Source organism: Crassostrea angulata, chromosome 5, assembly GCF_025612915.1.
Source record: "Crassostrea angulata isolate pt1a10 chromosome 5, ASM2561291v2, whole genome shotgun sequence".
In the NCBI taxonomy this organism is placed as follows: Eukaryota; Metazoa; Mollusca; class Bivalvia; order Ostreida; family Ostreidae; genus Magallana; species Magallana angulata.
In genome coordinates, this window is record NC_069115.1 from 5,450,454 (window position 1) to 5,594,632 (window position 144,179).

Below are 144,179 nucleotides of genomic sequence, written 5' to 3' on the forward strand. Positions count from 1 at the left end.
CAAACCTAAATCAACTTTAACTTGCACGATCATGTTTTGATAGGCATGTATTTTTATTATTTATTTACATCGATAACTCTTACTGATAACTCTTACTGAGACCATTCGGCTGTGTACAAGCAGCACACATAACCTCGGACATCGGGTGAGACCTGCACCTGGCTGAACCTGTCAATCAAACTCTGTGTATTTGTTTTCATTGGATGGTCAGGCGTCTCTCTTTTGTCAAAAGCCAATGGAAAATTAATGACTTCAAGGTAATCGGAATCAGTATTTGATGAAGCAATGAGTTCGTTTCCACAATGAAACTACAGAAGTGATTAATATGTGACCGATAGAACCTAATCTAAAGTTGTTTAAACTCATGTGAATATTTTTTAAAATAATCATCGAATGCCTCAATTCAGGGCATTCCTTTATCGTGCTAGCACCTACCGCAAACATGGAACTTTGATTATAATTTGATTTCATTTTTAAACTATCTTGTACGCTATCGTATAAATCAATGCTTAATCAACTGTAAAAGTAAAATAAATTTATTTTTTCATCTTAAACCAATATAATAGTTGAAAACATAATAAAATATAGTTGTGTCCGTGCAAAATATGAAACATAAACGCGTCATAAGGAACATGTACAAAAACACGAACCGACCGCGGATCACTTATCCACTCGCGCCGGATCTCCTCAGCCATGTGCGAGGGATGATCATCATTTAAAGGTTTAATATTCGAGGGGGGTTGTTGATTTAAAACATTAATTGTACAGTTTTTAAAGTACTTTACCTAAACAAACCAACCATTAGTTGTCTAACGATTTTTCCGATTTGGAGTAATATCGTTCGTTAATATTCATTTACACTCAAATATTTAATTAAATATATATACAAGTAGGACAAACTTTTATAACATAAAATTAAAACAGTTCTTGTATATACGGCTATATTAACTCAAACACGTTCATATGCATGTAAATGTAAGTCGCGGTGTGCGAATCTTGTGTATTAAATAACCGCTTACCGCTAAGTAATGCAGCCGTGGCTGATCTCCTCGGCCGTGGGCGAGGAATAGATTACGTAAAGGTACAACGCACAGAAACGCACAGCTCAGAACCAAGGAAGATTTCAAAAGTTTGCAGTATAATGACCTTACTCTATCAAATAGAAGTTATATATTTTAAACTTAAACCCCACAATTGATCTATGTCTATTATTGCTTTAGAGAATGACATTGCTTTTATTAATTAAATGAACTATTTCTTACTTGACATCCAATCGTTTAATCCACAAAAGATTTTGTGTAATCAAAACTAAAACAATTCTTGAGTTCGCGGCTAAATAAACTCATATATGAGAGACGCAATTCTCGTGTATTAATTAACCGCTGACCGCTAGGTAGTCCAGCCGCGAGCATGGTAACCGATTTTCTCGGCCGAGGGCAAGGGAGAGCTTACATAATGGTACACACACATGCAGCTCTAATTCAAAGTAGATTTTAAATGCATGGAGTTAATAACTAAAATATAATGCATAGAGTTTTTTAATTCCATATTTTGTGGTTTACTAGAAAAGAAAAAGAATGTTTTGTTTTCCAATTGCCGTTTTTAATGATTGTGCACTATAAGAACTTAACAACAATGACTTTTACTCCTAAAGGAAAAGCTTATACTCAAACAACAAAAAAATTCTTATGAATTAATGCCTCTTGTATAAACCAGCATACTTTCTGCGGCAACTTTATGCCAGTTGTACGCACAAAGACTTTCGTTAACTTGTCAAATGACAACAGGTACATGTCAACATGTAAAGCTTTTTACACTCATACTACACAAATCACTTATAAAATAACATTGTTACGACCTTTATGAGATCTCAACAAACAACTTTTCCAGCGACAGCCATATCAAAATCCTAACCGTTTTTGAGTTATTAAGCAAAAACTTTTAGGGGCTATTGGCCCTTAATTTAAGGGGCCAGCCCTTTTTTATTGGTGTTAAATGAAAGCCCTTGATATTCTGTACAACTTTTATTCAACATGTCTTAACAAAATATTTTTCGTTAAAAAGATATAAAGGAAAATATGTCTAAATTTTTGCACTTTTTGGAATCCTGTTTTTTGACCCCCTACCTTTTCCTAAATAAAAAACGTAATCTAAAAACAAAAACTAATGTGCACCACTACAATGTCTCTGCTATTCAAATTCGTTGGATTCCCATTCCCTGCTATCATAGTCTCGGAGCCTTTGTCTGGAAACCAAAGGCCCTAAAAAATTTTAAAAGGGGAATAACTCGTTACCGGAAAGGGAATTCTAACTTTTATGAATTGAGGAAGATAGTGTTTGGTAAAGTCCATTAGCCCTGAAAATTTGAGCAAAAACCGTTCACAAATGAGCACGATATGAAGCCTCAAAGTTCGCGTCTAGGAAGAAAAAAAAAAAAAAAATAAGAATAATCTTAACCAGCACAATAATAGAAAGGTCTTCCGTTGGAAACGGAAGACCTTAATTACCATGCATTGGAACCATTTTATTAACACATCTCCCAGTACTGAAACATTTCAAAATGTCTCTGTTACAGTAACACAGTGGGGCGTTAATCGTGTACGTCCAGCTCTACAAGCACATGCGCTGTCGTCTAGGCGACGGCCTGAATACAGCTAGTGACTCTCCTATCGATCGGTTACCTTAGTCTCGTAATGCATCTAAATATAGACAGGGGCACAGTTATGAAACAAACAACAAAAATAAGGTCAAAGAGGTTTATCTAAATGAAATGAAAATGTACATATGTATAAAAACATTTGGGAATTTTATGTGGAATTATTTTTGCGCGCTACATGTATCAGTTAGTGCATTACAAGAAGCCCTTTCATAACCTCATAAACGTGCGCACCCCCACAAAAAATGGACCGAACTGACAACAATTGTTTCTTCAAATACTGACTATAAATTACGAAAACATTAAATTGAATACTATAGAAGGATTCAAAATTAATTTCTTTACAACTTTGCTTCAATAATGCATTAGAAATGTTTATTCCTTTTTAAGTTATTGACAAGAAACTTTGGACGCCTCTAACTCCCTAATTATAAGGACCAGCCTCTTTTTCGGTATACTGAATGAAAGGTCTGGGTAAGACCAAAACTTTTAAAATACATGTTATAACAAATTTTTATCAGGTAGAAAACTAACACGGAAAATACGCGAATTTTTTTTATTTTTTTTCTTACCTTTGTTTCAACATCTATACCACCCCTTTTATTTGCATTTAAATAATAAATAAAATATATCTCGCACAAATTCAATGTATTAGCTTCCAAACCAGCCCATCTTTGAGACTCTGTCAGTCATCGTTAAAACTAAATCCCCTGGACAAAAGAAGTCGTTAAATTTCACTAAAAGGGGAATAACTCAAAACCAGATAGGGATTTTCCTCAACTAAAATATGCAACGACAACATCAAGCGGCATGTTATCAGTCCTGAAAATTTCAAAACAATCGGTGAACAAACGAGCGAGATATTAAGGATCAAAGTTGGCGTCTAGAAGAAAAAAAAATAAGAAGAAATTTGAAAAGTTTTCAGAATAATAGTAAGGTTTTCCGCTGAGAGCGGAAAACCTTAACAATAATCAGCAACGCAAATCATTTATGTTGCAAAAGCGATTCAATCAAAACATACGACTAGTTCAATACGTATTGAATGAGGAAAGAACAATTCTTGGAATCACGTTAAGCTCGGATATTTCCGAGGACAAACTTTTTTTTATTTTTGAAATAAGACGTCATAATTGTAGACAAAGCATGTAAGTTTATACTTTTTAAACGTATAAAATATGACGTCATATTTGTAGACATGACGTGACGATAAGTTTATATTTACAAACAACAAACTATTGGCTTTATTAAGTGTTAATGATTAATCAAAATACAACATAAAATTCTTTCCTTGAGATAGATCACTATATATAATTATATACCGGGTAAATTGAAAAGTTTTTTTGTCTATTTCTTATTTCATGAATAACTACTGCAAACTATTGGCAAAAGCCATCGCGTAAAATGCCAATCTTTATTTCGCCTGCTACGATAGACCTACTCCTAGATTTGTGAAAGGCTTTCATCTAATTTTACATAATTCTTTTTTTTTTCAGATTAGAGCATCACTGAATGACTCTGCAACTCTATTATTCTTCTGTTGTCTTTCTAGTAAGTATGGACTAGTTGTACAAAATGAAATTAGCAAATGAACACATGGCAAGATGCTTACGGTTTATAATAACACTTAGGTTTTCAGAATATTTTTTGAAAGAATTGTACATATAGAGGATATCTATATTGTTTAATTTCATATTTGATTTATACAACGAGTTGAAATGGTGTATATATTCGCGAGGATTACAGAGCAAATATAACCATTTTAACGAGTTGGATAAAGCAAATATAAAAAATCACACAATTATAGATGTTCTATTTAGCTCATACAATTTGATTTATACTATGAAGCTTTTGAGACAGTCTCTTATATGACCCAAATTGATTTTTTTTTCAAAGATTAAAAACGATGATGCAACGTTTTGTTATGCAGTTATTGTGACCTTGCGCAATCCAATTTAGTACGTCATTTCTGAGATAAATCTAACTGTTTTAATGTAAAGTTTCACTGAAATAAACTTTGACAATTTTTTTTAGCTCTGAATAATTTTTTTCTTAGAGCTTATTCATTTGACTAAATGGAATTACTGATCAGAAAACTTGAATAATCAAGTTTGTTGACATTCACAAAGTTGCAAATGCTCGTTAGTTTGAATTGACTCGAACGAGGAATAGTTGATGATGTTTTATAACACAAACACCAGCCTAATGATTCGAGATTGAAAATAGCGAATACGGATGCTTACTGGTAGTGGAATCAAAGTCTTATGAAACATTATTTCGGTAAGTTCTTGTATATATAAACACAACCAGTACGTTCTGTTTGAATCGCGTTGCCAGGATAAACTCCCTAATAGTTAAACGTAATTTGAAGTTTTATAAACTACACAAAGCAAATTGAAAGTTTGAAAGGGGCTAAACTTATCACAAATCTTTACAAACAAGAAAAAAGGTCTTTTGGTTACGGTTATGAATAACTTTGTACAAAAGTGAGGGCTAGACAAAGCGCCCCCCCCCCCCCAAAAAAAAAGCACGGGTTCCGACGCCTATGCTACGCAGTTATGTGGTTTCCTTTATATCTGTAATTTAAGTCTTTGACAAAATTAATTTCATATCAATTTCTGTGGCAGATATAAAGTTATGTTGAAAGTACTAGAAAATCTTCAAAAATAGGTCATTGAAGCATTTAAGCGAGGGGCTGTGTCAAAAATAGTTCGGACTGGAAGTATTTGATAAAGCATCAACCGTTTGATATAGCAAGGGTTTATCAACACGGGTAATATACATCACACGTAAGAGATAAAAAAGTTTGACCTCAATGTTACTAAATCCTAGGCTACTTAATGGGATGATCATTTGAACAAACTTAAAATCACATGCTTCCACACGATTTAATTTATTTTGACTACGTAGTTTTTTTTTAGATGATTAAAACAAAACATGTCTTTTTATTTCTATATAAAAAATTATGCCCCCTCCCCCATTGTGACCCAATCTACCCCAGAAAAAATAATATAACAAAATTGAATCTAAACTTCTTGAGGACGCCTTTACACTAGTTACTCTTTTGGCCGATTGGTTTTGAAAAGAGTGTTTCAAAGGATTTCTATCTAAATAAAACTGATCAGATAACTCACTTGAACTCTACTGATCTTAAAAGAAATAGAATAAATAAACGAAAATTAATTTCTAAAGGTCAAAATCATGTTTATTTGCAGAGGTGTTTTACTTATGGTTAGCATTATAAATATACACTTTACAAAACTTCCAAGTGTTCGCACATATAACTAAATATATGATATGTTATAGTAAAGCAATACATTTGGTGAACACTTAAACTTTGGTTCAATGATTAGGTGCATGTTATGTGATTTAATAGTAAAGTATAATAGCAATTTGACTATAATCTTAAATAACATAACTTCTCTAAAGACTTCAAAACGTGTGTATGAAAAATAAACAAAAACCAAAAGAAATTAAACAAACAAACATAACATAAACTCACATGAACCTTATATGAACAGTTTAAGTAAATCCTGTGCGAAGTTTCATTGCAAACAAGTTTCACATAAAAAAAAGTACAAGTACGATCTGAGTGAAATGTACGTTTAAATACCAAATTTATGTTAGTATCAACGATTTATAAATAAAAGGTCTGGACACGCATGGTCAATAATTTCCTTTATATTTCATGATTGGACACACCTAGATGTAAAACAACGGAGAATTTTGGAAGTTTGGTGCTGGAAGTTACCGTTGCAATGGTAATCGAGACTGAAGATGAAACAATAGCTAATCTTACATACTTTTAAACCATTTTGAAAAGTTTTGCCCACTTACATAAACGGACATACACAATTTTAAAGTGATTTAATGGCAACTAAAGAGAAATTTCAAAATTTTTGAGACACATCATCATTATAATTATGCAATTGAGAATTTAAATTTGAACGAGAACCGGTTCTATGATAACAAGCCGACTAATATTGTTAAATGTGTCCGTAAATGCTTTTATTTCTCTTGAAAAAATAATTACAAAATTGTTTTAATCATATATTCTACTCTAAAAACCCCAAGGTGTACACACTACTCACAATTTGTTCTCAAATAAGCATTAAAATGTCATGTTATATCTTCATCCTCGGTTACTATGACAACGGGACCACATTGCAACAAATAAATGGTATTTGGCTTTTTTTTACTCATCAAAGACTATCAAATTTTCAAGTATGAAGAAAATCAGTGATTATGCGAGTCCACTATATTTTGATTCTTTCATAAAATTGTTCGTAATAATGTGAGTTAATATTGAACATATTACAATTTTTATACATAAAACAATATTAGAGACCATTGAAAGTTCTTTAGTATTTTAGTATCTGTAAAAAGGGTTAACAGTTTTGCATAAACAAATGCACAATATAAAATGTACATGTAGCAACAACCAAAAAATCAACTGTTTATGAAGAACTTTCTTCCTAATTTAACAAAATGTCTTTTCAAATGAAATTTATACAAATTATTTATTCAAATTTAAAGATTTTCAATCCAAAAAAACCCACGTAATAACAAGCTGCTAATATATACATATTTAATCATTTGATTAACTTATAATTAAGAGAGGAAAAAATAAAAAAAATAATTCTGATCAACAATCTTTCTTCACTTGTTTCTTTTCTGTTAAATGAACTCGAGTAAATAAATATTCTTTTTTTTTACATCTCTGTTGTTGTGTACCTTTTCTTCCAAGGGATTAAGCTAAACGGAAAACGGTTTCTCCATTTCTTTAAGAAAAGAAAAAAAACCATTGGGTTCTAACGAAAAAATTCACTCACCCACCCGTTCCTTTAACCAGAGAAAAAAAATGTATTTTCGCATTTAAATCTAAGATTCGAAAATTCTCGCATGAAATTTTAACTACAAAAGTCATATCATGTCAAACAAAACTCTTAAAAGTAGTATTTTACTTTTAGTAGGAAAATACAAATAAATGACTATTTAAAGGTTTAAAAAATATTTTACCGTGTTTTCCTCTCCCGGAGTCATCTCTATATTTTCGAGTGTTGATGCATGCTCATGCATTACAAAGCTCTGAAATACATGTTTATAAAAACTTTTTTAACAAGAAACATTCACATAAAACGTGTGCTATTTGCCTGTTAATAGATAACACATTAAGAACAATTTACCGTCTGTCTTTGCGAAACGGTATCATTGTCCATTCTGGCTTCCTCAGGGACACGCCATACTCTACTATTGGCTGGGTTTTTGTTTCTCAAACCTCGCATCACCTATGTGACAAATAATAATTATATATTAACATCATTTCTAACGAATATTATTTTAAAAATCAACATTGACTACTTCGCTTATTCATTCAAAATTATAAAAAAGATGACTTCTGGTGATAACGAACAGTGCACAAAATAAAAAAAATTAAAAAAAATACAGAATAGGAGCGGACCAAAAACAGACTTCTAAAGAAATTGAGGAAGGATCAGGTGCCTTGGAAGATAAAGCATCCAATGCCGATCCACTGTGTGCTCTTGGTAATGTTTTAAGATAATGTTTTAATAATGTTTTAATACAATTCAAGGAAATGAAAAGTTGTACCAAAGTTTCAGAATTGATCTTAAATATATTTTTTGATTAAAAAGAAATTAGCAAAAATCAGATATAAATGCAGAATAGATGCTACGACAACATGTAAAGTTCAGTGTTAAAATGATTTTAAGACAACGAATAAAACCATATACGGATTCTAAAACCATTATTCAAGACATGAAAAAAGAATGCACTTTATTGAAAGTGCAGAATCTTTAGAAATATATTACAATTCTTTGTTTTCAAATTGAGAAAGAATAATTCCAAATGAAAAACATTGAAAAAACATATTTACAATTTAATAGTTAAAACAAAGTAGTAAAATGTTGATTTAAGAAACCATTTGTTAAACATGATATGCATATATTTTTTTTTTCAATGAATAACATACAAATGAGGTAAAAAAAGAGAACATTTAGCGAATAAATCCTATTTCTCATTTTTTTACTCACCGTTTTGTTCAGCAAAACAAGTGAAATAAATATAACAAGTCCCTGCAGAAATAATAAAACCCAAATGAGATGATGCACTTATCAGAAAATAAAAACACAGCATTGTTTTCATTGCCATTTAGATTAATAGAATAATCATCGGAAGATGTTTTACCTGCAGTGAAATGGCAATGACAAATATATATTGGAACAACTGTGCGTTTTCATAAAAAACAATACTTCCGAATACCCAAGTAATTCCTAACGTTGGTAGCATTGTAACCAGTATTCGCAATCCAGATCTGTCAGTGAAATGTTTAAAGATTACCTGTTGTTTCCTTTCTTTCATATACGTGTTTGATTATTGTAGAAAGCAGAGAGAGAGAGAGAGAGAGAGAGAGAGAGAGAGAGAGAGAGAGAGAGAGAGAGAGAGAGGAAGAGAGAGAATGTTTCAAATAAATCTGAGACTGATTTTATTCTATTTTAGTTTTTATCTATTTTCTAAGTAGCTTTACGTTGCGACATGTCAAATGTATTTGAGGAAAAATGACAGATTTTTCTAAATGATTACCCTTCGCATTTCAAATAAAATGCGCTGTAGATATTTAAAGACCTGTCAACGGCAAAAATGTCATTGATTATAGACTTAAAATAAAACGGTGACAAACTCAGAGGGATGTCAGAAGATGAAGTAATTTAAAAAAAAAAAAGGTTTATGGATAAAATATTCAGTATTTTGGTATAAATTTTTTTAAATACATCAACTGTTTAAAACATATGGATACATGCAATACACTGATTAATTTATGTTACTCACGACCCCTCTCTCTGAAATGTGGACTCAGTCATTTCCTTTGAAGCACACAAAACCCTCACCAAGGTCACAATTATTAGCAGGATCAACTGAAAATGAATATAAACTTTAAGGTAAATATATTTCATCCTAAACAGTTCGATGAAAACAACATCAAACTTACCTAGGAAGACATATTTATTTATTTTTTTCATTTATTTATTATTATTTTATTGTCATAATGGAATCTCGACGAGGCATTACCTAAATACGGCCAAAACTGTACTGTTATAACAAAATCATAGTTCTGTAATTTTAAAATATGATACACGAATGATATTTGATACATAAAACCACACTATTGTGTTATACATAACTTTTTAACAAATACATATTACATGAATTATTCATATACATAATTGCAATACTGTATCATGAAATTTTATACATTATGTGATATTCTTGATTCAAGATCATATCATAAGCAATTGTAATGAAATACAATAACATTTTTGTATATATATAATGCCTAGTATTACATTGCATTTTATTACACATGTTTTAATTTTATTTAATTTAATTGTTTATGCAATATACATGCACTTCAAACATTGTGTGATGTCATCTTTTGGTATGATATTACATTATGAGAAACCATACTGTCTACAATGTGTTGGGAACTGTAATGCAATCCCAGATGATAAAATACTGTACCCCTCGTGTGATTATTAAATTTACCAATAGTTTCATATTTTAAATCCTATCCCTATCAGAAAAAAGCAAATTAGAGTTAGTGATGGCTTGTACTATGAACTTCAAGTGATTTCGGTCTTTTTCTTTTTTGCATTCTTGATTATCGAGTAACTTCTGATACATATATAAAGCTGGATGAACTATAAACATCTTAAGGAGTTAAAGTAATCAATTCATCACTTCAATACGTAGCCAGCTGAAAGACACACCCATAATTTGTATTGTTCTTAAAACTTCAATATATACTACATATTTTGTTTATCATGAACGTATATTCTTTCCTATCGTGTATCAATCCTATCTAATCGTGCATGTGTCCTGTTCTATTATGTGTTAATCCTGTCTATATATGCGTGAATCCTTTCTTATCGTTTATCATGTAAAGAAAAAAACCCACAGGTACTGTATTTGGGTATTTTACTGAAAAGGGACATTGATAGTAACCTAACAACAAAACATGATAAACGTAATGACTTTAATTTATAAAAAGCCAAATATCCTTACGTATGTAGCATTATGCCTTCATTTCCTGCTATGAAATTTTTGTCTCTTAGTATATTTTATACGCAAGGGTATGTTCAACGTATGAAGTGTTTCCATGGTGAGACAAGCTACTGACAAACACGGTTATTAAATAGGCCTATCAACAGTCTCGATTAAAGTCATTCTTTTATACGTTCTATAGTCAAAATAACAGGGTTGTCAACAAATACAATCTCTTGGTAGGTCGAATACTGACTGACTTTTATTTTATAAATATTGTAAGACTATTAATTAATCACTTAATTGTCTACGAGTTTTTACCTTTTTCCCGATTACGACAAACAACACACAGCGGGTGTTGCTGGTCAGCAGAGGATGCGCAATCCTCTGTGGCAATTGATTTTACATCAATTTTTTTAGAGGTCTGTGGTTGCTCTGCTCCTGTTTTTGTTAATTTCATTTGGACTTTTGATTCTGAACACTGTTCCTTATCTCCACATGTCAAAAAATCGCGTTAAACGATCTTTACGATGAATATGATATTGGCAGAACAAGTACGAATCAAGATATTCGAAGAATGCCTTGTAGTTCACAAATGCCGAATTGTTAATCATTGCTGGATCATTTATAGAAAGTATTATATGACAAGTTAGAATTTATTAACAAATTTGTGTGCTTAAATGATTAATAACATATCTGTATTGTTAGCGTTGCTTTCATTACCGTCCAACCTAGCCGATTGCCGCGAACATTTCAGCCAGAGATAAAATAACACGGAAAATGTGGAGTTCCATTTAATTTTATACACAAAATATGAAATTTATTATAAATATATTTTTTCTTATTAAAAACGATGCATTGATATCATATTATATAGCATACAATTGAAGTAAATGTTTACGCATATATACACCCTGCGTACGATTGGTTCACATTGTTTTCATTACCGCACACCCAGCCGATTACTGGGGACATTTCAGTCTGAGGTCGAATTACACAGAAAATAGCGGGTTCAATAAAAATACAAATCTTTTATGAAATAAGAAAGATATCATAAATATTTTTATTTCTGTAAAAAACAGGATGCCTAAAAACGATTTATATTAAATACAAGTTAATATTTGCGCAAGTTTACTCTCCTTGAACGTTTTAATATATTCGATATATAGGTAAATATGTAACTTTGTTCCTAGTTTACATTTAATTTCCATTTCTACTGCTTACAGATATTATTTACATGTGCTATTGTTTAACTTTAATGTAATTCGTTAAGAAATTAGTTTCATGATAGAATGCTGTGTAAGATGTTACAGCTTGCAACTCTTAAAATAAGTATATTTGATTATTAAAAAAGCACAACACGATTATCAATGATAGGGTAAACTAAAAAATAGGATAGGATACGATAAGATGTGGTTAACGCTCGATAGAACAGTATACACGCACGATACGATAGGATTAACGCTCGATAGAACAGTATACACGTACGATACGATAGGATAAACGCTCGATAGAACAGTATACACGCACGAAACGATAGGATTAACGCTCGACAGAACAGTAAACTCGCATGATACAATTGGAGTAATACACGATACGATAGAATAAGATTGTAAAAAATAACGTTGCGAGTACTCTATGACACAGATAGTGCAGACTCTATGGTATCTTTTATTTCAAGTTGACTTCGATATATCGAGTCGACATAAGGATGGAAGTTACTATTGTTCAATGATGGCAGGTGCTCTATATTCCTTAATGTTGAGTTACAGGCCACAGCGTGGGATTTTTTTTAACGTACAGGTTTTTAAACAAATTCCCCTTCCTTTGAATACAAACATAGATCTGCTACCAAATGGGCGTAATTGGTACCCATAGGAATTCTAGCTCTATACTTTGTAAAAAAAAATGTGGAACAATCACGTTTTGAGTATGTTAGGGCCAGAAGTAACTCATTTATATGATATGCATTAAAATCTAGATCTGCTACATTATCAAACACTTTCAACCTCTTGCAGAATTCAAAATGTATGGCTCAAAACATTTTAACATGATGTCATGTTATAAATTTGAAAAGATACATCATCCATCTTGGCATCACACAACACTTTCTTGACAACTTTTAAATTATCTAAAAATATAACCACATCCAGCATCAAATCAAATGTCTCAAAATAAGCATCTAAGGATTGACGGTGCATAAACGTCACAATATTCATCATCTACTTAGTTTAGAACCTTAACATAGTTATCACAAGCTTCATAAACGTGAATAGGTTTTAAAATTCAATCTCTTTCAGCATCTATAAAATCATGATAAAATTTAGAATTACAGTCAATGAAGTTGTTGTATTTTAGCTAGAAGCTACTTTAAGCACTAGCTTCTTCAAAGGTGGGATGTAAAATCAATCAGTATTGCACATAGAAAAAAATAAATTAAAAATTTTAATATTCAATTAAAAAAAAATCAAGAAAATTAAGTTTAACATACCACGACTATCAAACAGACTGGGATAATAAACATGTATAGAGAGCCACTGTCCATGGACAACCAACAGCTAAAAGATTAAATTAAAAGGTTAACTTTAAAAGTTCTGAAAAGTAAGGGAAATTATGGTACTTCAAAGGTTTGCATGTATCATAACCAATTTAAAAAAAAGTAAAATAGTATCTAAAGCATTTGATAAATACATACTAAGATTTCAGGTGATAACCTTTTCCCCAGAACGCCCAAAGATTTGTTGCAGTTATAATGCAGGGGATGCCTGTAGATTTAAAAACATTAAATGCAATCTGTAGGAATCTGCAACTTGATAGCTTACATTCAATTTTTTAACATAAATTGAAATGTTTAATACCAGAGAGAGAGAAAGACAGAGAGAGAGAGAGAGAGAAAGAGAGAGAGAGAGAGAATAAAGACATTCATAAGAGAATAGACAAATATAAGGTGCTTTCTACTGTTTACCCCATATTCCAATCAGGAACCAGCAAAGTTTTGATTTATGTTTCAAATTAGTTGTTGTGTCCATTTTGTAGAATGTGACTGTAATACACATAAAGTAATTGACACCTATTCCTAACAAACTGAAGCAAGTGACCAGGAATAGATAGTGAATGATCGCCGTGATTGCAGTGCAAAGACCCTGAAATTTTAGACGTTTATAATACATTCAATATAAAATATACCATTTTTCATGCAAACAATATTTTTTTTTACTTAAAACAAAGGTGTTACACATGTGTATTCTCAATTATTTCTGTACCTCATTGCTTGTTTTTTCCACCAAGGTGATAAATATAAAATATGACAAAATCAACGATCCACATAGATTCAGCATAATGATGTTTTGGTCACTTTTTATATATCTGAAAATCATCAATGTAAAATTCAAGTTGGTTTTTTGATGAAAAGAAAATAAACGTTACCACTCTGTATAATTTTTTTTCTTAGGTTTTCAAATACTTTAAATTTATACCTGTATCAAAACATAAAAGTATATTCGTCGAATTAACCATTTAACAGCTTATCTTTACTATTTATCATCATTTATTTTGAACATTTAACGTTATCCTGTGACAGTGGAAATTACACAGGATGTTCATGTTTGCCGACAATTGTGATCAATAAATGATAAACCTGATATTAATATTGTCGAAAATACTTTCATTTGAGAGTAATATACATTCTCTTGAAATGCAAAATAAATAAAAACTTTTAGATTAAATAATGGATATTGATACATCATGATATAACTGGAACAATATATTAGACTCCTATTAAGATATTTCATTCATTTAATATGAACATACCTCCATGTCAAGATGTAGATAGCAAATGTAAGAGTAGTGAAAACTATAGAGAAAATCATCCCTATCTGATACATTGATTTGACTGGTATTGTTTGGATCAGATATGACTTTATGGTGGTTCGTTGACCATGTAATGGCCAATCAGTAGAATCAGGTTCACTTTGGAATGATACTAGCGAATCACTTGAGGTTTTGTCAGATAGTGCTGAATCAGATGTAATATCATCATACGGGTCTATTTCTGACGCATGAAATATAGTTTCTGTTGGAGTTTTTGATGTTTCAGCTGTAGCTGTACTTGTTGAATCAGACGATGAAGTCTGGCCTGTTGATAATTCAGTAGTTATCTTATGAGATGTCGAAAAATCATTTGCTGTTTGCGGAGCTTAAGAAGATGAAATGAATTTTCAAACTAAAATATTAGGGATTTGCAAGGCTTATTAATAAAATGAAAGATAGTCAACACTCTTATATACCTCACACTCCTACAAATACTCTAAAAACTCTGCCTATACTCAAATAATTAGGTATGCGCATGTAATGTATTATACGCCCATCTAACATGAAATAAAAGAATTACTATCAGATCAACATTTACAAATAAAGAATATTTCACATATTGTTTTTCTATAGTATATTGGTTATGAAATATTATTGAATATATATTATTTTTTGCCCCAGCGTGAAAGTCAAGACTTGTTCTTTATGGCTGTACAGTATCAATCAGACCCAACCTAACACCTGCGTAAACCCCACCTAAACCCAGGGTTTACCTTCAGGATTTACTTGGGGTTCACCCTGGATTTAATTTTTGAAAATATGTGTCCTCTTACTTTTTACATTGGGTCTACTCTTAGTTTACTTGATATTTACTCGAGGTTTGCTTTTGGGGTCCTCTTTAAACATTGACATGCAAACAGATCCATCTTTTATTAATTTTTTTTATTTCCTGAAATCCCCGCCCCTTGTTTATTCTAAACACACATGTAGCGTCTGCCTCAGGGATCTATTTCTGATCGGGGTTTACTTCCTGGGTTTACTCTGGGTTTACTTGTGGTTTACTCTGGGTCAACTTTAGTAAACCCGGGAATTAGTCTGGGTTTACTTTCTGTTAGGTTTTGTCTGATGGTTACTGTATATTTGTTATGTCCAGGTAGACACAGCTTTGGTTTCCGTCAAAATTACGTTTTTTCAATCAAGAGCTAGAAAACTGAATGAAACATTCTTAATTCGTTATAACTGTAATTTTTGATGAAAAATATTATTTTAAAGTTTTGTTTTGTATATATTTATGCTAAGTGCATCCTGTTGATTGTGTTTTGATAGGCGAGTTAAACTATTTAAAGGTTTCTTACTAGGAATACAGCTGATAGACGTATCCTCTCCATGACCGCAGTTGTGAGACCCCCACTCACGATGGTTACAATCTTCAATTCGTGTCTCAGATCCCAAACATGTAACATCGTCCAACCAGATAGGTCCTGTCCCTTGGCCATAGTGAGCACAGCAATAGGCTTCAGATGCATTACTTAAATATTAAAACGTCTTTCAAAAGATGATACTCAAGGAAACTCCAATCGAGAAAAAGATAGGTATGTAATTTTTCATGACGCGAAGTAAATGAACATATATCTTGACACCAACAATACGTCAATATCAATTAAAAAAAGAAAAGAAAAAGAAAACAAAACATTTCGGATCCAGTGATTTATCATTCAGTGATAAGAATTAAAAACTGTGTGTTAAATTTCATTTATATAATAATTATGGAGCTCAAAAATGGTTCATACTACTGAAAATGACTGAAAACAAGATATTAATATTCCGAATGTCTTTTGGTGAATCATGGACAACAGGAAAACGTATATAATACAAAACTGATAAAAAAAAAGCCACAGTAAAAAAAAGACTTTTTTAAAATACTTCTTTATTTCTGTCCTCATCAAAATAGCTTTAATCGTGTTAGATATATGAAATTTGTAAAACACAATATTATTAAAAAAAACTTTTAGATGCCTCAATTCCTATTTTCTCTGTATATTCATTGGGATGAAACCTAAAACGCTACTTATCATATCACTTTACCTAGTATGCCCTAACGATCGACAGACCACATCGGCCAGCTGTTTAATCACAGAATCATCACACACAGTTCCCCATGTTTCGTTGTAGTACACTTCTAATCTTCCTTCATATTCAGTTGGTCCATCCACAAGTCGTACAGGTATATCTGAATAAAAAAGTTTTATTTTGTTAAGTTCTAGTGTAGTTCATTGAGAAAGAAAGAAATTTTCGATTTTGTTTTATAAAAAATCCTAAGGCCACTTTGTTTTTCTGAGCAACAATTGCTGTAATAGAATCAAAAGTTATCTAAAAAATAATTGGAGAACATATTAGAATACAAGTAGATCCTGTTTAAAAAGATTTTTTCCTTAAAAACTTTTGCCTACCTATTCCCTAGCAATCCCCCCCCCCCACTCATATTGTTTAAGGATCATATTTTGAACAAATTTCAATCTGCAATACATTAAGATGCTTTTACACAAGTTTAAGCTTTTGGTTTATAAGAAGATGTAAGAAATATTTTGACACATATAATTGTTTTTTAATCCCCCCCCCTTAAAATTGCCTTTTATTTTAACAAACTTAAATGATGCTTAGTGTTAAATTTGGCTGAAATTGGCCAAGTTTTTCTAGAGTAAAAGTCCTTAATTTTAAAGGTGTAAGGACAGTCAGAAAGACGAAGAGACCGACAGAATACTAGAAGCTGAACAAACTGGGATCCAAAAAGTTCAACAGAGCTTTTATCTCAGTAGAGTTCAAAAAAAGTGAAAAGGAAACAAAAGTTGCATGTAATAATAATTGAATGAATGTGTAAACTTCTAAAATCAATGCTAAAGACATATCTAAATAAGCTTTAATACACGTTTAAGGTTGAGATTGCAATAATGGCAAATTGCTGGTAGCTGACAAGATGTTAAACTCTCTTATATTGGAAAAAAAGATGCCACACCTTGTGTTTCGGACAGCATATAAAGGGCGGTAGAAAAAATGCAGGTTTCTTTTCTTCGTTATACAAGGAATATACTGAGCAAAATTGATGATATTCATAAAATATAAGAATCTAAAAATAAACAGCACAATTTTGTAGCATTAATAGCCTATGAAATCCTTTATACACGTTTGTATGCTGTTGATTTTAGAGCCGGGTCAATGAAAACAATTCTGCAATGTTGCTCTCTTTACAAGTATTAGGAATCTCAATTCAAAACATAAAGTATCAATATTCAGTGTTAAAAGAATGCCCTCCAAATATATTTTAACGGAGTCAATTCTTTGCTATAATAAAATAAGTATGTTTTAATCAAGGTGAATAGGAATACAGGTACAATCTTGTGAATTCGGTTTAACCGGGTTGAAAAAATAACAGCACGACATTTATACTACAAATGCAAATAAAAAAATACGACGTTATTTGTGATTGTTTTACGTCATATTATCGTCAATGAACTACTTTTGATCGAGACAAATATATGTTCATCCTTCCATTATTTATCGATATTTGAATAGTATCGTATCGTTTCTCGAAAGAAACAATAGAAAAATAACTATCAAAAAATGTGAATCTTAATCTCAATTAATGAGATAGGTGTTCGTTCATGACGTCATTTAAATGTGCTGATTCTCACAATTTCGCAAAAAATAATATTGCAATTTGTTCTTCAAATAAAGCCTAAGAAGGTATAAACTGCAGGTCTGCATAATCTGTGTAAGTACTATTTTGAAATGTATTTGTTCATATAATTACACTTATCATGGTAAGAATTGTTGAATTTGTTATAAACAAACTGTTTCCATCTTGAACTATATCAATGTCTCTTTCTCTGTTATTGAGATGCGGTTGCTTTTGCGTGGGACATTTGGTTCCTCTTTTTCTCACTGCCAAAAAGAGGCGAAATAAGTTTCAGTCTCTTTTTATACAGACCCTGAAACGTGCTACTACATATCTAAAACGAACCGTACCGTTCCTTGCAAGAAACGAACCGTGCCGTTCACAAAACGAAATGTACCGTTCACAAAGCGTACCTTACCGTTCACAAAACGAACCGTACCGTGCAAAAAAGGTGCAAAATAATGTATTCAAGACCTACCTCAAAAGCGTATCGTACCGTGTAATAATCGTGCAACTTCCAAATACGGCATATTGACCTATTGTCTTTTGATGAATACGGATTATCGATTATCGCTGACCAGATAAGTTCAATAATTTGCTAGATTTTTTTTAATACGGGATAAGATAACACATACTAAGATTTAAAACTGTTATTTTCATTAAAACAGTTACATAATTATTTTCATTTCATTTTCTTTCTTAGAACTTAGTCATTTCTTTGGTTTTCAAGGAAACTTGCATCGCCGATTTCTTAAACATTGTAAACTATTCACACAGTTCGTGGTAATACTATTTTGATTATTTTTATGAAATGTTTGAATACGTACTGGACATTACATAGCTTAAAGTGATTCTCAGGAGAGAGAGAGAGAGAAAGAGAGAGAGAGAGATCGTTACCTGATACATTAAAATAGCGCATGTTTAGAAATAGATAAATTATGGCTAAACAAAGGTTGAAATATATATAACTTTATATCCTTTTCAAATTAAAAAAAGAAAAAGAATGCCGACTTAAGTTATGCAGATGCCGAAAACTGTCGGGGCTTTCAAAGTGAAGTTAAATTATTGTGATCTGAAAGCGTAAATGGGTACCTTTAATTTATTTGTTCTTAGATAAATTCAAATTAATTTACCAGTTATATTTATCAATCAATTGATATATCACCAAAATTCAGATCAATTTTAGTCATGTGCTTTTTTTTCTGAACAGAAGTGATGTTGTTACAGACGATCTGATTAAAATGACAGGAGCTTCCCAAACGTATTCTTTTCTGTTATCGGAAAAACCCTTTTGATAGAACACCTTTTAATTTGTTAATAAATTTACAGCTAAACTTTAAACCAACTAAAAATGAGAAAGAAAACATTTCAGATCATTTTTTTAAAAATGTATCTGGATGTGCTGTAGTAGATGACAGCCACGTAACACCGGTGACTCGAATGATTTGTACTTCAACTATCCATGTAGCAATAAATAAACAGAAATTAAATCACTCTTATATAATAAATTATTGATACATACATGTACAAAATCTTATTACATTAAGTGCAAGCATTGAACGAAAAAAATACACGCATTACAGAAAATAACCCACCACTTCATTTCCCGCATAGCTGGTAATGGCGTCGTGATTTCACATGTACAAAAATAGCTCGTACGATACATGGGTACAGAGGTTGATCAGAAACACAACAGCGTCTTTCACCTTGGGTTCTATACACAACTGGTGTTATTGTCTCATTTTGTTTTGTAGCAGTTATTATACTTAACAACTACATGCAATTATGTATATTTGAACGCTTAAGTACAGGTTCACGTAAGAATCAGGCAAACAGTGATAAGTCATATATTTCATATTGAGATGATAATTTACTTTGAGAACAGTATATAAAAGTGTTCTCAAAAAATGATAAATTTTTTAGTGAATCGTGCATAATTGTGAAGCTGTGTTACTAAAAATAGATCCACTCTGTCACAGTTTTTAAACACAATGAAAACACTATGGTATGAAGATCTGACAGGATTTTCAGAAATTCAGTGTCAATTCATTTATTCAAAAATGTTGGTATGAAGAGAAGACAATGCCCTCTTCTTTTTTCTAATGTTAAAGATGTAGTATCCCATTGGTTTCCATGGCAACCACGACAATAATGAGCCATACAGTCTTTAAAATTGGAGAAAAACGATCACTTTTATGTCTCTTTTAAAAAAAAACAGCAAACATATATGACTGTGTATTATAAATAAATGAATAAAGGATATTCTGAAATATTTTTTTACATAATAAAAAGTTTTGAAAAATTAACAGACGGTTTACATTATCTAAGCAATCATGTGGGATTCCTAACAAAATTTTAAAAATCTTTATCATTTTTACATGTATCTAAGAGTAATAATATAATTATATTGCATATTCTTAGTTTCATTTTAAAACAAGGATTAGACTTTGATTTCATTGATGTGTAAATGTTATTGTTTTAACCCATTACCTGTGAAAATGTGATCTTACATCATTATTGATCGGGATCGGAATACCAAATATTGTGTTTCAAATTTATACCGAATTTTCTCAGACTTCTAAAAAATACGATCATAAAGTTATCAAAAGTTTAGTTTTCAACAATATTTAATGATGTATCACAAGTCTTAAAACAATATATAAGTATGTCTATCAAAAAATAATGGAAGTAGCCAAAGTTAGCAAGGCTTACGATAACTAACAGGGAAAAGGAACAATTATTAACTGTCCGACCTGCTGTATATCATGGTTATAGTGAGTAATATGTACAACCATTAAACACTTATATACAATATTGTTTGTCTCGGTGGTCAATAATACCTTAACCTACATGTACTTTTGAGGAATTCATATTATTTTTACGTAATTTGAAATGGGGTTGTTGGGGATGTTGACTTTAAAAAAAATAACACAATTCTTTTTTTAACAATGATGTCTGCAGATTTGTTAAATACCATGTACACCATATTAAGCAATTAAAATGAATTTATCATATTATTTGGACCCTTAGCCCAGCCTTTCCAATCAAAAATAAATATATTTTATACTATTACAATGTACAGTAAAACAGGCTAGCTCATATTTGATATATAAATTTAGAATATGTTTGTAGACTATATGGGGGGGGGGGGGGTCCTCAGTAAGCATCAATTTATTGTAAGCGTAATTATTGTAACCCTGTATTAGTTTATACAATGTGCATTGGATACAGTTTAATCATTAAAGGCATGCTTTATATTCCAGAATTTAACAAAACATATAAGCATTTTTCACTCCCTTTATGTATATAGATATAGATATACATTTTTAGATATTTATTCAAATATACTACAAGGTAGTATACTTAATAAAAACAACCATATGTAGAAAACACGTGTGACACCATAACAAGTACTTTATTAAACTGACTTCCAGTCATACATATAATAAACAAGTTGTACATGAATAACTCAATATACATGACACCATACATGTCAAAATGTATCACACATACTATAGATGGCTATATCAAACATCAACCAATAGATTACATATTGATTTTTTCCCCTCAATTTGGACCCTGGAAAGGCTAAAAGTTTACAATTTTTTAAAAAGAAAATCCTAAGTGAACGATTGCACACAAAAAAGACATGTTTGTGAAACAATTATGCCCCCTCCTTTGGAAACATCTGAGAAGAAAATGCAAATAATTGGAATTTTTTTTAATTCCAAGGTCAAAAAATTGCTCAATCATACCCAAAAAATAACTTTGCCTAGATCTTATTCAGATAAATCTGTATACCAAATTTCATTTCAAAATGTGGAACCCCTGCGAAGAAAATGAATGGTAACTGTTGGTGGACTGGCCGCCTTCTTCGATGGGGGGATAAAAATAGTGCATACATTTATATGAATGTGCAGCAGTTGGATAAATGCTGTGTATACAAATTTATGCTATTAGAATATTCCTATATACATGTATATGTAGTCCAAAAATGAAGCTACCATCATGGTAATTACATAAATACAAAATATGAATTTCATGAAAATGCATTAATTATAGTGCATATCATGCAGTACATTTCATCAGATGGTTATATTATTTTTACCCGAAGTGATTTTGCCCCGTTGTGGGCCCTTTAACGCTGCATCGTGCACCTACTCTGACAAATTTCCCCCCATGCATCAAAAATTTTCTGGGGAAAACACTGTATGTAGTCCAAATAATGTAGCTACCATCATGGTAATTACATAAATACAAATATTAGTAATTAAAGATGAAATCATGATATATCATGATAAGTACATAGTATTTCACTAGTTATCTTATTATATAAATATCATAGCATTCTGAGATTCTTTTTTTATATTAGAAATTCAATAAACTTAATCATTAGTTATTGTTCTGTCTTCCTTGGTTATTAACCATGCAGCTAAATTTGTCTTTCTTAATGCTAATTACACATAATTTTTCTTGAGGTAATGAGATATAAAATTTCTTTCTTCTTTCTATACATGTATAATGGACAATCAGTGAGAAAGGGACATACATATATGCACTTATCTTCTACATAAATTAGTTATACATGTACATCTTATTACTGTTATATATATTAACATAGTTTTTTGACATTGAAAAAATTTGAGTGTGAAGTTCAAAGTTAGTTATTTCCTCATATACGTGTAGTTTGTAAGCTCTTTATCTGTTGGAGTTGTTTTAGGTCCTAACATAATCAATTGTTTTTATTTCTCTGATTGCCCTGGTGCAATCAGATTAAGCACTGAGTCAACACATTCTTCGACTTTTCGCTTGTTGAAACATTCAGTAAGATATATTCTGCCTCATCAGTTCAGTTTGATGTTATGACAGGGTCTATGATTGTCAAAGTTCTGAGCCCTGAAATAGAAAGATTTAAAAACTAGAAATATTGTTACTTTTCATATGTAATGTAAAACAACATATAAATATTAATACACCAGTCATGTCAATAAAGCCTAGATAAAACATTGATTCCTATTCCAGTCTGAAAAGAAAGAATCAGTAGATAGGGAAAGTTGATGGTTGGGTGGATTGGTCTATGTTAATAAAATTGAAGGTAGGGCCAATTGTGGAACCCTATTAGACACTATTAAATCAATGTAATCTTAAATGAATTTATTTAATAAAAGAAGATTTGAACTTCTGCAATGGGATCTCAACCCATGACCATTTATGATACACTGAATGGTTTGGAATAGGGAAAAACAACAGGGAATACTTGCCAAACCATTACATAATTTAAATAGATCTTCAAATACCAGCAACAAATATAATTGTTAAGGGTTGGGTGTAAATTGACCAATGAATTATGAAAATATGGGATAAGAGATAACCCCCGGGCATTTGCATACCAAAGTAATCGCCACGTCTTATCATGAGCTGTATCAAAGAATTTACATGTACCCGTACATAACATTTAGGGGTGGGGATCTCTACTGGAACACAGCGAATTACCAGTATATATTGAGGGGATGGAAATGACCTAATCATTATTTTAACCTTTGCAATTATTTTATAAAATTATATTATTGGTCAAATATTGTTAAAAAGAAATTTCTAAAAGAGTGAAAGTGTTTTGATTATAATATACTTTTATCCAATATCAATACCGACAGGTGTTCCATACCCCAGTGAGGGAAAAAACCCCACCTTATTTTTACCCCACAATGAAAACAGCTGTAAAAAAAACCTACAATGTGGAACTTTTCATTCAAGATTGACTGGTGTTTTGTTTCAATTGTTGATTGAGGCATGAACATATATTAGTTTCTAATATACATGTACATGTAGGGATACATCATTTTTCAATGTATCTGAAAACAAAGGGCAGTGTAAGGCTACTGCAGTACATTTATTCAAATCAAGATATGAATATAAGTTATAACAACGCACCTTTTATAATTAGACTTGTAAATGAACAGATGAAAGCATACATTCGTAAAGTATGCAGTTATATTTGAGTGTCCGGATAATTGCCAGAATCAATCGCTTTGATGTTCTAAAAATAGATTCGGGGAAAACCAGTATGATCACCGATACATGTAGTGAAATATGCCAATAAAACGAAAACTTCACTGCAGTTGTTAGTTAACTTATATCACTGTTTGAAAAGGCTTATTTCATTCAACATGTATAGCGTGGATATGCAATAATATACCTGTATATAATGTGGACTTCCTTCGCTGTCCGCGGCTGGGTTGACAGGTTGTTTGTCGGCCATCACTAAGTTTTAAACTTTGCAGATGTCTTGTTATGTCTCTGCAACAATTACAAAGGGTCACTGGAGTTGTTTATTCTGGATCGGCTTTATACAGACTTCTGAAACTGTTTGCGTAGTGTCCCGAAACCGTGTAGTCTTCTCGAACTTCCATTTTCGCGCACTAGCGTACGTAGCAACGAGGCGCCATCTAGCGACGATATTGTGAATCAACCAAGAAAGACAACCAGATTTCACTCGAATTTGCTAATTTTAACGGCAATTTAAACTCAAAACTCAAACTTTTCAATACTTTTTAAAATTGGAAATCATTGTGCTGAGTGAGTTAAGTTACTATTTATAATTAATTTTTCTCGTAAGGTTTGCTGTTTTTAGTAATTTGATAAAAAATATATGCTATTTTACTAAGACTTGCACGGCGTCAAAATTGAGCGCCTTGTCAATATATCGGGCCCGTATTCAAAAACGAAACGGAATATTTCAGAATAATTTGGCATATACATTCTAAACATCCCAGTTTCTTGCTGGGTAAAATTTCGTTTTATTTTGCGTCTTATCACTTATCACAAAATTTCGATATTGCCTGATTCTTACGTGAACCTGTACTTAAAGCCTCAGTCACAACCGGCAGTACGTGTTTGCTGATCGTGCGTGTGCTGCAGATTTCTGCCAGTCGTGGCTCCCGTGGTTGATTGAAGCGTTAAAAATCATATTGAAATGATTGCGAGTGCAACATAAGACAACCGGACGTTTGACGTGCCAGTCGTAGGTGTCACGTATAATTTTCTAGGTCACCTGCAAGTCAATCTAACCAACGTTTTTCTGTGCCCCACGACAGCTGCACAGACAATTTTTAGTTTACGCGTTAAGTAAATAACCTTTTTTCTCTAGACATTTATCTATTGTAAGCAAGTAAATATTAACACGTCAAAAGAACTTGAAGAAAAAAAGATTACTATTGTTCTGTAATTGCTGCTTTTTTAATTAGACTAGCTAAACTGGTCGACACAAATGAAACATGTTTTGAAAACATCTGTTTTATCTTTCGTATCTAATACAAAAAAAAATGAAAAATGTAGAAGAAAGTCTGCAAAAATCTAATTTCAGGAAATTAATTATCAAATGATAATTTTTCTGGCCAATGTTCTTTAAATGATTTTACAATTTTGTTATCAATTTGTTGAACTTTACAATATTTTTGAAAAAATGTTTGACGAAACTACTAATTGAAAGTAAAAAAGCCACATCGATTTACTTTGCTTTTAAAATGTTATTTTTAAAAGGGTGACACCATTTACACTTCATACATTTTAAAAATCAAAGTCTACTGTACGTTTATATTATATGTTGATGGTGAACACATGCGACTTGCAGTCAACGTCTGTATAACGCAAGGGACAAGTGAGACCTCCTTACGTCATTCGTGCACTTCAAATCTTACGGTCATCTTACGGGTTCCTTGAGTGAAGCCCAAGTGCAACGTACATTTTTAGATCTCGCAATGAAACCGTAGTGATTTTTGTGCATGTCCAACAGTCACCGTGCGTGCTTACGGGAAGCGTACGTCCTTCCAAGATCGTAAGATGCACTTGCGTGTCTTGCAAGATTTTCTTTAAAATTCACCCGTAGACCACCCGTAAAAGCACGTATGGCCAGTTGTGACTAACAGGTGTACACGAGATGCCGGTATTCACACCTTTCCAGAGAGAGAGAGAGAGAGAGAGAGAGGGAGAGAGAGAGAGAGAGAGAGAGAGAGAGAGAGAACTTGTGTTGAATATAATACTTAAAGTTTTATCACTGAACTATATTATTTCGCTTTAGGTTCATATAAACCCCTCCAAATGTCCAAATGTGTTCGGAATGTTTTCTTTATCGTTGCTAAGTACGCAATAAATTCAGAGGGGCTCGAATGAGACTTCAACGAGATTTGTTCAGTTCCTATGAAATATCGAGCGGAAGTATTAGTGTTCGAATGATATTCTTAAAATATATGTATGTAAGTACTGGTCATTTTTCATAACATATCCTACTTTGATTTATGTTAAAACATGAAAATCTATTAAGATACATGTCATATTTCATCATCTTGAGTTTATTTAAACTAAGCGATGATATTTAGAACAGAGTTATCGTTCGTGTCAACCTCTCTACACGTTGTTGAATGTATAAACATTGGGTTGCATAATAAAATCATTGCCATGTTTGAGGCTTTTTGGCATGCAATACCTTGCTTTTAAAAAAAAGAATGGATGTCTGTTTTATATGAAAACCTAGTATATCGAGCTATTTTAAAGGAATATTCTGCATATTAGAGTCTGTTTCACTATTGATGCTACTACATGTACTAGGTCAGGCGCAGATCAAAAATTAATCCTAAAAAAGAAATCGCTAATAAGCATGTTAATTGCTGCAGCCTCAAAAAAAATCCTAATGTCATATTTATTTCTAGAACTCATTTTATCCATCAATTAATAAAGATAAATTCTAAATTCAATAAAATCTAGCTTTTATATTTGACAACAAGTACCTATTGATTCTAAGAAATAGACTTTAAACACGAGGCACGATTTTTACTGCGAAACTGAAATAAAATCTCACTCAAATGACCGAGTATACACCCCTGCGAATGTTATTGTCATTTAAATTTAGACCACGTGGTTTTATTTCTTCCCCTGTCAATCACTTTAACAGTACAGATGAAGCTACTTGGCTTCTCCTGTAAAGCTAGAAGAAAATTATTGAATGAAAACGTTTTTTATGTTTTCTTAAATCCTTATTTAAAAGAGCCTTCCTATTTGAAATTATTAAAAAAAAATTCCTTCCGAATTCATGATTATAACTCATGTACTGGCAATCAGAGTCTTTTTCCCTCGCTGTCGTATTATTTTTGTTTCTAGATAATTTTTTTTATATATTTATCACTTTTAACACTCATTTGTTGATTACCGTGTCCTGTAGTATGTGAGTAAAAAGGTAAATGATATATAAACAGGTTTGTCAGCATTTGTAAAACGTCAGCTAAATCGCTTGCATACAATGAAGAGTGGACACTTGTTCAACAGAATGATAAATATCGCCATTAAAAGCTATTAACTTGTTGTGTTTATCTAGTTGTGTACATATCGTAAAAAATATGTTACATGTACTTGTATGGTTTAACGGAAAAACAAAAACCAATAGTCATATTTTGACTATACACGCAATCTTAGTTCAGATAAAGGAAGCAAAACCAAGTTTCATGTAGGTATGACCTGTGTATACGAACAAGTGCAGAAAATCATAGAATCAATATTTAAATGAATAAAAATTCGTGTCAAAAAACTATAAAACAGTTAATTTCAAGATCTCTTATCTGAAATTCATTTTTTATTTTATCATTAACTGCGTGTAATTTTACCTCGTCCATTAACTAGGGGAATTTGATCGGCAATAGTACTACAGTGGTAAGCAATAAAGAATGATCATACGAACTATGAATTAAGAACAAGAAAGATGCTTGTAAAAATAAAAAGTAGCCGAGAATCAAGACAACGATAAGGGAAACTAAAGAAATATCGGAATAAAGACGGGGCAGTTTTTCATAGCAATTATAAATGGATTAGAATGCTTTGTAAAATTATCGACAGCTCGCTGAATTAACAAAAATATATCGGATTAAATTCAATCACTTCTTTTAATCTATCTTAACAATTACATTTATCTAAAATTAAATACTAATAATATCAGACTAATCAAAATTAAAACTACCTCCACTTTCCGGTTGTCACTGAGTACACGTTTCATGCAACATATCAAAAACGGGGGAACGGATGGAAGTTCCAATTTTAATCAGATTGAAATACAATTGTAATATATCATATAAATCAAAATAAATTCTTGTCATAATTATCACCTGGTGTTGATCGAACAAAAACTAAATAAAGTTATATCGAGGAAAAATCAAAGCGTTCAGGCCATTAATGAAGCGCGCAAACCGTTCACAAAGCGTGCTGCTATTTTTAGCAAAACGTACCGTGAAAGAAGCAAACTGTTCCGTTCACAAAACGAACCATACCGTTTACAAAACAAACCGTACCGTTCACAAAGCAAACCGTACCGTTCAAAAAGCGTACCGAACCGAACCGAACCGTGCAACTCGTGTAGAAGCACGTTTCAGGGTCTGTAATAGTTCGCATTTCAAAATCATAATATTTTTCATACGCACATATTTGATCTTTACTTATGTTAACATTAGGACTTCTGCCTGACAACACCGTGTTTATACGTTTAGTAATAAAATGCCTTTCATTTCTCGATTGTGATTTACTGATTAATGAATGTTAAAAAAACCCTCTGCTTGCGTATGTTATCGTGATACAAGCGTAAAATGTTAACATTTCGATGATGAGCTGAATTAAGAGTATTGATAAAACTAATTTTTTTAATGAATATTTTTTAAACAATTCAATATGCTTTATATATCTTAAGTATCTTTATTTGAAGGATGCATGACCCATTCATTAAACGTCAGTTACATTAAAAGTCATTTGGAATAAATGTATTAATTTTAAACTTGGCTTTGTAGTTATGCAATTTTTTTTAAACATCCCACCATATTTTTTACTTTTTCGTTATCATTTCATTTTTGAAGGCAACCTGCTCCTTTCTCTCAAATGTTTTGTGCCAAGTTTTATAAAAATTGACCTTATTATTCTTAAAAAGAAAACGAAAATTTGAAAGGTTTTTGTAAAAGCTACGAAGACACAAAGAAGCAATCAACGACAAACGACCAAACATTCACAAGCTTTTTTTTCATAAAGTAGGTTTCCTTAGTGTTTTCTGATAAAATATTTCAATACAACTTTAGAAGCTCCAGTCAATGCGGCAATCAAATGGAACTACAAACAAACATGAAACATAGGTAATCACAGATTACAAAGCTCACCGAGACGAGGCATCACCTTTATAATACCACCTTTATCATATTATATGAAAATCAGAGTTAATTATCTTGGATATATATGGGTATTGTTTTGACACAATATCTTATTACTATATCACATGTTAAAAAATTGTATGATAATTACATGTTCATTTTATGCCGTATTACAAGATACATTGTTTATCAATACAATAATATAAAATACTATGTTGGATCCTATGATACTTACAATATATACGCGGGTAGGTTAAGGCAACTCCGAGTTTATTGACCGCCGATATTATGATCAATTTAAAAATTGGTTATTTTTATGAAAACATTGCTGAATATTAATATAAAGTTAATTTGTTCGCAATGATTTTGTTTTTCTACTTCGGAAGCGAGTCAATCTTTGAAGCTGCCGTGCCATGGTATCACGTGACAGTTAAACATAGAGAACTTTTTTATCTTAATAAAAAATCAAAAAGTGTTACACTACCCCAAAGTTCATTTGTATGTATTATACAATAATTTGATCAGCAATTTGTTCATCTTTATTAGTATTACTGCTAGAATCCTACCGTTAATCGCATAAAATAAATACTGTCATTATTTATCGGAAACCCCTTCGACTTTTTCAAATTCATTGAAAATAATACGTATATCTTATTTACAACAACGAAGCACAGGATTCTAGCAACACTTTTAGGTCATATGCTTTTGATATTTGCAAAATTCAACATTCATAATATTCGGGATATGGTTACACTTTTGCCTTTTTTTGTACACACTGACAGAGGAAAGGCCGGTCAAGCCACATAAATGTCTATTTGCTTACCTTATAACACTAGCTTATGAAACAAAATATTCATGCCCGTATTATCCTCATACGTAATACAGAAAAAGGTATATTCAGTTAGAAGAGTTTCTAGTAATATGTTATGCCTGTAGTGTTTATAATTTAAACAAGAGATAAAGTAAAAATTGACATGTTTCTGATTACAATATGACATCATGCTGCTTATTGTGACGTCATATCGGAATTTTAACACTGAGAGTTGCCTTATAATACCCGAGTACATGTATATATAATAATGATGCATATGACATTGTTACATATGATATGACAGTGTATTGTATCATGAATAATTGTATTTGATCACATAATACAATATCATAATATATAATATATGATATAATACAGTATAATATGAAACAATATCATATTACATATAACATGTACATCACAATGTTGTAACATATAATATCATATTGCATGATGTATTACAATATTGAATTGTATGATACAATATTATTTGTGCAACATTGTATCATATCATATGATACAATATAATGAGATATAGTAAAATATTATATAATATGATATCATATTATTCAATGTCGTATCATACGATACAATATAATATGTTACCATATTATCTCATTTAATACTCTTTCATCTGATATAATAAGATATTATAATAATATAATATACAATATTGTATCATATGATACGATATTATATATTACACAATATTGCGTCATATGATACAATTTTATATTTTGATATGATTAAACCTTTACCTCATCCAGCATCCGTAACTTTTTGCTCGGATTCAGCATTCAAGCCTGTCAGATGCATCAGTATCATAAGGCGCACCATCCGTGCAAGTTTGATGATGTTAGCACCAGTCATACCTAAGATATAAACATCAAAGGGCTCCTGCTCCAAACATTTTAACCAGCTTTAAAAACATTTACCTTCTCCAGGATCCAAAACCTATGGCTAAGATTTAGTATTCAAGCCTGTCAGATGCATCAGTATCATAAGACGCTTCATCCATGCAAGATGTTAGAACCAGTCATAACTAAGATATAAACATCAAAGGGCACCTGCTCCAAAAAATTTTACCAGCTCTGAAAACCTTAACCTCCTCCAGCATCCAAAATCTATGGCTTCGATTTAGCATTCAAGCCTGTCTGGTGCATCAGTATCATAAGACACACCTTCTGTGCAAGTTTGGTGAAGTTATGACCAGTAGTGACTTAGAAATTGTTATTAAAGAGCGTTACACCAAAAACCTTAACCTGCTCCAAAAACCTTAACCTCCTCAAGCATCTAAAATGCATGCCCCACATTCAGCATCCATGTCTTTCATGTCCATAAGTAGGTCCAGATGCATCATTCATGCAAGTTTGGTGAAGTACGGACAATTCAACTGTAAGGACGATCCTTGGGACTTCCGTGGTAAGGTTTTAAACCCTAAATTCCGACTCCAAGAAAGTAACTGCCTCTATTAAATTTTAATTCCATAAATCTAACAAAATGGTAGAAACAAAAGTTATTTCTAAAATATACTTATCAATGATTCAATCTTTTTAGAATCTTTGGAGCAAGCAATACCTGCATTTTTCACAATTATACACAATTTAGTTGAAGTATTTTTTTTTAAATATACCTATTAAAACACAAGTTAATTTACATCTTGGTTTGTCTCTTTATTATTCAGCATTGTGTGTTTTATGAGTAGAATATTAATTTCAAGCTTTTATTTCACATGTTAAATAATGTGCCAACAACGTTGCCAACAATAGGACCTGTGTTTCCATTAAAAAAACACACCTTACATCGTTGAACCCTGAGTACTTTCTTTTCTCTGTAGACTCAAATGTTTACAAATGTCTATTTTTCTTTGACGTTATCAAAATTGGCGGTGAATTGTTCCCATCAAAAATATGTGTTAAGATCAATCTGCTGGACTTTGGACTGAACATATGTAATATTCACTTCCAAAAATACTAATCATTATTTCACAAATGTTTACCCGACAGTATCAATGGAATGTGTCACAAATTAAAGACATCGCAGACAAGGCGTTGAGAATAATTGTTATAGAACATTTAAATAGGTGTCGGCATTCTAAGTCTGAGCTTACTAATTTAAGTCAGTAGATAGCATAATGATCACGAGTTTTATGGATCAATCCATCTGTCTGCATAACAAATAATATTTGGTCCTATAATACTCATATTTTTTTCCTAAATAATAAAGAAAAAATAGATAATGCGCGTAATTGCTCAAAGGTTTGCACCACTTGCGCATAGCAAAACTAGTTTTTTAGTCATAAAAAAAACATATCTTATAACTTTTGATTTACGGCCGTATATTTAACATTACGTCATCAATACATGCACAAAGTCGCTTATCTATATTAATCAGTAGCCCTTTTCATAAAAAATATTAAGGTTTTGCGTAAGATTTCAACTTAAGAATATCTTATGAGAAATCTTAAGTGCTTTTCACGAACGCATTCGTAACAGGGTTCACTTAAGAATTTACTTACGAGTTATCCTTTCCCTAGCAACGATTTGAATTCACTTGATAATTCTTATAAAAAAGGAGAAACTTATAAATTAGCCAACATTCTCATAAAAAGATGCAAAACTGAAATTATATACCACTTACATCGAGTGAAATCAGTGTGGTGTAGAAGAAATCAAAATATGACGTAACAATCACAATGTGTGTTTAGTGTGACGTAGGAAAATCTTACGAGAAAAATTTGCCGTTAAAATTTTTGGAGCATATATTTGTGTATTTGTTCAACACTAACTGCTTTATAATGCGAAATAATGGTATAATGCGGCCTAAAACATTAAATTTAGCTGTTTTTCTTGTATATTTTACATAATACAATTATTATTTACAGTTTTGAAATACTTACGAGAGGGTATGTGCTATCGTAAAGTTACGACAAATTTTACACGTAAGAATCTCATAAAATGTTTTGTGAAAATGAATAAAAACTTAAGTTTTCACTTACGATAAAAATTAATCGTAAGTTTTTTTTGTGAAAAGGGATACAGATCTGTACATTTCAGGAACACCTATCATCCTATTTTACAGATCCCGTTGGTTGCAAATAAATGGTAAACATAGTGGAAAAAAACAGCTGAATACACTGAGGATTTCTGTTTTATTTCATCAGAGGCTTCTTACTTGGAATACAACTGATAGATACATCTTCATCGTGTCCACAGTTGTGACTCCCCCAGCCATTATGGTTACAATCTTCGATTCTTTTCTCAGAGCCCATACAGTTTACATCGTCCATCCAGATAGTCCCTGATCCTTGGCCGAATCGAGCACAGCAATAGACTTCAGAGACATTCCTGAAGAGATAAAAAGCTTGTGTTTTCACTTTTACTTCCACAATAGAGAGATATTGTATTTACTGTTTGCTTATTCATAAAGTGGCAATACCGTATTTTGTGAAAACGTAATCGTTTTATGATTTTGATTCTTTGAACATTTAATATTTTATTACTTTAAATATACAGGTCTAGAAACCTTACCATGGAAGCCCTAAAGATCGACACACCACATCGGCCAGCTGTTTATTTGAAGTATCATCACATACTGTCCCCCATGTTTCGTTGTAATAAACTTCTAATCTACCTTCATATTTAGTTGATCCTCCAACGAGCCGAACAGGCATATCTAAACAAAGATTGATATTGATGAAATATTGGACAATCGGGTTTATACAATATGGCCAAATGTATTCCATACCGATTTTTGCATATTGTCTTTCTGTCTCTCATATATGTGTTTATCGCTATTGATTTGATAAACATGTAAAGTATATTCTGTGTATGATATTGACATAACATCGCACATGCATACATGTTAAGTGTGTAAGAGGAGTAGAATCTTTAAGATTTTTCTATCCGCATTGTTCAGTTAATGTGATATCATTTGCGAAACATTTAACACATTTAATTTTATTCATCATGTCACATGTACAATGTACAAACTCGCCTTCTAAATGATAGAATACTTGCATAGTAAATTACGCAAATAATGATTTATTAAGATATATGTTCACAATCCAAACATTACTGCATTGTTTATTATTCCTTTTATAATGTGTTGAAATGCCAAATCAATGGACCAAAGTTTATCATAATTTAAATCTAATTTTACGCACATTTTCTAAAAAAAAATGTCATAATTATCAAAATTCTTATTACACTTTCTAACATTTATCGCAAAAAAAGTGTCCATTAGCAGTATAATGAAAACTAACGTCTCCATTATAAACAATGTGTTTGGGTAAGAGATGCAGTAACAGTGCAAAAGAACAATATTCAATATAAAAATACTGATTTTCGGAACAATCTGTAGATGTAATATTACATGCTTACATTTTATTGCAGTTTAATATTAGGATTTAGCTATCCAAAAACAAGAATAAGATTGTAAAATCATTCACTTAATTACTTTGTTGTTGGCATAGTTATGACGACATGCACGGGGGTGTTATGGAAGCATATTGGCAATTTAGCGTCTTATATTGACTGTTATATTCAAAATCATGAAACTAAATAACTATTTTGAACAAGATCAAAAACTAAAGTTTTTATTATTATTTTGTAAAATAGATGTCAGTGATATAAAATCGGGTAGCACATAACTGCCACATTGGTGCATTATCACGTGACAACTATAAATAATTTACGTATATTCCTTAACATGAGATAGAACAACACTACCCAGCGGTTTCCAAAATAAAATAAACATATTAAGTGAAGGCAAAACATCTCAGTTTAATCAAAACCGTTGCAAGAATTCTATGTTCTTCTTTATTAAACAGTTATTCAACCGGCTCTCGTAAAACCTCTCCAGCTTTCATAAAGTTTGCACGGGAAGCGGTATGTTGCATCAAAACAACATACAACATGGGATTCTGGCAGCACTTTTTTAATTTAAGCATTGATCAAACTAATGATACGTATAAAATTTATAGTTCAATATATACGGGGTAGTGTTGTTCTAGTCGGATTTTTATATCGTAAACAAAGACAGAGGAAAGTCTGGCCGAGAAATAAAAGCTAATTTACATACGTTTTGGCGAATGATTGATAAAACTAACATGTATCCCAGTATTATTATGTTCAATTCTCAATAAATCACACCACAATACTTTTTTTTTGTTCTTAGATTCGTTATTCTATGAATAGGTTTACAATGTTTTCCGAGCAAATTCACACGACATTCAACTTTTACTCATGACGTCATCAATGTGTAAATCAACGCAATACAAACTAATTTCTGGGAAAAAAAATTGTTTTCAGTTTTTCTTATTTGTTTTTTTTTGTCTACGTTTCGTTGCATAGATAATTGAATATGTACATAATAACTAAGATTTGTGATTTCGAGGAATTACATGTAACTCAGATTCCATATGCTTCCTGAACATCCCCGCGCGCGTACATTTGTTCGTCAATTCTTTTTATTATTTACCATTACTCTTTTAGGAAGCGGTCTGAACCTTTTTATAGTGAAAAATACACGATTGATTCAGCAATTAACTTGCTTAGACAATCACTCAATTTTTATTGCCTTTAAACATACATCAATTGCAAGGAATTCGATTAGATTCAAGGAGGTTTCAAGGAAATAAAGTTTAAGTTTTTAAGGCTGTTTACTGATGAATTCTTAACGCATTTCAACGATTGAAAAGCTGGTTAAATTCAATACCAATTTTCATAGTTTTTCATATTTTTCATGTTGATTAAATAAATTGTTGGTTTAGGAATGAATCTTTTCTGGTATTCAATTTGTCAAAAGTAAATTTAATTAAATAATCACTAAATCAAGATGAAAAAAATTAAAATATCATAGTTTTTTTTCCACTTTACTACCACACAACTTGGCATGGAAATGGTAATCAAAGTAACGAATCTAACAAGGTCCACGTCTATATTTTTTGAGGATTGGCGTAGGAAAATATTACATTTTTTGCATACCAAAATTGCAGTAGATTCATGATTTTATACATCATTTTAAAAGAATAACATTAATATTGGCTTTTTTAAATTAATGATAGCTATTGCTAAGATGGAGCACATGGCTCAATGGTAATAGGTGTTAGGCCATTAACTGAAAGGTGCTGGTTCAAATCCTGCAGCGGTAACTCCATGTTGTGTGCACTAAGACAAGGTACTTTATATAAAATGTCTCAGTCCACCAAGCTGAAATTTCGAAGCGGCTAATGCTGGGGATTGATTTGCAATTTAATGGTGTTCCACCAGGGGGGAGTCAATGACTCAATTTCCGCTTAGCACCACGGACACCGGAGATAAGCACCTGTTCTATGCACCTTCATGGCAAGAAAAAGGGTTTAACTTTTAACCTTGGGTTTCAACTTACGTTTTTGAAATATGATTTGTCTATCAAATTAAATTCTTATTAGCTTTTTGGAGGTAGGAGTCTTCTCGTTATAAGAAATTCATTAAATTTTGACGCAGTCAAACAGATTATACCTTAAATGATTCTATCTGTTTAATCATTTGACCTCCTTGTTAACCCATAAAGGTCATGTCAAGGTCACTACCTTTTTCCTCAACACAAAATTTTAAAAAAATAGAGAAGATGCAGACTAAGCAATATCGATTTTAGTATAAATATTTATTCCAATCTATAAGTATTAGCTGATTGACATGCTGCTATTCTATCATTTCATTGAAGAATAGAAACGTTACATCTTTAACAGATTTATACATAACTGCAGATGACCACATTTATTTTTATCATCCTATAAGTTGAGGAAAAGGGTTAATGACTTTGACATGACATGCGAAAACAATACGGTCAAATTTGATAAGAATGATAGACTGATTTGATTATATGATCTGTTTCACTCTGTCAAAATTTCATGAATGTCTTATTCTAAGACTCCTTCTTTAACTAGAAACGTTCTCTTTAAATAAGTAATCTCCTAAAGTAAAACAAAATGTTACTTACCAGGAGTGCAGCTGATAGATATATCCTCTCCATGGCCGCAGTTGTGAGATCCCCACCCACCATGGTTACAATCCTCAATCCTTGTCTCAGATCCCATACAATTAACATCGTCCAACCAGATAGTTCCTGATCCTTCACCGTATCGAGCACAACAGTGGGCTTCTGAGGCAGTCCTGAGACAGTATTGTATTTATGGATGTTAACAATTAAATTATCAGATTAATCTAGAATAATAATATATTCTATTGAGGAACAATTTCTCGAACTTTATTTTCTGATTCAATTTTTTTAGTTCAGCGATTTATTAACTTTTCTAAAGCTGCTAGTTCAGATACATACCAAGATAGACCCAACGATCTACACACGACATCGGCGAGTTCTTTGTTCAAAGTATCATCACAAACTGTGCCCCATGTTTTGTTGTAGTACACTTCCAATCTACCTTCATATTTGCTTGATCCTCCAACAAGTCTTACAGGTATATCTGTACAACGACGATTAATTCTTAGAATTATATTTCGAATGTACTTAATGTGCCTTGTTGAGTATCAACATTGCAAAAAAAAAAAGAAACCCTAAGCAATCTTTATTTGTCTACTTAGAGACAACCTTGTTGAATATCCCCAAATATAAACTCGCTTGCAGCCTATATTTATATATATATATATATATAAATATATATATATATATATATATATATATATATATATATATATATATATATATATATATATATATATATATATATAATCAAAAAAAGAAAAAGATAATGACCAGTTCCAAAGTTTCCATGGTGAAACTTTGGAACTGTTCATTTTCTTTTTTGATTATTTATACTGTGTGATATCACCTTTCACTCAATTTGGATTATATATATATATATATATATATATATATATATATATATATATATATATATATATATATATATGTGTGTGTGTGTGTGTGTGTGTGTGTGTGTGTGTGTGTGTGTGTGTGTGTGTGTGTGTGTACATGAGTATGAGACAAAATAAACAATACCTAAAGCTACTACTAAATGGCTATGAGACGTTCATTTTAGTGAAGTCCATTTGTTTGTTCATGCCATCAGGTCTGAATGATTTGAGTCTGTGCATCCAGAACTTTTCCTTGGAAAAGCAAAGAAAAGTTATGGATGCACAGACTCAAATTATTCAGTCGAGCTTGCAGTCCAAACAATTTAAAATCTTTATAAAAATTATAAGGTCGATGCATCGTTATAGTAGTCCAGATTTTTTATTTGCAGTTGTCCGAATGATTTTTTTATACAAAAAAAAGTCAATCAAAATTTGCTGTTGGAAATATTCAAATTATCTGACCTTTAATTTAACGTTGTGATCTAGATAAAACCAATAGAGTTCCCATAATAGTTATAGGCAATGTAGTTAGTTGCTGGTAGTAGCTATAGGTATTTTTAGTGTCTATGCTCCTTAGATAAAAAAAAACCTGACCAACTGAAATTAACCTTGTTTAGATAAATAGCAAATCTATTTCTCTTAACTAAATGTAAAAAAAAATACAGTTAGGAATGGAATTTATTGACTTACCAGATTAAAGGTCAAGACATCGATAACCGGTTACAAAATAAGAAATTTGCCAATCCTAACAAATCAAAATATTTTAAAGGCCGCTCCTTTTTAAAGATTTTTTTTCTAATCCACGATACTTTAATCTGTGCATGTAATAAAGTAAATTTAAAGCAAGTTAAGACAACGGGCTAAGTTCATAGAAGGATAGCAGAGATCAAGCGGTAGCCAAATAATTTGCATTTTTCTCTCCATTTTGAAAAAAAGAAAAGCAAAAGGATACATATCACTAATTTTAGAAATAAAATGTCATCAACTATGTTTAATTTTAGTAATGAATATTATGGACCGAATCGGGTGAACTTTTTTTCTTGTTTAGGTGATCTTATAAAAAGAAAAAAACACTTCATACTTGGGATGCAGCTGATAGACAAATCCTCCCCATGACCACAGTTGTGTTCTCCAAAGCTATTGTGGTCACAATCTTCAATTCTTGTTTCAGATCCTGAGCAAATCACATTGTCCATCCAGATTGGCCCTGATCCCTGGCCAAATCGGGCACAGCAATGGACTTCAGATGCGATCCTTAAAAAAGTTTAACAATAACAATACTGTTATGCTTATCTTACAATATTCAAGAGCTTACGAATTTTACACCTGAACGACACAAAATATGTCTTTTTGTAATTTTTATCTATTTAAAATCTTTATGTCTTAGCAATAATTTTTTTTTTTATAAATCAAAAATTAACTGTCAATAAACATCACCAAGGTAGTCCTAGAGATCGGCACACCATATCGGCAAGTTGTTTATTCATAGAATCATCACACACTGTTCCCCATGTTTCGTTGTAGAACACTTCTAATCTACCTTCATATTTAGTCGATCCTCCCACAAGTCGTACGGGTAAACCTACCAGAAACAAGTATTTAATAGTCTTTGTTAAGTTTCTCTTTTCCATGTTTTATTAAATAAAAATCGAATTATAATAAGTTCTTACTAGGAATGCAACTTATGGATATATCATCTCCATGATTACAACTGTTTGTTCCCCAATCGTTGTGGTTACAGTCTTCAATTCTTGTTTCATGTCCTAAACAGTTCACATTGTTCATCCAAATAGGCCCTGATCCTTGGCCATACTGAGCACAGCAGTGGGCTTCAGAGGCATTCCTGGATATTGGGTTTTTGTTATTTAGTTATATAAATTGAAATATTGTTAAAGCTCCCAAGAACAAAATAATGCAATTGATGTCCGTAAATACTTTGGTTTCATCAATATTCGTTGAATACCAATTTTCGTGGATTTCGTTGTTAAGTTGATCCACGAAATTAAATGTTCATTAAAGTGCATTTCCTATTAAGATTCTGTATTGATAGGTCATTGGCCTCGAATTTACGTATCATTGAATATTTGATTTTCACTTTATCCACGAAAATTTATACCCTTGAATATTAATAAAACCACAGTATACTTTGCCAAATAAAAAATCTCTCTGACATGTCATTTAATTTCATGTATAAATCAAAACAAATTAATCTACAGATCGTACTTACCAAGGTAGCCCTAGAGATCGACACACCACATCGGCTAGTACTTTACTCAAAGTATCATCACAAACTGTTCCCCATGTTTCGTTGTAATACACTTCTAATCTACCTTCATATTTCGTTGATCCTCCCACGAGTCGAACAGGAATATCTTGACAAAGATAAATGTTTCTATTAAAGTTCTATTTTGAGACCATGTGAAGTGTAAAAATTTCAAAATTTCCACCATTCGACACTTTGTTCTTAACTGCTATTTAACGCATATGCAGTATCATCGACACCAGAGTTATTGTTAAAAACACAAGTTCTATGTATTGATTTGCAATTAGAGACAAGAACATTCAAAAACTTTGATTCCGATAACTATGATAACTATGATAAAAACGTGATCGTAATAAAATCGCTAAAGTTATATTTGACATATTAATGTAGCAAAAACATCAGAGAAATTACTTTTAGAAACTAGATTCTTTATTACACACAGTAGCATACACGTAACTCTTCACAACAGTTGTTTTTATTTATTTATTTTTAGAAATGTATATTGATCATACTTATAAAGTTTTTATTCAAACTTTGATTTTTTTTTCAATTATGCGCAGCTCAACATCTATTACTGAAGAGGTGTAATTTATGTATTCTTTATAGTTTAGACATAAACTTAAGGCATGCCTATTGCCAACATTAGAGTTCAGACTAACTGGACACTGAATTTGACATAGATTATACATATTAACGTGATATATGAACTAGATCAATGATATTTTTTAATGTAAAAGGTATCATTAAGAATGTTTAACAAAACTAGATTAACAAAACTCTTATCGATTAAGACTATCTTAAACGGTATTAATGCGATGATGCATTCCTGCCCAAAAAAAAATCTTTTCAAAAATGCAACAGTACGTTTATCTTAAATGTGCACTTGGTTTTTTAATGCAAGTCTCTGAAGCATATCTATCTACAATTCACTTTTTTGCATCTGCGTAAAAAATTGTGGAAAGTATTGAAGAAAAATAGCAATATTTTTTTACACAAATTATTTCAAGAACGTTCGTCACAAATAAATGAATGAATGAATGAATGCAAAAAATGTAAGAAGCATTATGGCGTTCATTTTAAAACCTTATCTCGTCCAAAAAAAAAAAGAAAAAAACTATTCTTGAAGATCAGTTAATTTAATAGAAATCAAATAAGATCAAAACTGTTCAAAAACTGTTACTTACATTTTTCATCGCTCACACATAACTCCAACCCCGACCCCGAATCCCCAAATGCACACAAGAATTAAAAGCTCCCAATTATGATGATATGAAAAGATATTTTCTTTGTTCTAACATCTAGATCTTATTATCGATCATAACAGCATAAATTGTCGCAAAAAACTTATTTTTGAAACGACATATTATTATTGGTGTGATTACTAAATCACTCAATGATATTAGGAGAAGGAAAAAGCAGTATGGGTATAATTTCTGATCCGTCCTCATAAATCTTTTTTTTTTTATAGTTTAAATCACAAGGCTAAACACAATTTCTTACAGGGAACACAACTGATAGATATATCCTCTCCATGTTCACAGTTATGAGATCCCCATCCACTATTGCTACAGTCTTCGATTCTTTTTTCAGATCCCGTACATTTTATATCGTCCAACCAGATAGCCCCTGATCCCTGGCCATACTGAGCACAGCAATGGGTGTCAGAGGCAATCCTAAAAAGTTTGAATCTTTGATAAGTACATTTTAGATATAACTTATTTCTATCACTTTGTAAGATTTATGTAATTTACATTTGATAGAGGCAGTCACTTTCTTAAAGTCTGAATTGAAGGGTTAAAACCTTACCACGGAAGCCCCAAGGATCGACACACCACGTGTGCTAGTTCCTTACTTAATGTATCATCACATACTGTCCCCCATGTTTCGTTGTAGTACACTTCCAATCTGCCTTCATATTTAGTCGATCCTCCCACAAGTCGAACATGTATATCTGATCGAGAATAATTATTCACAATTCAGTTGAAGTAATTTTTTTTCAGCTTTCATAAGGAACTTACTACAATACAACATATGTTTTATTTGCATTATCACTAGCGGTAAAAAAGAAAACGTTTACATGTGTCAATTTAAAAGAAATGATTTTCGTAAATATGCATATAATAGAGCTACAAAATGAAAAAGAATATTTTTTTTAGATTACTTACTTAAAACAGTTTTCCAAAAAGTCGTATACAGCTGATATTTGTATTAGTGTTTTCACTAGCAAATTATATAAACTTAACTAATTTTTTTTTTTAAATGCAATAAGTATTGTAATTAAACCGCATGTACAGAGTTCGAAATTGATTTGACTCCATATCCATTTAATTTTCTTATGTTCTAGCTTGAAAAAAATAAAATGATGATCTTTAAAACGGAATTCCATATTTTATTTACACTTGTTATCATTTTTTAAAAAGGAATCTTGTTTTGCAAATTATAAATAAAACTGTGAACGATGCATCTTACGAGGAATACAGCTAATGGATATATCTTCTCTATGACCACAGTTGTGAGTTCCCCAGCCACTGTGGATACAATCCTCAATTCGTGTCTCAGATCCCAGGCAATTAACATTGTCCATCCAGATATCATTTGATCCCTCGCCGAAATGAGCACAACAATGGGCTTCTGCTGATATCCTGTATTATTATACTTTCATGTTAATTACTGAAATCTGATTGGTTTAGACACAGTTGATAATCCGTTTTATTACCCTCAGCGTTAGCAACACACTTAACAACGGATAACACAACGAATTGTTACATGCGCGTAAATTATACGCGTACGGTTCGCCGTGGGATTCACTTCTATATAAAAGCAGTAAAAAAATCTCTAAAATTAAGGCATTCAATATAATAGAATAAATAGTGCCTGCTTCGGAGGATACCATTTGAAATTGACACCCCTCAAAAACCATTGTCAACCTCCCCTTCGCCTCGGTTGACAATGGTTTCCTCGGGGTGTCAATTTCAACTGTTACCCTCCCAAACAGGCACTATTTATATAATGTTAAACATTACTAAGTCAAAAAAGTGCTGACATTCCCATTTTTTACTGATAAATTAGGCATTTACTGACAATGTACTGACATTACTGATAAACTTAGAAAAGTACTGGCGTTTTTACTGACGGTACTAAGAAACTTAGAAAAGTACTGACAAACTTAGACAGTACTGATAAACTTAGAGAAGTACTGACAAGTACTGATAAGTACTGACACCATTGTTCTTACTCTTACTGAATGAGATTTTTCCTGACCTTTTTTCTTTTATGTCATTTTCACCATTAATTAATTAAGCTACCCTAGTACAGTCTATACAGTTTATATAGACTGATGTTAATTTTGAACTATTAACTGGGTCAGTTATATTTAATTTGTGAAATGTAAACAAAAATTATGATTAAAAAAATTGTTGTAATTAAAAAAAAGTGTAATATGGGGCTTTATTTGTTACACATAAAATTGTGTTGTGAAAATACGAAGGGGTGGAATTGGAGTTGGATGTTTACGTATGACTGGGGATGCCACTTTTTTTTGTTCAATTTTTTAGATGTTAATCATCATTCTTAATGTTTTAATTTAATATGTTTGCCATATGCAGCGAATCACATGTAAAAAAAAAAAATCATTTGTATAGTAAATTTGATGCATTATACAACGTAAAGCTAACCAGTTGTCAGACCTACTGCGCTAAAAAAAGATCAACTATTACAAGGTGCATGGTGACATGGTAAAGTCGTGTTAACTTTATACCAACATTGGTACAGTTTGTCAGAGAGAGAGAGAGAGAGAGAGAGAGAGAGAGAGAGAGAGAGAGAGAGAGAGAGAGAGAGAGAGAGAGAGAGTTTGTATTGATTTTGAATTAAAAATTACTAATAGTTTACCCGGGAATTTATTTCCTAATAAGTTAACATGCAATCCTAATTTCATTACCAATTCTTTATCATTCTGCGGCCCTGGGAAGAACATATACGATAAACATTTAAATGTAGTACTAGTGTTTTCTATATACATGTACATGTAGGAGTTTATTGAGAGAGAGAGAGAGCAAGTTTGTTTGCTTTCTTCTTCCCTTATTATAGTGGACTCAGATAGAGTGTTGATACCCCAGTGATTCCCTGGAAAACAGCTAAAATCTAATATTTTATCCGGAAATGGATTTCTCAGTACATAAACATGCAACCCTAATCAATTTTCATTACTGACACAGTGACTGTATAGTTATAATTTAGATTAACTTAGAATGATCAATTTAATTGTATCCATCAATGTTTATTTTACACCAGATCAATTGATCAAAGAACCTGAAAACACATGTTTAACAAATGGCTGATTGAAGTTAAAGTTTTCAAAGAAGAGGATGTTGACAATTTTTTCATTCGGTCAGTGGTTTTATAACTACTGTACAGCCCTCCTTGACAATTTGCAGTGTACGGTAGCGAGACTGGGAACAATGAGGCGACAGACACACGTGTACCTGTATATACACACCCATCCTTAGATCTGAAAACTCGGTACTGCTAAACAAAAATGCAATATGCTGTTTTGACACACCTTAATACTTTTTTTTCCGAGTTTGTCAAGTATAGAAAAGGGAATATGATCATTTTGATTTATTAGTTAATTTTAATAGTTTTATATTCGAAATATGAAAAGGAGGAGTTTTAAATTCGGAACATCACCTGTCACAGTGATATGAATTAAAACTTAATTGATCTCAATATATTTTTCATTTTTCAAATAAAATTTGAATAATTGTATAATATTTTTTCTAATCATAAACCCGAAACATTGTTTTAAAATCATGCATGTGTGTTTTTACGTTACCAACATTTGTATACATCATATGCATTAAATTATTTATGAGTTGCATCATTGCTTTATATGCATGTACATGTATGTAGACATTTCTATACAATAATGCATATGAATTACTGAATTGGACAATGCACATTGTGAAAAATTATGTGTCAAAGAAGGGGACTACTCCTTTCCGAAAAAATCAACTCTCTCTCTCTCTCTCTCTCTCATTCTCATGGTTTATCAGGAAAAACAATGGCTATCATCGATTGCAATTTACATGCTTTAGATATTAACTAATCTACTTCATGCTTAATAGAATCAACATACATTTCATTGAGACAATGTTATTCCATGCATCATTACACCAGGCAAAACAGTCAAAGTATAGTTGATCATTTTCATCGGTGTGTGATTATCTGAACTTGCTAATTATGTTGCATTATTATGCGCTTTAACTCAGACAGATTATATGGGTCCTCCACTTATATTTATTTTACAAATTACAAACCACGGTCATTTGTTTAAAAATACGTATAAAAAGCGGTTTATCGGTATTAAAGTCTAACTTGATTTCTGTCAATGTTGAGTCAGATGTTTAGATAAAATCTAGTCTTCTCAAGCTTCAATTTAAATGGATAGGGTTCCTGTCTAGATTTAAGTTATTTCTCAAAGACAAACAAACTGAATAACACCTTTGGCCTCTGTATCAAGCGCTTCAAGCTTACCGCGATCATAAGTATACGGAAACACAGCGCATCTATTTACGATGTAAAATGCGCAGAACCCAAAATCATTTAAAAGACTAGGAATGTTGTTTATGTTTCCCATGGAGGGTGCAAAAGAGGGGTGGTCCAGATCCCCCGTAAATCCGCGCTTTGGTAATACGGGTAGATTGAATGCTAATAACAAGGTGTTGTTATGGGTGATTTATTGATGTTTAGCTTAAAAGTGTCAATGTTTCCCCTGTTTTTTCGTTTCTAAATAATTATCTAAACTCATGTTAACAACATAAATATTATAAAATCCGCAAATTTCTTAAAGAAAAAAAACGAGGTTCAATTTCTCCTTCACTTGGAAAATTTCATATAAAATTGGCATTTTATGTTATTAATAAGTTTGATAATCGTTTAATTCTTTATTATAATTAAAAATTCATTTTAATACAATTTCACACCTTTTAAGTCAGTACTTCTCTCAGTTTTTCAGTACCGTCAATAAAAAGTGTCAGTACTTCTCTAAGTTTATCAGTACTGTCTAAGTTGGTTGTGCTTTTCTAAGTTTCCCAGTACCGTCAGTAAAAACGTCAGTATTGTTCTAAGTTTATTAGTAATGTCAGTACATTGTCAGTAACTGTCTAAGTTTATCAGTAAAAAATGGGGATGCCAGTACTTTTTTTACTTATTAGTGAAAGCAGCTACAGATTATAATATTTTTTTTATTGTTTACAATATATTAATAGGAACTTGGTGTCCTCAAGGGACATCCAATGAGGTGAAACATTTAAATAAAACTGACAACGTAGCGCAATTGATTGGAGCGTTATTAACTATTTTTCATGCTTTGACTTTGAGTTTTGCTGGTGCTTTTACAATGTTTACCTTTCCAAAAATTTTGAAAACATGATTTTTGGTCATACATTGTTTAAAATGTCTTAACTGATGAAAGTAATTTGATTTTAATGTACACTTTTCAAAGTTTATATCGACAAGTGTCCTAAAGCACTTGAAAGATTGAAAAATCAGTTACTCACCGTTTTGAAAAATTACTTACCAAGGAAGCCCTAGAGATCGACACACCACATCGGCTAGTTCTTTATTCAAAGTATCATCACACACTGTTCCCCATGTTTCGTTGTAGAACACTTCTAATCTACCTTCATAGCTAGTGGATCCTCCCACAAGCCGAACAGGTATATCTGAACAAAGACAATTGTTCGATACCATTTTTTTCTTTTTACTTACCTCTTTATATGTTTTAAGAAAAAAATTGTATCGCGAAGTATTTTAATGGATTAGAATTTATAGGGTGAACAGCTTGTAACTAAATCAACTGAACTGTAGACTACATATAGTTTTTAAATTTATGACATTCTTCAACTAAACAAGGCATACCTTGTGACAAATCATTTAATAAAAAAAACTGTTATCGGAATTGGGGGGGGGGGGGGGGTTATAGAAAAGCTTTGAATGAAGCTTAAAGAACCTGTTAAAAAGTACACTAAATAAAATACCACTCATTTATATGATGATAGATTTTTAATTGTATGGTCGGTATCTTTAATGAATATGACACCTAAATCTGCTTATTTTGCAAAATGTGCATCTAAATAAATTTTAAAAAATCACTATCTATGCTTTAAAAAAATGAATCATGTAGTGCGTGTTTGCTCGAGAACCTCTCTTTTTAATGTGAAAATTACAAAGGTCGGTTATCTAAGTGAAAATTGGTTTGTATCAACATTGCACTATACTGCAGAATACGCAAAAATTGATGATTTTTTTTCAGATATGGCAGGAAAAAGCTTGTTTTAATAACGCTATAAACGAACTGGAGATCAACGATGTTTTCAAACTTTTAGACTGTAGCTGATAATACCTTATTTTTCTATATCTGAGCCCAATACCGGCAATTTTCGTTTGTTTATTTCATAAGTGGTTTTTTTTTATCATTACAATCGGGTTTGTTATCAAGTTTAGTAACTGATAGGGGACGTGTATTGCCTAAACAATTCTCTCAGAATGTTTGTTAATACTTGCGTATAATATCACAATTCTAATGTAATTGTTTTAAATGGAAGCAGATATACGACCTTATAAAAAAAAAGCTATTTGATTTTAAACTTTAGACAAGAGAAATATTCAACATTTCACATCCTTCAAAAATATTCCATACTGTTTTTCTCTAATTTATTGAATTTTAGAGCCACTTCAAATCTGATCTAACTTATGCATCATAGATAATAAATAAGATAAGTGCATCTTTGTTCCCATGATAAAAAACCGATGAAATAAATAAGAATGATTTCTTACTCGGGATACAGCTGATGGATATATCCTCTCCATGACCACAGTTGTGAGTACCCCATCCACCATGGGTACAATCCTCAATTCGTGTCTCAGATCCCAAACAGTTAACATCGTCCATCCAGATAACACCTGATCCTTCGCCATATCGTGCACAACAATGGGATTCAGCATCAACCCTAAAAAGTAAAAAACATTCACATACCCGACAATGAAAAGAAATAGGCTGTTTAAAACTTCATTTGCAGACACGTCCAATTTTAAAAACGATTTTAAAAAATCATTAAATGCCATGAATACTTCCAATTTTATTAAGATATACATTGGCATATTTTTATGTTTTTATCCCTATAACTAAATAAGGAGAAAACAATCTAAATTTAAAAAAAAGTAAAATTTTTAACATTCCATAAGAAATGGGTTTTTACCTTCAGCATAGATATATGATTGTATGCTTTATGTAGCTTGTAATTTTTCGCAATATATGTCAAAATTCAATTCAAGTCTTAAATAAAACACTTTAAATGGGTAACAAGACAAATGACAAAGAGCCAGAACGATCGGTCTGACGGTATATTGACTGTTCCTAGCTCACTATCAATCTGCTGTTTATTCTGTCCTCGATATTGTTAAAATATTATGAAATTAAAAAAAATCTGAGATAATATTCCCTTTTCTGTTAGTGTATCCTTATCTCTATCGACAAACTGGGCAAAACTTAATATAACCGGAAATGATCGTAATACCCAGCAAATGTCAAGGTATCGGGTCGCAAAAAGAGTTCATGATAAAATGCTTGAAAGTGAAATGACAATTAATCGTCCAGACGGCAAGACAAATAAATGTTTTTTCCTCGTATAGTAGAAACATTATACATGTACTTGTTCAGAATATATATATATATATATATATATATATATATATATATATATATATATATATATATATAAAGAAAATAACGTTTCTTTACATAATGACAATAAAGTATATTTGTTTCGAAAAAAGGAATACTGTTAACAATGATATGACTTACATATATTTAAAAAATGACCTCCTTTTTTGTTACAGTTTTTACAATTTTACCAAAAAAAAAAATTTTATATTTGTAGCAAATATTGCCACTCTAAAAAAAATCTAAATCCTCATGGAGCAACAAATAAACATGGTATTTGATTTTCGCATCAGAGAGAAACTTGCTTTGGATTACTTTGCGTTTATTCTATCGATTTGAATTTTGTGTTAAAATCGTAAATTAAAAACTAAATGGAGCAAACAAACTTGTCAAAACCAAATTACCAAGGTAGCCCTAGAGATCGACACACCACATCGGCCAGCTGTTTATTTGAAGTATCATCACAAACTGTTCCCCATGTTTCATTAAAATACAATTCTAATCTACCTTCGTATTTAGTTGATCCTCCCACAAGCCGAACGGGTAAATCTAAAGAGAAAAGATTTAATCCACATTTTTTTACCATTCTATTCTTTATTCCTTGTAACATCTCTATATATAATTCAAATACTTCTAAAATGTGACACATACTACATTTCTTTGTATGTTTTAGGCAAATAGAAACATTTTGTTATCGATGTTAAGCTTAAGGGTTCTGATTAAAGGTGTTGAACTTTAACATGAAACTTGAATCTAAGCCTTTTTTTTACTAGAAATGCAGCTGATAGACAAATCCTCTTCATGGCTACAACTGTGAGTTCCCCAACCATTATGGTTACAATCTTCAATTCTTGTTTCAGATCCCAAACATTTGATGTCGTCCATCCAGATAGTACCTGATCCTTGACCATATCGGGCACAGCAGTGTGCTTTAGAATCAGTCCTGAAAACATTAAAATAACCTGAGTACATATTAAGTATCGATTTCATGTTCAAAGAATCAAATGCTTCATCTCAGAGAGATTAAATAGTTTGCCATGTCACTTTTTAAAAATATTTTTTTCCCGTTTGAATTATCCTTTGATTGAGATTGCGGAACTACTTCGTAAGATGCCTTACCATGGTAGACCCAATGATCGACACACCACATCGGCTAGTTCTTTATTCAAAGTATCATCACACACTGTTCCCCATGTTTCGTTGTAGTACACTTCTAATCTACCTTCATATTTAGTCGATCCTCCCGCAAGTCGAACGGGAATATCTAAAAATGGGAAAATCTTTAAATATTTTGATTTTACATTACTTTAAATTTGCAAAATATAGGGCGAAAACCAACATTTCGGTAAGTGCCTAACTAAAAGATGGTATAAAGGTACGTATAGGAGCTTAATGATTTGCGAACTTTTAGCCAGTTTTCTATGAACTAAAACGTATAGGTTTTCAAAGTCCATTAAAGCAACATATAGGGGCTGGGGATTTTAGAATGGAGAATTTTAGTTGAATTTTCTTTAGTGAATCGAGCGGGGAGGGCGACAAAGTGTTCCTAAATGTCAATACACTTTACATAAACACATATAATTTATACCCCTGTTCTGCTTCTGTAAACCATGGACGTCATATTTTGTCGCCTTTTTTTTTTTTTGTTTTTTTTTTGTTTTTGTTTAGGGGGGTCACTTTGGCTTTATATGGGTTGTTTTTCAAAAGATTATTTATCTTTATTATAATATTTTTGGCTAGATTTCCGTCAATCTTTAAGCTCACTATCAAACTCTTTATAGATCCGCACTGAAAAACATGTGTATGAGCTTCGTTTTATAAATTATTCCTACCAGTGAAACCTAGTCTCTCTCTCTCTCTCTCTCTTTCTCTCTCTCTCTCTCTCTCGCTCTCTCTCTCTCTCTCTGTGCGTGTATGTATGTGTGTGAACAAATCAAGTAAAAGAAGGCAAAATCAAGAACATTCAATCGTTTCAATGCACATGGTAGTAATATATGATAATAAACACTGAACTGAGCTTAAATACTTATTCTTTATCAAATGCGACGCGACCGATGAAAACAGAACGGGATGGTTGTATTTACATACACAAGACTTTACCAAAATATTCTTCCCAAGACTTTTATTTCAACACATCTTAGCATCCTTAGAGATATTTAAACTTCTTCAAATCATTACATTTCTATTTCAATACAGATAGACTGATCCTCTTTCAAGTCAATTTAATCAACTCAATATCTCAACCTCACAATCACGTCTTCAGTGGTTCCATTTAAGTGATGTTAAAGAATAATGATATGTAGAGACGAATAAACTATTTTAAGATCTATTTTAGTTAAACTTTTCATTAAAACGACCATATTTATCGCCAAGATGACGTACAAAATTTTGTGTCGCAAGGTATAATAACCTCATAACAAAACGTTGTATTGTCGATCAGGCCAAAACTACATGTACGAACAATTCGTACCATATAAGGGACTGTCCTGAAAGCCGTTTAAAACAAGTTAATTAATTGTGTGCTGAAGTATTTGCTTGTCCAACTCGTTAAAATATCAACATTTGCTACGCAAGCTTGAGAATATGCATCTCACATCAACTCGTTGGAAAACAAATACAAGAGGCCCATGGGCCACATCGCTCACCTGAGGAACAAGAGGTATGATAAAATCAGCTCAATGGAGTCATAATACAAACTATCTGGACAATGTACAATAATTCATGTAAATCCTGTATAAATAAAATCCATTTTCCCCTGGATATTCTTATGTTTATAATCATTAGTCCCTTTTCTAACAGGATGAATTTATAGTCATATCATATGTTGAGTATTGCAGATCTAAAAAAGATCCCTAACAATAGTTTATATATGGGATATAAACGTACATCAAACTCTGAACCTTCTCGTGAGGCCAAAGAATTGTCCTGGGGCCAAAATCTTAACAATTATAAAGAATCATCTGGCTGATTAGTTTCTGAGAAGATTTTTAAAGATTTACCCTATATATTCCTTTGTTAAACTTTGACCCCCCCCCCATTGTGGCCCCACCCTACCCCTGGGGATCATTATTTTCACAACTTTGAATCTTCACTATCTGAGGATGCTTTCACACAAGTTTCAGCTTTCCTGGCTGATTAGTTTCTGAGAAGAAGATTTTTAAAGAATAACTCTGTTTATTCCTATGTAAAACATCGACCTCCCATTGTGGCCCAAACCTACCCCCAGGGGTCATGATTTTCACAAATTTGAATCTACACTACCTGAGTATGCTTCCACACAAGTTTTAGCTTTCCTGGCTAATTAGTTTCTGAGAAGAAGATTTTTAAAAATTTACTGTATATAATCATATGTTAAACTTCGATCCCCCATTGTGGCCCCAACCTACCCCCAGGGGTCATGATTTTCACAACTTTGAATCTACACTACCTGAGGATGCTTCCACACAAGTTCCAGCTTTGCCGGCGAATTAGTTTCTGAGAAGAAGATTTTTAAAAATTTACTGTATATAATCATATGTTAAACTTCGATCCCCCATTGTGGCCCCAACCTACCCCCAGGGGTCATGATTTTCACAACTTTAAAATTTACACTACCTGAGGATGCATCCACACAAGTGTCAGCTTTCCTGTCTGATAAGTTTCTGAGAAGAAGATTTTTAAAGATTTACTGTATATATTCCTATGTAAAACGTCGATCCCCTATTGTGGCCCATCCCTACCCTCGGGGGTCATGATTTTCACAAATTTAAATCTTCACTACCTAAGGATGCATCCACACAAGTGTCAGCTTTCCTGGCCGATTAGTTTCTGAGAAGAAGATTTTTAAAGATTTACTTTTTATATTCATATGTTAAACTTCGACCCTCCATTGTGGCCCCACCCTACCCCCAGAGGTCATGATTTTCACATCTTTGAATCTACACTACCTGAAGATGCTTCCACACAAGTTTCAGCTTTCTTGGCCGATTAGTTTCTGAGAAGAAGATTTCTTAAGAGTTACTCTATATATTCATGTTAAACTTCGACCCCCCCATTGTGGCCCCATCCTCAGGTGAGCTAAAAAGGTTTAGTTTACAATTCAATAAGTGGGTTTCTGGAAGAACAGATTTTGAAAATTTTCGTAATAAATATTGACAATTTTTTAGACTTTTTTAATCTTTAGCTTTTAAGATCTGTGTACAAACATAGAATTGTGAGCAAATCTCTGTATCTTGCTTATAATTCGAAGCTTAACACTCAAATATGGTTAGTAAATAGAAATTGTAAACAACATGCACTACATGTATAACAAAAAAAGAACACAATTTATTTTTTCGAAATGAATCATATATATATACATGGATATACCTACATATTTCCGTAAGCGATATCAAACTCTATTTAAACTGAATAAACTAGAGAAAATGCCGAGCATCTCAACAAAACCTATTGGATTAATCTACCATTACGTAAAAGATAATGCCGAATTACCGATAGAATGAATTGTATTTCAATACCCCTACATCAGACTTTGCTTAATATGCGCAGGTAAACAGTTAACGTAACTGTTTGATTTACCGAAGTCTCTGATTGATTTGATACGAAAAATCACGAAATACAGACGATAGTTTCCAGGTTACAAAGCATAAATAATGAAAACGAAACGAAAATCAGAACAAGCTAACACCAACGTCATGTGTGAAAACTGTCAACGCATTGAATTATTTAGCCTCAATTTACTTCACAAAATCGGCACCAATATATTTTTCATGTTTCAAAACTTCCCTTCATACGCGAACTGTTGCACAACAAGCAAATTCATCATAGTCAGATCGACCCTTTTTCGTATAATGTCATGGCTGCTTTAAACAAAGAACCTCGTTTTAGAAGTATGGAATACGAGTCTTGGTAAAATGGGTATGCAAACCCGGGCCGTGGCAAAATAAATGCCGGGGCAGATCGGCAATCGTCAATTCCAAATACGCATTATTTTGCAGCAATATCTACAGCAAATACAAATATACTAGTCCATCAAATATCCTGAAATTTTAATGAGATTGGCAGATTAATAACTGCCAATCTTTTGTTTTGCCCAGGCCAAGTCTTGCCTACCCATTTTACCGGATGCCGAGCCCGATTGAAATACGCCTTTCCTTTATCATTATTTTCGTAATAACTTCGATTTGAAACAAAATTACCCCTTAATTTTTGCAATTTATATTTTCCTTCCCATAAGGATAATTTATGCTAAACTACGTTGACTTTGCCTCGGTAGTTCTTGAGAAGAAGATATTTAAAAATACACCCCCCTTTTTCTACAGTTACAAGGTTTTCTCCGCTTTGAATACAGATCGGACTTTAATTTTTGCAATTTATATTCGCCCTCCCATAAGGATGCTTTGTGCCAAATTTGGTTGAAATTGGATAAGCAGTTTTAGAGAAGAAGTTCAAAATGTAAAAAGTTTACAGACGGACAGACGGACAGACGGACGACGGACAAAATGTGATCAGAATAGCTCACTTGAGCTTTCAGCTCAGGTGAGCTAATAAAATCATATAATATAGATATCTTCAATTTAAACTATAGTAATACGCACAGGACCTTCTGTTGCAAACATTTGTATTCATTTTATCAATATATTTAGTGGTTTTAAATGGTTTTTATGCTGACAGATTTTCCAAGAAAATAGTGAACAGTGAGAAAAAATGTGTTTATTTAATCTCAGAAATGATAAAGAGTAAAGCATGGTTTAAACCGATCGCCTGTGTTCCTAAGCTAAAGTGTCTTATCTCTCAAGTCTAATAAAAATCAACAGATTTGAATTAAATTTTTAATTCCATATTATGAAATCCAAATGCTGTGCTTTGAGATATAAATGCAATGTAACGATAAAAAAAAGTGCTGTAAAAGATCCGTCAGTTCAATGTATTGTTTAATTAATGATAGTGTTACACTTTTGTTTTCTGTGATATTAAAAAAACATAAAGCAAAATAAGCTCTTAATAAACCAAAATACAAAGTACGGTTTGAGCTTTAGTTTGTTGATTGTTTTGAACTATGTATTATCAGCAAAATATTATTACTTGGAATACAGCTAATGGATAAATCCTCTCCATGACCACAGTTGTTAGTGCCCCATCCTTCATAGTTACAATCTTCAATTCTAGTCTCGGACCCCATACAGTGAATATTGTTCATCCAAACAGGACCTGATCCCTCACCATACCGAGCACAGCAATGGGTTTCCGACTCAATCCTGAAAATTAAGATCAATTACCAATAGCATTATAAATGTATCAGAATGCGAAATTTATTGAATTTTTCCTTCCATTAAATTGAAACTCGTTACCTAATGTATTTAATTTCTCAACGTATATAATTAGGGTGCTTGCATTGTAAATTGGTTGTTTAAGTGATGCATGTCCTATTATCGTCTCTGATATAATAAATAGTCGTCTTAGATAGTGTAAATAAATATCCACAAATGTTACAACAACATAACCGATTTAAGGTCAATATTCAAAGGTTGAAACATTAAGATATTCCTACTTTCGACCGTTTTTGAAACATCCTAAACGATAATTTTTTTTTGAATGAAAATCGGAATACAATAAAAAATCAAAGGCCGTAACGGCCACAGAGGCGTCGAGCTGACATTTTTTCTTTTATATAGAATGATATCAATAATTTGAATTTCTGTACCGTTACTAATAGTAATATCAAATAATGTTAGACTTAGAATAGAAAAGTATATGAATTCTGTTTTCTGCTGCTTTAAAAACAAAAATCAGTATATTTTCTTATAAAATAGGTAGTAGTGCTTTTATAATACAATAACTCATCATAGTTGCAAAAATCGAAGAAATTTCAAAGTTCAAAAATATTTTTTTCTTTTGCTTCAGACAGTCTTTGAACAACTTTCATAGGTACATAATTTGAATGCTTTAACAATGTGTCCCTAATTATAATAATAAAACATACATTTATTTATTTCAATAATGAAACAAGATTTCCTATGGTATGGTTGTTTACAAACAAATCCACCACACGTGCTATCTAAAATGCTCGATTAAACAAACTGCATTATCGTGTTTATTTTTTGCAATAAAATTACTAGATACGTTTATCGCTTATATTCATTTTGGAGACCATGCCCGATAAGAACTAAATTTAAATCTAAAATGTTATTTCTATCAGGCACGGTCTCCAATTAAAATGTAAGCGATAAACTAAAATAATACTAAGTGAATCTTTACACCTAGGCCTGATAGTATTCATCCGCCATTTCTTGATTAAGCAAATTTATTCTTATACAATGAGTTGTCAATAACCAGGGAGGCAAAGTTGGGTTTTTTGTACACAATTTAGTTGAATAAAAGGGAAAAAAATCTTGTAATACTTTTAATACTTTAAGGAACTTATTTCTTATGCGCATTTAAAAGGGGGTGCAGAGCATGAATTTTTGGACGATTGCCAATCCAGACGATCGCTAGAAGGCTGCCGAGCATTAGCTCGACGCCTTAAAAATAAAGAAAGAAACGGGAAGACGGTGACAAACAAAATTGAACTCATTCTACCTTTAAAGATAAAATTAAGACTATTTAAAGAAAACAAATACTAGAAACATAAAACAAGAGGCCCAGGGACCACATCGCTAACCTGAGCAACAATTGCCTTAACTCTAATCAAATTAGCATTACAGTATCGGGCCCCGCCCTACCGCTAGGGACTGTGATTTTGCAAACTTGAATTTACACTACCCGAGGATGCCACTACACAAGTTTAAGCTTTTCTGGCCAAATAGAGTGTCTATTTAGTGCTTAATCCATTAAATTTCATATTTAATTGAAAGGATATTTTCCCCGAATTTTACGGCTCAAAATAAATTATGTAGAAAATGAAACATAACATTCTATATAAAATCATAAAAAAAGAAATCAAAATATTTATATTCAATTTCAGTCAATTTAAAAGAAGGGTTCAATAGCTCGTTCAGTGCTATATGTGAAGAGATTGTCGTCATTCTATATTTCATTAATAAGAGATAATCAAACATCTGAAAAGTCCTTTTTTATATTTCATAAAGATAAGGAATAAAACATATTTTTAATTGTGTCTTTCAAAAATGTAAGCCCCAATGCATCACTGCTAAAAACAATATTATCTGAAGCATAATGAAAAACATTATTTTCATCTACAAAAAAAAATATATCTGATTCGTCCACTAGAAAGGTAGCGATACTCACTTTGTATCATAATACTGATCATTTGATTTTAATTTTGATTGAATATTACACATTAGTAATGAGCGGATTTAATTTTTTTTACCAAGGTAGCCCCAATGATCGACACACCATATCAGCTAGCTGCTTATTCGTAGTATCACCACACACTGTCCCCCATGTTTCGTTGTAGTACACCTCTAATCTTCCTTCATATTTAGTCGATCCATCCACAAGCCGAATAGGTATATCTATAATTAAACAAACGTTTTAAATTTTAGTTTAACTCTTATACGTTATATAATCAAATAATTAAAAAGCTTTTGAAAGTCCATAAATGATTAAGGAACGCTACATACTGCTAAAACCAATACATTTCTATGGGAAACATGAATATATTTGAAAATATACTTAAATATGCAAGCAATATAACAATCAACTGTAGAAAACAAATACATATCGGACTTTTTGATTGACATTTTGATGCAGGGAAATTAGATGGTTACAAAGAAAATCCATTTGAATATATGATACTTTTTGTTAGATATATTATATACCTTTTTACTGGCTATAAAGATGATGGCAAGTTAAATGTCCCTTGAGATAATTAATATGTTATATCTCTCAAAATTTATGCTGTATTTTTGTTCAGTTAGTGAGTATAAAAGTGTTATAGAAACAAGAGGACCATGGGCCACATAGCTCACCTGAACTAATGTTTACAAAGAAAGATTTTACAGAGGTACGATAAATACGTTAAAGACGGTTACGACTCAATAACATATAAGGTAAAACTTCACTAAATAAACTGCTAAGGAATTGTATATTGTAAGCATATTTCAATAATTGTAAATTACTCCAAATAAAAATTTGTTGTTTGAAGGTCTAATTGATTATTTGCTGCTCTACGTATCCTTGTTTCAGAATTCATTAAAAAGAAGACAGAGTTAGCATTTTTTAGAATAAACAAGTTATTGAAGATTTTTACAAGGAATACAGCTGATAGAAACATCCTCTCCATGGTTACAGTTATGAACTGCCCAGTCAGTATGGTTGCAATCTTCAATTCTTGTTTCAGTTCCAGCACAGTTAACATTGTCCATCCAGATTGGACCAGATCCTTCGCCATATTTGGCACAACAATGGGATTCGGAGGCAATCCTAAAAAAGTGTAAATTGCAATTTCAATTTAATCTAACTTGAATCTACATCATGGTATTTTTGTGTTTGATTTCTGAAAGCGACAACAACCTACGTTTAGTTATGAAAATTAATAACAATAAACCTCACCAAGGAAGCTCTAAAGATCGACACACTACTTGGGCTAGTTGTTTATTCCAAGTATCATCGCACACTGTCCCCCATGTTTCATTGTAATTTACCTCTAATCTTCCTTCATATTTAGTCGATCCTCCAACAAGTCGAACGGGTAATTCTAGACAATGGACGAATTTTTAGACAAAAAACTAATCTTGGTCAAATATTTACACTATCCTTACTATTAATCAGCAACATTTTATGAGTTTTCTAGATTGAAAATAATTTTCTTTATATCTGATGATTTAGAAATTTGTTAAAACGCCATAGAAATAGACGAAACAGGTGTTTGTTACCAAAAACAAACAAATAATGTCGATAGAAGTAAATTTCTTTTAATATGCATTTTAAATGAAAAAAACCACAAGTAAACCAAAATCTCTTATACATGCATAAGAATCGCGTAAGAAAAACACTCTGAAACAGATTTTATATAGAGCGTGTGCTCAACATTTTTTTACACTAATATTAATATAAAATATTCTTTACTTGGAATACAGCTGATAGATACATCTTCCCCGTGACCACAGTTGTGAGTTCCCCAGCCACTGTGGATACAATCCTCAATTCTTTTCTCAGATCCCAGACAGTTGACATTGTCCATCCAGATAGGACCTGATCCCTCACCGTATTTAGCACAGCAATGAGTTTCAGAGGCAATCCTGATACGTATAAATGTAAAAAAGCTTGCTTAGTGTACAGTACTTTTTTTATTTTAAGGGAGGGGAGTCAGTGAGAGATTTCCTAGCCAAACATATTGGTAACAAAGTTTTGTGTTTCAATGTCTCTTAAGACTAGCGATAAAAAGCATTTCATTCCCGGGAACAACACTGTATCTTGAATCTCAACTTCTCATGAAACCAAACACTTTATCTTTATATCAATTAAAATGCACATACCCAAATATCAAAATATATTCAAACATCAATAAAAACAACTTACCAGGGAAGCCCTAGAGATCGACACACCACATCGGCTAGTTGCTTATTCAAAGTATCATCACACACTGTTCCCCATGTTTCGTTGTAGTACACCTCTAATCTACCTTCATATTTAGTCGAGCCTCCCACAAGCCGAACAGGTAATTCTAAACAAATGCACCATAGTTCATTAAATTTTTGCATTATATTTATATGTCATAACATATCTACATTAATTTTATTGAAAAAAAATCAAACTTTTAATGCAACTGACAAGTCACTCTTTCATTTCTTAATAAGCATCTTTTATTTTAGAAGGACTATATTTTGACATAAGATAACAGGCAATAATACCATAAAGTACTGACTTCAAAATTGAATTATTATGATGACTCAACATTTGGTTTTTATTACAATCCATGCAAATTCAAGAATGCATTTCTTCAATGTATTTCTTTTACATGATATAAATAAGAATCATTTATCTTTTTTGGCATGCTTGGTAAATGGGAGAAGTAGAAAATGTCAATTTATCTATAACGCTCAATGTATTCAAAACAACAAATTGTAGAAGGGAAAATGTACTGTCATATCTTAACATCTCTGTTTCTCTCTGGAAATCTTTGATAGAGGAAAACATATTAGGTAAATCTATTTCAATAAAGACGATGATAGTATAGATATATAAAAATTAATCTTAAGATTTAATCCTTATTCTCTATGTAATGAGTAACACATAAACAGAGGGAAAAAATTTGCTTCATTAATATATAGTTACATTTGATTGCTTACACCTTTTTTCATAATTGTCTGTAAAAATGTTTTACTTAATTGCATTGACTTCTCTGATGCTCATCATACAATATATCTAATGTTATATCTTTACCTTTCAATTTATATCCCAGAGACCTTCTTTTCTATACCTTGCATTTGTTGTTCTTATCAATAAATAATGAATCTTAAAGCAATAGTTTCTATTTAGGTTTCTTACTAGGAATACAGCTTATTGATACATCCTCTCCATGACTACATGTACTCGATTCCCAGCCACCATTATTACAATCTTCGATTCTTGTCTCAGATCCAAAACATGATATATCGTCTATCCAAACAGGTCCTGATCCCTGACCGTATCGAGCACAGCAGTGGGCTTCGGAATTAATCCTGAAAAATAAAATATTTTTCTTTTGCAATAAAACCATCCCTCATTTAAAAAAATCAACTTAACGTAATTAACATGTTCTAGCACTTTAGAATTACAACGCTTAATATTGTGCAAACGTCTTATCAAAGATAAGTTTTTCTTTCATCAATATGGCTGAAACATAGACCGCTAAGTTTTTCAAACCTTTTGGTTAAATGCCTTACCAAGGAAGTCCCAAGGATCGACAAATTACATCGGCTAGTTCTTTACTCAATGAACCATCACAAACTCTCCCCCATGTTTCGTTGTAGTATACTTCTAATCTACCTTCATATTTAGTAGATCCTCCCACAAGTCGTACGGGTATTTCTAAATAGAAACATGCCCTTTTTTAAGTCGTTTATTAAGGTAACATGTTGAGTTACAGCTAAAAGGGCTTTTTAAAAGTATTAATCATTGAAAACAATATTTTGTGTTTTGTAAAAAAAAAAAAAAAAGAAAAGACACCTTATGACTTTCATGACAAATTAAAAATTAAAGATATGATACTAATAGCATACGACAGAAAGAAAACTTTTTGATTTTTAGAATATCAACATTTGATTAAAATTAACGATGTTTTCAATACTTTCCTTTACTAAAATTAACAATAGTGAATATTATTAATACTAGCATATTTATATCAATGTTTCTTTTTGCAGAAACTTAATTCCTTTTTAACAACAGTTTCGTCTTACAGGTGACTGTTTTATCTGATATTAATCATATTGTATTATATCCAGATTGTGCAACACTGACCCACATATTTACTAGCCTCATTAATTATAGATTAAAAAACAACACAAAATGGGGTTACATGTCTTGTCGCACAAACATATAAACAACAATTTTTTCATAGGTTGTGATACTTGCTCAAACAAGAAATAATGACTATCATTTCAGGTTAAATAAAAACAATATTTTTGATAAACTGTTATTTATGTTGTGTACATCTGATGCATGTCTCTGTTAGCAATCACTATAAGGGAAGCAAACATTTGTAATCTTCAGTTTAACTTAATGATTTAATTTTATGGAAACACGCACAATCACATGCACACAATCATACATGCATACATATGCACGCACAAACATACACAAACAGTAAAACATTCCTTACTCGGAATACAGCTGATTGATAAATCCTCTCCATGACCACAGTTGTGAGATCCCCACCCACGATGGTTACAATCTTCAATCCTTGTCTCAGATCCCATACAATTAACTTCGTTCATCCATATTGTACCTGATCCCTCACCGTAACGAGCACAGCAATGGACTTCAGAGGCGTTCCTTAAATTAAAAAAAAATTGTGGAATACAATTCAAATGTTACTTTAAAAGGGTTATATTTTTTCGATTAAAATCTTCAAATATATCTTAGATTAAATGCTATAATGGCTTGAGGACACTGTTTACTTAGTGTTGTAATAACGTTTACTGTCATTTGTAAATTCTTTCTTTTTTTAGTTTTTCTTACACTTAAACACTATTGCCTCAAAGTTTAAATTGCATTTGTCAGTCATTGTTATTGTAATGGTATGACGACAGAATAAGGAGAATATAAGTATTTTAAGAGTATAAATGTACACCAATTGCTGGGACACAGATCACACCAGGAACAACTGTAAGGACAACACTAAATGCAAGGTGTGTTTGGAGCAAGACCATTCTCCTGGCGACCCGAAATACAAATTCTACGAGCCTCAGCAACATGTGATTGCATTCAACGGAGAAGATAATGTGCTGTCCAATTTCTTTCCGTGCGAGACCAATCTCTATGGGGTTTGTCACAAATCGGCAGAGCATGCCTTTCAATATGCTAAGGCAATGCGGTGTGGCGCCGTCGATGCAGCCAAAACCATCCAAACAGCTGAAGATGCTCTATCTGCCAAACGACTCGGTGACAAGGTCAGGATTAACGATCAGTGGTCCACTACCTGTGAAGCCGTCATGACCGAAGTAATCGAAAATAAATGCGTCGAAGTTCAGCAGTTCCGGGAAAAACTAAGATCGTTCAAACGAATTGTGGTGCTAGCTGAATATACTTACAATGACAAAAAATATGACAAAAAAATGACGGAAAATACCAAGCAGCAAGCATGGCAAGGTAAAAACCTCTTACGGCATACCCTAAGCAAAATCGCAAAAAAGGTATGAAAGCGCAAAAAGCGCCCGTCAGCACGATTCTGATTCCGCATTCGGACGTGACCTCTCATCCGAGACGGATGGAGATGACGATGAAACATAGATGCTCTCAAGGACTGACTCTTTTGAAACTCATGATTACGTTGTCGGGTATGTTAAGTAGATCAAGAGCAAAATCCAATAGATAAATAGGAACTTTTTAAAAGTTAAGTTAAGGAATTTTCTATACTTTATGCAAAATATAAACGAAAACAAATGTGACAAAAAGTCGTCTTAATTGAAAGAAAGATAGAAACGATTGAAAATAGCCAGTGTAACAATATTCATTATGGTAAACTGAATGCACTTTATACCACTTTGAATGAGCAAATACGATCAAAAGCAAAATGGATAGACACTGGCGAAATAACACAAACTATCTCCTAAATCTTGAAAAACAAAATCAAACATCTAATATAATCAAAGAACTAAAAACATCAAATGGAGATATGATAAATACCACAAATTCAATAATCGAAGAGATGATTAATTACTGTAAAAATCTGTTTAAAACCACAAATATTCCAACAAACAAGATTTTGACTTATCTAGACAATATAGAGCTACCAATGTTGAACGAGAAAGAGAAATTGATGTTAAATGAATTCCCTACTTTCGAAGAATGCAAAAATGCCGTACTTGATATGAAAAGAGAAAAGTCTCCTGGCTTAGATGGTATACCCTGTGAATTCTACCAATGTTTTTGGAACATTATTGGACCAATTTTCTACGCCACACTTTAAGAAGTTTTTAAACAAAAAGAAATGTCGGAATTTCAAAGGCTCTCTGTTATATTACTAATATGCAAGGCGAAAAACAATTGTTAACAAATTATAGACCAATTAGCTTAACAAATACGGATTATAAAATTATAGCTTATTATAGCTTAAAATTATAATCTTAAAGATTACAAAATATATTAGCAAGTACAATTAATAAAAATCAAACGGCTTATGTTAAAGGCAGATACATAGGTGAAAATGCTCGACTAATATTAGATTTATTTGAATAATGCGATTCGGAGAGCAAAAACGGCATATTATTATTTCTTGACTTTGAAAAGGCTTTTGACTCTGTAGAATGGAATTTTCTTTTTGAAACACTGAAAGAATTTAATATTGGCGATCAATTTCTTAAATAGGTAGAGATATTATATAAAAATCCTAAATTTAAAATGAAAAATAATTGATGGTTATCTAAAACATGTAGTATGACAAGAAGGATCAGACAGGGATGTCCAATATCTGCTTTATTATACTTATTTGTAGCCGAAAGTTCCTATGTATAAAAAAATTAAAAACGAACCAAATATATCGGGGATAGCATAAATGATAAAGAAATCATTAATATACAACATGCAGAGGACTTAACACTTGCTCTTAAAGACAAGAATTCTTTAGATTTGAGTTTGAAAATTATAAACGAGTTTTTGCAATCATGCCGGAGCAAAAATCAACATAAACAAGACCAAAAGTATTTGGGGGCAGGGGGAGGGGGGCTTAAAGATATGTATGATAAAATCAATGGCGTTAAAGCAACAATTAAAGCTGTCAGGTGTTAAGGTATTTATATAGGACATGGTAAAGAAGAATGTTACAATAACAATAGGATGAAAATACATCACGACATGGAAAAGTTATTTGAATCATGGAAACGTAGAAAACTAACGGTGTTTGGTAAATCATGTATAATCAAAACATTAGCAACTTCAAAACTAGTTTATATTGCATCTATATTGTGTATACCAGATTAAGAATATAAAGACTCTTATTTAATTTCATATGGGACAAATCTGAACGAAATAAACGAAATACCTTGATAGGCGATATAATATATGGAGGTTTATCAATTATAGATATTGAAAGTAAGTTCAAGGCTCTAAAAGCAGCGTGGATACCGCGATTGTTATCTTTTAAGGGCACTCTATTTGAAATCATTGAGAGTTTATGGAGAAAGCTAATTTAAATCTTATTAACGTCTTACAGTTTTCTGAAACTAATATAAATGCACTGGATAGAATAGACAAACTTCCACTTTTCTACAAACAAATTCTAAGTTCATTTAACGAATGTAAACAAAGGTGTAAATTCGATAACATATCACCCAATGATATTTTAAAACAACCCATTTGGAATAATAACAATATCAAAATAAAAGGAGAAACATTATTTTTTTTCAAAAAGTGGGTTAACAGTAATATGCTTTACTTAAAAGACTTAATAGATGATAACGGGAATATAAAAACACGACAAGTGTTTTCCACTATTATTAAGAGAAGGTCTAACTGGCTTTGTGAATATAAAACTTTAATATAAGTTATAAAACCATTTCGTAAAAAATATGAATTTACAAATGTAAAATATTTGAATATCAAAAGTGAAATGAAATTTCATTTCGCAACAGGGGTGTCATGCCTAAATGGTAAAAAATGTCAATTCTTTTATAAAAACTAAGTACACAAGAAATTTTTTAAACCGTGTTATCAAACTAAACTTTCTGAAGAGTTTGCAATACCGGTAAATGATTCAAATCTATGGAAAAATTTATACACGAGAAAAGTCAAAGATATAAATGATAATAAAATAGCTGAATTTAATTACAAAATGCTACATAATATTCTCTGCAACAATGCATATTCAAGTAAATGGTTGATGGACAAGGAGGATAACTGTAATATATGCAAAACAATTGAAAACACTAAACATTTAATATTGAATGTAAAAATGTTGAACGCATTTGGAGACAATTAGGTTCCTTTTTTTATCGATATAAAATGGAAACATATTATTTTAGGCTTTTATTTAGAACAAAACGACAAGATTGAGTCTTTGAATTTATTAATTTCTTTCATTGCTTATAAAATATATAAATACAAAATGTACTGTAGAAATGAATCTCTGCAAGAAACTAAAATAAATGTGTGTAAAAGTGTCAAAAATGCCCTTATTCAATATTCTTCTATGTTACGTCTTATCAAATGTGACAAACAACGTCTTTTCTCATAATTTGCTGATCCATTGTGATATACACATGTAAATACTTCTTTTGTTTTCATTTGTAAATTTATAAAGTAATTAGCCACTTTGAGAGAACAGTCTCAAGTAGCATCGTCCACTGGGGATTGTTTGGACTTTTTGTGTTGTAAGGACCCTGGTGGACCATAACTGTCAAATCGTATCAGAGTACTTCTATATTATACTTTTACAATGCAATTGTTTGTCAAAATACAATTTATCCAATATATGTTTATTTATTGTTTTAAAACAAAATATATTCGACTTAATATACAAGATGTTTATGTATTAATCGTCAAATCTAGATTTATGTTTTCCCAACTTATTCCTGTATTGTTTATTGTTATCTGTATAAAAATTGAATTAAAAAAAGAAGAAGGGTATAAATATTTTAGTGATATCGTTAATTAGGTTTAAATTAAAGTGAATATAGAAGGGTAAAGATTTGAAAACTGATTAATGGTATTCGAACAGAAATTCGTTTTAAATTTGTCTATGAAAACCAAATACTTTGTATCTATTTAGCTTAGTCGGAATTGCATTTTATTTCTTTTGGAGATAAGGTATTGTAATTATTTTCATGACTGAGAAAATCTCGATCATTTTGTTAAATTTTGTGTTTTTTTTTAATTTTTTAAAAGTTATGTAAGGGCCATAAAATAAAAAGAAAGTAGTCACATAACACTAAGAACAAAGTTCTTTAACATAAAAACAGAAAAATATAATCATTGTTGAACTATTGTTCATGCTTAGAAAACGTCATCCTTAATGTCAGTAAACCTTAATTATTTGTTTTTTTAAGTTGCATTTAAAATATTTAAAAGACGTATTGATTCAAAACTGCTGGTTAATATAAGACACCTTACCAAGGTAGCCCTAGAGATCGGCACACCACATTGGCCAATTGTTTATTCATAGAATCATCACACACTGTTCCCCATGTTTCGTTGTAGAACACTTCTAATCGCCCTTCATACTTAGTGGATCCTCCCACAAGTTTTACAGGTAAGTCTAGAAATAGACCATTGATAACATACCACTTGTTTTTGTGCTTAATGGTAATTATAGGAGATTTTTAAATTGTGACCAATTCGTTAAAATAAAATTTCATTCAATGAACATCCAGTTCAATAGTCGAAGAATGGTTTATATGAAGAAACACATACTCATACATGTTTGACAAGAAAAGAACCTTCTTAATAATAAAGATCTATTTGTGTAATGATACTTTCGATAATAATGTCAAATCTGCGACACAAAAACTATCAATAAGTGTTTTGATAAGTACATATGAAACTAAAACAAGAGGCCCAGGGGCCACATCGCTCACATGAGCAACAATTGCCTTAATTCTGATCAAATTAGCATTACAGTATCAAAATATCTTGACAACTAAGTACAGTTGATCTTACTAAAAAAATGGAAAATCTGCCAATTTTTATCTACCTCTTTTTTTTTTGGTAAATACCAAGCCTCTTTTGTTGTTGTACCTGTAAGAAGATTTTCTTCAATTCCTAAACCCCCCCCCCCCCATTTCGTGGCCCCACTTTTCTCTGGGGAATCATGGTTTCATCAAACTTTAATCTTCATAACCTGTGCTTTCACACTAAGTACTGAGTTTTGGACCGAGAACTTTTAAAGAATATTTCTGAAGATTTTCTCTATATATTCCTATGTAAAAATTCAAACCGCTATCACGGCCCCGTCCTACCACTTAGACTGTGATTTTGCAAACTTGAATTTACACTACAAGAGGATGCCTCTACACAAGTTAAAGCTTTTCTGGCCAAATAGTCTTCGAAAAGAACATTTTTAAAGATTTTCTCTATATATTCCTGTGTAAAAATTCATCCCCCATTGTGGCCTCACCCTACCCCTGGACTATTTTTTAAACAAACTTGAATCTATACGATCTGGGGATGCTTCCACTCAAATTTGGGCTTTCCTGGCCTAATAGTTTTGAGAAAATTTTTAAAGATGTTCTCTATGTATAAAAAATTTTCTCCCATTGTGGCCCCGCCCTACCCTCGGGGGCCATGATTTGAATAAACTTGAATCTACACTACCTGAGGATGTTTCCATTTAAATTTGAGCTTTTCTGGCCTAATAGTTTTTGAGAAGAAGATTTTTCAAAGATTTTCTCTATATATTCCCATGTAAAACTTGATCCGCCTATTGTGGCCCCGACCTACCCCTGGGGACCATGATTTGAACAAACTTGAATCTACACAACCTAAGAACGCTTCCATTTAAATTTGAGCTTTTCTTGCCTAATAGTTTTTGAGAAAAAGATTTTTAAAGATTTTCTCTATGTATTCCTATGTAAAAATCAATTTCCCCATTGTGGCCCCACCGTACCACCAGCGACTATGGTTTGAACAAACTTGAATCTTCACTACCTAAGGATGCTTCCATTTTAATTTGAGCTTTTATGGCCTAATAGTTTTAGAGAAGAAGATTTTTAAAGATTTTCTCTATATCTTCCTATGTTAAACTTGATCTCCCAATTATGGCCACAACCTACCCCCGGGGACCATGATTTGAACAAAATAGAATCTAAACTATCTGAGGATGCTTCCATTTTAATTTGAGCTGTTCTGGTCTAATAGTTTTTGAGAAGAAGATTTTTAAAGATTTTCTCTATATATTCCTATGTAAAACTTGATCCCCCTATTGGGACCATCCCTACCCCCGGGGACCACGATTTGAACAAAATTGAATTTACTACCTTAGGATGCCACCATACAAGTTTAAGCTTTTTAGGCCGAATAGTTTTTGAGAAGATTTTTGAAAAATACCAGCAAATTTTCCATAATTCTCAATTATCCCCCCTTTAAAGAGGGCGTGGCACTTCATTTGAACAAACTTGAATCCCCTTTACCTAGTGGTGCTTTGTTCCAAATTTGGTTGAAATCTGCCCAGTGGTTCTTGAGAAGAAAATGAAAATGTGAAAAGTCTACAACGACGACGACGACGACAACGACAGACAACGCACAAATTGTGATCAGAAAAACTCACTTGAGCCTTTGGCTCAGGTGAGCTAAAAAGACACCATAGAACATTTTTTCCTTGTTTTACAGAAATGACAAACATTTGTGTTGTTGTTACCAGCGAACTGAATTAACCTATTAATCATTCTATTTAACTTTTTAAACCTCATTATCGTCTTAAATGTGTTCAACCAAAAAAATGGAAAGAAATGTAATATATTACAGTATATTACTCATGTATCTGTTTTCCTATCTTTTAATAATTGTTTAATGTTTAACATTATGATATTCGATTCAAATGTAACAACAAAAGTGCTAGGAACTGTCAATCTCATCTTAAATTCTCACATTTCATCAGTTTTCATCTCAAATAAACAACTAATAATTGACTTTATTCATTTGTTTCTTTCTGAATATTACAATCATGTAGCTCTGATGCATTGCGTCTGCCAATTCACAATAACGTCAGAAATTGATCACTAAAGATGCCGCACGATTTATTCTTTTTAGTATTTTTGAATTTGTACCATTTTTCCTCGCAAGGTCAGTATTCTCGTAGATTCTTCAAGCATGATTAAGTGAGCTTATTTGAATTTTAAAAATCTTTTCGTATTTGAAAGAAGAAATACATTTGGTTTCTTTTCCATGCAACAAATGTGAAGTGTTGCGAAGCTTAAGAAACTGCGATGAAACTACATTGTTTGAATAAATGTCTTTTGATAAAATCTTATTTTGTTTTAATCTTTATGATATAATTGATGTAATTACCCCAACATATATAAGATGCAGTTCTCTGACGACTTGTATATGTATTATTCAAGTGTTGCATTTGCTTTAAATTGTAAATAAACAATATTAACTGTATTGTTGCAATTGCGTTAAAAAATAATCAGTATAAAAGAAGGGGTTTTTTCCGTTTATGTATGTTTTAGCTCTTTATTGTTTTGTAGGGGAGGGGGTATATCTTGTAAAAATATTGTTGAGGCATTTTGAGCAATCTAAAAAGTGCTACTCGTAGATTCTTCAAGCATGATTTAGATATACACTAATTTACTTTTCAGATCTATGCAAAAGATTCACAAATTGCAGTCATCTTTCATATCACAACTTAGCTCTTTTTACATGCAATAACCTTTTTCAATGAGTTCATTACATAGAGTAGGGAAACAACAAAAATCATTAGATTTAAATTGAATTTAGGAGTGGGATAAATGTTGGACGTCAAGTCGAGTGAAGTGGCAAGCGACTGTTTTAACAAACGTCAATTCAGTGATGATACCTTATTTTTTCGATTCATTTTTCTATAATAATATAATAGAAGTAGTGTAGTTAACTACAAATACGCATAATTTCTTTAAACGATAATCATTGATAAATTACTTAACACACCATTATTCTTTATGATATATTTTTTTACTTAATTTTGCAAAGAACCCGACGACAAAATGTGCTTACGAGGAAAACAGCTGATAGATACATCTTCCCCGTGTCCACAGTTGTGAGCTCCCCAGCCAACATGGTTGCAATCTTCTATTCTTGTCTCAGATCCAATACAATTAACATCGTCCATCCAGATAACACCCGATCCTTCGCCATACTTTGCACAGCAATGTGCTTCAGAAGCAATCCTGAAGTAAAACACTTAAAAGTACTGTAAACGTAATACATTTGGCTGTGTATTCTTTTTACCGTGTTTGGCGGAATGCAGCTTCTGATTAATCAAAAATTGCTAAATGCCATGCATATTTGTATAAAATAGTCACACTCAGGAATACGATAATTCAAATCCTAGCCATCTTGTTCAAAAACTAATTTCCGCCAAATATCGTACAGGTAAAAAAAAAAATTCTCTTTAATATTTTGTTTTATTTCATTTGTATCATTCAAATATTAGTCTATAAATTAAGTAATGTTCAAGATGCATTACCACGAGAACCCTAACGATCGACACACTGCATCAGCGAGTTGTTTATTCATAGAATCATCACACACTGTTCCCCATGTTTCGTTGTAGTACACTTCTAATCTACCTTCATATTTAGTTGCTCCTCCCACAAGCCGAACAGGTATTTCTGAAAAGAAAAAAGCATCTTCATGTTTCTCCAATGTTATATTTATTAAAAAAAACAGCTCTGTTAAGTTTTGTTCTGTTATTTTATTTTGGTGGAAGGGGGAAATACATGATTTTTACAGATTCTTAAATGAACGTCCTGCAATATTTAAAGCTTAAACTCTATATTGAGGTATAATATTAGCCAATTTACTAGTAACTAATGATTTTCACAAGATTGTACTATGAATTCGTTTGTTTACGAACGTAAAGAAAATTCTATTTAAGTCTCTTTCAAAACATTATGTTGTTTTGTTAAACTTTGAAGCCTGAATTTGATTCCGGAATGAACAACCCTTAACATTCATTACCCGGCAATGTCACACATATAACATGTTGTGAATGTGGTCGTAGAAGCTTTAATTAGTAGATGTCCACATTTAGTTGTAATTTGCGTCTAAACATTGATTTGAAATTAGGTTTTTTAATAAGTGTTAATATTCAGCTCTCGACTTGTTATTCCGTTTAAAAATGTTCCCTAATTCTGGTCAGGGCAGCTTCATAAATCAAATAATTTGATACAACAGTATGTTTTGTAACAAGAGGCCAATGGACCAATCAAGTCACCTGAGTATCATGCAGTGTGGCTTTTGTAATGAATATCAATGTGCTTATTAAATCCTTTTGATATTCCAGGACTGTTTAATCCAATAAACTTTCTAAATTCTAAAAGGATATTAAAACATTGTAGCATAATGTACATGTACATTGTCAAATAAAATCAAATCCAAAGTACATAAAAAGGAGATTTTGAAAGAATTACTGCAATCATTTAAAACCCCAACAGGAGGAATGACCATTTTTAAGTTCTCCTTAAAGATAGCTTAAAGATGCTTAAAGATAGCTTAAAGACGATCTTTAAGCCACCTTTAAGCTGTATGTGTAGCTTAAAGATGGTTTAAAGGCAGCTTTAAGACTATCTTTAAGCCACCTTTAAGGACAGCTTATAGGTCCTTAATGTCCAAACTTCTTTAAGCCACCTTTAAGACACCTTTAAGCCACCTTTAAGCCAATAAAAAAATCTTTTAATTCAATATTATGCTAAATTTACCAACAAAATGTATTAACTTTATTACAGAAAAGGTATTAGAAACGGTTTTTGTCCTAGAATATAAAATGAAAAAGAAATTCAAAACGCCCAAGATGAGGATCGAACCCGGGACTCTTCGTTAACCAGCATCACTTCACTTCCTCTGCGCCATGGAAACTTGTATATTCTAGGTCGTTTTTATATCCTATAAATTAGTGGCTATTGAATCAATGTATTGAGTATGTATTTTTGACTTCCATTTAGTTTGTAGCGATCAGTTATATCTAATTTATAAATTACATGCACGCATGCATTGAGAATGAAATACGGAACTTGGTCTTCAGGTGAAAAAAAATGTATTATACCTAAATGGAAACCCTTTCTAGTACTTAGTTAATAAATTAAACGGAATAGATATACGTTCATCTTATTCATAGCTAAATAAAATGCTATAAGGGTACTAGTTCTACGCATTTTCCAAGTTTTCATGATCACGGCGCCGTTTCAGTATGTATAATTTTATTAGTATTGATTATTATACATTTACAACAGATCTAGAATAACAAATTTAATGATAATATTATTATTATATATTATATGTTTAAATATTGAATGGTATACATGATTTTTAAACTATCAATTCTATAACAAAAAATATTACCAATTACCGGTGACGTATTTACTGCATGTGGCAATTGCAAATGATGTATACATATACTTGTACATACAATTGTATGATGTACGAGGCCGGATATATGTGACATATTTACCCTTATACATATATTAAAATAATTAGCCCCCATTTATGATCAGTGGTATAGTAATTAATTAGCCTCTAGATTTTACTCTTGCATGCATGTATCTTTAATTTGTAGACGTCACATTTTTACAATAAATAAATCTTTAAAATTAGGTTTAGTGTATCGTACTTTTTTATCATTCAACAAATTTATTTGCATGTAATTGAGAATCAATCATAAATTTCATGTCACACTTGATTAAAAAGTTATTAATCTTTAAAGATTAATAATCAACCATGTAATATACATGTATGTCATATATTGTTAAATCATAATAATTAAAACTACTTGATATTTTTTACTATAAATAACATGCATAGATAATTACCTCAATTTTTTTTCACATTTGATAAAAAGAACGAGTTTATGCATATACTCACTGTCACCATCAAATGCTAGTAATTTCTTAATTAGAAGTTATTTTATATGTTGTGAATTAATCACGTTCTGATAGTCATGTTGTATCCAGTATGGAGCACGATATGTTTCAGTTTTTTTTGGCATTGGTCAATATAGACTCAACCTAAGTCATTCAACTCGCATTGTTAGGGCTTTATAAGGTTTAGGTTGCAATTCTGGAGCAGAGCCCATGATTTAAAAAAAACGGATCTTACCACGTTAAGATTTTGGTAATTGCATGGTAACTAAATCTTCAAACGGTGTAAGTCTGCTTTTATTTATTTCAATCATTTTCATGTTTACAAATCTTAAGGTGCTGTTATATTACTATTAATACAAGAGTTGTCACGCGAACGTAACCTTATCGTTGTATGTTTAACAATACCACATGTATGTCACAATATTTGTACATAACAGTTTAATAGTGTCATGTTACGTTTAGATATTTAATGTATAGCGTAGTTTAGCTCCTATACCTTTTCCGCTCTCTACGCAGTGTAAACACACTTCATCCTGTTTAAATATATTTCACGGAGACCGGTTAGGGTAATAAATACACTGTACTTATGTAATCTTTATTGTTGAAGGTTCCCGGGGGTTAGTCTTATTTAAAGCTATATTTAAGCTCTATGCATTTGTTTGAGAGATGTTTATGAGAACTGAATGGCCATGGTAGACATACGGAGGAGTTTTAGGGTGACACGGGAATTGACCTGGATTAAAAGATGGACTTCACAGTGAACACTGGCCATGGTTAAGGGTATCATCGTGGTGACTGGCGGAGACGAGATGCTATGAGCTGATGTCTCGCGTCGTAAATTGTTAACTTGATGTATATTTGTAAATATTGAATATAAACATTTTATTGTATATAAAATATGTTGTTTTTACTGATCAGAGAGCCCAGTCATGGTGACCAAAAGATTTGTATGAAATTTTTAAACATTTTTTGGAAAGGTTTTTTACCTGATATAACTTCCCATGATTTAAAATATCGGATCATTTATTTATTACAAGTATGTACAAAATTTGGTAGTGATGCATTTAATGCCTTAATGAGCAAAACTTACAAATTTTGTGAGCAGTAGTAATTTCAAGGATTTGCGCCAATTTAAACTGCAGTGTTTCTTTTATACACGCTATGAAAGTTATTGATACTAAAATGGCTTCAAGACAATTTACTGGGATAGTCGTATTTTATTCTGAAATATTCTTGCATGACTTCGAAAGTATCACTTTTTATGCGCTTCAATTTGAAAACTGAAAATGTTTCTTACTTGGAATGCAGCTAATAGATATATCATCATCATGATCACAACTATGTACTCCCCATCCATTATGGTTACAATCTTCAATTCGAGTCTCAGATCCCTGACATTTAATATCGTCCAACCAGATTGGTCCTGATCCCTCGCCAAATTCAGCACAGCAATGTGTCTCAGAGGCAATCCTGAAAAGTTAAAAGACATGATTTAATCAGAAAAGAAGGTCAATTTTATGAAATACAATATTTTAGCTTTTGTTCTTCAAAAATGTGCTTCATATTATTGTAACTTACAAAAAGCATAATTCAAAAAAGCTTACCATGGTAGTCCGAGTGATCGACACACCACATCAGCTATTTCTTTTTTTAAAGTATCATCACACACTGTTCCCCATGTTTCGTTGTATAACACTTCTAATCTACCTTCATATTTAGTCGATCCTCCAACAAGTCGAACAGGTATATCTGAGCAATGAAAAGGTTTTTTTCCATCAAATATATTTTCTTTGTTTCTGTATACATGTAAAGTGTTTTAAAATATGTTCCAGAATATATAAAAAGTGATAACTTGCTGTATTTTAAATAAAAAACGCCGATATGTTTCATGGAAAAAAATTGATATCTATGAAGCAATCTAGAATTTGTAGTGACAATTAAAATCCATTTTCCTTAAGTATAAGATACAATATAAACAGTTGTAGAAACATCCCAACTATAATGCTTTAAAATCCGTTTACCAAAATAAGCCGATATGTATGCCTAACCGTTTACGAGTCTCAGCATGGTAAATATCTGAAGCTGTGATGCTAAAATTTTACTGCGTTTTAGGATAGATCCAGCACAATAAGTAGTTAATTGTGTCAACTGAACGATAGAAAACACGAAAGGATGTGAAGATGTCGCTTTAGAATAGCAAATGTACACTTGTGGTTACGCAGCTGATATCCGGGCGGTAGAAATCAGGTAAATATATATTCTTCCTAAAAGCGTCATTCAGATTTCCAACTTATAAACAATTCTAATATAAAAAGATGAGTTTTGATTAACCACCCAGTGTCATTGTTGAAGTTAACATGCAGTATATGTTTGTTTCTTTCGGCGATCATGCCTGCATATATTCAACAAGAAGAAAACAAATACCGTTAGCTCCCGTACTTGTATCATTTACAGTCATTACTTTTTCAAACGAAGAAACGGTCTTTTAAGGTATCCGATCCATAATAGCCTCAGATTCAATGCATCTGGGTGCAAAACAGATATGTATGGGCTTAATACTCAGTATAATTTGACAAAAGTTTCCTATTTAAAGTAAATCCAGTGTTCTGTGATGTCATAATTCATTGTAAAACTTTGAATTCTTTAAAATTTGTGCAAGATAGTTTCATATATTTAATGCGAATGGAATCACATGGAAGTCACTAAAATTACTGTTAAGTTCAAGATATTTTCGCAGCTTGATTTTATCTTAAATTTCCAAATGTGTATACATTTTATCTATGATAATGGGAAACTCTTTTTCTGACTTTTCTCTCAGTTGCATGTCTAAATGCTATAATTTTTCTTATCCCAACAATTTTTTTTGAAATATGTTTATGGTTTGACTTTTCTGACACAGTTGACAATAAAATTAAACAAGATAAACAAGTTTCTACTTACAAATATTTTACTTTTAACAAAAACGTACAGTTTTCTGAGGCTAAATTATGCTTCAGTTCATGTTTATCTGACATCTCAAAAAGTGATGACATGTACATTTTTATTTATATTTAATAAAATTTAAGTCTTTAAATTGAATCAGTTCTGTTTTTCAACCTTCATCAGAGAGTTTAACGAGTATGAAGTTACCTTAAGTATCAATATGTAAGAGTGAAATGTGTCCTAATGACCTTTTCTTTTGTTTGAAGAGTTGTCACCATTTGTTTTTATTCTATAAAAATTAATTCTAAAAAAAAACTACACGGTATGAAATTCATTTTCAATAGTTTTTGTATTCCTAATGATAAAATACATCTTTCCACGAAAGAATTTTTTGATATTCCTAGTAATTACTTTTTTATTTTAAGAAATGTGCTAGTATCCATAGACCTTAATGCAATCTTCATTAATTAATTACTGCTTAGTTACTAATACTTTTGAAAATTTCTCTCGGTAAATATTTTTCTACTCCAAAATGCATTAAATAAATATCAAAGTATTAAATACTGTTAATTCCTTATATTACGCGAGTACTTAATTCCGCGATTCCGCTGTTTTGTATCAAACTGCGAGAATATAAAATCGCGAACGCAGAACTTTCATCCTAATTTATCTTCATTTCTCATAGTTCTCAACTCTCAAAAAATAATGGCGAGATTCTAAAATTCGCGAAGGGTGCTCCTCGCGATTTTACACGGATATTAATTCCTCTCGTTTAATTAGGAATCTTCAGTACATGATGGATATTCAAGGTTGGAACAATTTGGGCCTAATATGGACCGGATACCTTAAACCTAAGCATTTTCAATTGAAATAAGATTTCAATTTATTTATTAATGTGTTCCTAAACATTTCCCTTTCACTTTTCATAGTTTTATAACGATGTCTATAATTTTCATTATTGCTATGCATGTAAATTTGTGTTTTTTCTATAAGAACCGTAAGAATGATAATATTATGTTTGTTGTAGCACAAAAGCTTCAATCAAGAACTAAATGCTATAAAATATGATCAAAAGAAATCAGTTTAAATTTTTTGTCAAAGACTTTTTTAAACAACATTAATAAGATCAAACTTATCAGAGTTAAATTTATCAAAGGGGGGTTATTTGTTTGGGTTACATCATATTAATATTGGATTTTATTATAAAATAATAAATCTAATCATATATTTCATTTCTATTCAATGTTGCTTAAAAAATATGTTGCTTCCTGGCCTTGAATGTTTAGTCTGTTAGCCAATCTCGTGACGTCAATCTATATTTGCATCAGTCTTCCTTGAAAAAGTTTAGGCTCTGCAGTGTGTTGCTTGCAGCCAAAGCAGATTTTATACTATTTCATAAGACATGCAGGGGGATTCCCATAGGATGGCTGGGACATTAACCTTCTTTCTTTGTGCTTCGCAGTTATGCTTTAGAGGGGTTACTCTAACGATTCATAAGCTAAAATTTTGGTGAAGCATTCCACCTTAAGCTAAAACTATCTAACGGTAAGTATGTCTACTACTGTTCCTATTCTTAAATTACTCCTATATCAGACCAGTTCAGGTTTTGATTCAGCTTGCCGTTTTAGAAGTATGGAATACCGAACCCGAAGTAATAATCTGATTGAAACACGCATTTCCTTTATTATTATTTTCGAAATAACTGAGATTTGAAACAGAATTAGCCCATTATTTTTTAAATTTATGTTTTCCTTTCCATAAGGAATATCATTGCTAAATTACGTTGAATTTGACTCAGTAATTCATAAGAAGAAAATTTTAAAAAATGCCCCCCCCCCCCCCCCGTTTCTGCAATTTATATTAGTCTAACTATAGGAATGCTTTGTGCCAAATTTGGTTGAAACTGGTCAAGCAGTTTAAGAGAAGAAGTTCAAAATGTAAAATGTTTACAGACGGTCGGACAGACAGACAGACGGACGACGGACAAAATGTGATCAGAAAAGCTCACTTGAGCTTTCAGCTCAGGTGAGCTAAAAACCTTAAACTTTTGGACTGTTTGCAGCGGGAAGCTATGCAAGCTATCAATAATAAACATGGTGTACATTGCCTCAGAAATTAACACATCCAGTATGACTATAAAAATCCTCTTGGACAAAGTTGAGAAGTTAAAGTTCAAGCTGTTACGTATATTACAAACACGCAAAATCATTTTACTTCAAGCGTGGTCAAATCTATCATAAAGCCCTTCGGGCTTTATTGGATTTGACAACGCCTCGACCGAAATTATCACCTCATAATACTCAAAGAGTGATTCCTTATTCCTTAATAAAATATGCTTTTTATCATGCAAGAAAATCTTGCCTTGGCGCCGGTCTTCAGCATGATACTCAGCTATGTTAAGGAAGGTATCAGAATTCTACCACGTGTGATCTAGACAAATTTACATAAGCCCCACCCCTTATTCATTAGATTTTACGAGGTATGGGTATTTCGGTTATTCACAAATATCTACCAAAACGAATATGATTAATTATTCGGTTAGTTTGTTTCAAGAAAGGTGTACTGAAAAAAAAACATCAACTATTCTTTATATAAAACGAATCCTGAAATTCCTGAGTCGTCTGATGACGTGTCGAGGTTGACTACGTCTCATTGGCGCTTACAGCCGTGATCAGAATAAATATGTGGACTTCAGTGATATATCTGGAAATTTAACTCCAACTATCGTGAACGGAAACCGGCATATGATTCAACTGGACAAGGTAGGATTTATACGTACTTTCTTTAGATATTGTTTTATATTATTTTATATTATAACAGAAACGAAGCGAAATTCCTCGGCTTCGATTTTTTTCTCACTTTTTTACATTTGTTTTTTCATGTATATTGTGTTTAAACATCAGTTTGGTGACTCGATCAGGCAAAGTAAATTTTCTGCGTTTCGCTAATTTTGATCATAAAGAGTATTGAGGCTCATGGTAGCTTTTTACTGGTCTCATATCACGTATATATTATAGCACGCATTTCCTCCATGTTCAAAGAAAATGTAAACAATGGAAAGTCCAAACACTGTATGTGCTAGCACTACAAAGATTCATATGAGGATCTGGATTGAATATAAAAACAAGACTGAATTTTTGTTTGTGTAAATCGAAATTTGTTATTTCATGTACGAGGGTAAATCGAAAAATACGAAGACAATGTGGCTGTCTATCATATATTTCACATGAAAGTCATACTTAACAGATTAATCTGTGCACCAACACTTATGTTATTGATATGCGAAGTTTTAGTCCATTTGATGAGACGGTATTTTTGTTACCCCTTTTTAAAAACAACATGTTTTGTCACCACGGCGCACGGTAACATTCAAAACATGACGTCAAAATTAAACACGCACAGTTTATAGATATACCCCATCTTTATATCATGCTTAGTCTCTTGTGCCTTTCTCCTTACAATTTAAAATGGCACTGAACCACTTAACATCTTATTTGCACACATTTGTTCGAGAATCGCAAGTTAGTTCTTCAAAGTTTTCATTTCATAACCGTGTATCTCTTAGTTTGCAGTAGGGATAACCCTGAACGTCGGTTTACGTTACTTATTTTTTGACCAAATATTTACAGATATTCTACTCTCTTTCGGACTGTTTTATATTCAAAATACAATTACCATCATCCCCACAAATTTTATTACAGTTAAACACAAACTTGCAAATAATTGTTGACTTATTTTTTGCACCATTGAGCATTTTCACAGCTTGTATCGGCTTTTTCCTGAGTTAAATCCATTTTGTTTGTACTTCTCGTTGCGCCATGACGTCCGACGTCGTCGATGTTTTTAGTCAATTCTAAAGAGGACTATCTGTCTTTAGTTACTAATATCTGTTCGACAAAACAATATATCCCGTCAATATTTGGTACATAGAATACCATGACTATACCTGATTTGAGGTTTCAGTATTATTTGGTTTTTAGCCCAATTTAAAGAGATATTACTTTCAACATTATATGGCTTATTGTTGACATAACACAAACTTTGACCGTGCGCCGTGACCTCATTTTATCAGGATTAGATTCTAAATAATTCTTAGATATGAAGGAATTTATCAACTTTTTTTCTTGCAAATTGTTTGAAACTATTGCTAAATTATGTCTACCAAATTTAGTAATGATATGACGTTAAGTAGCATAGCTATGACAAAAGTCTTCGTATTTTTTGATTGACCCTCGTAGCCTTATTTTATGAAGATCACATGTATGAATAGACAAAATTAAAGTGTTGTTTAAACAGAATTTCCACACATTTTAAAGAATAAACATTTGATTCTGCCTTTTTATGATATTAATGAAATTAAAACTGTCCTTAGTATGCACAACTATTGGGTAATTTTCTATTTTCATGTAATAATTAATTAGCACAAAAGTTTGCTAATTATGACATGTCATTCATTTTCAGGGTTATTTAAGCAGTAAATGGTCCACTGGAGACACTTTCGGGGGTGTTGATAAAAAGTAGGTTCTCTGTAAATATTTGTTTCGCTCACTTACTTCATATATATTTGGTTGTTTTCTGGGGTTTTTTTATTAGATTATTATTATATAATTTTACCTTTCAAAATATTTTTCATTGATACTTATTGAAAATACATGTAAATTTGAAATTGATAAATATTCATTATTTCAGGCATTGGTTTTCTTACCAACTACACTCCCTCAATCATAAAGACAGAAAAAATGAACGTGTACTGTGCAAGAAGAATAGTCAATTTCCATAAATTCCACACCATGGCTGAATAATACTGAAAATCAGAAAACACTAGTCTTGTTGAACAGTTTGTCACAGGAAAGCAATTTCTATAGTATTTGTCAAGTTGATTATTATAATATTAAAAATAAATATTGAAAAATATTGGTTTTTCTTGCTTTCTTAATTTATTACAAAAATATTAATTATAATCACAAGTAAACCTGATCATATATCAAAAAATGATTTTTATTTATTCACCAGCAAAATAACATAAACCATTATGAAACATAAATGTTTAAATTACAAACTCAACACTTAGCCATGTTAACCCCCCCCCCCCTTTTTACATAACGGCAAAAGATGAATTAATTTTTCCAATTTCAACAATTTGGTAATGATGACTGGTGTGAACAGAATCAACATTTTAACATTATGTTATTGAAATTCGCAGCATTTAATTATTGTATGATTGAAAATTAAAATCATGATCTCAGTCAGGGTTGCGTTTGAATTTCACGCAATTGGCGCCGAAAGTGAAACAGGCCAGATAAAAATGCAGTAGTGCTTAGGAATACTCTTGATCGAATATATTGAAAATTTACATGTCTTACCATTATATCCTTATTATATCAAAAAGTTCTGGGAGCTGTATGAATTCGCTACGCTTTTCATAAAATTAGCGTTAATTATGTGAATTCCTTGCATATTTCCGTTCATATACTGTTTACGTTGAATTTAATAATTGTTTTTTACTTGAATATTTCAAGCTCCCGGCATTTTTCGAAAATGTTGATGTTCATTTTACAAGTTAGAAACAGAAATAATTATATTTGTTCATGTTAAGGTGGAAGGCTACATCGTCAAAACATGTCTGACTTCCGTTCGAAACGCCATTGTGTTCCGGATTGATAACATTATGTCGTGGTACAAAATAGCTATACACCGTTTAATTGAACTCTTCTAACTAAGGAGGTGAGATAGGAATGAAATCACCAAAACGCTTAGAAAATATGTCAATTTTCTTCCTGTTTAAAGCTTTTAACTAACATTGATTATCAGCTGTTTTGTACGGAAAACGTGGAATCTAAATAATATACCGTTTCCCTGCTCTGCTGCTATTGGCAACACATTTTTGTCATGTCATCTGCAACAGACGATCATACATATGTGGCGGATTATCGATATAGGTAAGCAGATGTCAAATTTTCATTTAAACTATATATGTATGATGAATTTAAAACGAAAGTACCGTAGTACGATCTCTTGAATTGATCCTAACTTCCCAAATTAAAAAAAAAACATTTGCAGTAAAAGACTTTCACTGAAACTTTGACATCAAACTAATGTATTAACTACTAATATTTTGTTCTGAAGAGTTAAATATATATAATGCATTCATCAATAATATGATTTTTCAGCTTCAAACATTATCATAAGCACTACTTATCTTATATCTACATATTTAGCATAAACTTGTTCCTTTTTTGATTTTTCTTCGTGATTTTTATTAATTAAAAAATTGATCCCAAGATATTTGAGACCATGTAAAATAAAGAAAGACAACTCTTAAACAGGATCTTTCATACCAAGATTTTGGCAATAATTAAGTATTTCCTTTTAATTTTTCAATTTCATTCAATTTCTTTTCTTCATCCCATTCACCAACGAATATTGTTTATATTTTCAGGTTTTTGTGGGATTTTGTGCAGCAGTTTGCCTTAAAAGAATTTTTTTATATTTTAGTTTCATATTTATGTGGATTCTAATAAAAATCATACAAACTTCATTCATGATTTTTTTGTTTTTCATTTCTAAACTTAATAACATTTCACTTTCATAATAATTTTAAAACAGGAATGTTTAAAAATTTGATTAATAAGGGGTTATCTGGAACCAGACTGATATTTTAAAAATTCTCTAGAAAATAGTGTATTGTATTTTGAGGTATATTATTGTTCAATACTGTGCCTAGTATTGGTAACAAATGCATGCAACAAAAATCTCCTACACTTATTTGGTGTAGAGATCCACCTTAAGCCCTTGCATTTTGCATTTTTTTTCGTATTATTCCTGATTCATCTATTTTTAGCAGTATCACGAGACAGGAGACTCAAAATTTGCCCGTGCGATAACGATTTATCTAATTTAAATATCGATAAAATATAACTTTGTGTAACAATGTTTTAGAACTGAATATCAAGATTATTCATTCAAAGGCTAACATTTTATGTAATAACTATTGCCTTTTTTTAAGGACGCCCTTAACATAGCTGAGAACACACAAGGCATCCATATTCTCCAATGAATACAGAGGGGCATGAGGTGGAGCAACTTTACTTTAAGATTAAAATATTGCTTGAAGTGGAAGATCCACCTCAGATTTTGGTTGTACGTAAGTATTGTGGGGGCAATATTATCAGCATTTAATATGGGGCTAAATCAATTGAGCTGCGCTTCAATATAATCAAAATTTCTCAAAAAGAATAAGCAGCCTTGGAAAAAAAATCTAGACTGTTGTCATCCACCACTATAGTTTGGTCCTTAATTAGGTCCAGGGCTTAATGTAGGGTATAAAGAGGCCCGATGCTCTGGAAGAGGTTAGGGAGCAAACAAATAGGGTTGTTGCATCTGCACCAAAAAGGTCGAATGAAATATAACTAAGATATCCAAAGCTGCATATCGATATCCCTGGTTAGTTTGCTGCAGACAAGGTACGACTTTCTGATCTGGACAATGATTTTTTACCGCTTTCAACAAGCACTGCACACATTCATGTCCGACCACACTGTGATTGCATCGCTTAGGTTAGGGTAGAGGTACAATGGCTGTGCTATCAAAAATGGGTCAAAGTAAGCCACACTTGATGGTGACTTCCTGTTGTTTTTATTTCATCTAGTCCATTTGATATAAGTAATGTTTACTTGAAAAAATTGTGTTTTTACTGTGTCAATGTACAGACCATATAAAAGTATAAGTGAACAGCATTACTTCATTATGTATCATTTCAATGAAGGCCTTGAGGCACTAATTCACCCCTAAAACAAGTATTCTTTATACATTTATGCCCTTAGGTATTAATCTTCCTTGTCCTCACAATTGATCTCAGTTTCTAATTTGTTATACCTTAGTGGTATAAAATCTAAACCTATTGCCCTCGTTCATAAGTATAGCTCTACTGGTGGAGGAGTCCATGCTGTCCATAATCTCGTGGCGCATTCTGACTTACCAGTAGTGTTTATGTTAGCAAGATCAATTTAAAGTTATTTGCACTTTCATATATAAAATTTATAGATAAACAAGTAGTTAAGCATATGTTTCTCGGGCTCAATATTTTGCTTTTTTTTAATAGGGATGCCCTATAAAACAAGAAATGATGCCTGGCTTCCACCTTTATAAGCAGCCAATCATCGCCAAATAAAACTTTTAATAAAATACTGTGAAGATATTGTTTTATTGGGTGATTCCCATAATTTATTTTGGTTCTGTATTATATCTTTGATAAAATGTTTTCTGCAATGTGTAATATATATTTGCAGCATCTTTTCCGCATTGCTAGAGATATATTTTCATATGAACAACATTTTTTCTTGCATTTGAATTCCTAAATATTTCATTGATTCAATAGCACTTTTATTCTATTAAATTAAAAATAGAATAAACATTAGAATTAACATTTATAACATCAGTCTTATTTTATAAAAGTTTTATGAAAATACAAAAAAAATGAATACTTATATTTACAGATTTTGATTTTAATATTAAACAGAATGTGATGCAAAACATATTTACTCATTGATTTTTTTTTTTTTGAATTCACGTATGAACATGAACATTCGTTGCAACTTTTGTGGCATTCGATGGAAATACTGCAATATTAATATAAGTCAGAAAATAGACATTTTTTAAAAAGATGCATCTTTTCATAGACCCCCCCCCCCCCCCCCCGGTTGTAAAATATTTTTTTTAAATACCGAAAATATTTATGTTCATGTAAGCAAAAATATAACAGGAAGAAACGACTTTTACAAGACGAAGGTTTCTTACTCGGAATACAGCTGATAGATATATCCTCTCCATGACCACAGTTGTGAGATCCCCATCCACCATGAGTACAATCCTCAATCCTTGTCTCAGACCCCAAACAGTTTACATTGTCCATCCAGATAACACCTGATCCCTGACCGAATTTAGCACAGCAATTGGCTTCTGATGCAATCCTAAAATACACTTGTCAATTTAATTAAAGCTTTAACTCCCAAAAGAAAACATGATGTAATATCTTTACATTTAAATAAAAGCAAATTTTCAAGTTTAACCTTTGTCAGTTTTTCTTAGATTTGAACAGTTTAACAATGAGAAATTAAAAATCTACTGGTCAAGAAACCCTACCAAGGTAATCCTAGAGATCGACACACCACATCGGCTAGCTGTTTATTCGAAGTATCATCACACACTGTCCCCCATGTTTCGTTGTAGTACACCTCTAATCTACCTTCATATTTAGTCGATCCTCCAACAAGTCGAACAGGTATACCTTAAAAAAAATAAAAGTCAATTTACGTCATGGTTTGAGTTTCAATGTTTAGCTTACTGAGTTTTGTAAGATGCATTTTGGCCAGTCCTTTGTCTTTGTTTTTAACACGGATGCATGTAATATGCTTGTCTATTATTAAAAACAGATTTATTATTAATAAATAGCAGAATTTCATAACAGATCTCAAGAGGATAAACTGCATTACGTTAAAAAATTAAATCTTTCAACAATCAATGTTAATTGCAGGACATTTATATTCAGACAAAATAACAATACAGCTATCCTATCGGATGTTGCCAATACGGATGTCTTAGTCAGATGTGATGGAATAACAACGTCTCTGACGTCACATCATGACAACATTATAGTGTACGTAGTACATGCATTTTGAAAATCAATTTAACATTTTTTAGGATTGATCTTACAACATTTAGATCCCATTCCTTTAGAATAAGCACAGCCACATATTTATAAATGCTTGGGGCACCAGAGCAGAAACTTAAAGCTAAGGGATAATGGAAGTCTATAGCTTTTCAATCCTATATACGTTCTAAGAGATGAAATTCGCAGCAACAGGCTTTATTGACGATGGATGGATATGTGAAGAAAGTGAACAAAATGAGTCTAACAGACTTCGTCCGTAGCATTTGAATTGAAGTGCGAACAAATGTATATAAAAGGCAGAAAATTTGTCGTATGAATTGAAGCGGGAAGGAAGAGAAAATGTGCCCATTGGGTTCGAACACCTGTTGCGCTTTTAAAATGTGTTTTAAATTAGTTAAATTAGTAAAATGGGTATTTAATAAACGAATCAAGAAATCGCGGTAGGGGATGTTTAATAGTCAAAATAGTTGTAAATATTGGCTGAGTTTTTGTCTCTATAATCTCAATTCAATTTGAATATACTTTATTTTAATAGGCCTATTATAGATATTTGTTACGTATACAGACAGACCATATGCATAGCGAAACAATATTGGTGCTTCTTGGGTCTAATTAAAACTGTGGTACTTTTATATTGCACGCGAACTCTCAGACTCTCGGGGTTTGGCCCAGACTATCGGAGTTTGGCGTTACCATCAGACTTTAGAGTCCCATCGCAATTTAGAGTCCTACATTATATGTCTATAAGCAATTAGATGCGATAAATCTTCGTCATAAATACAATTAATAATGACTACATACTAGGTATACAACTGATAGAAATATCCTCTGCATGACTACAATCTTCAGTTCCCCAGCCTCTGTGGATACAGTCTTCAATTCTTGTCTCAGATCCTAAACAGTTAACGTCATCCATCCAAGTAGGTCCTGACCCCTGGCCGAATCGAGCACAGCAATGGGCTTCTGAGGAAATCCTGAAATTTCCAAAAAAGGGTTTAGAATTTTAAATAAATTTGTGCATTTTTGTTATATTATGTTATATATGTGTTGTATTTACATAATATTAGTACATATTGTTAACCAAGTACTTGATATGTCTGAAAGAGAAAGCATGCCTACTTTAATTTATTCTTTGTTCTGTTAAAAACATTTTTTGATAATCAGATCTACTGCTACATGTCAGTAAACCTCACCAAGTAAGCCCTAGAGATCGACACACCACATCGGCTAGTTGCTTATTCAAAGTATCATCACACACTGTCCCCCATGTTTCGTTGTAGTACACTTCTAATCTACCTTCATATTTAGTCGATCCTCCCACAAGCCGAACAGGCAATTCTGAATAATTTAGTTCATATTTCAAATGAGTGTTATAGTTGCATGTAAATGCATCAGGTGTTTTAATAAAAACAAAATCTATATTTTGCGAAATGTCATCAATGTTCTACGACTTAAATTTATTAAAAGTCAAGAATGATGCCAGGTAAAATTGACATTACAACATAAGAATTCATCATCGTTAAAACAGTATTTAAGCGAGGATATATATTTCATTTAGCGATAAAAAAAACGGTTTCTTATGTTGCAAATTTTTATTGCACCAATAAGCTAAAACACAAATGAAAAACTAACAAATATATTTCAGTTAAAACTTTTAATATATAAATATAACATTTTTGTGATATCAGGTAAATGTCAATTATTTTAACAAATATCATCCATACTACTTATTATTCCATACAAGAAAACACTTCTTACGAGGAATGCAGCTGATTGATAAATCTTCTCCATGATCACAGTTATGAGTCCCCCACCCACTGTGGTTACAATCTTCAATTCTTGTCTCGGATCCCGAACACTTAACGTCGTCAATCCAGATTGGACCTGACCCATGACCATATTTGGCGCAGCAATGGGCTTCAGAGACCGCCCTGCAAGGTTAACAGTTTTAAACAATTAAAATTTAATTAGATATTTTATTTCCAACATTTTTTTTTTAGATAATATATATGCGGTTAGATAATACTTGAATCTTTTTTTAATACTTTTTTTGAATTTTAAATCTGATGAAATATTTAATCTTACAATTAAAGAATTTAAAGAATCCGAAGCTTTTTTTGAGAAAAACTCACCAAGGTAGTCCCATAGATCGGCACACAACTCTGGCAAGCTCTTTACCTAAAGTATCATCACACACTGTCCCCCATGTTTCGTTGTAGTACACTTCTAATCTACCTTCATATTTAGTCGATCCTCCCACAAGTCGTACAGGTATACCTACATATATTCTTTTTCATATGTTGGATCTTATTTCTTTTATACAAATGTCGCATTTATATTTTAAAAATGTCATATTTATTTTTCTATGACAGGTGTGTATATTATGAAATGATAACGTACATGCAGAAATATTACCAGCAGATTTACTCACATAAAATTCAACAAAATTCGAGGTACTTGACAGACTTAAACATTATTTTATCAATTAAAGATATTAAAAACTATCAAGATGGAACCAAATGTATAGACGTTATATTAATAATTTAAATAAACAAAGTGTACACATCTTTTAAGCTTTATACATACAATGATAGAAATGGCATTTTTTTCATAATAAAAACTTTATGTAAAAAGTTGATTACATTCTATAATTAATGAATAAATTATTGTTTATTTCCCCCTACGAATATGCTTTAAAACAACCAATGCATACATTATACTATTAAAAATTCTGGTCATCTATTTCACAATATGAAAATTGGATTCTTTTAATTCACATTTCCAAAATATAAAACGCAAAAGCTAATTACGGGGAATACAGCTGATTGAAACATCCTCTCCATGACCACAGTTGTGAGATCCCCATCCGCCATGGTTACAATCTTCAATTCTTGTCTCAGATCCCATACAATTGACATTGTCCATCCAGATAGGACCTGATCCATGACCAAACTGAGCACAGCAATGGACTTCTGAGGCAATCCTGAAAAGTAAAAGAAAAACTATGAATGAACGTTTTAATATCATATTAAAGAAGAATTAAAAAAGAAAATGAGTCAACACATTGATGTAAAAAACAAATTAAATCTAAGTTCAATTATTAATTAGAAATAAATGACTCTGTGTCTTTAAATGATCTTCAATTTTTTTTTTTAACTTTCTGGTGTTTAATGTCCACGTAAAAAGACCAGCAATGAAAAATTTCAAATTTTCGTATATATGTTAATAATCTTACCAAGGTAGCCCCAAAGATCGACACACCACATCGGCCAGCTGTTTATTGGAAGCATCATCACAAACAGTCCCCCAAGTTTTGTTATAGTAAATTTCTAATCTACCTTCATATTTTGTTGATCCTCCAACAAGTCGAATAGGCATTTCTAAACAAAAATGTTTTCTTACATTTGATGAATTTTTCTGTTTTTACACACACACACACACACACACACACACACACACACACACACACACACACACTGAGCTGAACTTGTTATACCTTTTTCACACCGTTAATTCTTATTCCAGTTTGATGTGTTTTAAAAAGTTATAAGATACTGTAAACGGAAACCATAATACTGATCATTAGCAGAAAGACATTACAAGTCAGGGTTTTCCTTTAAAAACATGCAATATAGGCTCTATATTAAGAATGAAATAACGTTTGTTTCAATTTTTTTCATATATGTTAAAATAAGAATAAAAAATATAACTACAGAAAAAGGACCATTATCAAACACAAAACATTTCTCTGAATAGCATTTCAATTTTATCCATAAACAAGATGTTTAGATAAATAAAAATATAGATAAACAAATAATATATTTTTCTCAATATAATATGATTTTGATATCTGTTATTTCTATTTCTAACAAACAAGAATTCGTTCTTCAAAAAGTAAATTCCACACTAAATCGTTTTGTTCTATAGCATGATTCTTAGCGCAAACCTTCTGTGCTTGGTGTTTCCAACAAACAACATATTAAGAGCAAAATATTCTTACTCGGAATACAGCTTATAGATACATCCTCGCCATGACCACAGTTGTGAACCCCCCAGCCATTGTGGTTACAATCCTCAATTCTTGTCTCAGATCCCACGCAAGTAACATCGTCCATCCAAACAGAACCATATCCCTCACCAAAATGAGCACAGCAATAAGCTTTTGACTCAGTCCTTAAAAAGGGGGGAAAACAGTAGAACTACTATTCAATTCCTTCTTAATCGAAATGAATATAAATATATATAAATACATTACGCATTTAAAAAAGCAACACATATACTCAAAAAAAAAATTCAAGAAATCGACTGAGCCATTTGTAAGAAATCGTTTGCAAAAAATCGGTACACTATATGTTGCATAACAAAGCTGACAATTCATAACATTTTCACAAGCACCAACAAAAAATAATTGCGAAAGTAACAATTTTCATTGTAATATTGTATACTTATTAGTTTCTCTATGAAAAAAAATGACAATATGACAAAGGTTGTTTGAAGTCTTTGATAATAAAGATTAGTGGCAAAACCTTATTATATGACCTCAGTGGGAAAATCTGCTATATTTCAAACCTCGGTCACCATGGCAAAGGTTACCCCCAAACAACCAATTTGAAAAATAAAGAATATTTGTTACTATGCTTGGCCAGACCTTTATAATCTTACATAGACTAGTTAATGTCTTAAAACTACTAAGCGATGTTTTTTACCAAGGTAGCCCCAAAGATCGACACACCACATCAGCTAGTTGTTTATTCCAAGTATCATCACAAACTGTTCCCCATGCTCCGTTGTAGTAAACTTCCAATCTACCTTCATATTCAGACGATCCTCCAACAAGTCGAACAGGGATATCTGAAATAGGGAGTAGGCAGCTGCAATTCGTATTCATCTTTAGTTACAGCTCCATAAAAATGTCCACGTATTTGAGAATTTATATAGCTTTTGTGAATTCAGTAAATTTAACATAGTTTTAACCACTTTTTAATTATTTACACGGTTGTAGACATGCATTATCGTAGACATCATATGCCCAACATATTGTAACGAAAAGAAAATGTCAGCTTTGTGTGCAATGTGTTAAGAATTACAATGTGTTTCAAAAATTGTTCTAATAAAGATGAGAGACAAAATTAATTTACTTCTTCGCATAAGCAATCTTAATCAATATGATGCATGTATGTACTATTGAGTTTTCTTATTTCTGACAAATAATTATAGGTTAAAGAATCGATCCATTCCTGCAGTACGTCGAAATCAAACCATATTTCTTTTTATTAAAGATCATATATCTGAACCATTTACATCGTAACTAAAACGGCATTTTACTTGGAATACAGCTGATCGATATATCCTCTCCATGATCACAATTATTATTCCCCCACCCACCATGGTTACAATCTTCTATTCGTGTCTCAGATCCCAAACAGTTTACATCGTCCAACCAGATAGGACCCGACCCCTGGCCATATCTTGCACAACAATGAGGTTTGGATTCAATCCTGAAAAAAAATATGAGTATGAAATATTTGAATATCTTTATAAAAACAAGTTGAATACCATTCATTTGACCGAGCCCTCAGATAACTTTGTGTCTTTGTTACTTAGATTTATATTTTTTTTCTTTTGCTTTCTTTTTTTTAAGCATTTACATTATTCCAGTACTAACCAAGGTAGCCCCAAAGATCGACACACTACATCGGCCAGCTGTTTATTTGAAGTATCATCACAAACTGTTCCCCATGCTCCGTTGTAATACACTTCTAATCTTCCTTCATATTTAGTCGACCCTCCCACAAGTCGAATGGGTATATCTAAATAAGGAGAGCTAATGCATTATACCTATTTTTATTCAAACAATATAAGCTGTAATTTTCATAAAAGAATAGTTTTGTTGTAAAAGTGCTTCATTTTGCAGCTAAAAACACATTCTCTTTTATAAACTTCTTTAAATCAAAGGGCTGCGTTTTACAAAAGAACCTATGATTTTTGACCTAATTAACGAATGCTAAATGAAAACAGACTTATTAGTGTTTCAATCTAGTTCCATAAAATACAATTATAGAAATCAAAATAGTAGTGATTAAACGGTCTTATACAAATTTTGTTTATTTAAGATCAATTCAAAATCAAAGATTGGTCGTATGTTCTTTTGTAAAACGCAGCCCAGTATCTATCGTCAAAGGGGCTGCCAATTTTAGGCAGGGGTCTGGGCCGAGCCGCCTTGAAGCCCAAGTCGGTATAGGCCTAGGGTAAAGCCCTAGTGGGGGCCAAAATTAAGACTTCTGTGAGACTATACTTATAAAATAATATTTTTTCTTACAATTTTTAAAGGTTTATAGATATAAGATGCAATAATCCCATCAAAACCTTCTTTCTTGCAGAAATATAAAAACATTTATTTTTATTTTTTCTTACAAATTGCTGAAATTAATCTTAAGAGAAGGTCAATTAAGAGCTTAATATACTTAGTATTGGAAAATACAGTACTGAATTTAAAATATTAAATAAAAATACAAAATTCAAATAGTGACGTAAAAAAAAGTTATTTATACACTTTTTCAGAACTCAACACAGGGACAAAATGTATCAAACAAAATAAGGTCGAAAACTGTCGTAAGATTATTTTGCGCAATTATTTTTCTCAGAACCTACAATTTCAGTATAAATAAGGAAGACTCAAATGTATCATTTTACACGGCCTTTGACACTAGAAAAACATAAGCTAAAAATGGCATGAAAAGTTGTTTTCCATCCAATTTATTGTTGAATTAAGGTTGCCAAAAGGAAGAAAACACGATTTTATAAAGCAATTTCCTTGAATAGTGTACAACGCTTTTAATAAGTTACAATCTACGCAGTGGCAATTGCTATTAAAAATTGAGTGGAGTATGCTGTAGATGTTGTTTTGTTTTAATTATATGGCACATAATTATTCCTTTTTGTTTAAAATTAGAACTATTTACAATTGGAACAACATTTTAAATGTATAAAACATAAATTGATGACAATAAATGACGTTTTCGTATCTGCTTTATAATCATCATTTGAATTATTTAAAAATATTTCGATTATTGAGAAAAAGGTCGTATAATACGCAAGTAAATTAATTTAATTCATTTTTATTAATTAAATATGAACATTTATCAGTACCTGTAAATGAGATATTTGTCTTGTAAAAGTTTCCATTTTCTATATATGCTGAGAAATCAAAAGTTTAGGACAAACGCGTAATAAGTGCCGTAATCTTTTTCATGATGGTTCAATATTTCACAAAAGGAACAATTATTATTCGTAACTTAATAGTTAAAAATGACTTAGTTGAATTTAAATCAAATGTGCATTATCAAATCAAATTTAAGTCAAATATAGTAACATACATTCAAAATATTGACTTAGAATAAGCTGCACTATTCATGAAAAATTACAAGGATTAAATATCTTTATCTGATCTTTAATCAGAAACAACAAGCGCAGTGATAAAAAGTGTAAAAACAGGGAAGACTTAAATTCATATGTTTAAAAGATTATTGACTTAGAATAAGCTGCACTATTCATGAAAAATTACAAGGATTAAATATCTTTATCTGATCTTTAATCAGAAACAACAAGCGCAGTGATAAAAAGTGTAAAAACAGGGAAGACTTAAATTCATATGTTTAAAAGATCTTTGACATGAGGAAAAGAATATAGGCTGAAATACTGACCTCTGTGATTATTTATTGCCTTTGAGTTGTAAACAGGACGAAAACACGATATATCATTTGACTACTTCTTTGAAAAGTGTGTTCAATACGTTACATAATAAATCTACGCAGTATTTAAAATTAGGTTTAGTGTATCGTACTTTTTTATTATTCCACAAATCATTTTGCATGTAATTAAGAATAAATCATAAACTTCATATATCACCTTTTGTTAAAATTTATAAATCTGTAAAAATGAGTTATCAACCATGTCATATATTGGTAAATTATGATAATTAAAACTACTTGATATTTTCTACTATAAATAACATGTACAGACAATAATCTAAATTATTTTATTTGTTGATGCCTCTATAAAAGCAGTTCACCAGAAAAGCTTTCAGTATTTTGCACGTAGATTTCTTACTTGATCCAACTATCAAAAGATTACAAGATAAAATTAAGCGAAGAATAAACGTAACAATGGTGATTTCAAAAGGATCCAAATTACGGCGTTAGGTGCAGTCATCCCTTAATTAAGTACAAAAACAAAGTATTGAAAAGCGAATCACTATTGGAAACATTGGTATATAAAATGTTATGAATGTGTTAACAGTCCACTTTGTAATGCTGCTCAAATTCCCCAGTTTATCTCATGAAATAAATGTTGCAATTGTTCATTCTTACCACAATCAACAAGTCTCTATCACCAACAAATTAAGACGAATAAATTTCTTATTCACAACAAATAAGTATTAGCGGCGATATTTCAAGTCATACACTTCTGATATCGGCCAAAGCAACTTTTCAAAATATTCAAGGTGTATATTATAACTATTTTGTAATAAGTGAAAAGCTGGCCCTATATATTGAAGGGAATTCAGTTGCCTTATATTGCGTATTGTTTAGAAAAATTATTATACCTGTATTATCGTAATCATTTCTTTACTGACAGCAAGCTAACATTTTTATCACAAAAGGAACAATTATTATTCGTAACTTAATAGTTAAAAATGACTTAGTTGAATTTAAATCAAATGTGCATTATCAAATCAAATTTAAGTCAAATATAGTAACATACATTCAAAATATTGACTTAGAATAAGCTGCACTATTAATGAAAAATTACAAGGATTAAATATCTTTATCTGATCTTTAATCAAAAACAACAAGCGCAGTGATAAAAAGTGTAAAAACAGGGAAGACTTAAATTCATATGTTTAAAAGATCTTTGACATGAGGAAAAGAATATAGGCTGAAATACTGACCTCTGTGATTATTTATTGCCTTTGAGTTGTAAACAGGACGAAAACACGATATATCATTTGAATACTTCTTTGAAAAGTGTGTTCAATACGTTACATAATAAATCTACGCAGTATTTAAAATTAGGTTTAGTGTATCGTACTTTTTTATTATTCCACAAATCATTTTGCATGTAATTAAGAATAAATCATAAACTTCATATATCACCTTTTGTTAAAATTTATAAATCTGTAAAAATGAGTAATCAACCATGTCATATATTGGTAAATTATGATAATTAAAACTACTTGATATTTTCTACTATAAATAACATGTACAGACAATAATCTAAATTATTTTATTTGTTGATGCCTCTATAAAAGCAGTTCACCAGAAAAGCTTTCAGTAATTTGCACGTAGATTTCTTACTTGATCCAACTATCAAAAAATTACAAGATAAAATTAAGCGAAGAATAAACGTAACAATGGTGATTTCAAAAGGATCCAAATTACGGCGTTAGGTGCAGTCATCCCTTAATTAAGTACAAAAACAAAGTATTGAAAAGCGAATCACTATTGGAAACATTGGTATATAAAATGTTATGAATGTGTTAACAGTCCACTTTGTAATGCTGCTCAAATTCCCCAGTTTATCTCATGAAATAAATGTTGCAATTGTTCATTCTTACCACAATCAACAAGTCTCTATCACCAACAAATTAAGACGAATAAATTTCTTATTCACAACAAATAAGTATTAGCGGCGATATTTCAAGTCATACACTTCTGATATCGGCCAAAGCAACTTTTCAAAATATTCAAGGTGTATATTATAACTATTTTGTAATAAGTGAAAAGCTGGCCCTATATATTGAAGGGAATTAAGTTGCCTTATATTGCGTATTGTTAAAATTATAAGCTAAAATAAGCTAAAATTTGTCTTTATATCCGATACATATTATACAACAATTCGCTTTTTGGCTCCAAACTATTGTTTTATCTTATCAACATGTTAACTGCGTTTTACTATGAAGAAAATCACTTGAATCAAAGGTATATTCTTTTATATGTAACAGAGTTTTCACTGAAAAATTCTGCATATACCTTTTTTGATAATTATAGATAACTATAGATTTGCTTAGGGTTAGAACAACTTTTATAATTTAAAAGAAAAAATGACATGTGATGCAATATGTTGACGTCAATAAATCAGATAAAGTTTTAGTTTATCAATTACCGAAAGGCACTTGCCTACTTAACAATTGACATGTATTAAAAAATCGAAAAATGTATGATTTAAAGCCTGGTCGTATGTACTCTTACGGTAGGTCCAAGTGCGGGTTTTATAAAAAGAAATCTTGCAAGACACGCAGGTACATCTTAGAATTTTGGAATTCAAATTTTTGTGCATGATTTTAGAGACATTTTCTATCTTTCATGGTATCAAATACAAACGATAAATTATGAAAATATGTTTTGAAAACTCTATTCATTTGTTTCGCCCAGTTTAGACAATGTATACAACAAATCAGAATTTATATACTTTCTTTTCTTCGGCTTACTTTGACGTGTCAGTATTTTCTTACTTAATTATGGATATATTTCAGTACATGTATAAAGAAAGAAAATATCTTTTAAACAATGCAAAATTCTTTAATTGTCCAAGCAATTGTCGTGAGGCAAGATCAACGGCAATACGAATGACTTGCAAGTGCCTTATGACGCGATTGTTTTAAGTCATTCGCAACGCAAACATACGTCTCTTCAACGATAATTGCCATAGGGAAGTGGGGGTTTTATAGGCATGTTGTGAGTGTCAAATCGTCGCCAAGCAATATTGTACATGATACCCACGACCCGCATGTAAAACGTCCATTTGTCTTACGTAGCCCTCTCTATCACTTAAACACGATTTTAGCGCTACTATCACCACGGGAGCCACGACTGGCAAACACGCACGCGCACGAACACAAAACACATACGGCCAATTGTGACTTAGGCTTAAAACAACTACTGATTTGATTACTACCAGTATTGTCAATCGTCTCCTCTTTCCTCGTAATGGTAGACAGCTAAAATAAGTCGTTTTAAAAGAATGCATATCATAAGAAAAAATTTATTCCAATAAACGCCTGTTAAACTTTTTAATTAGTTTCTAAAATGCTTGGCAATACTTTTTCGATTAAATATGCAAATGTCCGGATTTGTTTGTTCAAATATAAGTTTTTACAAAAAAAAAAAATTCTTGGAGAAAATAAAGTTGATTTATAAAATAACGCTCTTGGTTAAATAAACATATTTGTAATTCAAAAAATGGTAGCGGTTTTAGGTTTTTTGAAGCTTCTTGTATTATACTCACAAAATATCAGTATCAAAAAACAATGTCTATAAAAATTGACAATTAAACTTCGAGTTGATACTTACCGACGCAATAACTCAGGGTAAAAAAGGTTGAAATGATTACAAAAACATAGACCGTTATCGGGCTGTACATTTTCAACTTCTGTTACAAGGAAAGTTAAAAAAGGTTTATATATTTTAACTGCATGTGACATGTAATTGATACCGTTGGGTTTCATGTTTCAAGGATTGATATGCTGTATTATTACAAAGTCAATTAATATTCAAAATGGGGATACGACTTTTACAGCGCACTTTAAAAAAGTACGCATTTAAAAAAATAAACTTTGTTTACCTGTTACAGGGTTTTTGGAAATTGATAAGATGTTTGGGAAGAGAGACACGGGAGCTTTATTCAAGTAAATGATTTAAAAGACAAATGAAGCATATGACTGTATCTTTGGTTGTCATATACCTACCCGTAGTTCCAAATCTCAGTATATTATATTTGGCCGTATGTTTCGCGGATCTAGACAATTTTACTCGTCATGTGGGTTTTGCTTTTCCAGCGCGGGGGGGGGGATGGGGTCTGATGCCTTTTTGTAGTAATTTTAGTATGCAGACTCAATAAGCTTAAATATTCCCAATCCCACATCTTCTTTATCCGCTCATGGAGATAGTTATTCAAAAAACGCTACAACAATGAGTATCTACAATTGCAAAAATGCTTACTTATATGAACCTATAGCAAAGCGAAAACGTTCAAATCTGTTTGACATTTTAATGACGTCACAATGAAAATCGTACGCGCTTATCCCTTGACAGTTACATTATTTTAAACATTACAACCGTAAATATAAATAATAAACCCAATGGCAAAAAGCTCACCGAGATATGAACCTTGTTGGTGCCTGATCAAATCTTTTGTTAAGCCATTCGTTCTTCACATGATTCGATCACGTGATCAACCAAGTTCATACTCCGGTGATCTTTTAAACTTGCTGTTCATTATTATTTTTTGTAATATAAGCATCCCTTATCCCATGTATTGTACATGTATACATACTCAGGTTATAACTTATTCATACGGACATTTTTATACCTTTCAAACTCCTCTTACCAAGTAAAACCTTAATTATGAGAGAATTTATTCGCATTTATTTTCAAATACAAAGATCTTATTGTATATATTCAAAGGTAAAATTGACATAGAGTCCGTTAGCTTAGAATTCCGGATGTCATGTGTTGAGAAAAATGAAACTTAAAACAGGTTGGCACACGAAATACTAGTAAATTCAATTATCTGAAAATCACTTTGATTTTAAGATGGGGGCCGAAAATGCTCATTCATTTTCTTTTTAAATATGTGTCCCCAAAAAGAAATAACTTCCCTAAAATAATGGCTAAATTTTTGCATGGAAATTGATTATCTTAATAAAACAAACAACTATTTATAGTATGAACTATTAAATGGTTATGATTTCAATACAGTATTAATTTTAACACATTTAGTGACTACAAAAGTAATATCAGAGTCAAAGTTTAAAAAACCTTGCTTTACCGATGGCTTCAAATGCCTGTACATTATGAATACAACATCAAAGGTAAAGATTGTTACAAAAGTTTGGAGTAATAAAATTATAACGCGAATGAAAAGGTACTTGTAATGACATCCAAAACTTTGCATACAAATAGAAATACATATATTGTCCATTATAAAAGGGGAAAAAATGAAAATGACATAAAATAAGATAATTTTAGGCAAAAATTAGAATTAATTCTTTCTTTACTTTAATGAAATATATGCTAAATATGCCGAAATATATCCACTGAAATATCAAAATATTTTAAATATGTTTTTCAGAACAGCATGGATATATCGTATTACACATATTATCTGGAAGTTTTATCTGCGCTGAAAATGAACAAGCTAAGTAACAATACTCTAAAACTATTCAGTTATGAAAATTGTTCGTTTTCTTTTTGAAAAACTTTCCGCCACAAAATATTGTCCCTTACTTTACTTTGTTAATATGTAAATTTCTTTTCACAGTTTAAATTTATATCGGTTTGGCATTGTTAAATTTAAATACACAAAGGAAATTAATTCATGATGCAAGGTGAAATAAAATAGTTACCAAAAATAAGAAGGAACCTCTTGAAATTTGTTGGCATTTATTTCTCCAGAAAAGTTTTAGTTTGTTGTTATTCATTGTATCAATAAGAAAAAAAGAAGCTATAGCCAGGCACACACCTAAGCTAAATCTCTCTATAGTTCCCTCTCGGTCAAAAATGCTCTGCTTTGAATATCTATTTCGTTTAATGTATTTTTGAGATGGTTCACGGTTTGTTATTGTCATTTTTTCATTGAAATAATACATGTATTTTGTCTGTAAATAACTCTCTAATTATGTAGTCATTGAGTACAAAGGTATCTGTGCTTAAGACTACAAAAGGATGAGTGGTGCAAAAAGTACAATTATATCGCCTTGTCTACGTATAACGCGAAAAAAATGAAAACTTATCCGATGCAGTAAAAGCATATACGTTAGATACGTTTGATGTTTGACCTCTTAACCCAATTAAGTAATATATTCCTTAAATAGTTAATACCAACAAATATATCAGGACTTTCAACTTAAATATCAGGTTACTTGTACATTAATAACTTTGACACGGTGTGGTTTGTTTACAAGTAATAAAAAATGGCGACTCTTCATTGCGACATGACTTTGACGTACTTCAATTTCAGCATTTTATCGGTTAAAAATTGTTATATATACATTCCAATAAGAACAAGTACATTTAATATAGAAGTAATGGAAATATTGTGACATAGAAAAATGGCCTTTTTTGGGGGTTCTCGTCCATACAAATTGATTACACAAAATTATGCAATACAATTATACAATACCTGTACACATTTTGGAAAATACTTATAGCGTGAAAATAATCGGAGGAATTTTTTTGATGTCGAAAAACAAATAAGCAATACCATCAGCCCCTAGAATAACAAGACAAAGAGTTTATTTTATAAGTTTAATAAAAGCGATGTTGAAAAATCATTGCGTTAAAAAGCCTAGTTTACAATAGCACAATGAAGTTTATTTTTGATATTACATTGCCTAAAAATCATCTTTGATCAAGTACACGTTGGTTATATTGCAAAACATGAAATATGTATTTAGTTGAAATAGAAAACAACAATTATGACAGTGAATCATCGAGTGTCGATATCAGCAAACAACATGTTCTGACAATGATATGAATGTTGATTTCATATGATAGGAGGAGTATGAGCCTCGCGGTCCTTTATCTTAGTTAGATTAGCAATTTGCAAAACACTGGGATTTTCGTAACTTGAAAATATCGTCAGGAAGTATGACAATCGGAACCAAAATCGCGTAGCGTTTAATTGTATAAAAAGTGTCAAGTGTCAATTTCTTCCTCTAACATTAATATACAGAATAAACAAAACATTAGCAGACTTGATCTTTTCACTTTTCAGCCAGTACCGAAAAAAAGATAATATTTATTTGTGAATATTAAGCCTATTTTTAATATAAGCAATTTGAATTTATAATTTGAATATAACCAACTTATTTTTAGCATGCCTTGATACAAACATATTTGTTTATTTACACTACATATCGGATTTTCTTTACAATGCCTGTACGGTTCTCTGCCACAAAGAGGTTGTCTTTGGTGTCCACGCACAAGCCCCATGGAGCACGTAAGTTACAGTTGTCAATGTAGGAGAGAAAGTTTCCGTCTTGATCTAGAATATGAACACATTCGTTGTTAAGATCTGCTATCAGGATCCTACATTGGCTGTCCGTAGTTATACCGCACGGAATTAATTGGACCTTTGTTTTACGTGGAAAACCAGTGTAGGTAAAACGGAGTTGTCCGGACCTACTAATCACAACCACTGCACATTTTCCGTAATCAGACACACAAATATCTAAATTTCTGTTCTCACTGATGTATTTTGTGTTTCCTTCAGTTGAAAATAGTGGTTTCCCACTATCATTAAATTGAATACTTTGTTTCATTGTGGAGCCATTGTAACGTAGTACTTTTGTTTGTCTACAATCATCACTGTTCATAGCAACCAGGAGGTCACCGGCAGAGGTACAACAGACATTCAGAGGTTTCCAGCCCCGAAGCCTGATCACTGCCCTAACCTGTCTATCTCTCACTATATTCACAGTTCTGTCTTTGTAATCAGCATATACTAAATCCCCATTCTTTATCGCCATTATATCGTATGGTGTGTTCTCTGACTTGGTCTGTATAGTCTTCATTAGTTCCCCCTTCAGGTTGTACAAACTCATGATTTTACTGTTATCGCCACAAGTCAAGATTTCTTCATCACTGTAACAGGAAATACTGTTTAACCATTTCAAGTGCCCTTTGTATTGTGTGTTTATGCTTGTGATTATCTGTGGAACACTACGCAGTGGTTTAAGTGAAGAAGACCCTGATTTTTCGGGTTCCTCTGTTGTAATGCAGTACGCCGACAGTGAACCAAATTGATCGAAAAGTCGTTCTGTGTCAATATTTTTAGAGGTGAAGTTAGGTAGAGAAACCTTGAGTTTAGCTGACAGTCTTGTAAATTCTGCATTTTTTGAATTGTAAGCAGAAACAAGATTGATATCAGTAGAAGCTAGCAGCTTTTTAAGATCAGCAATGCTTTGAATTATTTCTGAAATGGTGCTTTTGATCTCAAGCTCCCATTTATTAAGGACGGTCAGATGTTTTAAGTCCATTTCATCGATTTCTGACTTCAATTTCTTAACAATATTTTCAATTTCTCTACGCCAGATTTCTTCATTTCTGTTGATTGCTGTTTTCAAATTTTGTGAGTTCTTATGCATTTTGTCTTTTTGAACTGGGATATAAGATTTAATTTCTTGGTATTTTGGATAAATATATTCTTCTAGTTCTTTTAAATCTGTCTTTAAGGCGAATTTTTTGCTTTCTAGGCTGTCGAAAATGTCTACTACATCGTGAGTGAGGTGCTTCTCAGAGAAAACGCAAAGTTTACAAATTGGAATGTCGCACTGTTCACAGTGATATTCACATATTTTCTGTAAGTGTTTCTGACATTTAGTACTCGCTTCTTTCTTTTCAAATGGCAACACTTTGTGTTCCTTTGATTCATCTAGTAAATGTTTACCCACACAGGTAATACACAGATGAGTGCCACAAATCTTACAGGACATAGATGGACCCGGGGTCTCACATAAATTACACCGTAATACATCTTGTGCACTGTGATGAGGGTCCATGGTATTTTTTTTCTATAAAAAAAGCTCCTGAAAGACAACAGTCAGTATGATTATTTTACACTTTCTTTCATGTAATTCTTTTTGAGAGTATGTATACAAGCAAGAACTTTGGATTGTATATTACGTAAGCAAGTAATAAACAAGTTATGTCTTGTCATTTGTCTATAAATTGATTAGCCTTACAATGCCTTATTGTAATTTTGTATCATATATTGAATTGAATAAATATGGTGAACTTCCTACTCAAATGAAAAATATGTTTACCATTTAATGCGCAAGTATCACTGATTGAACGACGATCTCTTGGAATTTCTGAATTGTGTCACGTGTAACTGTATTCTAAGCGTTTATTTTTATTTTATAGAAACTTTAACGAATGTTTATACATGTAAATAAGCGACAAAAGACATTAAAATCTAATCATAAAACTAGAGTGACGAAGTAGAGAGCTTGTGTCTGTGTATACATATCGTCATTAGTTAAATTAACTTAGGCACCTGAGTGAAACCTAACAACTGATTTATATTTGACGTTGATAAGGAAAATGTAGCACGTTATATAATATACAGTCATTGCGTTCAAATTATTAGTTAAAATCCCATTTAGAACACATGTTATAGTTTATATAACTACATACCTGAATTCAATATGGCTGGTCTAGAGGGTATTTCCTTTCTTGGTCACGAACAAAATAATTGATTTCATGTCAAGATCAAAACTTGTTGTTCATAGTAACTGTGATCAGTGATGTTAGATTTAGGAGTGATATCGGACACAAAACAACAAAACTGGATGCCAAAACATGTGGCCTTTGCATTCATTTACAACACAAACATATCTGAACTCTTAAACAACTCCTCTTTTTTGACGCAGATTGAACATTACACTGGTAGTATAGGTGTCCTTGTAGAGGGGTTATACATGTGTATTTTTATCAATGTTTACCTCTTTTGATAAAGAACTAGCATTGCATTCACACTATGTAAATATTGAAACTGATATAATCAATTTAATCTATGATCAGATGTATATGGGTATAGTCCGCCTAATGCATTTTCCATAGGCGGAAATGTTAACGTTAGGGTTCATAGCTCCGGCCTCAATTTTCTTTCCGCAACGAGGGACCTCTTGAATGAAAGCTCATCCAATAGTCTTTTTCATGTTAAAATTTCGTGGTGTGAAGTCAGATTCTTTTTTCTGGCAAAATGCGTCTGTATTGAAAAACTCTGAAAATGAAAGTAAAAGTAGGGAATTTCACACTTTTGGATAGGGTGTACATCAACATTTTCAGTTCTTTTCTTTAACTGATAATTCAAATTTGGCACTTGCTTTTAAAATTGCAAGCCTCTTTTCTGACATGTGTCAAGCATGCTGATTTAAAATGTCCAAATAAATGTATATACACTCTGCAAGTATAAGAACTATTTAGCTTAAAGGCACTACTTTGTTGTCTTACCGATTCTAAAAATAGTTAGAGGGATATACCCATATATATGATGGTTTATATTTGTTGTTGTTTCTAAGTATGTGTGGGTAGTATGTTATACCGAACACCAGGTTTTAACGCCCAGGTTTTCTTTGTTACATGCTCACTCCTCCATCTTCAGGGCATATTATCCTACATTTTTTTTCAGAATCTAAATCACAAAAAAAAATCAAAGGCCCGTGTGTGCTTTGCCTCTGTTATGAAATTTTTCTTAGGATTTTGATATTGAACACCGTTTGTCATCACCATGTGTCATGTACCTCAACAAGCATGTGTCCGACAACATTTCAAACTACAATAAAGTGCACTTTTTCACGATGGAACGTCTACTACAGTCATGCTGTACATATTTTACAACTATTGACATCCATGCTGGTGTAAAAAGTAGTTACTCTTTATTTTTATTTTTTTATAGTTAAACAAAAGAGAATAAAAATAAAGCTTTATAGTTTAAGCACTCGCTTGGCCTGGATTCGCCACACCCCGTCAAATTAATGGGTGCAAGTTCAATTCAAGTTAACGTCAAATTCAATAAACCAGTTTGTTCAAAACTATATTGCTTTGTTAATATATATTAGTTTTTTTTTTACTCTGTATTTCCACTCTAACACTAATGAAACTTGAATAAAAGTAAGTCAAAAAATGAACACGTATGATTTTAATTGTCTTTATTAAAAATGTTGGTCTTTCGATACGTAGTAAGTGGGTTTTTTTTAATCTTCTGAGTTTTTGCCTACGCCGGGTATCTCGACCATTGACTTATTCATGTAACGTCGAATACGATATATTTCATAGTTTTTATTAATACTTTCTTCAATTATCTGTTTGATAATCTTCTGTTGTGAACATTTTGCCAAATTGTCTTTTAGAAAGGGAAATATTTGTGTTGTCTCAATAATTTCCGATCTACCCTAGAGCAAATATAAATACCAAACAGTACTTTGGGTCAAGGGGGGTATCGATGAAAAATAAAACCGAGCAACTCGGTTTTGTTTGCTAAAAAATATGCTAAATTATGTGAGTGAAGATAAAAGTTTAAAGGAAACACAAGTAAGTTACAGCAACAGACTTATATGTAGAAGTATAGCCTTAACATTTATGTGTTGAATCATCTATATATATTTGTAAATATTTAATACAAATTATTTCTATTTCATTAAGGTTGCAATAAATCGATTTCTCTTGGACTCAGCAGAAATGGAATCAACTCTCGATGCTGTATAGCTCAAATGCTAGCGTAAACTTTCTGTAAAGGCAATATGTCACAAACCAACAGGCAGAACCTTCATGTTTTGCAAATTTCTTTTGAGCAAAAAGATAAAGTTAAACATGCTTATCTACTATTAAGAATAAATATATTGATAATTACATAAATCAATTATTTAAGATAAATAGTGATTAAATGAAAAAAGACACCATCCCAGTACAACTAGGTATGTTTGTCAGTCCTAAATTTATCACCTATAATATTTGTTATATCATTATTTGAAACTAAGGATCTACAGTATGGGCATTTATATTTCCCATGTCTAAACCAACCTTTGATGCAATCGATGTGAAATCTATGATTGCACTTAAGAAGCCTACAAGTTTTGTTATGAGCATATGTCTCTTCGTCGTCACTTGGATCTAAGAGGCATATTGCACACAGAGTCATTTTCCTATTTTGGTCTATATTTGTCACAGTTGCAACCGGGAGACTACCCCAAACACAAAGTTTTTATTTACTCTATATATGATGCATGATTTCTATATCATTGGTTACACAAATTGTTATTAAATTTGAATAACTCTAATACGAAAAAAGTTTTAATTTCAATGTATTACATTCAATAAACACTTTAACAGCGTGATAATGTAAACGTTTGTACACTTATATTTCTTATTAAGATAGTAGTCTCTGTGAATGGTCATTCTTGGAGATTATTGATGTTTCCGTTTCCCCAATGAATAATTTTGATACAAATCAATTTGACAAAGATAACTCTTCTAATAAATAACGTATTTATCAAAATGATCGGAGTACATGTACAGCAGTATGTGTATTTCTAGTTTCGTTTTATTTGGTATTATAGGTATAAAAGCGGCAGGTATGTAACACAAGAATTATTTCTAGAAACAAGAAAAAAGGGAATCCCTATAATTGTGTAAAGCTGCACTAGGTGTATATTTAAGAAGTATAATTCATATCTCAGAAACGTACTTACCGATTGGCGAGTGTTTTTAACATTATTTCGTTGCTTGGCAGTTTTTCTTCAACTTTTCACAACAAGATGGTTTTAGCGATGTATGTGTTTTATAACAACTTATTAATAATTTTGAAAAAGAGTGGGTACCAAGGGTTTAATCCAGTAAAGAAAAACATCATGATATATGGAGTATGACATACATGTACATTAATATAAAATTACGGTCCCATATAAACATATGACTGTATCTCAGTTGATCTTTACACCCGGACGCCTTTATTCAAAATAAGATGGTTTGTAAACATGAAGCTTACATGATACAAGTATCTGAATGTTTATATTATGTTACATATAATAATTTAACAATTGTATAAAGTGTTTGTGTTGGTTTTTTCTTCTTTCTATTTATTTATTTATGCATTCATAATGATTAATTGATACCTCTTTAAATTATAAAATTATTCATTTTTTTTTTGTTTTGCAACCTTTAGCGAAATTAAGGAAATTTAGATAAATAATTTGCTCTCGCTTTTTTTTTCAAAAAGCGTTAACTTGGTTGCTACAGATTCATAAAATTATGCTAAATTATGTGATTGAAGATAGGTTTAAAGGAAATACAAGTAAGTTACAGCAACAGACAAATGTAGAAGTATAGCCTTAACATCTATGTATTGAATCATCTATATATATTTGTAAATATTTAATACAAATTATTTCTATTTTTTTAAGGTTGCAATAAATCGATTTCTCTTGGACTCAGCAGAAATGGAATCAACTCTCGATGCTGTATAGCTCAAATGCTAGCGTAAAATTTCTGTAAAGGCAATATGTCACAAACCAACAGGCAGAACCTTCATGTTTTGCAAATTTCTTTTGAGCAAAAAGATAAAGTTAAACATGCTTATCTACTATTAAGAATAAATATATTGATAATTACATAAATCAATTATTTAAGATAAATAGTGATTAAATGAAAAAAGACACCATCCCAGTACAACTAGGTATGTTTGTCAGTCCTAAATTTATCACCTATAATATTTGTTATATCATTAATTGAAACTAAGGATCTACAGTATGGGCATTTATATTTCCCATGTCTAAACCAACCTTTGATGCAATCGATGTGAAATCTATGATTGCACTTAAGAAGCCTACAAGTTTTGTTATGAGCATATGTCTCTTCGTCGTCACTTGGATCTAAGAGGCATATTGCACACAGAGTCATTTTCCTATTTTGGTCTATATTTGTCACAGTTGCAACCGGGAGACTACCCCAAACACAAACTCCTTATGATGCATAAATTTATATCATTGGCTACACAAATTGGTAAATTTGAAAATCTCTAATACGAAGAAAGTTTTAATTTCAATGTTTTACATTCAGCGTAATAATGTGAATGTTTGTACACTTATATTTCTTGTTAAGATAGTAGTCTTTGTGAATGGTCATTATAGGAGATTATTGGTGTTCCCGTTTCCCCAATGAAAAAAATTGATACAAATCAATTTGACAAAGATAACTCTTCTAATAAATAACGTATTTATCAAAATGATCGGAGTACATGTACAGCAGTATGTGTATTTCTAGTTTCGTTTTATTTGGTATTATAGGTATAAAAGCAGCAGGGGTGTAACACAAGAATTATTTCTAGAAACAAGAAAAAGAGAATTCCTATAATTGTGTAAAGCTGCACTAGGTGTTTATTTAAGAAGTATGATTAATATTTCAGAAACGTACTTACCGATTGGCGAGTGTTTTTAACATTATTTTGTTGCTTGGCAGTTTTTCTTCAACTTATCGCAACAAGATGGTTTTAGCGATTTATGTGTTTCATAACAACTTATCAATAATTTTGAAAAAGAGTGGGTGCCAGGGGTTAAATCCAGTAAAGAAAAACATCATGATATATGGCATATGACTTACATGTACATTGATATAAAATTACGGTCCCATATAAACATATGACTGTATCTCAGTTGATCTTTACACCCGGACGCCTTTATTCAAAATTATATGGTTTATAAAAATGAAGCTTACATGATACAAGTATCTGAATGTTTATATAATGTTAAATATAATAATTTAAAAATTGTATAAAGTGTTTGTGTTGGTTTTTTCTTTCTTCTATTTATTTATTTATGCATTCATAATGATTAATTAATACATCTTTAAATTATTAAATTATTGATTTTTGGGAGTTGATTTTAATCAACTCTCCGACAAACCGAAAGTGAAACAGTGTTTGGACCAAAGCACAAATCATCGCCGCTGACAAGAATTAGTTCTTGAGAATAATTGATAAATCCGAAATAATGTATGCTAAAGCATTGTTTTTCAAGGAAACATATTTATAAATTCCTTGAAAATAGGCAGATTTTAAATGGTACGAACAATTTAGATATTTTTTGCAGTTGTATGTATTCTTACGCCAGAGTTCAATATAGTCTCGTTCAAATCGACGCTCGGCTGTCTCCGTAAATCTCCGACAAGCAGAGAGTCTCTCTTCTTGTCGGAGATTAACGGTGACAGCCGAGCGTTTGGTTGAACGAGACAAGATATCAATAATGCTTGGATCCATAAATTTTCCAGAAATATTTCTATCACTGATACATAGTTTGATTGAATTTATTCTATCTTTAAATAATACTTAAAATGATTAATATGGGTTTTATCAACATTCTTGTGTCGAAAAAGTCCGAAAATTCATATTATAAAAATGTGCGTAATTCAAATACAGGTTAGAAACTACCTGTACTTGTCATGCAAAATAACATATCATTGGTTTTGAAATAAATAACCATCGATAAAATCAACTCCCGTCAGTTCTTCGGTACTTTGATTTAGGTTTGCAACCTTAAGCAAAATTAAGGAAATTTGGATAAATTTTTTGCTTTCGCTTTTTTTTAAAGCGTTAACTTGGTTGCTTCAGATTCATAACAGTCACAAAAACAGTAAATTCGAAATAGCCCGGCTGTAAGAAAGGTCGGTGTTTCGGTTAATCTTCTTTTTCTCAGAAATGAAACTTTGCACTCTATGATGATTTATTTTTCAGATATCACTCGTTTTGAATAGCCATATTAATGATTGTCACAGATATTATGTTTTGACTGGATCAACCGTAGCAAATTTTAATGTAATCGCTTGTTTATACTTTATGAGTAATAATGACTACAATGATTCTTATCTTTATTTGAAGTAATCTCGAGAGATGCCTTATTGCAATTTTCGATATTCAGTTCTTAAAGCTGATAAGTATAAAAAGCGGAAACATTTTATATAATTAACCTCTCATTTTCTTTTAAAACATGTACATTAAAGAATATATATAACCAAGATCTGTAAAACACAGAAAGCAATACTGATGTAAAAATATAATATTGTTTTGTACATCAATTTTGAATAATGATTTATACTCATAGTATATGATTAATAGTACTATTTATTTGCACAGCTGTAAATGGAATTCTTTTTTACCTTCGATATCTATCATCGTTATGTACATTCAATCCTATTTTATCATACAAAAAGTACTTATTAATGTCATTCAGTTTCATGACAGTCTTTGTTTTAAAATGCAATCGATCTGCTAGTCAACGTTAAAATTGGAGATAATTCATTCATTAGTTAGGCATGAAAATTAAACAAGAATTTAAAATAATTGAACCCAGTGATTCTTAGCTATGACACATAACGCAGCAACATATAATTTATTGAAAATCTTGATAGTTAACCCCACTTATTAAAATCATCTGAATAGATTTCAAGATACATTACATATCGTGTTGTATATAATATACTGGCGAACATCTACCTACTGGGCAAGGTCCCGGTTGCAGCCTATCAATATGGCAGGAGATAACGTAGCAGTGTGTGCGATATGTCTGGTCAATTTATATATACCCGCTTCAATTGCAAACGTATATAAGTTAAACAAGTGTAAACACACTTTCCATGTCCAATGTATACAAACGTGGATTAAATGGGGAAAAAAGTCTTGTCCATATTGTAGAATGCATATATCAAATTAAAATATATAACAATTATACCGTCTCCAAAGAGGTATACCTATCTAATTTACCCCCGCGGGGGTATACGAGTATAAACACACTAACCAAAAAAAAAAGTTGATTTGTTGATTGGGAATTGCCTTTTTCGTATGCATGTATATTTAATATTAAAGAACATATCGCATGTTTTTAAAGTAGGGGACATTTTACATTTTTTGGCTTCCTTGTGTACCAAATTATTACTTCTAACAGTTTGTTAACGGTAGAAAAGCGGTAAATAGCCATAATATCAATTTAAATTATAGCCCCGATCGTTTAAAAACTCATTAATTAGATAGTGTGTCATGTGGTACAGTGACGTCACATGCGACCTTCTTCGAACAGCTGATTGTAAACAAATTGTAGGATTAGCATTATCGTTGACATTTATTCACCATGTACGTTGTTTATTTTAAATGCTGACTAAATTACAAGAATCTTATTATTCAGTCGTACATGTTTGAGCCACCAGTGCTGATAAAAAACGATGATATAGCCGAAGAAGCGACGATGAAGTCGGCAATAACGATCAAATTGATCGACGTGTAGACATTGTAAACACACCTTAGTAAGGATTTTAGCTCAAATAAATTGGTTAAAGGTGTTTATTATATTAAAATATACAACAGTCATCCTTTTTGGCGTTCCTAACTACTCAGAATGTTCATTATTGTAAAACTGTGGTGCACAAGAAGTTTTTCTTCGGCCGTAACTGGTCACAACTTCTTAAGGTTGTTTACTTCATATTACACTGTATAAATATATACATTGTATATTATAAAAGCAGGCAAAAACGTTTTCCTTTATCATTTTTTTTTTCTGTAAGATCTAGCTCCGTATTTTTAATCTATTTACATATAAATGTATATCAACAAACTGTCTACTGTAGAATTATTAAATTTCGTGGAGGCCAATTTTCGTGAATGGCTTAAATTTTACAGGTTGGTGGGGTTGTAATTTCATGTATTCTTATATATCTACAAAGGAATTATGATTTTATTATCCTAATTTATCAATTTGTGGAGGATGTTATTTCGTGGATAAGAGGTACCCACGAATTCCACGAAAATTGAGCCACCATAAAATCTAATGATTCCACAGTATTTCTCGCGTAAACATTCAATATCGGCAACTCGATCCTTGACTTTTCCCAGAGAAAAAAAACTCACAGAAATCTTACCACCTGTACTTCAATTATGATTTTTTTCAGCGGTGAGCTATGAATGAAGAAATCATTTATTCAAAACCAACGCATACATGAACGTAGAGTTTAACAATAACAATTAGAAAACAGCTAATGAAGCGAGGCGGTATCCAAAATGGCGTCGTCTCTTGTTATATTTTTTCTCCGATGAACTTGCGTTTTGTACACATGTCCCTGTGCATACACTTCTATTTTTTTTTCTTTGAAAAATAAATACAATTTATTTATGAAACTATACGTATTGAATGTTTATTTATATATCCTCTCGTCGACAGATAAACCCCTATTTGTCGCAAGATTTCCGCATACTTTCGTAAGGGAAACTTAAAAAAAAACAACAGTCCAAATCCCCATTTTTGACGGCTAGAACACCCACAGGAAACACAAAACACCATCATGTCCCGTTATCGGCAATTTAATAGGTGATAATTAGTTTAATTGTCGTTTAAATTTAATCCAATTACAAAGATGGCTAACAGCACCTTTTCGCTCGAGGTCTCATATGACGTCACTCATCATGGCGGGTAGATCGAGAGTGAAAATATGCATATCGCGACATTTGAATTTCATCGCTTTCATTCTCACGAATTAGCCAGATTATTTTATGAAAACGATAATAAACTTCATTCTTAATGAGTATAGAATGATTTTATTTTTTAAAAAATCCGAAAATTGAAAAACATCCGATATGTCCTTTAAATAAAAGAAAACAATTTTTGCTTTCGCAATAATTTTGAAAAACAAAAAAAGAACTGCTGGTTAATTAATGAATTAATCAGCAGTCCTTTTTGATTTTGTTTCTTTGAGATTTTATACTCCTTAGTTTATGTCTATGGAAACTTTTTGATATTAAGTTAAGAAGACGTAGTGAAATGAGATGATTTCTCGTTATTATTGAAGTGGAATTCTTTGGAGTCAGAAAGGGGCACGTACGTGTTTTCAAACTAAATACTTTCTACATTTTTTTTGAGTGGTATGAAGTAACCGTATACCGTAAGTATCGTTACGTGCAAACAGTAAGATTACAAAATCTTTGATTCAGCAAGCAAATTAAATAGAATAATAAATCATATTGATTTTAATTCCCGCGACGGTGCAACAAAATTATTTTATTTAAAAGTTAGCAATGCCATTGACATTATTGGGTCTTCCTACTTTCATCAATTAAAAACCCGATTATTCTGGATTTCCAAAGAATGCATTTTTATTTAATGCAGCAGTAAGCGCAAATGTCAATCGGGCGTAAGAAAACATATATAGAGAGTTGGTTATTTTAATGACAAAATCATTGTTCTACGGATAAAACGAAATCAGATAGGGCAAAATAAAAAAGGCACTGCTCAAGCAAAGATTACTGACAAAGATTTCATAAGTTGTGTGACCCTGTAGGTCAGAGAAAATGCAGAAGAAATAAAAAATAAATAAATTACTTATTTTTAGAAATAATTCAATAATTCCGAATCACCCCCCTTGAAATATCTTGAAAAAAGCGTGGTCCTTAATGTTATAAACTTTAAATCCCCTTTGCCTAAAGTTGCTTTTTTCCATGTTTAAAATTGGACTAGTAGTTCTTGAGAAGATGTTGAAAATGTTAAAAGTTTACGGACAGACAGGCGGACAGACACACGACAGACAAAATGCGATCAGAAAAGTTCACAAGGTGAGCTAATGATAAATAAAACGAAAATTTTTAGAACAATTGAACTTATTCACATATACATCTGTAATATTCAAACGTAGGCGGAATGTAAACAATTAAGTGACAAACAGGTACTATTGCATTAAATCAATGTAGTTACTATTCTATAAAGTTATTATTTACACATATTTCTTAATTAATGAAGTACACACATTGTGACAGTTTTTATACACAACCACTGATACATAAACATGTAAACTACATATGAAGGAAAAAGAAAATAAATTAAAAAAAATGTTTCTGCATTTATTTATATTGTACCAAACTTAACTTTAAAGTCTGAATAAATAAGATCGCCTCTCTAGTAATTTTTTCTGATCAAACTGGTTTTGATGGACACTTTTATTTTTCTCTCTCATCATATCATTTATTTTTTTTTACAGACGACAGCGTGTGAATTCATTTAAACATGTTTTTAATCTGTAAAAAAGCAAACATTTGATATTCACTTAATCTTGAGTTTGTGCGTCACTATGACTATTAATGAAGCCCATGGCATAAACAATGCAAAGATAAATGTTTTTACTGAAACGTCACCTCTTCCATTTATAAATTAGCATTTGAACTGTCTGCAAATAGGAGTCAGTAATATACCTTCCATTTGAGTACCTCTGGCATCTATTTCAATTCATTTGTGAATGAATCAAAACAAAACATTTCAATAATAATTGCAATCATATTTCACAATTATTTAACTGTTCAGATTTTTATATAATCTGTTTTCTTATTAACACATGGATTTAGAATGGTAAAATGCTTATAATTATACAAAAGGAAAATTAATGAGATTTTGTTCCGATCACCCCCCCCCCCCCCCTTTTTTGTTTACCTTTGATAAGATTCATTTCACTAAGTAAAGTACATAATTGATTTTCCAATTACAATATCGTATATAGAAATTTTCTTCCTGGTGTAATTTTGATTCTGAATTCAAACTGTCTACCATGAACTCCGTGTCTCCTTTCAAAATGTTTTGTTTAATCGTCTTATTTTTATCAAGCAGCGTGTTGCACATCTGCGTTTTTTTTTCTCTCCATACAGGGTCAACGAAAAATCAAGTTTCGAATGTTTCAGTGGAGTACTTTATACCGTTAATTGTCCTGATAATATAGTAAGTTTATGATATATATCAAAATATGTATATCAACAGAATATGATAAAAATTAAAACTTCTCTACAATGAAACCTAACTTCTAAAAGAATTTTTGAAGGCCTGAGTGACGGTGTTTTGGGACTCCAATTCATTTCAATGAGTTTTATTATTATTTCAACTATCAATACGGTATACTCCTTCGGTTGTACCAAAGAGGATGATCACGAGGAAATCAGCTGCTATGAACACTGCACGGTCTTCATTTCTTGCCTTTACCCATTCTCAGGTAATCAGTAACATTCAAATAATTCTGAAAATAACATTTTTTTTAAATGGCAAAGTTACTTTAGTCTTTAATCGTTGAGGTTAATAAAAAAAATCTTTTTAACCACCTCCAAAATATGAATGATATTTTTGGTTACGAATAATTCTGTAGGCATACTTTTTTTTTATTACAAATGCTCATTTTAGTGTTGTTATCGCTAGCAAGAAGCATTCAAATATAATTTAGACTGAAAACCCATTTATAGTGATAATTTATAGCTCTTCATACCTATAGATTTAATGAGGGAACGTTTAAATTTGTACTTCGTTCTACATGCTATGGTGATATAACAGTAATCACCTTACATTATTTTCTCTATTCCAGGATTCTTTAGCTTTGTCAGTGTATAATTGTAGGCAGTTCTAACTATGACGATAGGAAAGGCTGGGGATTCTATTTCAGCCTTGTGGCCTCTGGTTACATCATACTCCAGGTATCCGAGTAACGTCTTTATTACAGAAAAGAAACTTTGGTTTTAAGAAAGTATCATAATTATCTATAATTATTTGCAAAAACAGGAATCTGCTTTTGGAATTTTCATTAGTAGGCTTCACACGGAATAAGAATGGTTTCTTACAAATCCAGACACACCAAAGAGTGTTACTACAAGATAACATTGGACTAGCTGTTCAATCAAACAAAAGTTCAGAGTGTCTGGTGACTTCTTGTGCAATGCTGTACATTTTTTTAATTATTTGTTCGAGTAGGCAACTATCCAAGATTAACTGTAAATAATATGTCACTAGAGAACAAGAAATATTGATTTTTTTTTAAATGTTAAGTTGATAAGAAATCAAGATTTGTTGAAATTAGCTGTTTCTTTATTATATGCACTCTATTATTAATTCTAACCACCATTTATATAAATGTGTTTTTTCCTTTGTCTAGATGTGTTGTGCCTCAATATTTGCTGATCGTGACGAAAGAAATGATAGACCAACCAGACAGAGAGCTGTGCAGTATATAAATAATACCGGTGGAGTAGTAGTTATTGGTCGAGTCGTAAGGGACCGCCAGATACATGTAGGTGCCACATCTTTAAATGGAGACACTGCTGTCAAGACGTTGTAGTTTTCAAAAATATTCTAAAGCTGAAGTTTACCTGTCATTAAGCTTTAAATATGTTTCTTTTTGATAGTTAAAACATTGATTGAATTAATTAAAGATTTTATATCTTTAAAGTTACAACTGAAGTGGATTTTTTGTGTATTTTCATTTCATTTGTCAATAATTAATTTATAAATATTTTTTAACAATAACTCCAATTTTTGTTTTGCTTTTTTTTACTTACAGTATGTTTTGGACAGGGAAATTTTTACCATTGATTAACATCTTTTTTTTCTCGGTATGACAATTCAACATTATTTATAATGTCATAAGACGCATGGGAAAATTTTAAAAAAAACTATAAATATAATGTTTTGTTTTGTCTTTTATTTCTTAACTTGTTTGATATTTTATTTGGTATTTTATTAGAAATATTATTAGCAGAATGAATTTAAAAGACTCAAATTACATGTCAAGTGATTGTGGATCATATTTCTTCTTTTGAAAATATCAAAGATTTATTTTGTCGGTTTATTTATGAATGCATTTAAAAATAGTTCAGTTTATTCTATTTAAACATGCCATCAGCCATAAATAAATGAATAAATAAATACTTCAGATTACTGATGATGTTGATTTAATTAACAACGAAGACCAAAAATCACTTATCATGAAAGGACCAAAATTTAAGGAGTCTAGATCTTTCACATGGCGTCGTAGTTGTATACATATCATGACGTGTGTTGAAGATTACGCCAAGCGATGGGCAAAATCTGAAATAGGACTTGATACCTTGTCAAAGTGGGTTAAAAGCATCAGATGTATTTCAAAATCTCGTATTAAACGACTGAGAGGTCAAATGAAAACCATCTATCCCTCTGTTAATAAAGCAGAAGTGAGAAAAGAACTAGACAGATTGTACGATCAGTATGTACTGGTCCCTGCTGATAAAGCAAATAACAACATTGTGTTTGTTTGTAAGGCACATTATATCAATTGCATTTTCAAAAGACTAGGTTTGATTCCACACATTGTAATCCTACTAACACCCATAGTAGCCTTTCCAGGCAGAAAATACTTCAAAATCATAAAATGGTTATGGATATCTTTAATATCCCCAATACACAGAATGAATTTGATTTACCTTATTTGTACAGGATTCCAAAGCTTCACAAAAGTCCTTACAAACAGAGATATATAGCAGGTTTCAGTAAATGTTCTACCAAAGCTCTCTTTTTACTCCTTACTAAAATTCTTACAGTAGTAATGGAGAAACTTCAAGAGTTTTGTACAACAGTATACTACAGAAGTGGTTTGAATCAGATGTAGATATTAAAAAAAACTCTTAAGAATTATTAGAAACTGTGAGGTCACAAAATCTTACCAAAATCAATAGAATCAAAATAGCATCAACATACGATTTTTCAACGCTTTATACAACCATTCCCCATGACAAATTAAAATCTACGCTTTTTAATATCATCGACAGTTGTTTCTTCAATAATCAAAGTACTGAGAGTACTGAAAGACGAGGTCTCGAAAGTTTGAATAATTCTCCTGGATTCTGTGTCAATATTTTTAGAGGTGAAGTTAGGTAGAGAAACCTTGAGTTTAGCTGACAGTCTTGTAAATTCTGCATTTTTTTATTTGTAAGCAGAAACCAGATTGATATCAGTAGAAGCTAGCAGCTTTTTAAGATCAGCAATGCTTTGAATTATTTCTGAAATGGTGCTTTTGATTTCAAGCTCCCATTTATTAAGGACGGTCAGATGTTTTAGGTCCATTTCATCGATTTCTGACTTCAATTTCTTAAAAATATTCTCAATTTTTCTACGCCAGATTTCTTCATTTCTGTTGATTGCTGTTTTCAAATTTTGCGAGTTCTTATGCATGTTGTCTTTTTGAACTGGGATATAAGATTTAATTTCTTGGTATATTGGATAAATATATTCTTCTAGTTCTTTTAAATCTGTCTTTAAGGCAAATTTTTGCTTTCTAAGCTGTCGAAAATGTCTACTACATCGTGAGTGAGGTGCTTCTCAGAGAAAACGCAAAGTTTACAAATTGAAATGTCGCACTGTTCACAGTGATATTCACATATTTTCTGTGAGTGTTTTTGACATTTAGTACTCGCTTCTTTCTTTTCAAATGGCAACACTTTGTGTTCCTTTGATTCATCTAGCACATGTTTACCCACACAGGTAATACACAGATGGGTGCCACAAATCTTACAGGTCATGGATGGACCCGGGGTCTCACATGAATTACAACGTAGTACATCTTGCGCACTGTGATGAAGGTCCATGGGTAATTTTTTTCTATAAAATAAGCCCCTGAAAGACAACAGTCAGTATGATTATTTTACATTTTCTTTAATGTAATTCTTTTTGAGAGTATGTATACAAGTAAGAACTTCAGATTGAATATTACATAAGCAAATAATAAACAAGTTATGTCCTGTCATTTGTCTATAAACCTTACAATAAAGCCTTACAATGCCTTATTGCAATTTTGTATCATATATTGAACTGAATAATTATGGTGAACTTCCTACTCAAATGAAAAATATGTTTACCATTTGTACCATTTGTTCCCAACTTAAACATTTCCGTAGACTTGTAATTTTTATCTACACCAGTATCGGTTAGCCTGGAGCGATGGAGGAGACATTTTAAAACATGTTTACTGACTTCATTTCAACGAATTTTTATACATGTAAATATGAGACAAAAGACATTAAAATTTAATCATAAAAACAAGAGTGACGAAGTAGAGAACTTGTGTCTATGTATACATATCATCATGAGTTAAATTAACTTAGGCACCTGAATAAAACCTAGCAACTGATTTATATTTGACGTTGATAATGAAAATGTAGCACGTTATATAGTATACAGTCATTGCGTTCAAATTATTAGTTAAAATCCCATTAAGTACACCTGTTATAGTTTATATAACTACATACCTGAATTCAATATGGCTGGTCTAGAGGTTCTTTCCTTTCTTGGCCACGAACAAAATAATGGATTTCATGTCAAGATCAAAACTTGTTGTTCATAGTAACTTTGATCGATGATGTTAGATTTAGGAGTGATATCGGAAACAAAACAGCAAAACTGGACGCCAAAATATGTAGGCTTTGCATTCATTTACAACACAAACATATATGAACTCTTAAACAACTCCTCTTTTTTGACACAGATTGAACTTTACACTGGTAGTATAGATGTCCTTGTAGAAGGGTGATACATGTGTATTTTTATCCATGTTTACCTCTTTTGATAAAGAACTAGGATTGCATTCACACTATCCATGTAGATATTGAAACTGATATAATCAATTTAATCTATGATCAGATGTATATGGGTATAGTCAATTAATGCACTTTCCTTAGGCGGTAATGTTGACGTTAGGTTTCAAAGCTCCGGCCCTTTTTTTCGTTCAGCAACGAGGGACTTCTTGAATGAAAGCTCGTCAAATTGTCTCTTTCCTTTTAAAATTTTGTGGTGTGAAATCAGATTCGTTTTCCGGCAAAATGCGTCTGTATTGAAAAACTCTGAAAATGAAAGTTAAAGTAGGGAATTTCACATTTTTGGAAAGGGTGTACATCAAACAATTTCAGTTCTTTTCTTTAATTGATAATTCAATTTTGACACTTGTTTTTAAAATTGCAAATCCTCTTTCCTGACATGTGTCAAGCATTCCGATTTAAAATGTCCAAATAAATGTATATACACTCTGCAAGTATAGGAACTATTTAGCTTAAAGGCACAACTTTGTTGTCCTACCGATTCTAAGAATAGTTAGAGGGATATACCCATATGTCTGATGGTTTATATTTGTTGTTGTTCATAAGTATGTTTGGATAGTATGTTATACTGAATACCAGGTTTTAACGCCGAAGTTTTTTTTGTTCACTCCTCATCTCCATGGCACATTATCCGACATATGTATCTCAGGGTTTTATTTATTCGGAATCTAAATCACAAAAAAAAAATCAAAGGCCCGTGTGTGCTCTGCCTCTGTTCTGTAATTTTTCTTAGGATTTTGATTTTGAACACCGTTCGTCATCACCATATGTCATGTACCTCAACAAGCATGTGTCCGACAACATTTCATCCTACAATAAAGTGCAATTTTCACGGTGGAACGTCTACTACATTCATGCTGTACATGTTAGTTTTTATAGTTAAACAAAAGAGAATAAGAATAAAGCTTTATAGTTTAAGCAATCGCTTGGCCTGGATTCACTGCACCCCCTTAACGTCAAATTCAATAAACTAGTTTGTTCAAAACTTTATTGCTTGCCATGGTAAATATATATAAGTACTATTTTACTCCGTATTTCAACTCTAACACTAATGAAACTTGCATAAAAGTCAGTCAAAAAAATGAACACGTATGATTTTAATTTTCTTTATTATAGCGAGCGCAGCTCGCCGGCGCGCAGCGCCGGCGAGCGAAGCGAGCTCTAAGAACCAGTGTGCGCGGGAAAAAGAACGAGCTAAACCTACAGTTCATCAAACAAAATTTTTTGTCTACGTCCCATAATGCTCTCTAATGTTTTCACCTGTGGTGCTATGCCAAAAATGGCCGACTTTTAACTCGTAATTTACAGTGACTTAAAGTTTGAAAACACGTTTTGAGTACCGCATATACTTTTGCGAGACTCAAAAGATTTGTTACATGCTTCCATACCTCCGTATTGAGTCGAGAAACGTAAACAAAGACGAAAAAAGTCATGGATGACGTCACAGTGCACTCGCGCTATATTTCCCGCGATAAATTTAGAGGTGGATCAAACATCTGTAATGCGTGTACTAGCGTGTACTAGCTATTTCAGTATAGACTGCGATACCTGCCTCATTGACATATGATTATTACTTTTTTTTTTTTGATATACAGATTTTATGTATATATATTAGCAAGAGCCATACTTTACTGTCATATCGATCCATTTTTAAGCTAATTGTGCATGCATAAGTAGGGAGGATTTAAATAAACAATAAGACATTTTGAACTAAATAAAATGAAAAAATAAACACTTTAAAAATTATGTAGATATTGCATATAGTCAGACCATTAAATTTAAAAGTGGGAATTACACACTTACAAACAGGTACCGGACTCTCTCTCTCTCTCTCTCTCTCTCTCTCTCTCTCTCTCTCTCTCTCTCTCTCTCTCTCTCTCTCTCTCTCTCTCTCTCTTTCTCTCTCTAGGAAGGGGGTTGCGCTGTATGTATCATAACCATTAAAATTAGTACCTTTGGCATACTTATTGTAGAGCAATACTCACTCAAAAATTCTTTGACGTTCGTTGATACCTAAATAAAACTATAAGTTGACAATGATGCAAGGTATGTGTAATTCTTGCTGCGCTCGCCAGAACGGTAGCACCGTAAAACATATTAAATGTTGGTTTTTCGACACAAAGTAAGTGGTTTTTTTTAATCTTCTGAGTTTTTGCCTACGCCGGGTATCTCGACCAGTGACTTATTTATGTAACGACGTATACGAAATATTTCATAGTTTTTATTAATACTTTCTTCAATTATCTGTTTGAGTATCTTCTGTTTATGAACATTGCCGCCAAAATGTGTTTTTTTAGAAAGGTAAATATTTGTGTTGTCTCAATAATTTCCGATCTACCCTCGTGCATATATAAATACCAAACTTTGGAGTGGGGGTGTCGATGAAAAATAGAACCGAGAAACTAGTTTTAAAAAAAAAAAAAAAAAAAAAAAAAAAAAAGCTAAATTAAGTGTTTGAAGATATAAGTTTAAAGGAAATACAAGTAAGTAACAGCAACAGACATATGTAGAAGTATAGACTAAACATCTATGACTTGAATCATCTATATATATTTGTAAATATGTGTTACAAATTATTTCTATTTAATTAAGGTCGCAATGAATCGATTTCTCTTGGACTCAGCAGAAATGTGATCAACTCTCGATGCTGTATAGCTCAAATGCTAGCGTAAAATTTCTGTAAAGGCAATATGTTACAAACCAACAGGCAGAACCTTCATAATTTGCAACTTTCTTTTTAGCAAAAAGTAAAAGTTCAAAAATGCTTATCTACTATTAAAAAAACAGATTGATAATTACATAAATCAATCATTTAAAATGAATTATGGTGAAATGAAAAAGGACACCATCCCAGTACAACTAGGTATGTTTGTCAGTCCTAAATTTATCACCTATAATATTTGTAATATCATTACTCGAAACTAAGGATCTACAGTATGGGCATTTATATTTCCCATGTATGAACCAACCTTTGATGCAATCAATGTGAAATCTATGATTGCACTTAAGAAGCCTACAAGTTTTGTTATGAGCATATGTCTCTTCGTCGTCACTTGGATCTAAGAGGCATATTGCACAGAGAGTCATTTTCCTTACGTCAATATTTGTCATATTGAGCTGTAACTGGACCTGCCCCATTCACATTCTCCTTATTTGCCCTATATATAATACATGATTTCTATACCATTGGTTACGTACGTTGATAAATTTTACTATCTCTAATACACAAAAGATTAAACTTTTGATGTATTCCATTCTAAAAGGTTTTGACAGCATGATTCTGTGAACGTCTGTCCAATGATATTTCTTGAAAAACTGATAATATCTGCCAATGGTTATAATACGAGATTCAGTTGAATTATTGTCTTTATCAAAGGATATGATATACAAAATTAATTTGACAAAGATAACTCTTCTGAACAACAACGTATATCAAATTGATCTGGGTGCATGAGCAGCAATATGACTGTGTATTTCTATACAGTTTTGTTTTATTTGGTATTATAGATACTATGGTATACTAAGGCTGCAGATTAAATTAATACAATCGTTCAAATCTTTTTAAACTTCTTATGAGGTTTTACCCAAAACAAATTATGTACAATTATTGCTCTGCATAGAAGCTGTGTAAAACATCATTTCTCCCTAGTAACAGGAGAATATAAAGCAATGTTCGATAAATGCGTAAACCTGTACTTGGTGTAGTATTTTTTTAATGTTTCAAAAACCTCCTAACTTAATACCAAGTGCTTTTAACATAATAATTTTTAGCTTGAACGTTTTATTTTGATTTATCATTTACTTTGAAAATTGTAATTACTTTAAATTTTTTTAACAGGTCATTACAATTAATTACAGTCACATGTAAATGTAACATTTTTTATTATGTATGTAAACACGTTGTCAGAGTTTAAATGCACATTCACTTACACATAGCATGTACATTACATATGAAGGGAAGATAAATCTGGAGATATATTGATCTAAGATAGATAAAAAGAACTACATGAGATAACATATGTGTAATTGTAGCATCAGATACTGCAAACTATTAAACTAAGCATGTGCGATATTTGATCAAAAACGTTTATCAACAGGTTAGGATGAATTTGATTTAGTGTATTTTTGTATGTGCTTGTTTATATACATATATATTTCACATTTGACGATGTACTTTTATTTAGCAGAAGTTGCATGCCAAAACGCTAAACAAATTCACAGCCAAATGCTATTTGTCGGCAGTATTCTGCTACATTATATTTCCCAATGCAGTGAATCTTATTCCGGGACATCTTAATGCCTAATGCATCATTGAAGTCTTAATCCCCTTCCACAATTGGCGCACGAGCAGAAGCGACAACATATTCGTGCGACCGAAAAAAATAGATATGAATCGTTATCTGTTGGCGAAATAATCGCATTTGAAAAAAGTATTCCTACAAAATTCGCCCGATCTAAGCAAGCGTTGTGCGATAAAGACGCATTAAATCCACCACTGCAAATGTGTTCGGAATGTTTTCTTTATCGTTGCTAAGAAAATAATAAATTCAGAGGTGCTAGAATGAAAGTTAACGAGACTTCACCGAGATCTGTTCAGTTCCTGTGAAATTTCAAACGAACGTATAAGTCTTCGGATAATATTCACAGAATAAGTAAGTACTGGTTGTTTTTCATATCATATCCTACTTTGATTTATGTTAAAACAGGAAAAGCTTTCAAGATGTATGTCTTATTTCACCATCTAGCAGTTATTTATATTAAACGATAATATTCAGAACAGAGTTATCGTTCTTGTTCAACCACGTGTAGAGTGGTTGAAAATATAAACATCGGGTTGCTTAATAAACTCATAGCCATGTTTGATGCTTGTGGTTTGCAATACCATGTTTTAAAAAAAAATAATGGGTGTCTGTTTTGCATTAAAACTTAGTATATCGAGCCATTTTCAAGGAACATTCTGCATACAATGGTATAGTCTGTTTCACAAATGATGTTATTACTAGGTCAGGATCGAGAATTAATCCTCAGGAGGGATCTCTTTTATGCATGTTAGTTGTTGCAACAGCAGACAAAAACTAATTTGTATAATCATATTTATTTCTAGAACGTATTTTATTCACCAATTAATGAAGATAAAGTGTAAAATCAATAAACCTCTAGATTTTATATTTGACTACAAGAACCTAGATACTGTGAAATAGACTCTATACACGGTGAACGATTTTTACTGCGAAACTGAAAGGGGTAAATAAAAACACGTGGTCTAAATTTGAATGACAATAACATTCGCAGGGGTAAAATCTTGCGATACCTCTAGATATATCTTGTGTGGTGTTTTCAGGAATATTCTACGTACGAATTAATTTTCTTGAGTGAGTTACTCCCCTTTTATTCTACTCTCTTGTTATTACAGATTTTTGCACAGAGCCGTGCAGTACGCCACTTGGGTCGAGTCCAAGTAATATCATTTTGAACAAGCGTACACATTCCATTCAAGAAACTTATAGCCCTACGGTGTAAGTACTTGTATTTGTTTATTATTTATCTCATATAAAACATATGTTCAGTGTTTATTGATATAATGATGTTGTAATGTATACAAAGAATAGTTTACTTATTGGCGCCAAAATCATCCGTGCGTAAAACTATAGGTATCATGTTTATTAAGTAAATTTACTAAGATATTATGAATTATTTTACATGTATACCTATTGATATCATTATACATTGTGTCCAACATGCTTACAAGAATATCAGTTTTTTTTACATTATTTACATTGAAAGAATTCAGTCAGTCTGTTTTTTCAATCATTGTATTCATGGAGTCAGTATTGTCAAATGTCAGTATTTTCAGTATTGTAAATTTATTTTATTATTTTTTCAGCTTTTTACTAAAAGCGTACTACATGCTGTAGAAAACACATACTATGAATAAAACTGAACATCTACAAACCCAAAGGCTTGAGTTGGTTTCAGTACATCTTGCGTCTATATGCGACTGCTGTACAATGAAAGCGACTGTTGAAAGATAATGCAATAGGATCGCGCGAGATTACCAGGTGATCGGACGATTGAACGTACGCCAATGCGATTCGACGTGCGATCATGCGTTCCATGCTACGAATGCTCGTGCGAGTCAGAGGGGTATATCTACCGCCCCATATACATATATATATATATATATATATATATATATATATATATATATATATATATATATATATATATATATATATATATATATATATATATATATATATATATATATATATATATATATATATATATTATATATATATATATATTTATATATATATATATATATATATATATATATATATATATATATATATATATATATATATATATATATATATATATATATGGGTTTTTTTACTGTATATAGATGTGTTGCTGTGTGATATGCATGGATTCCTATGAAGAGGAAAAGAAGGTAAAGAATGGAAACAGCACAGTATAAACGGATTCTAGTAAAGTGGTAAGGATGGTAAAGGAAGGAAACGGTACACTGCAGTACATTAATAACACCGGTGGAGTTGTTATAATTGGTCAGATGATAAGGCACGACCAAATACAGATAGATGCTGGCCCCACCAAGGGAGATGTCTTAGTACAACAGCTAGATTTCTCCAAAATTCTCAATATCAGCTAAAGTGATTTTATGGGATATTGGTACTAATACGCAGGGTACTTCAAAACCTGCAAGGTTTTCTGAAAATCTCTCTCTCTCTCTCTCTCTCTCTCTCTCTCTCTCTCTCTCTCTCTCTCTCTCTCTCTCTTGTGTGTGTGTTTTAAAGCTGTAAGATGCGATTCAAATTGGATTCTGCATCATTTTATTTAAGCTATTTTAAATGAAATAACAAGCTGAAAATGTGGATCAGCCTATTATCTAACGAAAAAACAAAGACTAAATTTAAAACAAGCTATAAAAATATTTTTAAAATGTAATACATGGGATCTCCTAATTGCATTAGTTTTGATTCCTCACATATCTCATTAATTGGGTTGTTAATCTCTGCAACATGGTTTCCATTGCTTGTTTGTATAGATTTTTAATTTGTTGTGGTCAAAATGTATTAATAATGTCCTGTCATGCGGTACCGCGGCACTTTCTGTTCGCAAGTAAGGTTCAATATAATGATTTTATGGATTTGATAATAGCATGGCGATAAATGATATGGAATTTTGAAATTTTGGAATGAAGAAATGTTTAAAAGAAAAAGTGCATGTATGTTTAATAAAAGAAACGCTAGCAATCAGTACGCTAACATAATATTTGTTATTTTTCATAATAATAAAATTTTACATTTAGACAAACGAAGAAATAAAGAATATCATATAGTTCATCTTCTGTATTTATTGCTTTGAACAGTACATCTTAGCTTCAAAGAATATTTTGATTATTTTATCTCCTCAGTGGCACCAGGCCTGGGGGCCATAAAAGTTAGACGAGCTCACTTTTGATCTAAGTCTCACTTTAATCAAGGGAAGATATAGTGGAAAAGTGAGACCGAGATCGAAAGTGAGCTCGTCTAACTTTTATGGCCCCCAGCCCTGATCCTGCCTCTAATTTTTGTAAAGGTCCGTGTCTGCTTTGCTCCTGATTTTGGTATATTTCCTTTGGACGTTTGATTTAGAACAATGTTCGCTACATTTCATTGTAGACCTACGAAAGAATACATTCACATCTAAGGTTTGAATTGTAATTTAAACATCGTAAATCTTATGATATGCTAAATATTAACTCATATTAGACGTTGTTATTTTGTGTATCTTATTATACGATATTAAATTACATCATGAAATGCGCTGAAAACGAACAGTGTTCAACACTAAAAGTCCAAAGGAAAATACAAAAGAGGAGGATAGCAAACACGTGCACTGACCTATACAAAAATTATAGATAGATTCAGGTGCCAAAGAGGAGTGAGCATCCTCTGCTGATCATGGCCGGTACACCGGCCGTGTGCTCTTTGTCGTAATCGAAAAAACAGTAGAATCCGTAGACAATACAGTTATTAATAATGGCCTAACTTTTACTTTAACCTGCACAATATTCGGATACTTGAAATCAAGCTCTGTGTTTGAAGCGACCCTATCGATAGCAGCCAAATTTTAACTAAGCAATCAAGTGAAGATCAGCATTGACATTAATGAATACGCTTACAAATGCACAAGCATCAAGATATTCGATCTTCGGCTAGCTATACACTTCATATATTTAGTAAGATCCGTCATGCATGGATCTTTAACTATCAATATACATGATTTTTTAATTGTTATTAAGTTTTAGTCATGAACGCATTAATAATTAAATTGCATTTAAATGATTTTTAAAAGTTACATGTTTGACTACGTGAAGACTAGTTGCTACTTCATTATGATACCTGTTATAAAGAATTTAACCGGCATTTGAAATTAGATTTGCCATTCAAGCTATTTGAGAATAAGAATCGCAGGATGCATTAATCATCAAAGTTTGGTGACATTATGACTGTTAACAACTTACTTTTATATCCATCACTACGCATATGCTTCAAAAACTTAGTCTAGTTAATTTAAATTTATGATGCTTGGGCTGAAAGTTCCCCAAAATACATCATCCAAGAAAGTTTGGTGAAGATAGGGTCAGATCTGTGACCTGTTTCAAAAACTGTCTTTGGACGCCGAGATAAACATGTACATTAGGTTCCCCTCCCCCCTGTGACTTTGTCCCCGGGAACTAAAAGCAGAAATAACGCAAAAGTCCGAGACACAATCCCAGTACAACTAGGTCGGTCCGTTAGTCGCCTCGAGTTTAACGCATACTACCTGTGACCTACAGTAGGGACAATGTGGTCTATCATATTTAAACCAAGCCTTAATGCAGTCAATGTGAAATCTATGATTGCATTTGAGCAACCTACACGTCTTGTAATATACATATGTCTCTTCGCCGTCATCTAGATTCGCTAAGCATATGGGGCAGGGGTTTTGCATGGGAATCTCACAGTTGCTTGTCATGATTCGTTGTATCTAGGACCATGCCCAATAGCTTACCATTTGTAATTTCTATATATACCGCGCTCTGTCTGTCTTATGGGTAAACATACTTTATTTATTTGAATTTGCAGCAAGGAAATAGAAGAAAACACTCTTACATTCTTTTCACCTACAATTAATTAAGGTTGAATGAGTACGACTATTTTTAACCTTTTTTCTTGTAAATTTGTTATGTCGGAAAATTCCATAAATCATATTAATATTTTTAATTTTATAACAATGATTAGTATTTTTAAAACGGTTCGTAGGAGTAATTAATCGATTATTGGAAATAGATAACTCTAGTTTGAACCGTGCTTTAAATCAATACAGTAAGAACGTGTATTACATTGGGAGTATCTATTTTCGTTTAAACAAATAATGACTAAAACGAAAATAGATACTATAATATTAAATGTAAAAATATAAATGATTAGTCTGTTATGTCCGTGTGTGAAATTAGATATGTGTTTGTGAATTTGATTTAATTAATCAAAATAACGTGGTACTTTTCTTTAAAACTTCGGCACAGTAAAAGGTATTGCACATTTATTTAATAACTAATAGTTCAGTTTTGCAACGATAACATTTCTTATAATGTTCTATACATATAAGAATATGTTTTTTTAAAAGGTTAAAATAGTTTAAAGATTTAATGCATGTGTTATATAAAATGAGTATTCTATTTGCATGGATAATAAAATTGTATGTACTTGAAAAAAGACTAGTTTGATCTGTTCTATTTTGTTTAACATAAATAAATCCTTTAAACAGAGGTCTCCTAAATGATATCCACATTCCTTTGTCAAATATGCATGTCACTGGCTTTTTGATGAATCGGAAAATGATATACAATTTCCTACCTAGAATTATATCGTATTGAACCGAATCCTTCCAAACTGTGATACATAACAAAGTTATGAATAGTTTGATAGAGCAGTTTTTTAAATAATTTATCTTATTTTATTTTTTTTTAATGATCATAATTTCTTCTTTTTTTTTTTTTTTTTTTTGCTTAGCCATTAAGATTGGACGTATAATTACTTTAATTTTCTTACTATATTGTTGTAAGATGAATCAAGAGAGCTGTCTTTTCATAGGAATACATTGTACAGTATATAGTAATGAAACATTAAAGGTCATACGAAACGATATCCTGACCATATTGAGTTAAATACGGGAATGAGTTCATAAGTGCCTATTTAATAAGACTGACGTTGTTTTTTTTTAATATTTTATGCAAAATGTGAGAGCCACAGTCGATCAAAATCACATAATCGAGAAAAGGAACATCGACTTACGCGGCTTACCTCCCTTGCTTATGACGTCAGTAAGACCCAATGGCCTTATAAAGTTTATAGTGAATACAAATATCCATGTCATTTTGCAGCATTTTAAAAGAAAAAATACTATTTTATATAAAAACTTATACAATTATCAACCACGGCAGTATTTTTTCTCTCAAGAAATAAAATCGTGTGCGTTTATATTTGATAGCGTGTACATATTCAGTTTAGAGACTCCACGGAGAATGAATTATTTTCTTCATAGATCTACATACAAGTATGATATAACTTAAATATAGGTATGTATATATGTTTTATTTCAATCTTTTAAATGAAAGTGTCAAATTCAAAAATAACTGATCGTTTTTTCCCATTTGCACGTTCATGCAATTCATTGAGAATTTTTTTTCTAAACAACTTATTGGTCTCGTGGTGCTTCATTCGCTTCAGGATTATATTGTTTGTTTCGCTTTCAAATTCACAAATATGTTACAATTTAATTATTAGTTTTAGTCTAAGAGAAATTTCTTCAAATGTTTTGATTTTGAAACGTGTTTACTTGTATATGCGGTGTTTTGATTTTACAACATGTATACATGTGCGGTGTTTACTCACAGATCCTTCTTTTCCACTTTCTTCCGCAATTTTTACATTCGTTCACAACTATTTTTATCAAAACCGTTTTATTTTACCGATACATTTCTAAATCCTTTTAAATGCCATATTTCCGCGATCTAATTTAATAAAACATTAATACACGTGTACGCAAAGTATTTTCTAAAGATATTGCTACATGTATATATCAATAAGGCAGAAATCTATATCATTTTAAAATGAAATTTAAGAATAATTCTGCGGCATTTTACAGCAGCTCTTAAATACAAGCTATATAATCAATGCCTAAAACATTTTCATTGGCCTGCCTTATACTTTTTTATGTGACAAAATAAATTAAACGAATTAAAATGCTTTAATTCCGTTTAAATGTAGCTAAATCATTATACGTATCGAAGAAGAAAATGATGTTTCTATCTCAAAGGATTGGGATAATTCATTAATCAGCTGTTAATGTTGGAGCATTTCTTTCGTTAAATTTTCACTGCAGTGCGGGATCTTCATCAAGATTTCACTCTGGTGAGACGCTGATTGGGTTTAGATTTATTCATGAACGACCAATTAAAACTAAGTCATTTTTCCTACGAAATCAAATAATCTCATTTGAAAAGAAAGACACGTTTATATATGCAAAATTTACAAAAATCAAATTGATAAACTACTGTAAAATTACACTAGTTTTGATGCATTGTTCACATCGGTGGGTCTGTGTGACGTCATAAATCCACAGAATCAGGAACGATAAGCGGGGAAGAATTTTTTCAGGTGCTGAGTTTTAACGGTAATTTCGCAATAATGCAGAGGCAAAAAAATCTAAATTCACGTATTTTAACATTTGTTTATACCAAGCTTTATATTTATGAAAGAAAATCATAGTGTTAAAAATCGTTTCATATGTCCTTTAACCTTTAACATATTTAAAGAAAGAGGTTCTGTTGGCGTATCATTAGCTCTCTGAAAGCGATTATGTAAAAATCAATGCGATATAAGTGAAACATCAAATCCTAAATTAAACAAATATACAATTAAAAACAAATTAAATTTACAATAACACAAGGAAGTTATTTTTCAATGTCACAGTTTCTATAGTTTATCTTTGATCAGCTACATGTCGGTTTTATAGCATAAAATGAGATTGGCATAAAGTTAACATGGATAACAGCGACTATGACAGTGAATCACCAAGGGTTCTTTTCAGCGGATTGCATGATAAGACATTGATATGAATGTCAATTAGCTCTGATACGGATAAGTATGATCATTACAGTCTTTTCTCTTCTCGTCAGATTAGCAATTTGCAAAACACCGGCATTTTCGTAACTTGAAACTATTTTCATGAAGTATGAAAATCGTATCCACAAATCGTAGAACGGTTGGTTGTATAAAAAGGTTCAGGTATCAATTTCTTAATTTGTAATTGATAAACAGAATTAACAAATAAAATATAAGCACAGTTAATCTGTCCCCTTAAAGTCAGTAAGTAACAAAAAATAGTACTTTTTGTAAACATTTGAGGTATCTCTAATCTCATAATATTATAATTACATCATAATATTGTGATAGTGGGTTGTCCCAAGAATTAAACAAGTCCACTTTAAGGGTTCTTCATTTATTCGGATAAAGGATTTAAACCCTGTAATATAATTCATAGATATCAGCATAAAAAGGATCAATTGTTTACAATAAGTTTCAGCATAAAAATATACAACCATATTCAAATACATATTCATGAAATACATTAATGCTCAGAGTTCACTAATCAAACTATTTGTAAAGAAGGATAACTCTGATCATAATTTCAGTGTCAAGAAGAGTTACTGCCCTTGAACACAATTTACAAAAATATAGAAATATGCTCTACATCTTTATCAATATTTAACTAAATAAAAACATATACTTTCAATGTAACTCCTTTGTAGATAACATTTTATCAAGATACATAAAATAAATATAAAAATATAACTTTGCAACGATCACCTGTTTATGGAACAAGGTTTCATGCACAATCCTGATTACTCTGAGAATGGTACTCTTTAACTACAAGTATTAAATATGGTAACAATAACTAACCTTTCACATATATTAGAAATGAGATACTATAGCTTAGATATCAGAACTATGAATTACTGGGATAATTTATAAAATACATTCTTTCATAAATAAGGTATTTTAACCTCAAACAAGTAGAATTAGCCAAATGTACCAATTAATAGAAAATATCATTATCATCTATTAAATTATATATTAAAGTTCAAGAATACCAAAAAATAGAACACTTACTATAAATGACTGCTTCAAATATGTTGATGAAATAAATAAATAAGTGAAATCGTCTCTTGAAGAAATTAGGTCTTACTCCTAGGAATACTAGCCTTGGTCTGTCACAAAGGCTACTCAGTTAAAGCGGGAAAAAATCATAAAAACATACTATTGGCTAAGTAAACCACCTGATCTTGTCCACATGTATGTAAGTGACCATACAGGTGAAATGACTTAGGGCTATAAAATATTAGAAACCACTAGAATAGGTAATTAAGTAATGATTACTTGATAGATGCATAAAAGACAGGGAGTTATAGGGATAGTAGTCTGTTTCTAAATATGTACATGTAAAATAGAGAATATAGGATGATGATGATGATGATAATGAAATATGAATAATATGCATGAATGTAATTATCATAAAATGCACCCTATTACACTCTCCCCCCTGCTTGAAAATGATGTCCCATCATTTTACTGGTTTAAAAGAATATGAAAGTCTATTTCACAATAACTTTTAAAAGTCCATCCAAAAGTTTATCACGATGGTCTTTCAAAGCTGGTTCTTTAGTTACTTTGAGAAGGAATTCAGCCTTGTCTCTCCAACTTGTCTCTGCTACGTGTTGATTTACGAGAAATTGGCCTGTGTTCATCCATGTTGGTTTTCTTCTAACTCTTGAAGATCTACGAACTTGAGGTTCTGGTGAATCTTCCAGTTCCTGGGATTCTGCATCTTCCTCCTCATCATTAGTATCCAAATGCTGGATAGCGTTTCGATCAGCCGGCTGTTGTTCTTCATCTTCTTCAGCATCTGCGTCTGCATCTGCATCATGTAAGAAGTCCTCTTCTGCGATATGTGGTTCATGGACAGGTTCCAAAATATCACCTGCATCCAAGTCACCAACATCTTCTCCCAAGATCTTCTCAGCAGCAGTGTGAGGAACATGTATGACGTCATGTGGGAAGTCCATGTCTTCATCACTGTCTGTGTCTGATTTAACAGGCTCAGTTGGAGTTGGCTCTTCTGATTTGTTTTTCAATTTCCTCTTTCTTGGTACTGGCTTTGGTAATATGTCGATTCTTTCTGGTGGTATGAAATTCAAAGGAAGTAATAAATTCCTATGCAAAGTTCGCACTTTTCCTGATTTGTCTTCTCGCTGAACTCTATAAACAGGAATATCAGGATTTGGTTGTGAAAGTACTAGGTACGGTTCACTCTCCCATTTATCGGCAATTTTGTGTTTTCCAGTGAAAGACACTATTTTGACGAGAATTCTATCTCCTGCTTTGAGTGTTGCCCCTCTTACTTTTCTATCATAAAAATCTTTCTGCTTTTCCTGAGATTGTTTTACATTCTGTTGTGCCAAATTGTAGGATGTTTCAAGTCTCTCTTTAAGTTTCTCTATGTAATGAGTCATTGTCTGTTTATCTTCATATGGATTTGTTTTAAAAGCTAAGTCAATAGGTAGTCGGGGTTCTCTGCCGAACATAAGATAGAATGGGGTCTGTCCTGTTGAAGATTGTTTCATACAGTTATAACAGTGGACTATCGGACCAATATGTTTCTTCCAGTCTTTCTTCTGTTCTGGGTGTAGAGTTCCTAACATCTTGATTAAAGTTCGATTGAATCTTTCACAGAGTCCATTTCCCATCGGGTGGTAAGGTGTAGTTCTTGATTTTATCACACCAGTAATTTCACATAGTTCTTTGATAAGGTTACTTTCAAAATTTGCTCCTTGGTCGGTGTGGATTTTCTTTGGTATTCCATAATGGATGATAAAGTTATTAAATAAAACATCAGCTGTTGTTTTTGCGGTTTGATTTCTTGTTGGAATGGCTTGTGCATATCTGGTAAAATGGTCGGTGATGACAAGTACATTTTCGTAACCTCCTTTAGATGTTTCTAGGGTAAGAAAATCTAAGCACAAAAGTTCCAAAGGTTGACAAGTTTCGATGTTTACAAGAGGTGCTTTGTGGTTTTCAGGTGATTTTCTCAATATACATCTTTGACATTTTTTAATGTATTCCTCTATGTCAACTGTCATTCTATGCCAGAAGAATCGGTCTTGTATCAATGATGTTGTTTTATCTCTCCCAGGGTGACCCATATCATCATGTAGTGATTTCAGAATTGTTGGTATGTACGATGATGGTAATAGTAGTTGATACTTCTTCTTTTTCTGGACAAGAGTTTCTCTGTATATGATTTCATTGATGATTTTCAGCTTCTCAAAATTTCTGTATATTGTCATATGCTCTGGAGATGTTGGCATCTCTTTTCTGAATGGTTTGACTTTGCTCCTAATGTATGGAAACCAAAATTTCAAAACTGGATCATTGTATTGGGCGGTAGTGATGTCTATTTCTTCATCAATTTCTGGCTGAATCAAATCTTCTTTTATAGATTCACAATCTATGGCAAGACATTCTGCGTAAGGTGACACATTAATGGCATTGCAAATGGATTGGATTGCTTCTCTTGAGATGTTGCAAGTTTTTTCATGGTTTTGGTTTGTCAGTCCAGGTAAACGGCTTAAGCTATCTGCATCGTTGTTAGATTTTCCTGGTCGATAAATAATATCAAAGTTAAATGATGCTAAATTTGCTATCCATCGTTGACTTGTTGCATCAAGATGTGCTGTTGATAGAACATAAGTTAGAGGATTATTGTCTGTATAAACTTTAAAGGTTTGTCCGTAGAGATAGTCTTTGAATTTTTCACAAATGCTCCATTTTAAGGCTAGAAATTCCAGTTTATGTACAGGGTAGCGTTTTTCAGATTTGCTTAAACCTCGACTTGCATAAGCTATTACTCTCTTTGTGTTGTCTTGTAGCTGATAGAGAACTGCGCCAAGTCCTAACAAAGAGGCGTCTGTATGAAGTTCAAATGGTTCATTGTAATTTGGAAATCCTAATATTGGTGGTGATGATAAATGTCTCTTGAGTTGTTGAAATGATTTCTCTTGATCTTCTCCCCATTCCCAAGATGGCGGTGCTTTGGAATTCTTTCGGCTCTTCTGTGAAGTGGGTGGCATCAACTGATTTAATGGTTTCGCAATCTTTGTGAAGTCTTTGATGAAACGTCGATAATAACCAACGAATCCAACAAACTGTCTTACTTCATCTGGTTTGGTTGGTCTAGGCCAATTCACAACTTTTTCAATCTTGTCTGGATCTGGTTCGATTCCATTTTTAGAAACTACGTGACCTACGTATTTCACTTTATCCATGAAAAATTGACATTTTTTAGGTGAAAGTTTTAAATTGTTCTCTCTGATACATTGGAATATGCTTTGCAGTCTTTTAACGTGTTCTTCAAAAGTTTTTGAAAATACTATAAGATCATCAAGGTAGATGAAACAAATGTTCAGATTTAGATCTCCTAGACAGTTTTCCATGAGTCGTTGATAGGTTGCGGGGGCGTTAGCTAAACCAAATGGCATGCGATTATACTCGAAAAATCCCAAAGGTCCTACTGTGAATGCTGTTCTCTGTTTATGATCTTCAAACAATTCAACTTGATGATATCCGCTCTTCATATCGAGGACAGAAAAGTATGAGTTTCCACCAAGAGAGTCTAATATTTCTTCTATTCTAGGAAGTGCATATGCATCTTTAATTGTTCTTGCGTTTAACTGTCTATAATCGACACACATGCGCAGATCACCGTTTTTCTTTCTACACAGTACAACGTTACTAGTCCATGGTGATTCTGATCTTCTTATGATTCCTGCTGTTAATAATTGCTGTAGATGGTCTCGAACTTCTTGGAACATTGATGGCGGAATTCTCCTGTGTCTTTGCTTGAAAGGAACTTCATCATTCATGTTTATCTTGTGTTGTACTCTGTTACTGTGACCAATGTCTGTATCACTAGTCGAGAAAATGTCTTTGTTTTGTTCCAATATTCTGTATCCATATTGCTGTTGATTTTGTGTCAGATTGGTTGATGAAATTTTCACTAAATTCATTACATCTTGATTTTCCGAATCTGTAGAGGTAGTTTGTGGTTGAACATTTTCAATAAGTACAGGATGTAGCTCACACAACAACGCTTTAGGTGGTATCTTGACAGTTCTTGTAGTGATGTTGCTGATGTTGACTTCTACTTCATAGTTGTCTTTGTATTTGTACGACACTAAAGATGGAGAAATGTCAAGGTCATCTGGTATAACAGATCTACTAGTTTTCTGAAGTACTGCACAAACAGGTTGGTATGGTATCTGTCTATCTATGAATCCAGATATTGTCACTTCCTTGTTTGGTGGTATGATTATACTACAAGTCTCTGCTGATTTAACAATGCCTAGAATGTTTCTATTGCGGTTAAGTTCTTTCTCTCGTAGAGCGACGCATCTAAATGCTAAGTACCATGGTGTTTTCATTTGGGTATTTTGCAGAAATCTTTCGCCATTTTGTTGTTTCACACAGTTCATGATATTCTTAATAAAGTTTGTACCAATTATAGCTGGAACTTTCTTACTGTAATCAGTTGTCGGTACAACTAACATAAGACAGTCCTTCGTATTTGGTGAACTAATATCTTCAGTGCTGACAGTTACTTTGATGTATCCTAAGTATGGCATGTTCTCTCCATCTGCACATTTGATTTTAATAATATCGTCCAACGAATGGAGTGGAACATCTTGTAGGTAAGAATTGTAAAAGTCAGTGTTGATGGTACACACTGTAGCTCCAGTGTCAAGTAAAGCTGCGGTATCTACACCATTGATGTTAACGTGTATAATATTCTGTTCTCCCATCAGTCCTGGTATTTGTTGTTGTAATTCAGTGAGGCTCTGTATTGGTTGACCGTGGCCTAGCGTCTGCCTCTCGATGCTAGTCCTCTGTAGTTTAACGGTCTGCTGACATGGTCTGTTCTCACTCGACATCCATACTGAACGTGTCCTTCCTGTCCACATCTATAACATATGGGTAGTCCATTAGGTCCCAATGAACTTCGTCCAGGTCTTTGGTGTCTTGCTTGGAAGTAATTTCCTTGTTGACCTCCGAATGAACTTTGTTGTTGTTGTCCAAACTGTTGTTGTTGTATGGGTACTTGTGGACGAGGTGCAACTGGATGCTGAAAGCGTGCTCCATTGTTTCTAGGGAAGAAGTTTCTATGATATGGAGGCTGAGGTTGCTGTAGACGATCATCTTTCAGTTGTTGCACATCAGCTGTTAATTTGAGTAGCATCCCTTTGATGTCATCCATACCGGAAGCTTCATCTTCTTCGTGAGTTACACTCATAACGGTTGGTCCAGTTTTCTTTCCTTTGTTTAATTTTCTTCTCTCATGGTCCTGTTCAATTGCTCTTAGTTCTGATCTAAGTTCATCAAATGACAGAATTTTATCATGGATGTATCCAGATATATCCTTCAAGTCAGATCGAAGTCCATCCCAGAATGCATGACGTAACATATTGTCAACTTGAGAATGTCGAACTTCACCATGCATCACAGCTTTATTTATGATCTGTTCAAGTCTACATCCCCAGTCAGAAACACTTTCATTTTCCTCTTGTTGAGCACTATAGAATTGTCCAAGTATTCTTTGACAACTGTCAATAGTATCGTAGATGGAGTTCATTTTCTGAATGATGCTATCTATTGTTGCTCCTGGTCCGAGTCTCATGAGGATGTTGGCTGCTTCTCCTTTCACTGATCTCCGGATGGCTTGTAGAATCTGATCATGTCTGTATACTTTCTCGTTGAGTAAACATTGGATTTCGTAGCGCCATAGTTCGTAACTTGTTTCTCCTCTCGGCGATCCAGAAAATGTTGAAATCCTAGGAAAGTTCATATACTGTTTGGTTGTCTCATCTGTTTGTTCAGTTTTTATTTTCGCTGTTGCTCCAAGTTGCGACTTCTCCTCCAGCCATTTCTTGAGATCGTCTGGTGTATCGCATTTTGGTTTTAATTTCAAAGCTTCAAATGCTTCAATGATTTTCTTTCCTTCCTCCTCAGAAATTTTGTCTCCCATGCTGAATTTTCAGTTGGTACACAATTCACAATATTTATATGCAAATCACAAATATCTGCTTTTTCACTAAATTTCACAGTTATATCACTTGAATTTCAGCGTCTCCTTGAAAATCACAGCATAGTGTTCACAGTTCACTCAAATGAATGATTCAAGTAAATGTTAATAGTCATATATTATTCATTTGAAGATTATCTGCCCTTGATGCATGTGCTTTACATGCATAACATGAGTGGATGAAAGGGAGAATGAATGGGTGAGTGTGTATATCAAAAAAATGGACCTAATGATCAAAATGTTTGAAAAAATAATTTATCAGGTTTAAACCAAAGAAAAAAATTATGTAGGACTCAAATGCAAAATGTATATGTAAATCAAAATGCAATTGTCAAAAATAAATGCAGTCAGAGGGAGAAAAAAATTTAAATGTCAAAAATAAATAGTAAAGGGGAAAAAAATTGAAAAATTTATCAAATTATTGAAAAATGTCTTACTTTTAGATTGCTACATTAAAGCTAATTCAAAAAATTAAATCACAAATTGATTTCAGAAAAATATTTCAAAAATGAATAATGAATTGCTCTGTATAAAGGGCAATAACTCTACATAACAAAATAAATTGCAAGTATTTATGGCAATGAAAAATGAATGATGATTTTAAAACTGATGATGATTGGCAGAATTCAAATATTGAAAATAAATACTATCTACATAGAAACATGAAATACCAGAAGTCTATATTTGATAATAATCAAATAGATCTAGTCTAAGAGATCAATCAATGCTCAATGCAATGTCAATAATTAAATGAAAAGTTACTACAGACACCCAGACAGACAGTTAAACAGTCATCAAAGCAAGAATCACTTTCTTAATGTTCTAGTCACTCACATGATCAAAAGGCTGCACTGTCTGTTGTCTGTTAACTCAAGGTGTTGAATGGCTCCGGAGTCTGGAATCTGGAACAGGTCAGGATTCAAAAGTCACAAAACATGAGTCCAGTGTTCAATCTGTATAGACCTCGGCTTTCCACCATAAGAATCTGTAGCGGCAGTCAGCTTCATGTGTGGTCCCCATCTCCTTGGTATCCGAATGCAACGTGGGCGCCAAATGTGATAGTGGGTTGTCCCAAGAATTAAACAAGTCCACTTTAAGGGTTCTTCATTTATTCGGATAAAGGATTTAAACCCTGTAATATAATTCATAGATATCAGCATAAAAAGGATCAATTGTTTACAATAAGTTTCAGCATAAAAATATACAACCATATTCAAATACATATTCATGAAATACATTAATGCTCAGAGTTCACTAATCAAACTATTTGTAAAGAAGGATAACTCTGATCATAATTTCAGTGTCAAGAAGAGTTACTGCCCTTGAACACAATTTACAAAAATATAGAAATATGCTCTACATCTTTATCAATATTTAACTAAATAAAAACATATACTTTCAATGTAACTCCTTTGTAGATAACATTTTATCAAGATACATAAAATAAATATAAAAATATAACTTTGCAACGATCACCTGTTTATGGAACAAGGTTTCATGCACAATCCTGATTACTCTGAGAATGGTACTCTTTAACTACAAGTATTAAATATGGTAACAATAACTAACCTTTCACATATATTAGAAATGAGATACTATAGCTTAGATATCAGAACTATGAATTACTGGGATAATTTATAAAATACATTCTTTCATAAATAAGGTATTTTAACCTCAAACAAGTAGAATTAGCCAAATGTACCAATTAATAGAAAATATCATTATCATCTATTAAATTATATATTAAAGTTCAAGAATACCAAAAAATAGAACACTTACTATAAATGACTGCTTCAAATATGTTGATGAAATAAATAAATAAGTGAAATCGTCTCTTGAAGAAATTAGGTCTTACTCCTAGGAATACTAGCCTTGGTCTGTCACAAAGGCTACTCAGTTAAAGCGGGAAAAAATCATAAAAACATACTATTGGCTAAGTAAACCACCTGATCTTGTCCACATGTATGTAAGTGACCATACAGGTGAAATGACTTAGGGCTATAAAATATTAGAAACCACTAGAATAGGTAATTAAGTAATGATTACTTGATAGATGCATAAAAGACAGGGAGTTATAGGGATAGTAGTCTGTTTCTAAATATGTACATGTAAAATAGAGAATATAGGATGATGATGATGATGATAATGAAATATGAATAATATGCATGAATGTAATTATCATAAAATGCACCCTATTACAATATTAATTTGATTTTTAATATTTTAAGCAATTTTGATTTATTTTTTAGGTATTGACAAATTGTATTTTTATGAACACCCCGTACGAAAATGTTGGCCATTTTCCGCCTGGACTCAGAATGAACTTGTATTCCGATTAAAACGTAGTTGTATTTAAGAGCATCAAAGAGGGACATGGAAACGCTTTGCATGTAAGACGGATTCCATCTTATTCATAAGGTATCAGACTTTGCCTCAAATATCAACCTATTTTCAACATCTGGACGTTTCTGTTAAAGTGAACCGTATTATTTCTCACTGACCGTATTCTCCCATCATTTATATTCCGTATTCCTTACTAGTTTAAGCATCTTTGAGATTTACATAAAATTTACAGCTAAAACTTGGAGTGACCAAATCAGCATATATGCAAGGTGGAGTACAGTTACACGTATCATTTTTCGTGCTATAAATATGTCATTTAAAATTTTAGTTCTAAGAAAAGTGCATGCATGTGGTTTATACAAATTTTCATCTATTGTTTTAGACAGCGTGTATATGTCACAAAATGTACTAAATAGGGAAATCTTTCAAATTCAAGTCAAGAAAAGAGTGTCATGCTGCCTACATATGAAGTTGCTCTGGTCTTCAGCATTGGAAAACATACTGAACAAGCATTCTGAGAGTATTGCATAAGCAATACACGTCCCCTACCGGTTTGTGGAAATTGTGAAAACAATGCACTGTTATGCAGAATATCGAACAATAAAAAATTGGAATATAAAAAATTAATTTCTCGAAAATATGTCAACCAGACGCTACAAAAGTGTAAACTTGATCTGTTGTTTGACATTTTGAATCTGTTCAGCAAGTTTCATATCATTCCTCAAACGCATAAAGAAAAAAAGTGTGGAAAACTGAAGGTGAACAGACAGACGGACGGACGGACGGACAGACGGACAGACAGACGGACGGACGGACGGACGCAGAGGAAAGCTATAGTCCCCTCCGGTGAAAACCGGTAGGGGACCAATAAAATCAAACTTAGCTCAAAGGAAAAAGGCCTAAACAGTGGATTGTCAGGTCTACCATGCATCAAACCTACCGACATTGTTTTGTAAGGTAAGTGTTGAATATTTTATTTTTTTTGTTCACATTGTTGAATAATAGTAAACAAGTACACAGGTATACTTGTAGTTATCAATTTTTTTTAAATTTTTGATAAGTAAGGCAGATTCCACCTTATATAAGTTTCCTACTTACAACAAATGCATCATTTACTCCATACAGTACAACTACGAATAGTCATCGTAGAATCTTGATACTTTTAACAACGAATGTACTTATTTATTGTTGTAAGTGAGGAACCAGTGTAGGTAAAATTGAGTTTTCCTAGCATATAAACAATTACTACTGCATATTTTCCGTAATCAGACAAACGCATATCTAGATTTTTGTTTTTACTGATGTATTTGGTGTTTCATTCAGTTGAAAATAGTGTTCTCCTTCAATCATTGTCAATTTAAAGTACTTCGTTACTCTGGCTACACACCGCCCACCCAAAGAGTGACATATGACATATAACAATACAGGTCTGGATAAGGCTTGGTTGCGAACATTAGTCGTCTCAAACCAGTTTTCGGCAGTTAGTCACGAAATAAAGTCGCGAATAAAAATTGGTTAACAGTATACTAAATTCCCATTCTCGGTCGCTCTGATCGAATGGTGTATTCCCTGATTAAGGTTTGATTTAGGTTGGATTGTCTTCAGTAGTTCCCTCTTATGGTTGTACAGACTTATTGTCTCATTGTCTCATTCGTTTTTGTTTGTTTTTAAAAATCATTCGATTACTTGTATTTTTGTTAATTTGGTGGCCGTTACCCTGGTATTGGTGAATAGACATTTTTAATCACTCATTTGCTTATTAGTCCCCTACCGGTTTCACCGGAGGGGACTATAGCTTTCCTCTGCGTCCGTCAGTCCGTCTGTCTGTCCGTCCGTCTGTCTGTCCGTCTGTCCCACTTCAGTTTTCCACACTTTTTTTCTTTATGCATTTGAGGAATAATATGAAACTTACTGAACAGCTTCAAAATGTCAAACTACAGATTAAGTTTACACTTTTATAGCGTTTGGTTAACATATTTTCGAGAAAATTAATTTTTTATATTCCAATTTTTTAATGTTCGGGTTCGTTATCGGGTTCGGTGTGTATTGAATAAACGAGGTTACTGTGTAGTTAGAAATAATATCGTGCGTTACTTGTACCATTCCTTTTATTGTTTCTAACAAACAAATAAATTCTGTATAATAGTGGCATACATTGTGTTGTAAATTCAATCGGCAGGTTTTTTTTGTATTATCACAATCGGGTTCATTGTCGGGTTCGGCTGTTTAGCTGTTTGATTTGATTCGGGGTACAGAAGACGGTAAGAAATGATATTGTGCATAACAGTGCATCGTTTTCACAAATTTTTACCAGCGAATACCTAAAGGACTTGGCGAAATTACATGAGATAAAATAAAGAGTATTATTTTACCGACTTTGTATTTAACTTCTATATCAACTATAACGTTATAGTTTTAATTTCCTCAGAGTCTGTTCTTTTATCTCTGGTTAAAGCATGACATCTCGTTTACAATAGTTCTGAAATAGTTGTGTGCTTGGAAGCTTTCGTAGAATAATACAAACCGGTAGGGGACGTGTATTGCTTTTGCAATACTCTCAGAATGCTTGTTCCACATCGCGAATGAAAACATTTAAAAGGCAGAGAGCATATGAATTTAATTATGATATATTTTATTATACTATATTAACCAACATACTTTAAGCTAGCTACTGAATGATATTTAACGTTGATATTGTGAGGAATATGTGGAATATGTGGAAAATTGAGCAGAGAAAGGTTTTCCTCTATATTGCACATCACTATTTTTACTACTATATATCTATATATTCATTAAAATGAAAAACGATTTAAATTACAAACATTGAAGGGAAAAGGTAAGCAGTAAAGGAAACCACATATCACATTACTTATCCCGACGATGCAACTCTCTCTCTCTCTTTCTCTCTCTCTCTCTCTCTTTCTCTCTCTCTCTCTCTCTCTCTCTCTCTCTCTCTCTCTCTCTCTCTCTCTCTCTCTCTGTTTAATCTCGATCATGACGTTGAAACACTGTGCAATTATATTCGCAAAGGGCACGATATTGTTGCTAAAATCACTTATACTCGGAGGGAAAATTCATCACAGGTAATGTAACTATCGTAAACTACCTGACTGCGAGTAGTATTTACTTTTAAGTATTATTCGGGCAGCTGCTAGTATTAATTTTCGAAATTTAATTTTGAAAGATCGTTCAATTTTGCTCTACTTGACGTGTTAATAAGAAAGCAATATTTCTCTTACAAACTGATAAGACCTTCAAAAAAATAATAGTTGTAAGAATGTTTCGTTTTAAGAAGTCTCAGATTTAATATTAAATAGATCGCCGATTCAAATATATGGAAATGAAAAAAAAACATATGTATAACAATCTGGCAAACAACTAAATATAACATAGTCGTGTGTGCTGCTAATCAATGTGTAAGGAGATAAGAATGCATTATGCAAGATTGTCTTATTTGTTTATATATATACATGAACACACTTTTTCGTTGCATCAATGGATCAGTAATAAAAACAAATGTAAATCTGTCAGAATACTCGGGTTTAATAGAGAAAATACACATGTCTCATAAAAAGAACTTAGAAAGATGACATGTTGTTAACACATAACTTAATTTTAGTCGATGAAATCTTTTGCATAGGTACGGCATACTTGCAAAATGCAAATATCATTAAAATAAATGCAAAAGCGACAAACATAAGAAAGTGGGTTTCTTTTTAAAAAGCTTTCATACATTTTGAGATCATGTTTTTGATATTTTTTTTAATATTAACGGCTTTGCATGCCTACAATGACAGTTTGAGTTGCGCAGTGGATTCAATATCTTTAGATTAAAAAATATATACACAAGTGTCGTGCCTATTTATAAGAGATCCAACATCATT

At 31.9% G+C, this 144,179-nt stretch overlaps 2 protein-coding genes and 1 long non-coding RNA gene across 3 annotated transcripts; 1 reads left to right on the forward strand and 2 right to left on the reverse strand.

Moving 5' to 3' along the window:
- Positions 1–5,842: 5,842 nt before the first annotated feature.
- On the reverse strand, positions 5,843–90,583 carry LOC128183045 (deleted in malignant brain tumors 1 protein-like). The gene is made up of 52 exons (XM_052851865.1): positions 90,453–90,583; positions 89,747–89,919; positions 88,982–89,126; positions 88,557–88,729; positions 87,879–88,023; positions 87,505–87,677; positions 86,940–87,084; positions 86,548–86,720; positions 85,218–85,362; positions 84,873–85,045; positions 74,759–74,903; positions 74,452–74,624; positions 70,763–70,907; positions 70,291–70,463; positions 66,712–66,856; positions 61,766–61,938; positions 60,831–60,975; positions 60,454–60,626; positions 59,485–59,629; positions 59,032–59,204; positions 58,516–58,660; positions 58,214–58,386; positions 57,332–57,476; positions 55,087–55,259; positions 50,143–50,287; positions 49,794–49,966; positions 49,428–49,572; positions 48,138–48,310; positions 46,879–47,023; positions 42,771–42,943; positions 42,108–42,252; positions 41,802–41,974; positions 40,266–40,410; positions 39,709–39,881; positions 39,476–39,620; positions 39,120–39,292; positions 37,503–37,647; positions 37,164–37,336; positions 33,710–33,854; positions 33,354–33,526; positions 16,610–16,754; positions 15,880–16,052; positions 14,525–14,849; positions 13,978–14,080; positions 13,680–13,857; positions 13,410–13,479; positions 13,206–13,272; positions 9,503–9,588; positions 8,707–8,987; positions 7,840–7,941; positions 7,673–7,741; positions 5,843–7,434 (listed from the first exon to the last, which is right to left on the reverse strand). The coding sequence occupies exons 2-49, from the start codon at positions 89,859–89,861 to the stop codon at positions 8,825–8,827; spliced, it is 7,467 nt and encodes a 2,488-aa protein (XP_052707825.1). The 5' UTR covers positions 89,862–89,919; positions 90,453–90,583; the 3' UTR covers positions 5,843–7,434; positions 7,673–7,741; positions 7,840–7,941; positions 8,707–8,824.
- Positions 78,529–80,886, forward strand: LOC128183060 (uncharacterized). Its single transcript, XR_008243524.1, has 3 exons — positions 78,529–78,838; positions 80,538–80,593; positions 80,766–80,886. It is a non-coding gene; the product is annotated as an uncharacterized LOC128183060 (long non-coding RNA).
- A 9,289-nt stretch (positions 90,584–99,872) lies between the features above and the next one.
- LOC128182821 (uncharacterized) lies at positions 99,873–103,273 on the reverse strand. Its single transcript, XM_052851573.1, has 2 exons — positions 102,945–103,273; positions 99,873–102,334 (listed from the first exon to the last, which is right to left on the reverse strand). Exon 2 carries the CDS (start codon positions 102,305–102,307, stop codon positions 100,652–100,654), a length of 1,656 nt encoding a protein of 551 aa, XP_052707533.1. The 5' UTR covers positions 102,308–102,334; positions 102,945–103,273; the 3' UTR covers positions 99,873–100,651.
- Positions 103,274–144,179: the final 40,906 nt, after the last annotated feature.

Bases quoted from the DNA above. Each gene is read 5' to 3' on its own strand.
- LOC128182821 (XM_052851573.1), bottom strand. From the start codon at position 102,307: ATGGACCCTCATCACAGTGCACAAGATGTATTACGGTGTAATTTATGT.
- LOC128183045 (XM_052851865.1), bottom strand. From the start codon at position 89,861: ATGGACGATGTTACTTGCGTGGGATCTGAGACAAGAATTGAGGATTGT. The intron at 70,908-74,451 runs GTAAGAAACATT...TTTTCTTTTCAG, and splicing joins ATCTATTAGCTGCATTCCAA to AAATACCTGTTCGGCTTGTG. The intron at 16,755-33,353 runs GTAAGAAGCCTC...TTTTTTATTCAG, and splicing joins ATCTATCAGTTGTATTCCAA to ATATACCTGTACGACTTGTG.